Here is a 144179-nt window from a genome sequence, read left to right on the forward strand (position 1 = left end):
GATTGACCTCAAATTTTGCACACAAGTCCTAAATGACATAACAGAGGTATTCTAATTTTTAGAATCGGACTCCGACCCCGATATCAAAAAGTCAACCCCCGGTCAAAATTCTCAAAAATAAAACTTTTGGCATTTCAAGCCTAATTCCTCTACGGACTTCCAAAAATATTCCGGACATGCTCCTAAGCCCAAAATCACCATACGGAGCTATTGGATTCATCAAAATTCAAATCTGAGGTCATTTACATATAGGTCCATATCCGATCCACTTTTCTAACTTAAAATTTTCAATTATGAGACTAAGTATCTCATTTTACTCCGAGTTCCTTCCGGAATCGAACCAACTAACCCGATATAACATAATATAGCTGAATAATACAAAAAGAAGTACGAATGGGGAAAACGGGGTTATAACTCTCGAAACGACCGGTCGGGTCGTTACATCCTCACCCACTTAAACATATGTTCGTCCTCGAACGTGCCTAGAGTTGTTCCAAAAGCCATCAAATCGCTGTGTAGCTTTCACATGCAAATACCCAGGGGTGATCCCACGTCACCCTATCCCATACAGGTCCGATAGCACAGCATAATTGAAATTTCTCAATTCAACCTAGCCCACAAGCCTTCGAATCAAATTTCTAACATCCGAAATTTCCTATAAGATGAGAAGTTTGCATCTGCATACCGTATATGTCTGAAAAATTTGTACCAAAAGCCGTAACCATAACTCAAATAATCAAATTCAAATACCGCATAGCTCAAATGCTCGAAGCAATGATTTCAAATCACAGTATCGACTCAAATCAATCCAGTGCTAGTAATAAACTCATATCAGACAAAACCTCATTTTCAAAACCTTCGTACACTGCCGATGATGAAAGAAACATACCAAATTCACAGCCATTCATTAGACCAACAGGTCATGGAGCTCTCGTTCCTTCTACAAGAACTATAGACAATTTCAAAGCCGACTTCCGATATTATCCTCCTAATTATACCACAATCAAATCTGATAGCATCCATTCTAGGCCCAATGACCTCGTCTCCTCCAACACGACCACTCTAGTGACATGACACATCAATACAATTTAAAGCCACAACCCGTGCAATCCGTGCACCAGAAAGTAACATTCCAAATGTACCAAATCGTAATAATGACCCAAACAGGAGAACCGTTCCGGAAGATCAACGAGTACCACCCCGACGCAATGCTAAGAACCCATCACACACCGCAGAACCATAACATACGAATCTTACACAAGGGATCATATTTCCACATAACTTTGCTGTAATACGCGACCATATCCAAATACTGGTCCATATAAAACACCTCAAGCCACCCTGCTAAAATCAATAACCATGCGCAATTCGACATCAAGTACCCAAAGTGCATTACTATAACCACAGAGAAGCAAACGACACCATGCCACATAAAATCCGAAAGAACATGACTAATACGTCATCAACCAAGCAATATCCAATACTATTCTCGCTCAAATTCCGCTATAAGGCCATAATAGAACCGCACCATATGTGCATATAACCAACGAATCACAACTCTTCGTAGCATAGAAGAGTAACTCACAGATCATTCCAGAACACGAATAAGCTTCACATCAACCGAATGGCACATCCTTCAACAATAGTAGTATGGATCCAATCAATCCGGCTCGGTGTAGAATACGCATCCTAATTGGGCCTACCAATGGGTCCCGAATCAACTATGGTCAGCCACCAATAGATAAACAACCTCCGAAAGTCCACAATGACGAAATCATAACACCTTCTATCATCTGGCTAGCTCCGGCCACAACTTCACAGTCCATACCCATGAAACAATCTGCTCATGAGAACTCCCAATCTTCAATTCCATAGAACACATGAATCACCCTATTTGATTCTAACTCCACCGCCCGAATGCCTAACACCTCTCTCATACTCAATCCTCCCACGAGAAATACTTTGAAACTTCTTCCGTGCCACCTGGAAAAAATTTGAATATCAACAGTCGATCAACCAGGAGAGTGCCGCAATACCAGCGAAGTACCCATAAATCAAAACACACTGCCCCTTCTGAAATGTACACTCTCATCAAGCTATACCAGATAGTAATATCATTTACCTAGTCATCGATTCATGCTGCCTAAGAATTTATGTCCTTCCCTTCAAAACTGAACTGTGACCTGGTACATGTAAATCATATTCCCGCACAACACACCACATCTATTATGCCATTATGTGACTAGCATAAGAATTCCATTATCAACTCTGAGTCACTAGCAAATTACATACCTTATTAGTCAGAAACCTCTTTCTTGCTTCTTTCTAGGAGAAAATCATAGCACACAACACGCTTCGTACATCGGTAGAAATTATCCGGTTTAAACCATGGTAGAACCCATCATGAACACTTTGAAATCTATTTTCACATAATCAAGCTATCTGAACTTAATTCCTCTAACTTCGCCAAGCCACACAGGTTGCCAAATCCGGGAGTAATTCCACGAAGCACTTGTAGATACTAGCCACGTCATAAGTACACAAATAACCGATTATACCCATTACTGTGCTACCCCAACCTACTTCCAAACTGTCCTATTTCCCCAAGTCCTTTCCAAATCGCCTTCAAATTGCTATTTTATTTCCTTATTAGAACACTTCTATCCTTAACTAAAACTGGCCCCACGAACTCTAGCATAGAATCACACCGCCCTAAGGCTTATAAGCCACCGAATACCCTTTTTATATGTATTCCAAAAGTTCCACAACCAAACATGCTTACTCCGAAGAGACTTTATAGGAACCTAAAATCGTTTCCTTCACCTTCTTGATACTGAAATACATAATTCACAATGATATAAGATGCAACGAGTCTCAACACCATTCAATGCAACTCCCAGTTTTCTAGCCATATTTATAAATCTTGAATCCATTGTAACCATTCTCGAATTAACCGATCAAACGGACCGAAATAATATGTGCCCCATTAGCACATCCACACCCAAGGGAATAAAGAGTAACCCTCACTCCTATGCAACCGAGCAAATTCCCGTTTCATGTACACTACATTCTGTGTGAATAAACACTCAATTATTTTTATGGTCCTCCCATAACCATAGGGTGTAATACAACTTGTGTCCAGAAATTCCTTTACCCGAGTCATCCTCGATCTCGATCTCGACCTCTGCAAGTCATAACTGATTCACCGGTATACCCCGAACCGAAACTAATACGACCCATAACCGTGCAATCAACTCGTCGATAGCAGACTCCCCCACTTAGCCTTAAGCTGCAATTATATAAAATTAGAACCCGTAAGGATTTCTCCTTCTCAATTACCAAGGTCTCGTGCAGTTAACCTGCCAGACTTCTCGAAGTCTTTTATTAAGCCTTTCATGAACATCCTGAATCTCTAGCCAAAATTACACATGCGACCTCCCACCGGGTAGCTAGTAATATTCCTCACAAAAGCTTCATCAACATCACGCCACCTCTAGCTGCACACAGGAGATAACCCATATGTGGAATTCCTTACCGACATCTCCCAATGACACTGCATTGAGTGCAACGACCACGAAATTCATAAATTCTCCTGAGTTCATGCTCTCCCACCATTTATATAAGTCTGCACTTTCCCTATTGACATCAATTGTACGTCAACAATACCTTCCGAACTCAAGTCATATTGCACCTAACACAATAATCAGATCTTCAAGCCTCTATTCATTTCAAACACACTTTGTACACTAACCATCACTCCAAATAGAGTATGCAGGCTGGTTCACATAGTAACACGATTCCAAACCATTCTACACATTCTCAAGGCGCACGACTACCCTACTAGTGAATTCATATGCTAATCTGCCACTCTTACTTCGGTTAAATCATCTCCTTTAAGAAACTTCTCAACCTCTACTTCTTATACTTGACCTGCTAGTACTTCAACCACCGCAAAACACTTCCCGTCATGTCTTCCCTCATACTTTGCTACCCAACTGCTGCATCAAATCGAAATGTATTTCTGACGCACCTAAACCAATAAAATGTTACCGACTCTAAGTCTCTTCAAAGATTATCATTCCCGAGCCATCAACATCAAAATACCCATTCGCAACCACCATTACTACACAACCACTTACTCTACTTGAGTTCAACTCATTGACAGACATGAGAATTTAATTTGCCCCAAAATTTAACAACGTGAAAGATCCTTCAAAACATTCACACTCGAGATGGTACGTCGCATCAAAACAAAAATCAAGCACCTAATGGCCTTTCTTTACATTTAAAGAAAACACTTCTCGTCACGTTCACATAGTCTTAACACTTCCCGCAGTTACGTCATACTCACCACAAAGCCATTTCACTGCTCATCGAGCCACAATTTAACTCGTAGGGACATTATCGGACATATGAGTCCAAATGCATAGGTTACAACTGAAGCTACCGAGCCAAAACTACGGTTTAAACCTGGCCTCAAGTCCTCCAGACTATCCCATCACAAAAACATATAATACACATCTCGAACCTCGTTCATAGAATCACAAACCGGTGATGCACAACAGATACCGAGCGCCCATGTGCTCATACGAGATGTGTGGAAGGAATTCAAAGAGTTATGTCTCAAGCTGAATCATTTTCGCACGATAGAATACAAGAAAGTGAAATTTTTCTAAGGGTTCTGCAACCTCCTGAAGATAAGTACAGACATTTCCGTACCGATCCGCAAGACTCTACTAAACCCGCTCATGACTCATGAGACCTATGTAACCTAGGCTCTTATACTAATCTGTCACAACCCAAACTAACCTCTGTCGTGATGGTGCCTATCGTGGAACTAGGCAAGCCGACTCATTTCCAAACCAAACCAAAATTTTTATTTAAAGAGTTCAAATCAAAGAAAAATAGAAGTGCGGAAAAGAAAAGCCTGACATCGGGGTGTCACTAGTCATGAGCATCTTCTACAATCTGTCTAACAATATCAAGGCTAACTCAGCCTGGAAAATAGCTAGATACAACTAGAGGAAGATAAGAGGGAAAAGAGCAGGGGCTGCGATCGCCAAACATCTACCTTTCTATCTCCAAGAAAAATCTGCAACCAAAACACTCAATAATCGCTACTATGTCCAGCTACACCTGAATCTGCACACAAGGTACAGGGAGTAACGTGAGTACGCCAACTCAGTAAATAACAACAATAAATAAAGGTTGAGCAGTAGTGACGAGTAACAAAGCATATAACATTCATATCATGAAATCTCAGTAAAGTACAACATGTTTTAAAAATCAGTGTTTGAATCAAATCATCTCGTTTAAACCCGGTTCCAGTAAAAATCATTTAAAGATATTTGTCCAATAGTTTTTCAAACAAAGGCTCAATGCAAAGGTGAGCAAAAATGATGAAATCATAAACAGCCCCTCGGGCAAAACATCACTTATATACAGCCCCTCGGGAAAACCTCACAGTCACTCGTGCCACTCTGGCATACCTCACAATCACTCTTGCCTCCCAGTCACTCAGCACTCGGCACTCGGCACTCGCACTCAGTAGGTACCTGCGCTCACTGGGGGTGTGTACGGATTTCGGAGGGGCTCCTTCAGCCCAAGCGCTATAATCCGCACAGACAACTCACGTGCGATAATAATAAAGTATGCTGCAGGCGGGAAACCCCGATCCACAATCATCCTCACAAATCAGGCCCTCGGCCTCACTCAGTCATAAAGTATGCTGCAGGCGGGTAGCCCCGATCCACACTCATCCTCACAAATCAGGCCACTCGGGCATTTCAGTAAAACAGGGCATTCGGCCCAAAAACATTTATATATATCAAAATAGAGTCATAAAACTGAGTTATGCGGTAAACAAGTTTAAACATGACTGAGTATAGATTTTTAATCGAAAACAGTGAGAGGATGGTAAGAAACAGCCCCTAAGGGTCCAAACAGCATTGGCGCAAGGCCCAAACATGGCATTCAGCCCAATTTACAGAAAATCTTTCTAAAACATATAAGTATCAATGGTTTCAACAAAGTATGCAACTTTACAGTTGCTACGGGACGGACCAAGTCATAAATCCCCAACAGTGCATGCCCACACGCCCATCACCTAGCATGTGCGTCACTTCAAAATAGCATAATGATACGAAATCCGGGGTTTCATACCCTCAGGACTAGATTTACAATCGTTACTTACCTCAAACCGGTCAAATCTCTAACCCGCAATGATCTTGCGACTAGACTCGGCCTCCAAATGCTCCGAATCTATTCACAATCAGTACAATACCATCAATACGCGCCAATAGGATAAATTCCACAAGAAAAACTACAAAATTAGACCAAAACCCAAAATTGGCTCAAAATCGCCTGTGGGGCCCACGTCTCGAAACCCGACAAAAGTTACAAAATCCGAAAGCCCATTCAACCACGAGTCTACCCATACCAATTTTACCAAAATCTGACCTCAAATCGACCCTCAAATCTACAAATCTTATTTCCAAATTTCTAAGTTCCAATCTCCGATTTACACCTCAAAATCATGTAATCTAGTCGGATTATTCGATGATAATTCAATATTATGGAGTAGAAATGATCACAAGGGACTTATCTCAAGTTTTCCTTGAAAATATATTAAAAATCGCCTCTCCTCAAGCTCCAATTTGTCAAAAATGGCAAATGGGATGTAGTCCCTGTTTTTATAATTCTGCCCAAACAACCTTGGTTCTGCCTCGATCTGGGCCTTCGATCTTGGCCTTCGATCGAGGTTCTCGATCCTGGTCCTCGGTCCTACCCCTCGATCCTGGTTCTCGATCCTGGCCCTCGATTGTGTCTTCGACCCGGCCTTCGACCGTGACCCTCGACCCTGGGCTCGATCATGCCGTCGATCGTGGCCCTTGACTCTGGGCTCGATCATGGCTTCGATCGTGGTCCTCGACCCTGAGCTCGGTCTGGGCTTCGATTGTGGCCCTCGACCCTAAGCTCGATCTGGGCTCACATCTGGGCTCGATTTCTAGGCAGAAGCAATTTCCAACATAAGGAATTTGCAGCAGCTGTTCTAGTTCAATTTTTGATCCGTTAACCATCCGAAACTCACTCGAGGCCCTCGAGACCTCAACCAAATATACCAACAAGTCCTAAAAAATCATACGAACTTAGTCGAATCCTGAAATCACCTCAAACAATGCTAAAATAATGAATTACACCCCAATTCAAGCCTAATAAACTTTGAAATTTCTAATTTCTTCAAACAGCTCCGCTACCTATCAAATCACGTCCGATTGACCTCAAATTTTGCACACAAGTCCTAAATGACATAACAGGGGTATTCCAATTTTCAGAATCGGATTCCGACCCCAATATCAAAAAGTCAACCCCCGGTCAAAATTCTCAAAAATAAAACTTTCGGCATTTCAAGCCTAATTCCTCTACGAACTTCCAAAAAATATTCCGTACACGCACCTAAGCCCAAAATTACCATACGAAGCTGTTGGAATCATAAAAATTCAAATCCGAGGTCGTTTACATATAGGTCCATATCCCGCCCACTTTTCTAACTTAAAATTTTCAATTATGAGACTAAGTGTCTCATTTCACTTCGAGTTCCTTCCGGACACGAACCAACTAACCCGATATAACATCATATAGCTGAATAACACAAAAAGAAGTAGGAATGGGGAAAATGGGGTTATAACTCTCGAAACGACCGGTCGGGTCGTTACAATGAGTAGTTTTTTGAAAATATTTAGTAGGTACTAAACCTTCTTGAATGCAGCTAACATCGGCTCCACTATCAATCATAGCAATATTTGTAATAGAAAAACTATTATCAATTAGAATAGTACATTTGATATACCATTTATGGGCAGTAACAATTTGCATCATTCCCAAAAACATATCATGTTTAGAATCAAGTCTAATAGGTTCTTCCTCAATATCATTTTCAGAAATACCTTTGTTTTTATCATTAGAAATTATGGAATTATTTTTCTCTATCTGAGTAATCCTGTGATCACAAATCATTTGATTTTGTTTAAGAGATTTAATCTCCCTTTTTAAACTGTCAATTTCAGCCTTTAAATCATCGAAAGAAGCATCTCTGGTTGGTGTAATTTTATTATTAAGTCGGTTGTTAATTTCTGAGAAAGAATAAGGCGCAAAATATTCAAATTCGTTCTTTTGTTTTTCAAAAGGTTTTGAAGAACTAGAACTTGAACCTGCAGCCAAAATTATAATTCTTTCACGAAGTTTATCATCAGTAATTTCTTTTAAAAGTTCTATTACATTATCAGATGTAATAGTTTTCATGTTCAAATCTTGAAATTGAGATTGTAATTTATAAAATTCATCATCTTCACAAGTACATGTATTACTTTTGCAAGTTGTACAAGTATTATCAATATCTTTATCACTATCAAATAAATCAAGTAAATCGACTTCAGCTTCAGATTTTGACTTAGAATTATAATCAGATTCTGATCCAGAAGTGTATAACAAACCATAAACCTTATCACATAACTCATCGTCTAGTTCTAGGGTTTTCAGCTTTTGAAGCTTACAATTTGGAGCTATATGGCCAAATTTGCTACATTTATAACACTTAATATCAGCAAGATCTCGCTTAGACCTATTTTTTGTAAATCTAGTAGACTTGCGATGAGCTTTCCTAGCATCACGCTCTTCTTTGGATCTATATCTCGATCTCTTTTTCTTATAAGGACTGTCTGGGTTATGATACCTATTTTTCTTTTTCTTGCTATGAGCAGAAGTCTCGGGTAAACCGAACTGGGTGCAAAAGTCTCCTAATTGTGATTTTTCCTAAAACTTATCTATCTTAAGCTGTCTGGACAATTTTAACTCATTACACAAGTTTAATCCTTCTTGTGTGCAAACTCCTATCAATTTTTCATAGGTATAATCTTTGTACGGAATTCCCCGTAACTACCCCTTAGAGTTTTTCTTACTCTTTCAGCAAATAAAGAGGGAAGGCCATCTATAAACTTAGCTTTCCAATGTTCATACTTATTTTCGGGTAATTCCATTACTCTACTCATAAAAGTATCTTTATACCATCTAAACTCGCTTAAGGTCCTACATCTAAGGCCATTTAGCAGAGTACGGACAGTCTCGTTCTGATTGATAAATCTACCATTGAAATGTTCTAATATGGTAAGAACAAGGGTGTAAACAGCATCTTCTCTATTTTTCACTAGAGTCATGCCTAAGTTATCGACTCCTTCGTCAGTGGCTATTGCATTAATAACCATCGCCTTTTCTTCAGTACTTAAATAATTATCCCACCAGCCACGAAGCTGGCCAGTAAAACCTGCAATAATCATTTTTCAAATAGTTCTATCTGTATTTTTTACACTTTTACAAATAGTTGCATACATAAGCATTATATGCACAAGAATAGTCAATTGTCTATCAGTTAAACCATCAAGATTCCATTCATAAATTTCAGAACCACTATAAGACGTATTAGTCTGATTCCAATCTCGTTCTTCTATTAACACATCTTGAGGAGTAGGGCGATTATAATAATAAGTTTACATTCTGGGTTTATCAGCATACTTACTTTTCTTTTTGGTATAACCTCTAAGTTTATTAAACTCTGACCAGACTTCATCTTTATAATCAGAAGTAGTATCTAATTTATCAGCAAAATTTTTTGATAAATCAATAGGTTTAATATTTAAACAGGATAAATTTTTTTCAAGAAGTTCTTCTAAATCATTTAACGATTTGAATTTAAAATCCTGAATCTTAGGGGGTCTTTGAACATGAGTAAGAACAATTTGAGCTTCTGATTTGCTTCCTGAAGTAGAGGCAATATCAGTTACCTTCTTGCTAGTACTCATTCCTATAATCAAAATTGCTAATTCATCGAGTTTTTTATCAAACAAACTGATATGTTCACCCAAAACTTTAAAATATAAACTTAAATAATAATTTTGAGAAATCAAATTATTAATTTCTACGATGCTGACTGCAGCAACATCTTTATCAATAAATTTTTGAAATGCAGTAAACGTAATACCTGTATTATTAGGTAAAACAAAAGGTGCTTGAGGTGGGTATATGACTTTAGTAATATTACCACTCCCATCTTTATAAGATCTTTCTAAAACCTTTATGTAAAGCGGTAAATAAGTGGTTATAAACCAAGGAACAAAATACATAATTTGATTATGTAAAGCACAAGTTTCATAAAACTCTTGAGAAATATTATTTAAATCTTCTTTACTATAAGTGTTAAAAAACCAAGTTTTAAACCGGTTCCATTTATTACTAAAAACTCCTTTTGAACATATTTTCTAGCTTGTGACCCTGGACTAAAATCTATTTGGTGTGGAATCATTAAACATCATTGGGGTTGAAATCCATTTCGGATGTAGAAGGAATATCCTTATTAGAAATATTATCATTATCCTGAACAATATTTGTTTGAGGGTTAATCTTAACCCTTTCAACAGGCTTATCACTAACTTTAGTAGAAATTGTATGCAACGATGCAGCACGATTTCTAGCTGGTCCATAGACTGGTTCAACAGGAGAAATATGTTGAACATCAGGCAACAACCTACGATTAATAAATGAATGCCTACTATGACTAGGATTAATAGCAGGCAAAAGTCTATTATTAGAAAATGACTGCATGTTATAAGTGAAACTATTATCATCAAATTGAATGCAAATCCTACCATCCGGATTTTGAGTAATATGAGAATATTCAGTATTACTGACAACATTTGTCATCTGACTTGGGGATTTAACCGAATCCAAAGTCCAAGTAGTTGGGAAATTAATTTCTTCCCACTTAATAGGTCTCCTCGTGGTGACCTTAGACTTTACAAAATTGGTTTCTACTAATACAGTCTGATCGGATGTATCATACAGTTTACATCTAGGGTTTAACGTAGATAGTAATTTAAAATAAATTCTATACGATAAACATATAAGTTCAGATCCAGGCGCATAATTATAACCATGCTTTTTCACATTTAATGTCAATGCATAAAGTATATTAACATCAGATAGAGATAATTGAAGATTGGGTTGAGTATCAAAATATACTGGACCGTAGGCCACAGTAGATTCAATAAAACCCATCAGAGACTGTCTAAAATTCAGATTTCTAGCATCTCTAAGAGCAGCCAAAAACGTCTCCGGTAACCCTTTAAGGGTTAATGGCTTAAAAGCAATTTGAACCATGCCAACATGCAGATAATTATACTGATTTTTATATAAATCTACATCTTGTTTGTTTAACAAACGAATAATCTGTTCAGACGAGTTTAAAGCTAAAGATTGCTCAGTAGTTTTAACTAGTTGTTTTGAAGAAAGTTTATCAAACCATCCATAATCATAAATTGTTTTGATAGGGACTTTAGGAATTGTCCATTTGTTTAACAAATCATGATTTTGAGGTATATCTACCTCTTTAAGTCTAGTATTTTTCATACTAGTTTCTCCTAAATTCATAACAAAGAATAACATATCTATGCCGAATACTTCAGATCTATCTCATATATACCATGAAAGTTCCTAGGCTCTGATACCATTAATAGGATCTATCAGGCGGGCGGTAATCCGCACAGCCATCCCAATCTAGCTAATTTAGTATCCTTAAGTTTAAAGGCTAGCGGTAGTCCGGACGGCCAGTAAGGATATAAGAACTGAAATATACAAGAATTTTCATATAGTTTCTTGGCTTGGTTTCGAGATGGTGGTACAGACTATCTAGCACTGCTCTTTTTGGCTTTGCCTTAGTGGACTGATAGTCATACTGCTTTGGTTAAAAATATTAAACAACGGGTTAAGTCTTTACCTTGTTTAACTCTTGCTAATCCAGCTTGGCAAAATATTATTGAGACAGATGCGTCTAATATTGGCTATGCTGGGATTTTAAAACAAGTTAATCCCTACAATAATTTTGAATATTTGATAAGATTTTATTCTGGAAAGTGAACTGAAGCTCAGAAAAAATATGCTACTGTGGCCCATAAAATTTTAACTATTGTCAAATGTGTTCTAAAATTTTAGGATGATTTATACAATCAAAAGTTTTTGATAAAAACTGATGCTCAATCTGTCAAATATATGTTTGACAAAGATTTTAAACATGATACTTCGAAATTAATTTTTGTAAGATGGCAAGCTCAATTAGCCCCCTCTACGGTCCAGTATATTTTAATACTCAACTCAATCTTCAATTATCTCTATCTGATATTAATATACTTGATGCATTGACATTAAATGTGAAAATGCATGGTTATAATTATGCGCCTGGATCTGAACTTATATGTTTATCGTATAGAATTTATTTTAAATTACTATCTAACTATTATTATCAAATTGAATGCAAATTCTACCATTCGGATTTTGAGTAATATGAGAATATTCAGTATTACTGACAGCATTTGTTATCTGACTTGGGGATATAACCGAATCCAAAGTCTCAGAATCTAAAGCTAAAGTCGATTTACTTGATTTATCTGATAGTGATAAAAATATTGATAATACTTGTACAACTTGCAAAGGTAATACATGTACTTGTGATGATGATAAATTTTATAAATTATAATTTCAATTTGAAGAACGTGATGTTAGGAAAGCTCATCACAAGTTTACTAGATTTACGAAAAATAGGTCTAAGCGAGATCTTGCTGATAATAAGTGTTATAAATGTGGAAAATTTGGCCATATAGCTCCAAATTGTAAGCTTCAAAAGCTGAAAACCCTAGAACTAGATGATGTGTTACGTGATAAGGTTTATGGTTTGTTATACACTTATGGATCAAAATCTGATTATAATTCTGAGTCAGAATCTGAAGCTGAAGTCGATTTACTTGATTTATCTGATAGTAATAAAAATATTGATAATACTTGTACAACTTGCAAAGGTAATACATGTACTTGTGATGATGATGAATTTTATTAATTACAATCTCAATTTCAAAATTTGAACATGAAAACTATTACATCTGATAATGTAATAGAACTTTTAAAAGAAATTAGTGATGATAAACTTCGTGAAAAAATTATAAATTTGGCTGCAAGTTCAAGTTCTAGTTCTTCAAAACCTTTTGAAAAACAAAAGAACGAATTTGAATATTCTACACCTTATTCTTTGTCAGAAATTAACAACCGACTTAATAATAAAATTACACCAACCAGAGATGCTTTAACCCATCAGAGACTGTCTAAAATTCAGATTTCTAGCATCTCTAAGAGCAGCCAAAAACATCTCCGGTAACCCTTTAAGGGCTAATGGCTTAAAAGCAATTTGAACCATGCCAACATGCAGATAATTATACTAATTTTTATATAAATCTACATCTTATTTGTTTAACAAATGAATAATCTGTTCAGACGAGTTTAAAGCTAAAGATTGCTCAGTAAATTTAACTAGTTGTTTTGAAGAAAGTTTATCAAACCATCCATAATCATAAATTATTTTAATAGGGACTTTAGGACTTCTCCATTTGTTTAACAAATCAAGATTTTGAGGTATATCTACCTCTTCAAGTCTAGTATTTTTCATACTAGTTTCTCCTAAATTCATAACAAAAAATAACATATCTATGCCGAATACTTCAGATCTATCTCATATAAGAGCGTGATGCTAGGAAACATGATATGTTTTTGGGAATGATGCAAATTGTTACTGCCCATAAATGGTATATCAAATGTACAATTCTAATTGATAATAGTTTTTCAATTACAAATATTGCTATGATTGATAGTGGAGTTGATGTTAGCTGTATTCAAGAAGGTTTTGTACCTATAAAATATTTTCAAAAAACTACTCATAAGGTTAAATCTGCATGAGGACATGCTTTAGATATAAAGTATAAATTGCCTAATACGGGTATTTGTCAGAATAAAGTCTGCATTCCTCACTTCTTTTCTTGGTTAATTGAGCCTTCCATCTTGCAAAAATTAATTTCGAAGTATCATGTTTAAAATCTTTGTTAAACATATATTTGACAGATTGAGCATCAGTTTTTATCAAAAACTTTTGATTGTATAAATCATCCTGAAATTTTAGAACACATTTGACAATAGTCAACATTTCATGGGCCACAGTAGCATATTTTTTCTGAGCTTCAGTCCACTTTCCAGAATAAAATCTTATCAAATATTCACAATTATTGTAGGGATTAACTTGTTTTAAAATTCCACCATAGTCAATATTAGACGCATCTGTCTCAATAATTTTTTGCCAAGCTGGATTAGCAAGAGTTAAACAAGGTAAAGACTTAATCCGTTATTTAATATTTTTAATCAAAGCAGTCGAAGCCCACTGATAACAATATGTAGGAGATTAGGCGTGTAAGAGAATTATCACTTATTATGCTAAGCCAAACACTTAGAATGGTTTTGGGAATATTTATGTCTAAATGCGAAATGACTATCAGTCCAAGGTTTTTTATGATCCTTCTTTTGTCTGTCGTATAAAGGGGACAAATCACGAGATAAATTATTATAAAAGGGGGATATATAATTTAAACTTCCCAAAAATCTATGTAATTGAGTTCTGTCAGTAATAACATCAGAAAATTTTGATGCAAAATCAATCGATCTTTGTATAGGAGTAATTTTTGGTTAAAAATCAGTTATACCCTCCAATTATACTTGGAACACCTTTTATTAATGCTATTTATCCTTTTACTAGCATAGACTCAAAAGGTTTTACAGCTACTTATAAGGATAGAAAGATAAGTTATACTTTTGTTACAGATCCCGTAACTAGAGATATAAATGCTTTAATTGATATGAAGCAAAGACATATTGATTCGTTACAATTAGAATTATTTAGTATGAATATATTTGGCACTTTAAAATCCACTAAAGTACAGGAAAAGATTAAATTGATTTCCGAACAAATTGCTATTGATATTTGTGCTGAGCATCCTAGTGCTTTTTGGAATCGAAAAAAGCATATTGTCACTCTTCCATATGAAGATAATTTCTCTGAGGATGATATTCCTACTAAATCTCGACCTTGTCAGATGAACGTTGAATTGGTAGAATTCTGCAAAAAAGAGATTGATAATTTGTTACAAAAGGGTTTGATAAAACCCTCAAAATCTCCTTGGTCTTGCACAACTTTTTATGTTAATAATGCTGCTGAAAAGGAACGTGATATTCCTAGATTGGTTATTAATTATAAAACCTTTAAATAAATATTTAAAATGGATAAGGTATCCCATTCCCAATAAAAAGGATTTATTATCAAGATTATATGATGCCAATATATTTTCAAAGTTTGATTTAAAATCTGGTTATTGGCAGAGGATCTATCAGGCGGGCGGTAATCCGTACGGCCATCCCAATCTAGCTAATTTAGTATCCTTAAGTTTAAAGGCTGGCGGTAGTCCGCACGGCCAGTAAGGATATAAGAACCGAAATATACAAGAATTTTCATATAGTTTGCCGACTGTATGGAAGGTCTAACCTTTTACTCAAGCAAAGGGCCTGTCTTAATCTAATACATACTCTTATTGAGCCCATGTGTCTAGGAGTTCTAACCGTGAAAGAAGATTCCTTTTTCAACACATTTAACAGGCTAAGGTTCACGGCTTGCCAGACGGAGCCACTAAGGCAAAGCCAATAAGAGTAGTGCTAGATTATATTGTACCACCATCTCGAAACCAAACCAAGAAACTATATAAAAATTCCTTTATATTTTGATAGAGGCCAAATCTTTCATGGTGTATATAGGAGAGAAGTTAGATATTCAACATAGATATGAAATCTCTTAGCCGGACATAGTCACGACCAGAGAGGAGAGACTAGAGAAGAGACTTGAAATTAAAGTAAAATAAATACCTCTTGAGGCCGGGATGCAAGGCCTAAATGCTATGAACTGGAGACTTTATTTACTTCAAAATTATTACAAGACTACAATAGAGAGAGAGAGAGAGAGAGAGAGAGAGATTTACAAGAGAGAGAGTTTTGGCTAATGCCTCTCTCGGAATGAAGAATGATCCTATATATAGAAAGAGAAAAGAATCTATGCACAGTAAAATGGGTCCCATATGTGGGTCCCTTATACAGTGAATTTACTGTGTAAATATTGTATCTACTATTTAGTGGGGTCTGTATACAGTGTTTCTACTGTATAAACAGTGTATCTACTGTTGAGCGGAGTCTCCGGCAGCTTCACTGTTGATCATACTCCTCGTTTTTCTAATTCTTTCATCTGCTGGATGAAATCTTCCGCATTTTCTACGGCTTCATCAGATAATATCTGCTCTGATTGAATAGGCTGGGAATCTTCTGCAATATTATCGTTGCTTGTTTCACTCCGCATTGAAATGTCAGATTTTTCATACTGATTAATAGATTAAAGCAAGTTTATTTTTACTTCTTCTAAATATTTATTAATCATCTCATCTTTATCTTCTTCTTGAAAAGAGATTCTTCTAGCAATATGCTTGACTGAGCTATCATCAATTATTCCCTTCTGGGGAGCTGCTGAGTATTCTTGGATTTTTTCTCCAATAGAATCCAAGAGTTCTTGACCGTATAACATTTTTGTCTTGGGATCCTTTTTCATTAATTTATCTCAAAAATTATTGTAAAATATCCTATATAAGCAAGGAATTTGTTCTTCAGTGAACCCCAGCTCGAGAGTCCATTTATGAATCCATGGAATAGAGAACTCTATAAAGAAATATATTTGGTCAATTTTTTCCAAATAGCAGATATGATCTGTGTGGTATAACTCATTCAAATCTGGCGAAACTTTAGTCCATTCTTTGTATAACATAAGAAATGGGTCAGGTAATATCTTGACTGTTGAACCGTGGTATGACCACAAATTTAAGAACCAATTAGGAATGGGAACTGCAAATATCTTTGCACATACCTTTATGAATCAGGTATGTTTATGTCTCTCATTATTATAATAAAGCACTTTATCAGAGGCTTGGATATAATCCCAATATCTGAAATTCATTCGAGATTTGTTGAGGTTTATCTGCCTTTCTTTCATTGTGGAAATCCCCCAATCTTCAACAGATATAATTGTTAAATAATAACTTTTAAGAAGTTATAAATATTCTCATATGTGCTATAACCGGAAAAATGCTAAAATTCTGCACTGTCTGTGCTGGTGAGAATAGTCTCATAATAAGAACGAGTTTTGTATGACTCACCCGGATAATACAATCCATTAATTAAATACCTTTGGAATATCTTCTAGGGTTCATCTTTTCTTTGTATCTCAGAATTTTCCAAAAGAAATATCATTCCTGGGGAAGATCATCCCCAGGAAAATCATATTCTCAAGGATCATCATACGGATCCTCATCTAACTCCCCAGTGATACAAATGGGAAGAAGGAGCTTAACTAATGAGAATATATCTCCCAAAGGAGAATCTTTTAATTAATGGATTGTATTATCCGGGTGAGTCATACAAAACTCGTTTTTATTATGAGACTATTCTCACCAGAACAGGCAGTGCAGAATTTTAGCATTTTTTCGGTTATAGCACATATGAGAATGTTTATAACTTCTTAAAAGTTATTATTTAACAATTATATCTGTTGAAGATTGGGGGATTTCCACAATGAAAGAAAGGCAGATAAGCCTCAACAAATCTCGAATGAATTTCAGATATTGGGATTATATCCAAGCCTTTGATAAAGTGCTTTATTATAATAATGAGAGACATAAACATACCTGGTTCATAAAGGTATGTGCAAAGATATTTGCAGTTCTCATTCCTAATTGGTTCTTAAATTGGTGGTCATACCACGGTCCAACAGTCAAGATATTACCTGACCCATTTCTTATGTTATACAAAGAATGGACTAAAGTTTCGCCAGATTTGAATGAGTTATACCACACAGATCATATCTGCTATTTGGAAAAAATTGACCAAATATATTTCTTTATAGAGTTCTCTATTCCATAGATTCATAAATGGACTCCCGAGCTGGGGTTCACTGAAGAACAAATTCCTTGCTTATATAGGATATTTTACAATAATTTCTGGGATAAATTAATCAAAAAGGATCCCAAGACAAAAATGTTATACGGTCAAGAACTCTTGGATTCTATTGGAGCAAAAATCTAAGAATACTCAGCAGCTCCCCAGAAGGGAATAATTGATGATAGCTCAGTCAAGCATATTGCTAGAAGATTCTCTTTTCAAGAAGGAGATAAAGATGAGATGATTAATAAATACTTAGAAGAAGTAAAAAGAAACTTGCTTCAATCTATTAATCAGTATGAAAAATCTGATACTTCAATGCGGAGTGAAACAAGCAATGATGATATTGCAGAAGGTTCCCAGCCTATTCAATCAGAGCAGATATTATCTGATGAAGCCGTAAAAAATGCGGAAGATTTCATCCAGCAGATGAAAGAATTAGAAAAACGAGGAGTATGATCAACAGTGAAGCCGCCAGAGACCCCGTTCAACAGTAGATACACTGTTTACATAGTAGAAACAATGTATACAAACCCTACTAAACAGTAGATACACTGTTTACACAGTAAATGCACTGTATAAGGGACCCACATATGGGACCCATTTTACTGTGCATAGATTCTTTTCTCTTTCTATATATAGGATCATTCTTCATTCCGAGAGAGGCATTAGCCAAAACTCTCTCTCTTGTAAATCTCTCTCTCTCTCTCTCTCTCTCTCTCTATTGTAGTCTTGTAATAATTTTGAAGTAAATAAAGTCTCCAGTTCATAGCATTTAGGCCTTGCATCCCGGCCTCAAGAGGTATTTATTTTACTTTAATTTCAAGTCTCTTCTCTAGTCTCTCCTCTCTGGTCCTGACTGTGTCCAGCTAAGAGATTTCATATCTATGTTGAATATCTAACTTCTCTCCTATATACACCATGAAAGATCTGGCCTCTATCAAAATATAAAGGAATTTTTATGTAGTTCCTTGGCTTGGTTTCGAGATGGTGGTATAGTCTAATCTAGCACTACTCTTATTGGCTTTGCCTTAGTGGCTCCGTCTAGCAAACCGTGAACCTTAGCCCGTTAAATATGTTAAAATGGGCATCTTCTTTCACGGTTAGAACTCCTAGACACATGGGCTCAATAAGAGTATGTATTAAATTAAGACAGGCCCTTTGCTTGAGTAAAAGGTTAGACCTTCCATACAGTCGGTAAACTGTATGAAAATTCTTGTATATTTCGGTTCTTATATTCTTACTGGCCGTGTGGACTACCGCCAGCCTTTAAACTTAAGGATACTAAATTAGCTAGATTGGGATGGCCGTGCGGATTACCGCCCGCCTGATAGATCCTGATAATGGAGCTCCTTCTTCCCATTTGTATCACTGGGGAGTTAGATGAGGATCATTATAATGATCCTTGAGAATATGATATTTCTGGGGATGATCTTCCCCCTCTGCCTCTGCCTCTACCTCTGGCCCACGGAGGGTCCATGCTGCAAATATAACAATTTATTTTATTCAAATAAATAATAGTCTTGCATATCATCTCTAATTTCTTCAGAATAATCATGAATAGAAAATTCTTCTTCGACAATGTTATCAATAATAATATCAATTATAAGACTTTGTACGTCTTTATATAACTTAACCATTTTCAAAATAGTGATTAACGTTTTCTCATCTAGAAAAGTTTTATAGAAATTCATGATTAATTTAAATATTCACGGGATAGGAAATCAGGAAGAGAATTATCAACTCCATTGCATTCAATTTGATGATAATAGTTCCACTTATAATAGGCAGTCATTAGTAGTAGTAGTAGTAGTAGTAGTAAAGCCAATATGGCCTGCTACGGCGTGTAGTTCGATCCATAATAATAATAGCTAATAATAAAGACAGTATGGCATGCTGCAGCGTGCAACCCGGTCCACAATAACACTCACAATACGGCTCTCAGGCCCACCTCTGTCATCAATCTCTCAAGTCACAAGGGCTCACAATCTCATACCACTCAACCCAATAACTCTACATTTGGAAGGGAAATGATAACATGCGATGTAATCATGAATGATGAACACAGACTGTGATATGATATACAAATGATGAATCATGACTGAGTGTATAATTACAATTAAATCAGATAACTTAAAGCAACAGAAATAGTCTCATGACTTTTTACTATCATCTGACCGTTACTGAAGCTTTTGCTTTTGTTCAATACATAATGACTGAAGCCAACTAGGTCTCAACCGAATAATCACATAGCCTAAACATGATTTCTAACATGAATCACAGTTCAATTACTCTAACAAATAGGAATTTCATAGATAAAACAAGACTGGATAGCAACTCAGTACATAAATCAACCCGATTCATGTTTACCACGATGCACGCCACGCGCCCGTCACATAGCATGTGCGTCTCCCCAACACAACACCAACAACACGTTTCATAGGGATAAATACACTCAATTCCAAGTTTAAAAGTGTTACCTCGAACAAGCCAAATCAAATACCGAGCAAGCCAAACAATACTCTTGAAATGCAATCCCGCGTGTCTCGACCTCTGAACGACTTGAAATTAGCCAAAAGCAACTCAAATACGTCAAATAATGCCTAAGGAAACAATCCCAAATTATAAAGGTCGAATAATTACACATTTACTCAAAGTCAACCAAAAAGTCGAACCCGGGCCCGCACCTCGAAACCTGACAAAACTTATAAAATCTGACATCCCATTCAATTACGGGTCCAACCATACTAATTTTATCCAATTCCGACTCCGAATCGATGTTCAAAACCCAATTATTCTCTTTAGAAATGTTTTTGATAAAAAAAAAAACCTCAATTCTCCAATCAAAATTCAATAGGTGTTACTCTTTCATTCAGTAGGGTTTGGTACAGCCTATTACTTGATGATACTACTGCACGATGGACTTTCATTGCTACACATTATGTGTATGAGTTTATACTGTGTGGAAGTAGTTGGGACAGTGGCATTAATGCTAAGGCAAAAGGTCAACTACTACTTATTGCACTTGATCTCATAGGTTTTATATTGTTCTATCATTTTTCAGTGGTATTAGTGCAGTTTCACGCTCATTCTGGATATGAGAAGACAATATATAACTCTATTTTTCTAAGCAGACAGTTGGTGTTTCATAGTTCTGTATGTGCAGCTTTGAGCTACTGTCTTGCAAGTGTCATGACTGAGTATAATGAGGTCTACTTTTGTTTGAAGATTGAGATCAAGACTGGAGAGTTTAAGCTAGATCAACATATGTGTTTGGCAGTTCTTGATAGCTTCAATACAGTGGTGTACTTGTTTGGAATCCATATTTGCCTTGCCCATTGGTATCTTGTCCTATGGAATGCATAACCTAGCACCTAGTGAGAGCTTTAGATGTGCTACTATTTGGTTATTGCCCTTGGCCTTCGGATCCGCTGGCACTGCTTGGATATGGAAGCATACATCCTCTTACTTTGTAATAACTAGATCATTAGTATTAGTTTTCTCATTCATAGTACTAGCTAGTAGTAGTTTAAATCTTTTACATTGATTTGGACACCTCGTAAGACTTGGACCCATTTTTTGGGATTTTATTTATATATTAGCCACTAGGGAGCCTGCCTAGTGGTATATTTGCTTTAAAAAAATATGACCCCCATGAAAATACGAGAAGCACGCAGTGAAAATTACCTCAATCGGAGCTCTAGAACTCAAGATATGCTCAAAATACCAAAAGTACGTAGTCTGTTTTTTTATACACAGGCATTTCCGCTTTTGCGCCCAAAAAGCCGCACCTGCGCATTTCTAGCTGTCATTTCCGCTTTTGCGGACCATATTTCGCATCTGCGAGATCGCAAATGCAGACCCAACTTTGCATCTGCGAAGCACCAGCTCTCTTCTCCGACGCTAAAATGAGCATAACTCCCTGATACGATGTCCAAATTTGACGATTCTTTTTGCTATGGCTCTATAATTATGATACGTATCTAATGATTCAATAAAAACAAAAATTTGAGCTCACTTGCTTAATGTGGTACCATTTATGCTTGAAGAAACAACGTCGAAACACAACACAACCCAAACTTATCTGTAACTCACCCGAGACCCTCGGGACCCCGTCTGAACATACCAACAAGTCCCATAACGTAACACAAACTTACTCAAGGCTCAAATCATATATAATAACATCAAAACCACGAATTGCACCTCAAATCAAACTTAATGAACTTTTGAATTTTCAATTTCCAAAACTTGTGCTAAACCATATCAAATTAACTCGGAATGACCTCAAATTTTGCACATAAGTCCCAATTGACGTAATGAAGCTATTCAAATTCCCGAAACAACAATCTGAACCCGATATCATCAAGGTCAACTGCCGGTCAAACTTCTGAATATTCCAAACCTTCAAATTATCAACTTTCGCAAAATAGTGTTGAAACCTTCTAGAAGCATCCAAATACAAATCCGGGCATACGCCCAAGTCCAAAATCACCATCCGGGCCTAACATAACCATCAAAACTTTGATCCGGGGTCAAATATACAAAAGTCAAACTTGGTCAACTCTTCCAACTTAAAGCTTCCTAGTTGAGAATTATTCTTCCAAATCAAACCCGAATCACCTGAAAACCAAAACTGACGATTCACGCAAGTCATAATACATCATATGAAGCTACTCAAGACTTCGAAAAGCTGAATGGAATGCAAATAATCAAAACGAACGATTGGGTCGTTACATTCTCCCCCACTTAAATATACGTTCGTCCTCGAACGTGCTAAGAGTCGTTCCAAATCCATCAAATCACTATGTAAATCCACCTTTAACACCTTGGGGGTGGTCCCACGTCACCCCAATCCGTATAAGCCTGACAACACAACATAACTGAAGATCATTACTTCAACCTTAGTCCGTAAACCCTAGAACCCAATTTCCAACATCCGAAATTCATTACAAGAACTGAATCTCGCACCTACATATTGTATAAGTCTGAACAAGTTGTATCAAGCCATAACCATAACCCAAGATGCAATAACATGATATACCACATAACTCACAAACTCGTAGAAATAATTTTCGATCACAATAGCTGCTCAAAACAAACTTGGTACCGGTAATAAACCCCATATCCAATAAAACCTCGTTCAAAACCTTTGTACACTGCCGACGATGAAAGAAACAAGTAGAAACTCATAACCACTCATCAAATCAATAAGTCATGGAGCTTTCTCTTATCCGACAATAACCTAAGCCAAAGTCTAAGCCGACTTCCGATATTATTCTTCCAAACATCCGTAATCAAATCCGATAGGACCCATTCTAGGTCTAATGACCGTATCTCATCAAACACAACTATTTTACTGACATCCCACACAACTACAACCTAAAGTCACAAACCGTGCAATCTGTGCAATCCGTGCACCAATAAGCAACAATTAAAATGTACTCAACATGGAAAACCTATTACACATAATAGAACCAAGACACACGGATCTAACACAAAGGATCATATCCCAACATAACCTCGCTGCAATGCGTGACCTATTCAAACACCGATTCATATGAAAAACCTCAAGCCACAATGCTCAAAACCAACAACCACACACAATTCGACATCAAGTACACGAAGTGCATGACCATAACCATGGAGAAGCGAATAACACAATATACCACAGCCCAAAAAGACTGTAACCAAGGCGCAATCAACCCTTTAACACCCCAATAACCGTCTCACTCAAATTTCGCCGCAAGGCCCAAACAGAACGCATCTAGTGTGCAAATAACCAACAAATCACAACCCATTGTAGCAGAGAAGAGTAACACATAGAACATATCGGAACACGAACAAGCTCCACTCTAAACAAATGGTGCATCCATCAATAATAGCAGTGCTTAGTCAACAAATCTGACCCGGTGTAGAATACACATCCTCATTAGGCCTACCAATGGCCTCCAAATCCATTCTGATCCTTCCAAAATAGATAGATAGCCCTCTCAAATATCCGTTGAAACCTATCCATAAAATATACCATCAGTTTTCTAACTCTGGTCATATCTTTATATTCCGCAATGAAGGAATAGTCCCCCTCTCCTAGTCTCCAATCATGAGAATACAGAAATCGCCATATCCGATCCCAACTCCATCACTCAAATGACTAACACCTCCCCCATACACAATCATCTTACGAGAAATACTTCTATCATTCTTCTATGACACATAGCTGAATATGAACATCATCAGTCGATCAACCGAGCGAGTATCGCAATACCAATAAAGCATTAATAAGTCAAAACACAAGGCGCCTTATGAAATGCGCACTCTTTTCAAGTGATACAAGATAGTGCCAGTATTCTTCTAAACATCAGAAACCGTCCATATTGTTTGAAACTCATGACCTTCCCTTCGAAACTGAACCGCAACCTTATACATAAAATTCTCATTTTCATACGGCACACTGCATCTATCATGCCATAATATGAAAACACGAGAATCCCATTATCAACTCTAGGTCACAAAAAGAATGCACACTCAATTAGCCAGAAACCTTCCACTTGATCCTATCCAGGAAACATCACAACGCGTAACAAACTCCCCATGCTTGTAGAAATATCCATCTCAAGCCGTGATAAAAATCATCGAGAACTCTTTGAAACCCATTTTCACATAACCAAGCCATCAGAACTGAATCTCTATAACTTAACCAAATCACACAGGTCGCCAAACCCAAGAGTGTTGCCACAAAGCACCGGTAAAGCCTCACCACATCATAAGAACCAAAAGAACCGATTATATCCATTACCATGCTGATCTAACTTACTACCAAGTTGTCCTATTTCTCAGAATTCTTTCCAAATTGCCTTCAAGTTAACACCTCTCCTCGCCAGAACACCACAATCCTCAACCAAAGCTCGCCACAAGAAATCCTAAAATGAAACCACATCGCCCTAAAGCCCATAAGACATTGTATTCCCTTTTAAGCACCCCAGAGTAACAGAACCGAGTTACCCACTCTGAGGAGACCTTCTGTGAATCTGACGCTTTTCCTAACCTCTCTGATACTAAAATGTAAAATCCATAATGATATAGAAATACCGCGAGTCTCGACACCATCCAATACAAATCTCAGATTCTAGCCATATACAAATCCAGAAAATTCTCAATTGCAACATATAAATCTTGAATACATTAAAACCTTCTCAAGAGTTATCCACTCTACTCAAATCTCAATTGCACCCACAAACGGGTCAAACGACCTGTGCCCCATTAGCACAACAGCACTCAAAGAAGTAACCCTACCTTAACGCAACCGAGTGAATCCTTTTTTTAGCACATTACATACATCACGAATAACAAACTCAAATCATTCCAAGATTTTCATGTATCTGTAAAGTGTAACACATAATGCATCCAGAAATTCCTTACTCGAGTATCCTCAAAACAATTTTCTTCAAGTAATAACGGATCCTCAAACATGACTCAAATCAAAATCAATACAACACATAACCATGCAATCAAATTATCGATAGAATACTCCCCCACTTGGCTCAAAGCCATAGAACAAAACATTTGATAACTCGCAATACCTATGCTCTATTACTTCCATAATCCTGCACTGAAATTCAACTCATAAGCTCATGAAACACAAACCATAAAATACCTCAAATCATCCGCTAAGCTCGCATTCATCCTCGTGACAGTCAGGTCAACTTTCTCAATCGACCCAAACTCAAATCGCAACACATATAACCCACTATTAGAAAGAAACTCTCCACATAATCATCTTAAGAGTCACACAACTTCAGAACACCTCGTAGGAGATAACCCACCTACTCAGCCTCAATCTGACATCTCTCTATGTCCTTTCATGGCCATAGCCTTTATGTAATCACTAAATCTTCCCAAGTCTGAACTCATCGATAAGACATAAGAATCTACTTCATCTCAAAAATGAACAAATGAAAGATCCCTCAAACTCTCATAACTCAAGACTATACAACACATCAAAATAGAAATCAAGCACCCAATAGTCCTTTTTACATCACAAGCAACCCTTCTCGTAAGATCTAAGCCATCTGAACACATCCTGCAGTCACATGATACACATCATATAGATGTCCAACCACTCACCGAGCCATAAAATCCACTCATAGGGACACTACCAGACATATAAGTCCAAAACCACATGCTCACACAACTGAAACCGCCGAGCATAAGCTGCAGTCTAAACCTAGCTTCAAGTCCTCCACACTGGCCCATCAGCAAAACACAGAAAATACATCTCACACCTCATCCATAGAATCACAAGTCGTCGATGCACAGCTAATACCGAGCGCTCACATACGCATCCGAATGAGTGGAAGGAATTCAAAGAGGTACGCTTCAAGCTAAATCAATACCGTGCGATAAGGAAATAAAGATGAGAAGTTTATCCTAAATGCTTTGTAGTCTCTCGAAGATAGATATGGATGTCATCATACCGATCCGCAAAACTCTACTAGACACTTGTTCATGACTCATAGACCCTATAAACCTAGAGCTCTAATACCAACTTGTCACGACCCAAAATCCAACTAGTCATGATGGCACCTAACCCAATTCGCTAGATAAGCTAATTAATAATAACCCAATTCAAATGAGATTTACTGAGAAAATAAATGATGAAATAGCTAAACTTTTATACAACAACCAAAGGACTGGTAGTACAAATCATGAACTTCTAAGACTTAGAGTTTACAAAGCTGGTATGAAATAAATACACCATTTATTCGAGATATACATAACAGATTTATAAATCTAAAGCTACAAAGAACAAGAGGCAGCTATAACCGGAACGCAAGCACATCTTCAATGCCAGCTTCCGCCATGCACAGCAATGTCAGCTCCAAAATCTGCACGCAAGGTGCAAAAGTGTAGTATGAATACAACCGACCCCATATACTCAATAAGTAACAAACCTAACCTTAAGTTGAAAGCAATGACGAGCTCGAAAAACGTTCAGAGTCCAACACCAATAGCCAAGAACAACTCGAAACAACATAATGAAAGCAGTACAAGTAATAAGTAAAAAGATATTATGCTTAGCTCGTTCATAGTTACGGAAAAATAGACACGCTTTTCAGATATAACAGTAAAACCCAAGTCTTTCACCGAAATCACAAAAATATGAGGGTATATCAGAAAACTTTGATTTTTTTCCCAAACTTTCAACAACAGATAAGATATTGTATTTTCCAGATAACAAGATGAAAGTACATCTCTATGCTTACATGTCAATATGCATGTCAAGTCATCAATTATCATATACCGTCTAGCATGAGGAATATACATCTCAATGCCTACATGTCATATGTACATGTCTAATAATGAATGTCATAATACCATATAGTATGAGAAAAATGCATCTCTATGCCTACATGCCAAATATACATGTCAAATGAATAATTTCACGATGATATTCCCAGGTTCTCTCACCCTCAAACATACTCATGTTGTCTATCTCAAATGCCCACTTCATCACACACACACACACAAAATCACTCAACACTGTATAGGTGTCTGGATCATAAGCCATTCACCCAAGCAGGTGTGTATATATATCATTGCGTCTGCATTCACTGTTGATATGTCAGACTCCGAAGGGGAAAATCCTTCCTAAGCACTAATATAAAGCCTATAAGGCCTGCTACGGCATGCAGCCCAATCCACAATAATAAATAAGCCCATAAGGCCTGCTGCGGCGTGCGGCCCGATCTATAATAATATAATAGTAATAAAGCCAATAAGGTCTATTGCGACGTGGAGCCCGATCCATAATAATAATAGATAATAATAAAGCTAGTATGGCTTGCTGCGGCGTATAACCCGATCCACAATAACATTCACAACACCGCTCTCAGGCCCACCTCAGTCATCAATCTCTCAAGTCTCAAGGGCTCACAATCTCATACCACTCAGCCCAATAACTCTACATATGGAAAAGAAATGATAACATGCGATGTAACCACGAATGATGAACAGAGGCTGAGATATGATATGCACATGATGAATCATGACTGAGTGTAAAATAACAGTGAAATCAGCTAACTCAAAGCAATAGAAATAGTCTCATTATGTCTCAACCGAATAAGCACATAGCCTAAACATGATTTCTAGCATGAATCACAGTTCAATTACTCTAACATATAGGAACTTCACAGCTAAAAAAGACTGGATAGTAACTCAGTATATAAATCAATCCAGTTCATGTTTACCATGATGCACGTCACGCGCCCGTCACCTAGCATGTGTATCACCCTAACACAACACCAACAACATGTTTCACATGGATAAATACCCCCAAGTTTTGAAGTGTACTTACCTCGTACAAACCAAATCCAATACCGAACAAGCCAAACAATACTCTAGAAATGCCATCCTGCATGTCTTGACCTCCGAACGGCTCAAAACTGGCCAAAAGCAACTCAAATACATCAAATAATGCCTAAGGAAATAATCTCAAATGATAAAGGTCGAATCTTTACATATTTACTCAAAGTCAACCAAAACATCAAACATGGGCTCGTACCTCGAAACCCGACAAAACTCATAAAAGCCGACAACCCATTCAATTACGAGTCCAACCATACTAATTTCATCCAATTTTGGCTCTGAATCGATGTTCAAAATTCAATTATTCTCTTTTGAAAAGCTTTTGATAAAAAAAACCTCAATTCTCCAACCAAAATATGGATTAATTCACAAATGAACTACTGTAATCATATTTAAATACAAAACTTAAGCTTATATACTGTCCCCCATAAAAGTACGAGAAGAACACCGCGAACATCACCTCAATCGGAGCTTTAGAACTCAAGATATGCCTAAAATACCAAAAGAACATAACCTGTTTTTTTTTCATACACAGGCATTTCCGCTTTTGCGCCCAAAAAGCCGCACCTGTGCATTTACAGCTATCATTTCTGCTTTTACAGACCATCTTTCGCACTTGCGGGGTCGCAGATGCGGACCTAACTTCACCTCTGCGAAGCACCATCACCAGCTCTTTTCCTCATACGATATCTGAATTCGACGATTCTTTTTGCTATGACACTTTAATTATGATAAGGATCTAATGATTCAATCAAAACATAAATCGGAGCTATTTTATTAATGTGGTACCATTTAATCTTGAAGAAACGACATTGAAACATAAAAAACGAGCGCACTACAACTCAAACCTATTTGTAACTCACCTGAGCCCCTCGGGACCCCGTCCAAACATACCAACAAGTTTTATAACATAAATGGACTTAATTTAGGTCTCAAATCACGCATAATAACATCAAAATCACAAATCACACCTCAAATTAAATTTAATGAACTTTTGAACTTTCAACTTCTAAAACTCGTGTCGAACCATATCAAATCAACTCGGAATGACCTCAAATTTTGCACATAAGTCACAATTGAGGTAACGAAGCTATTCAAATTCCCGGAACCACAATTCAAACCCTATATCATCAAGGTCAACTATCGGTCAATCTTGTGAACATTCCGAACCTTCAAATTGCCAACTTTTGCCAAATATGTTGAAACCTTCTAGAAGCATCCAAATACAAATTCGGGCATATGCCCAAGTCCAAAATCACCATCCGGACCTAATGGAACCATCAAAACTTCGATTCGGGGTCAAATACACAAAAGTCAAACTTGGTCAACTCTTCCAACTTAAAACTTCCTAGTTGAGAATCATTTTTCCAAATCAATCCAGAATCACCTGAAAACCAAAATCGATGATTCACACAAGTCATAATGCATCATATGAAGCTACTCAAGACTTCAAAGAGTTGAACATAATGCAAACGCTTAAAACAATCGGTTGGGCCGTTACAACGCATCTTATTTGAACTGGGATGGCCAAATCGGTCATGCCAATTAATATTTATTTCAGTAAACCTCTAGTTTACTGTGGCATGTGATTTCATCATCATGCTTATACTTATGTAGTATAAAATAGGAGGAAAGTTGAATAACTTATCATATTTATCTGGTATGATTATAGTAATATGAGGATATTTTATCTTCCCATCATTTATAGTCTCAATATGCCAACCACTTTGGCTAATATCTTTGGAACTCAATAAGTTTTATTTTTCTTGAGACTTAGTACAACACCATGAATAATTTTATTCATCCGGGTAGCAACAAATTAGCTCTTCCGGAGCTCTTAATTAAATTTGTACTGTATATCTTTTGTCATACCATTTATATGGTGAATGTCTCCTCCACGGGATAAATCATATTATTATTGTCATGATCAAAATCATTATACACAAGACATGTTTCTTGCTTTATTTTTGCCTTTAATAATTATTATAAGTCACGATGAGATATTTTTGACGTACCACAAATACTCAACCAATGACATAATCATATGACCGTATAATAATATTCATTCTCTTTATTTTGTCCAAACCTCCAGTGTAGGTAAGTTGTGGTATTTATCCCACAATACGTGAAAACGTCCTTATTCATAAAATTTTATTACAAATTGTCACATTCACTTTCAAGAATGAGTCAATTTGCAAAGCTTATCACATGTCACACTCTCTTCAAGGAATGGACTATGATCATCTAGGCGTGCCTCATATTTACATACCAAATTGATGGTAAATATTTCCTTCACCTTTTGAAGGATTACTTTGAGAACCTTATTGTTCTCTTTTTTATATTTACCATAATGGTGTCTATTATTGTTTTTTTTATTTTTGTCATGCTCATGTTTATTCGTCAACCACTTGTCTTCGTCTAAATTTATTATGCACCGCTGTCATATTCACTTCAAGAATTGAGCAAATCAAATCGGAAAAGATTCATGACTTTTCATGAAATATATATTACCTCCGTTCCAGTTTATGTGAACTTATTTCCTTTTTGGTCAGTTCCAAAAAGAATGATCCATTTCTAAATTTGGAAACAGTTTTGCTTAAACTTATAATTCTACCCTTAATGAGAAGCTTTTATAACCACACAAATACTCTGAGCCCCTTTTTGAATTGTTTAGGACCACAAATTCTAAAAGTCTTCATTTTTTCTTAATCTTTGTGCCCAGTCAAATAGGTTCACATAAATTGGAATGGAGGTAGTATTATTTTTCCTTAGTCATCATTATATCATCAATATGATGTATTGTGGCTACAACCCAATGTCTTACCCATACGAAGGCATGTTAGGCCATATAGTACGCTAGGACTCGTTCCAATATCATGATCTTATTATCATGGTGCACCAGAACTCAAACCTGATGTCTTAGCCTTAGCAAATGGCATAACAAGCCAAAGTGGACTCACTATTGAGCCTTTCATGATATACCACTTTCTAATGATAAGTTATTTTTGCCCGAAATTTAATAAGAGTTCGCATGGATCTTTTTCGCGAACAATAACATGATCAAATATAAAGGGATAGAACTATCTAGTCATACAAAATATATTTTGACTACAACATAAATTTAAATCCTTATTGTTTTAAAGATTAATTAGAAATATTTTTTAATAGTTAACAGTTCCATAATCTTGTCTTGCAAATTGCGCTCTCGTTTGCCACTCGAAAGCAGAATACGCCATATATATACAACTGCACAAATAAAACTAAATTGTTAAGCAACACAAATTAAGCCAAGTCTTAAATATTAACGTAAGTTAATTATAGAATTCATGGTACAATTGGAAAATGCTCTTGTATAATAGAAGCAAACAGAACATTGATATGGCATAGGAGATGCCCAGATTAACACATAGTCTCAACCAAATTGATTCAAGGTTGTTGGACATTCATAATTCCATCGTCAAATGAGTTACCTTCTAATTTGGTTAGAGGTTCGTGTTGATAACGTGTTAGGAAATTAAGCTCAAAAGGTAATAATATGAAACAGAAAATAGATATAGACAATAGATGAATAGAAGAAGACAGAACTTTCTTATTCTACAAGTGTTCAAATATCTATAATATCATTTCTCATCATCTATTTGTAGTATTACATAAAGGTATACAAAATAATTTCATAAATATGGCATTAAGTATTTGAGATCATGGAGGAAGATTATGTTAGAGGTTATGGAGGTATAGGAGTTACAATTATAAGTATTGAAGTAGTGAAAATTATGGAGATAATAAAAAAAAATAGTGTATATTATTCCTTTAGGAGTGACATCCACCATAATCTAATATTTTATAACAAATTTTGTTTTCATGTGAGTTTTATGACATGATTCCTAGTTACATCATGTTTTATCAAATAAATGACATGTTGAGCCTTACGTGCCAAGATAAAGTTAGGTTTAAGGGTTAAAAGAGCCAAATAAAGTTATTAATGGGGATTTTTGGCAAACACTCACCCAACCACAAATTATTTACCCGCACGTACTCATAAAAAGGATTTCCCCTAATAAAGCGTAGAAAGCAATGTACAGTATATTGGAGGGTCGCTTTGAATGGTGTGAAGCAAATTATTGAGACCTCTTTCTTTTGGCCCTACAATCTTCTTCTATCCAGAATGGAACAAAAATAAAGTACCAGGCATCTTATAATATAGCAGCCCTAAACAGGAAATATGAGATGGCAGCAACAGTTGTAATACAAATTTTTATACCTAAATATTTGAAGCAGAAATTAAAAAGAGAAGTAGAGAAAAGGGAAAATATAAAAAGAATGGACACCACTTGATAAACAGGTTAAGAGATGAGTACGAAGAAAACTATGTGTAGCGAAGACAATCTGTAGGAAGAGGCGACATTCGACACCCACAACAAACTATTTACTTGCCCCTTCCAAATTTAAACTATAATCACGATTTTAGCTTCTTACATTAGCATCCAGATGATAAAACAATAACAGTTGAAGTATATTGTTATAGTGTATTGTATATTATTTTATAGTATATTGCATATTATTACAATATATCATTACAGTATATTATTGCAGTATAGCTGTATACTTTCATAATATATTGTATACTGTAGCTGTATACTATTGGGTAACTGTACTAAGCTTTTAATTCTCAAATCAAAGCTTCAAACCTTCTTCACGTGGACAATTTTTATTTTTATTTTCAATTATCAGCAACCAAATTCGGACTATAACCACGATTTTAACTTTTTACAATAGCACCCGGATGATTTAACATATAGCAGTCGAAGCATACTATTATAGTATATTGCATATTATTATAGTATATTGCATATTATTACAGTATACCAATATATTATTGCAGTATAGTTGTATACTCTTATAATATATTGTATACTATAGCGGTATACTATTGGGTAACTAGGTTCTTTAAATTTCAGGAAATTCGTCCTCAAGTACCTCAAACCAGGTCCAAATGCGACCAAATTTCACTATAAACTTTCTAAAGGTACTATAAGCAATATTTTTACCGCACCCACTTTGAATTAGACATCAAATTTTCAAAATAAAATTTGGAGCTTCAAGCTCAACAATGGTGGGTCTTCAAACACACACAAAAGTTTTGATATGGGAAGCTTAATATATAACTACAACAACACATGGGTTCAGAAATACAAATAAATACGCAAAAAAGAATATACTAATATAGAAAGAGGATTTTGGAGTGAAACTCATGTAAAATAATAATATGAAAATTTGTCTTTTAAAATTTATTAAAAAATTCTAAAATAAATTTGGATAAATGCATGGGTTTGTAATGGATTTTCATCATCCACTAAAAAGATTAAGCTATGGGTGTTTTTTGATAGGGAAAAGGAACGTTTGCGTTGTAGGACTCTGCTTGTTCAGAAATTGAAAAGGGAAAGGGGATTGGATAGGGGAGTAAATAGTTTAGGCCGTATAGGTAGGAAAAGTAAATCCTTTAAATTTGGGTATTGAAAGATAAATAGTTTGGGTTTAATGGGTATAAAGTAAAATTTTCTCTTATTAAATCTAGGGTGTGGGGTCACCAATGACACCATTCTCATATGGCAAAAGGTTTGTGAGACTATTGCTTGAATAAATCAAAGACTGTCGATAGATTCTCTCCTAAAATGTAAAGTATAGGAAATGACAAAATCATATGGGTATGGTTTCAAATCTCCAAAGTTCATCAAGAATTGGGGTGTGACGGTACTTTTCTTATATTGCAATTATTCATCCCAAAAGACGGTAATATTGATGCTAGCACATAATAAAAAACATACAATATTATAGTGAGACGACTCAATAGATGGAGTATTGGTCAACCATCGATATATAATATATATACACATGGTGCAAGAAAGTTATGTCACTGATCACAAGTGCTCCACATAATAGTAAAGCTATGTTGATGTGTTATGTTATGCACACAATTTCAAATTAATTATGTTTTCATAAATGGTTTTATGATTTCAGAAATGATACAAAATGTTTAATGAAATATTTTATGTCGAATATACACCTATATATGCATAATTTTTCTAAAATCTCATATCATTTTTTAAGTGAGGATAACGATGATACTTACGAAGTATATAGTTACATTTAGGGGTGTACATAGACCGGGTTGGTTCAATTTTTATCAAAATCAAACCAAACCAACTATATTGGTTTGGATTGGTTTGGTTTTGTCGGGGCTTTCGGGTTTCTTCCGGGTTTTTATTATATGAATATTATTTCAATCTTACTTTGTTAAAGTTATAGATAAAATTTTGATAAGTGAATATATGCTTAGTAAAAAATAGAAAAACCAACAAATCTATGATATATTAAATATTCTTATGAGAGAATTTTTTTGGTAACATATGATAGTTGTTTTCTTAGTCGTCTAACAATAATTTTTCGTTGATATACGCTTTCAAGGTTAACCGAATTTAATAATTAAATATAAAAATTAATATGATACTTAAATAATGATATGTACTATTTAATATAAAATTATCAAAATACCATTTCAAATTCAAAAAAGATATAACAATATTATAGATTTTGACATATGAATATGAAAGTGTTGGAAAATTAGTGATATCTCAAAAGGTAATGTCCATCTTGGTTTGAAAAATCTTTTCTCTTTGAAGTATTATTTATATCTACTTATTATTTAGTAAATTATTTTACATTTAATAGAGTCAAACTAGTCGTTATCTAGCCGTTAACTAGTCGTTGAAGCAACGCCTATATAAACATGGTCTTTGGAGAGTTAAAGACACGCATTCTAATACACCTTTCTGAATCGTCTTTTCCTCCTGTATGTTGGGTTTCTTTCTTGAATTTTCTGCTAGTTTTGTTCCCAATTTAATAACTGGAAGAGCTTGTTGAATCATGGGGGATACTCCTAATTTTATTTATCACTATGTAGACGAAATATCCCTAAGAACAGTGTCCTTAGACACGTCTCAAGCTAGTTCTTATTCTCCATAACTCCTATTTTTTCAACAATCTTAAGGATATATCCACATTTTTTATTATGAAGAACCAAATTTGACACTGTCCAAATTATTGTTCTAATTCTCAAAGTGGGACCTACACTTCAAGTTTGCACAATGGTCTTATGGAGAATACCACTCTCTATTCAAATTATTTTTGTGAGCTACGAAATATTAATCAAGTTATTGTTTAAATTTTGTGCATTATCGCATTATGGAGGATAAATTGTACCACAAAATTAAGGTATGCTTTTTCAAGTATTTGAATGCGCCTAAGCCAATGTAAGTGTATGTATACGGATGAAACCGAGCCCTTTGGATGTCTCGCTTCTCGATTAAGTAAACGGAGCAGAGATGTGACTGTAAAGAATCGGAATCGGGACAAGGAGCCCCTCGAGTCGGGGTCTGGGCAAAATACCTGCCCTCGGAAGAATCGGGGCCACGTTCCCCACATCTGATTCGAACCCCAAAACTTTGGAGAGCATTATCGGATAATCGAGCACGACAAACAAAAGGTTGTGACATCTGTGCCCATCCGGATATTATGACGTGATTCTCGGCACGCATCGGCAGAAAATCAGTGATTAGTAAAATGGAAGATTTTTACTTCTTTTGGAATTGTACTTAGGGTAAAACTCTCCTACTATATAAAGGGGAGTCTAACTATTCATTAGGGATCATTGTAACACACATATCAAGGCAATTTACTCTTATTTTCTCTCTTATTCAAAGTTCTTACTTTTGTTCATCTGTTCTTTATTACCGTGAGCCCGGAATCGAAGGCATACATTCATTAAAATTATTACTGAGCCTGGAATCACTCCCCTTAATCGGTTTGACAATTTATTACGTCTTTCATCTTTATTACGTCCTTAAATCACATATAAATTTAATTACGTCCTTGAAATCATATATAAATTTAATTATTTTTTATTTTTTAGGGTAAATAGTGTAGATTTTGTATAGTTATATAATTCAATCGGGAGTACAAAATTATATTTATTTAAGAAACCACTTTATTCTAAAATCCCTCAAAAAAGTATTTTTCATGCTTTCTATTAGCATCCATACCTCACTGTAATTTCTTCGAGAACTAATGTGTTTAACGCATAAATTATGTGAATTTGATAGTTGGACTTTCCTGCGGTGAATTATTTTATTCTTGTTAGATTGATTCTTATTGTTAATTAAGAATTACATTGAAAAATGGTAACCATCTAATAGAAAAAGTGGGTTAACGAATGAATCTCTTCAATGCAAAAATTGACGAAATTTGCTATGCCAAATTTGACAAATTTTCAATTGAAGTATTTTCATTTTCTTTGAAATCACATGAACAATATTTATCCAAATAGTTAGCAAGACATACGTGCTTCGGAAAAAATTTCCTTAGATAAATTTCTATCTTTTGACGGATTAATTCTATTCTTGTAATTGAAGATTTGGGTGAAAGAGAATTGGAAAAGCATATAAGATTAAAATGGTTTGAATTTTCTTGTGATGATGTACCGGATTTAAATATTTATTTTACTTTTATTACTTAAGATATTGGGACATTTTAATTAATTAATAAATTACATGCTTGTTGGTTCATATGATAATCTTCCGGGTGAATCTATATTATTAGCTTGTTATTTATAAAATGGATGCCATGACCCAGAATTCTCACCTTCGGGATCGTGATGGCGCCTAACATTTTACTTGCCAGGCAAGCCAATGTTAGATAAATTTTTAGCCATTTTTAAACAAATCAAATTTAAATGATGCTAATTACTATAATAACTGAGATGGAACTAAAATAAAGTGCGAAAAACCATAACAACTGAAATATGTAAGTACATCCTTGAATCTAGTGTCACAAGTTCACGAGCTACTAGAATAGTACAGATAAAAGTCTGAATGAAAATAAAGTTGTCTGAATGAAAATACACATCTAAAATAATGCAGAAGGAACCTTCGGGGCTGCGAACGCGGAGCGGCTGTACCTAAAGTTTCCGTACTGATAGCCAACCCGTGCAATCTACGAACCGATGCTAGGATCGACTCCAAAATCTGCACAATAAGTACAGAGTGTAGTATAAGTACAACCGACCCCATGTACTCTGTAAGTGCCGAGCCTAACCTCGACGAAATAGTGGCGAGGCTAAGGCGGGTCACTTACAATAAGTTGTATGCAGTATAAAACATTGACAGGAGAGGAAAATACGGAAACAAAATAAGGCTGTTAACTTATGGAAATAATTCAATCCTCAAGGAAAACCAGTAAATACCAGAGATACCAATCCTTAGATCTCATACGAAAGCACTGAAGTCAACACAATACAATAAGGAATAGAAAACACATAAATTATTACGGCACGCAACCCGATCCCATCGTACGACATTATCCTCCCTTATTCCACCATATAAATATTGATAATAATAAGTAAATATATATTGCGGCGTACAACCCAATCCCACCATATAATCAGAATCAATATCATAATTCACCCTTATTTAACTATATCAATCCACCTTTATTTTACCTGTTGTGGCGCGCAACCCGATCTCATCGTATTAATATAAATTCACCTTTATTTTGCCATATCAACCCATCCTTATTTCACATGTTGCGGCGCGCAACCCGATCCCACCATACAGTATGAATAAATCAATAAATGCAATCAATTTAACAACTCGAATCACAAGAATTCTCTACGTTTAACGGATATGAAGCAGAACCAGAAAGTAAATCTCGACTCAAATTAAGAATTCACTATAATTAATACTAGGGAGTAAGACAAGTCAAATAAATAATAACTAAAGGGTACAAGTATGTCAAATAAGGCAAGTAGCGGTAATCATGGAAGCGAGAAAGAATCTAGCATTTTTAACACAAGAATAATAAATGACAAGTAGCAAATAAAGGCATGGGAAGCATTTAAAGCATGTAACAATTAAGACATGGAATGAAATAATTAATTTAATACGGAAAAAGCAGGGAAACACGTAATTTGACGGCTCATATTCACTCGTCACCTCGCATATACGCCGTTACACATGAATTTCATATAGCACATAGCCCAAGGATTCCTAATTCGCTCAAATTAAGGTTAAACCCAACACTTACCTCACTCTGCAATCAACTCAGAGCTCTACCGGGGCCTTTCCTCTGGAATCCGTCTCCAAACCAATAAAATCTAACCCAAATCAACTCAATAACATCAAATAATGCTAGAAAAATCAATTACAACATATAAAGTTAAGATTTTTATACTTTTTCCAAAAAGTAAAAAACAAAAAAGGTCAACCCTGGGCTCGCTTGGTCAAAACTCAAAATTCGGATCAAAACTTATTTATCCATTCACTCCCGAGCCCGATTATATAATTAGTTTTGAAATCCGACCCCAAATTGAGGTCTAAATCTCAAATTTGTAAAATCCCCCCAATTCTTCCCAAATCCCTAGTTTTCTACCATGGAAGAACAAAGATTATGGCTAGAAATTAATAGGTGATGATGGAAATGAAAGATAATAAGTTAAAGTATACTAATCTATGAAAAGATGATGAACTTTCTCTTCCAAATCGCCTCTAGTCCGAGCTCTAATGAAAAGATGGTGAAAAATGGGTGAAATCCTGTAGTTGAAATGTTTTGAGGTCTAGGCATCAGGCCTTCTTCGCATTTGTGAAGGGCATGTCGTGATCGCGATACACAGCGGCCTAAATGGCCTATGCGTTTGCGAGTTCACTCACGCGTTCGTGAAGGCTGCTCCCCTCAAGCCTTCGCGTTCGCGAAACAATGCTCGTGTTCGCATAGAGTAAAACATTGATCCCCCTTCCCAGGTCCAAGCCCTATGTGTTCGCGAGAAGCTGGTCGCATTCGCGAAGGGTAAATCCCCCATTGCTCCACGTTCACGACCCAGTTATCGCGTTCACGATTAAGAAAATCCACCCTAGTCCCAACAACTCTTCGCAATCGGGGAAGTATCTTGACGATCGCGAAGAAGCACGTACCAGAAACAAGCAGAAGCCAAAATCAAAAACTTTCCTTAAGTTCAAAACACTCGGAGCCTATCCGAAACTCACCCGAGCCATCGGGGCTCCAAACCAAACATGCACATAAGTCCAAAACCCTCATACAAACTCTCTGGCGTGATTAAAACATCAAAATAACACCTAGAACTACGAATCGGACACCAAAACGAAGGAAATTTTCAATGAAACTTAAGAACATAAAACTTTCAACCGAACGTACATATCACATCAAATCAAGTCCGTTTTGCACCAAATTTTGCAGATAAGTCATAACTACTGTAATGAACTTATACCAAGTTCTGAAACTCGAATCCGGACCCGGTAGCAACAAAGTCAAACTACGGTCAAACTTAAAATTTCTTTAAACCTTTAAACTTCAAATGTTCAACAAATTACGATAATGCATGCTACGGACTTCCGAATTCGATTCTGGGCATACGTCCAAGTCCTAAATCATGATACGGGCCCACCGGAATCATCAAAATACTTATTCGGATTTGTTTGCTCAAAACGTTGATCGAAGTAAACTCAGATGAGTTTTAAGGTACGATTTCACATTTTAGTCAATTTTTCACATAAAAACCTTCCGAAAAATGTCACAGACTGCGCATAAAAATCGAGGAAGGTTAAAGCTATAAATGACCTATCATGTCATCACAATGGAACTCCTTATGAGTTGTGAAAAGATTATCTCCTTAACCTAAAATTTTTAAAGTGTGGGATTCGAGTTGTCCAGAGTTATATAGTCTGATCCTAAGAAGGAAAAATGTAGAATTTGTTTTTATTAAAATTACAATAAAGCCTTATAAAATTGAGATTTTTTGTGGTGAAAACTTGTATTGGAAGATTAAAAAAAATATTATACTTCTGGCTCTGAAAAATTATTTTGCTCATATTATCGTCTGTCTTCTACTAATTTGAGATATTTCTGTAGAAGTTATAGTTGCTTCTATGTTTAGAAAATTTTACTTTGGTATTTGAATATAGAAGGTACCAAAAGAAAATAAATTTTAATATGTGTTGAAAAATATTTCAAAAGGCATTTGTATGGAAGTCAAGTTTCATTTCATTTTAGATGATTATATACCTTACTTGAGAAGTACTATGAGTTAGTACTCTATATACGAATTTTCTACTGTATGAGAAAGATACAGTGATGATATTGAATCTCTAATTCATATGAGAAAAATTCACTAGTGATTGTGTAAATACCTTTTGGTGGGGTGTTGTAGTATTGAAATTGCCTGGCAATAAGGTTGATTAAGCAACGTTGTAATGATCCGGCTGGTCGTTTTTAGAATTTAAGTCTCGATTGATGGCATAAGGCCCTGAGTAGATTCGTATTATGTGTATTGACTTGCGTGTGTGGTTGAATTCAATTACCAGATGATTCGGAGTGATTTGGGACACTTAGTCCCTAAAATGGAAGCTTAAGTCTTAGGATTTTGACCGTAGTCGGAACTGTATAAAGACCACTCCGGAATGGAGTTCTGTCAGTTCTGTTAGCTCTGTTGGGTGATTTTGGACTTAGGGGCGTATCCGGATTGTGTTTCGGAGATCTGTAGCTCATTTAGGCTTGAAATGGCGAAAGTCAAATTTTTGGAGATTTGGACCGGAAGTGGACTTTTTGATATCGGGGTCGGAATGTGATTCTGAGAGTTGGAACAGCTCTGTTATGTTATTTGGGACTTTCCTTACAAAATTTGATGTCATTCCGGGCTGGTTTGATTGGTTTTGGCACGAGTTTTCGAAGTTGGAAGATTTGAAAGTTCATAAGTTTGATTCTTGGTTTGATTCGTAGTTTCGACACTGTTTGATATGATTTGAGACCTTAAGCGAGTCCGTGTTCGGTTTTGGAACTTGTTGGTATGTTTGGACGGGGTCCCAGGGGCCTCGGGTGTGTTTCGGATGGGCTACGGGCCATTTCCTTCTATTTTTGGACTGTTGATATCTTTTCATCTGGTTTTCTCTTTCGCGTTCGCGTCTGCTCCTCAGCGTTCGCGAAAAGTAATTTTGGAGGAGGGAATATTTGTTCTTAGCGTTCGCATTCCATATTTCACGATCGCGGAAGCCAACCTTTTCCTTCATCGCGTTCGCGTTCATCCCACGCGTTCACGTAGCTATGCCATTCCACTGTTCGTGTTCGCGTACTACTTCACGCGTTCGCGAAGAGCAGTCATTAGGCCATCAGACTTTTCCTCTACGCGTTCGTGAATGTGTTGTCGCGTTCACGAAGCACAACTGGGCAGCTTTTGTTTTTCTTCTTCGCGAACGCGATTGTTCTTCCGCGTTCGCGATGCTTAAAGACCTGGGAAGAATATAAGATTTCCAAATCGAGGGTTAAGCCATTTTCTTCATATTTTGACTTGTAGAGGTCGGTTTTGAGCGATTCCTTGTGGGTTTTTCAAGCAAATCGATTGGGTAAGTGCTCTTCACCTAGAATTTATTATATTCCATGATTTTATGTTTATTTTTATCATTTAATATGTGCTTTGAGTTGGGGAAAAAGGAAGTTTTATGAAGAAAATTTCCAAAATGAAAATCATGATTTGAGGGACGAATTGGTATCGGAATTTGATAATTTTAGCATGGTTGAACTCATATCGGAATGGGTGTTTGGGTTTTGTGATATTTGTCGGGTTACGAGGTGCGGGCCCGGGGGTTGACTTTTGAACCGATTTTTAGATTTTGATAAAGATTGAGGCTTTATGGTCCGGAATAGTTTCTTATGAGTTTTATTTATGCTTTGAAGTTATTTTGGTTAGATTTGAGCAGTCCGGAGGTCATTTCACCCAAGAATTTCATTTTTGAGTATCGGTTTGTCTTCTTTGAGGTAAGTATCTTGCCTAACTTCGTGTGGGAGAACTACCCCTTAGGATTTGAGTCTTCTATGCTAATTGTAGTCTGTGTGCACGAGGTGACGAGTACGTGCCCGGACTTATTTGTGGAAAATTGGCTTTTAGGGATTCTTAGGTCCTTGTATTCACTGAATATGCAGTTGTTCTCGTTATGATTACGTTTCTTAATTTTCAGTTTCATTTCTACCTACTTTAATTGGAATTAATTGCTTCATGATCCACTCGTGTTGTTCATTTGATTCATATGTGCCTTAACTGAAATTGTATCTCTTCTATTACCGTGTTGTCTTTTCCCTAAGTGCTTATCTTTATCTGAAGTTATAATTATATTTTCTGTAATTGTTCATCCTTAATTGAGGCAAATGATTATCCTTATACTGCTTATCCTTAATCAGAGTTGTTGTATCTCTCTCTTAATTGCCCAACCTTAAAAGAAGTTAGATATCCTATATTTTGTTGACTTGTCCTTATTTGGAATTATTCGTCTTGTGTTAGCTCCCTCATTGTCGAACTGTACATTGTGGACTGTTGTTACATAATATTTTCTTTCTTGTTGAGTTGTTCTTATTATGACTAGCATTCTCTATTGTTGCTACTCCTTGTGAATTAGTTCCTCAATTTTCTTGAGTTCTGAAATTTCTGAGTTGACTTATTTTTCGTACCATTGTATTATTGGCATTGTTGTTGTTGCATTTATTGTGGTGATACACGAGGTTTCTGTCATGCGGTTGTGGTTATTGTGATGCACAAGGTTTTTTCCGTGCTATTGTTGTTATGGGGTTGCACGAGATTTCTGTTGTGCTATTGTTACTATTGATATTTGCACATGCGGCATGACAAGGCGGGATATATATATAGGGGGGTTGCGCATGTGGCGAGACAAGGTGGGAACATTATTATGCACGTGTGGCGAGACAAGGCGGGAACTTACTTTATTATTGCACACGTGGCGAGATAAGGTGGGTTGTGTCATGGATTGATTTGTGATGATTTATGATGGCTTGGGGGCATTCTTGTTGTTGATATTTATGTAGTGGTACACTTACCTGTGTGAAATTTATCTTGTGAAAGCTGTGAGAAAATATTCTACGTGTTATCCATTCTTTTTTTCTTATGCTTATTTGCTGGTATGGACTATGTTAGGACACTTGTACAAGCATACACGTAGTTAAGCACTCTTAGTGGATAAGAGATGTTCTTGATATTGTTGAGCATAGAGGCTCACCCTTGTTTACTTGCCTTCTATGTGAGAATGGCTCTATGGCATGTTAGTCGTCAGTGCGTTTATGAAGTGTAATGAGGGCACATGATGCCAAGTGTTAGAGTTCAGGTATTGAGACCCGTGAGTTGTGATTTGTCCGAGGTTTGGTACTTCGTGGAGTTTGATGGCTAAAACCCTATGTAAAAGCGGTTGTAGTTGCTGAGTTATTACTTGTCCTTGTTGTATTTGTGATTCCGGATTTAGGTTGTGTTCCATTCACTTTTCTGTGTCATTTTTATGGTATTCCGCTGATATTTGTTGTTTCCTTTATTATTGCCATTACTGTATTGTGAGCCATATTGCATAGTCTTTATATAGATATCATATTTCTGCCATTCATATACTATACTTGTTCAGTTTATTAGACCAGTGGGTATCTTGACTGTTCCTCGTCACTACTCCACCGAGGTTAGTCTTGATACTTATTGGGTACCGCTGTGGTGTGCTCATTTTACACTTCTGCATATTTTTGTGCAGATCCAGATATTTATTCGTTAGCAGCTATGCGGGTAGTTGCTATGGAGACTAAAGGTAAACTTGCTACTGCGCTCGCAGCCATCAGAGTCACCTTCAAGTTTTCATTTTGCACTGTTTATTCTTATTTCTGGATAGTTGTATTTAGAAGTTTTCTAGCAAACACTCTGTAGAGGTTATGACTTGTACTACCGATTTTGGGAGTTGTAAATTTTAAGAGATTTCTATTTCAAATTGTTAGATTTTATTTAAATAATGTTGTTGTTTCAATTAATGTTAGGCTTACCTAATCCCTAAGACTAGGTGCCATCACGATACCCAAACGGAGGAAAAATTGGGTCGTGACAAACCTCTTGACGAGTATTCCACTAGGAGTTAAACCGGCCATATTTGTGTCGATGAATTGTGATTGCGAAGGTGCAATAGCTATTGTAAGAAATTAAATCTTTCAATGGGAAGAACAAACATATTCTCTTGTGACATAATGTGATAAAGCGGTTGCTTAGAGATGGAAATTTTTATACATATTATATGTAGTCAAAAGTAGATTTGGTCGATCCTTTGACTTATAAGTGAAAAATCGAGATGAATGTGACTTTTGCCAATTTGAGATGTATCAACAATGATGGTAACCCAACCTATATGATTGGAGATCCCATGAAGTAGATTCATATAGGTAATAACAATCATTAGTTGATCAAATATGCACTATTAAATTATGTCCCTTCCTATGGCGTGTGCGTATATAGAGCAAGACCGCAAGAAATCTGAGGTTGAGTTATTAAACTCTTAATCCAATAATACATAGCCTTTTGTAGATGGTGTATTGCGCTGCAAAATACACTTGATGGATGGACCTATATGAGTGTGGAGTGGGATCGCTCTTATGAAATTTGTGGCAAAATTTCTAGAGCATTCATGAAAACCAGGCGCTCGCATGGACTATTAGTGCAAAATCGTGATAACAACTGAAATTGTGGGGGTGTAATATGATGAATAAGATCTCTAGTTTACAACAAGAATTTTTGCTTCATAGAAGTTATTAATTTCACCAATTATTCTGTAAGTTAAATATTATTTTATCTATATCTGGTTCATAGTCTATAAGATACCAGATGAATTTTATTATACCCGAAATCCAGCAAATTATACTCTCTTTCTTTCTTTGTTTACTATTTATTTTTTATATCCCTTTTGAGATATGTGGGGGATTGTTGGAAAATTAGTGATATCTCAAAAGGTAATGTTCATCTTGGTTTGAAAACTCTTTTCCCTTTGAAGTATTATTTACATCTACTTATTATTTAGTATATTTTACATTTAATAGAGTCAAACTAGCCGTTAACTAGCCGTTGAAGCAACGCCTATATAAACATGGTCTTTGGAGATCTAAAGACACACCTTCTAATACAACTTTCTAAATCGTCTTTTCCTCCTATATGTTGGGTTTCTTTCTTGAATTTTCTACTAGTTTTGTTCCTAGTTTAAACACTGGAAGAGCGTGTTGAATCATGGGGGATATGCCTAATTTTATTTATCACTATGTGAGCGAAATATCCTTAAGGACAATGTTCTTGACACGCCTTAAGCTAATTCTTATTCTACATAACTCCTATTTTTCCAACAGACAAAAGAAACATATTGACACATTTTAATAACACTTGATAAAAAAGTGATGATATAATCCATTATTTAAAGTAAATAAAAATGGATGCACTTCATAGTTTTATTAAATATTACATCCTATGAGAAGATGTCACGAACCAGAATCCCAACCTTGGGGTTGTGATGGCGCCTAACATCCACCTGCTAGGCAAGCCGGCGTGAAATAATTAATTAACCAATTATTAACAGTTAAAAAATACAATAATGATATTCAACGAGAAATAAGAGCCAAGTCTAACAAAATACTAATAAAACCACATAATAATATCTACTCCCAGAAATACGGAGTCACGAGTACACGAGTAACTAGAAGTCTACAAGCAAGGTATGAAATAAATACAACTGTTTCGAAAGAAATAAACAATAAAAGTGGTAAATGGAAGGGAACTTCAAGGTCTGCGGACACCATCAGATCTTCCTTGAGTCTCCGTATGCAATGATCTGAGTTGACGTACCTCACGCACCACTGGGACCAATATCAGTATCTGCACAAGAAGTGCAAAAGTGTAGCATGAGTACAACCGACCCATGTAATCCGTAAGTGTCGAGCCTAACCTCGACGAAGTAGTGACGAGGCTATGACAAGACGCCTACATAAATAAACCTGTACAAATATATATAAAGAAGCAATAATAGCAAAGAATGATAACGTACTAACGAGGAGGGGACATGCAGAAAGGGGAAGATATAATAAATACGGCAAGTATTAAATCACAAAATAACCAAGTAAATCACCAAAATCAGAAATCAGTCAAATCAATGATATGAAAATGGAACGGCATCACCCTTCGTGCTTTTACTCTCGTCCTCACCATGCAATAATATGAATATAATGGCACAACATCACCCTTCGTGCTTTTACTCTCTTTCTCACCATGTAATAATGATAATATGAATGAAATGGCATGGCATCACCCTTCGTGCTTTTACTCTCTTTCTCACCATGTAATAATGATAATATGAATTCGAATAATAAACAATGCGGAGAATAATTTAACTTCACATATGGTGCCATAATATCAAACTTCAACTTCCAAAAATATTCAACAACTTTGAAATAAGCAATAAATACAAAAATGGATAATCAAAGAAGTAATAATCTAACCTAAGCATGGATATCATAATTAAAGGAACAATATAATACAAAGAAATAATTTTCACCCGCATACTTTAACCCAATGACAATGCATAGGTACTCGTCACCTCACATATATATTGTCCCCACACATAAAACACATAGCAAATAGACCAACAAGTTCTAATCCCTCAAGTCAAGGTTAACCATGACACTTACCTCACTTCACAACCAAATCAATGCTCAACTGCGGATTTTCCTCTAGAATTAGCCTCCAAACCAATCAAATCTAACCAGATATAGTTCAAATAATTCAAAATAAGCTTTAGAAACTACCCACAAGTGAAAAAGATTCAATCTTTAATATTTTTGAAAAAAGTCAACAAAAGTCAACCCCGGGTTTGCTTGGTCAAAACCCTAGATTCGGACCCAAAACCAATTACCCATTCACCCCCGAGCCCAGTTATGAAATTGGTTTTGAAATCCGACTTCAATTTGAGGTCTAAATCTCAATTTCTCAAAATCCCCAATTTCTATCAGGAAAAAACGTAGATTAAAGGTTAAAATCAATGGGTGTTTATGGAAATGTAAAGAAACAAGTTAAAATCTACTAACCTGTGAAGTTGGGATGAAAAAACTCTTCAAAATCGCCTCTAGGCTGAGCTCAAACTTGAAAATGGTGAAAAATAGGATAAATCCCGACTTTTGGTTCTGTTTGAATTACTGGGATCAGTTCGCGAAGGACCTGACGCGATTGCAAAGCAGCAGCAACCAATGGCCTTCGCGTTCGCGAAGGCTTACTCCCCCTGCCTTCGCATTCGCAGTCCAATGATTGCATTCACGAAATGCAACTGTCAAGCTCCCTTCCTATGCCCCATAACCCTATGCGTTCGCGAGAGGCTAGTCGCATTCGCGAAGGGTAAACCCCAGTCCCAAGTTTCCCCTTCGCGATCGCGAAGCACAAATTCTCAGACACCAACAACAGCAAAACCAGCAGATTCCTTAAGTTCAAAAATGATCTGTAGCATATCCGAAACTTACCCGAGCCCCTCGGGCTCCAAAGAAAACATGCACACAAGTGTAATAACATCATATGAACTCGCTCGCGTGATTAAAACACCAAAATAACATCTAGCACTACGAATCGGATATCAAAATGCATGAAATTTTTTAAAAAACTCAAGAACTTGCAAATTCACAACTGAGCGTCCGAATTCTATCAAATCTACTCCGTTTTGCACCAAATTTTGCAGACAAGTTTTAAATAATATAATGAACTTATACGAAGTTCTAGAACCGAAATCCGAACTCGATAGCTATAAAGTCAACCTACGGTCAAACTTCAAAAATTTTTAAACCTTCAAATTACTAGTTTTCAACAAATCATGCCAAAATAAGTTAGGGACTTCTAAATTTAATTTCGGGCATACACTCAAGTCTAAAATCACTATACTGGCCCATCAAGATCGTTAAAATATCGATCTGGGTCCGTTTACATAAAATATTGACCGTAGCCAACTCAAATCATTTTTAAGGCTAAAATTCGCATTTTCTTCAGTTTTTCACATAAAAACTTTTCGAAAAAAGACACGGACTGTGCACGCAAATCAAGAATCACTAAACAGAGCTAATCGAGGTCTTGAAACACCGAAATAAAGGCTAAAACTCAAAATGACCTATCGAGTCATCATACGAGATCCCAAATATTTTTAGATATTTTTTAAAGAAAATTCTATATAAAGTTTTAAAAGTATATATAAAATATTATATATTTATATGTCGGATTGGTTCGGATTTTTTATTCAATACCAAACCAAATCAGACCAAACCTAATTGGATTTTTAAATCGATTTGATTTGGCTTTTCGGTTTGGTGCGGTCTACAATTCCATTTGAACACACTAAAAACTTACCCGCACCGGATGTTTATACCAATTCTAATTAAGATAATCATAGGAAAACTAAAGTTTATTAGGAATATTTTTTCAATAAATAAATTTTTTTAAAAAAGATAATAAAACCATAATAAAAAAAGTTTTAGGGCTTTGTTTATGTCTTTGTTATAATTCCGTCAATCTTCTTGAAAGATTTAGTTTATCAAATGTAAGGCTATCGTATTACTATCTCAATCACCTACAACAACAAAAAAAAATTGTTTCCCATGCTTCGTAAAGTAATTAAACCTCCAAAAACTTGTAACATCTAAAGCTAGAAAAGTAGAGAGGGATCTAATTTCTTGAGATTGGTACCAAGAACCTTTTTGGTGGAATAGAGCTTTGCTTCTTGGAATTTTTGTACCAAAATATATTCTATTTCAATGATTGGCCAGCACTTAGTTAGGAAAGAATAGGAGAACTACAATTATTCCTCACAATTAACTGCCAGTAAAAGTCATGTAACCAAAAGTATAATTATTGAAAAATCTTGGCCACAAGAAATAAATGATTGTATAGTCTAACCTCTCTATAACGGTCGTGTTTGTTCCGATATTTTTTGGATGCTATAGTGAGGTGTTGTTATAGAGGACATATATAATAACATAACATGAAAGATCGGTTCCGAGAAAAATTTGACTTTTATAGTGAATGACTGTTAAGAGCACAAGGGACTAGCAAAGTGATCAAGTATAATTTTATATTATTATTTAAGATCATGTATAAAGTAAAAGGTAACCTATCCCGTACATAGTCATCTTTTATACATCATAGAGATTCAGTGATACAGTATAGGAGATCTAAACATGTACATAGGTTACTTAATGACATTTATTGCACATGTATTGATTTTCTTATTATGGTGAGGCCTTTCGTGAGCCCCACTATTAACTATGCCTTTTATTGTTTCGGCCGTCTTTTAAGAACCATCACCAACAATTGCCAATCAATCAATTTCTACACCTAAATCTTAAATTATTTAGATTAGGTACATGAATCTCTAAATTTAATGCTTAATAATTTGTCATGTAAGGTAAGGTAAAAGTTCTCTGAAGTTGGACGTTCTTTACCAAGTAAAGATTAGAGGTTCTTTTAAGTATTTAACTTTAAAGATGTACAAATATGTAACCAGGTAAAGATTACTCACAAACCTAGATCTACATAAATTTAATAACTATGTTTTAACCCTAACTATTCCCTCTGTTTCAAATTATTTGGCAAAATTTGAATATGCACCAGGTTAAATAAAATGAAGGCTTTTGAAACTTATATACTATAAAATTTGTTCGGTTATAGGCTTTTGAAACTTATATGCTATAAAATTTGTTCAGTTATAGACTTTTGAAACTTATAGTCTTAACATTTGTATGACTATAAAAATTTCTTATTAAGGGTAAAATGAAAAGCTTAACTTTAAGAACTTTCAAAATTAGAAAGATCGCATTCTTTTTAAAAACAGACCAAAAGAAAATGCTTTCACAAAAACTGAAGTGGAGCGAGTAGTTGTTATAGCCCATTATGATCTTCAGCTTTCATTATGTTCTTTTTTTAGTTAAATGCATTGAACCAATAAATTATACATCTATTCAGACTATTCCTCTTCACATGCTTTTAGGTCTATCTTATCCGCTTCTAACACCTCCAATCATCACAATATCACACCAAACAGCCTGTATCTTGAGATCTATATAATGACCTTACCTCATTTATCACCAACAATTACCCGCTCCCAAAAAGGGGCAACTCTGCAAGGACTTTTCTTGGAAGAAGCTAGAATTTATAACCAGAATAGCAACAGCAGTAAGTCCTGTTAAGCAGGCCAGAGCTGTGCCAAATTTAGACACTGAAAAGAATTGAAAGAGTACCATACAATGATATTCTTTTATTGCTATAATGAGATACAGCTTCAAATACTGTTCATTATGAAGCATGACAAGCTATTGAACGGTGTGGTGGACATGGTAGTTGTAGGGATGGGGATTAGGAGCAGGGTTACGGAGGATTTATTGCTTCAACTTTGACATGAACGAACACCTACAAGTCGAAGGATATTATATTCAAACAAGTGCCACAGCTTCCCTGTTGGGAATTATATTTGTCTGTGCCAGTGGAGGGAGTTCACTCCCTAATTGCAGCTTTGCTGATCCTACACCATTTGCCTGACCTGATTCCAGATCCTTCTGAGGGTAACATCTTCCACTCCCGCGGACTAGATCCTTTATTTTTTTCATGAGGTCTTTATCGTCAAGCAAGGATTCCATCGTCACATGTACACCTGAGAGCAAAGAAGAGTAAGAACAAGATGGAAAAAAAAAATCTCCTATCATCAGTATGTAGCAAAATTGCCCTATCAGTTGACGGTAGAGTAAGCCATTGGAACAAAAATGTAAACAAATTGCTAGTGAAGCTTTGTTGCACTTCTATCCACATTGATGTCTTTGATAAGTTCACCGCAATATGCTCCACAAACAATTAAATTCAAATTTGAAACTAGATTTACAGTATTAGTTTAAATTAATATGTGCAGCCCTGCATGCACTATTTAACAGACAAATTCACGTTGTCATCCTTTTTATCTCATTATATTTGCAGTAGCTTGTTTCATGTAACACCAGCAGCCACAAGCAAGAGCAACGTATTCTATATGAATCAAGCATTCCTACCTGAAGGACACTGCAAAAGAAGACATTCATCATAGAGAACATTGCAGATCTTTCCAAATTTGCTATCAGCAAAAGCAGCCAAAACTCTTAAAACTTCTATCCTATTGTATTGAAGAGTCGCCTTGAAAGCCAAGGAGAATATACTAGTTACAAAAAGTATGTTCTGTACCGGTCTATACTGTGGTAAAAGTTTGCCAGTTCTGCATAGATACACTTTTAGCATCTTAAATTGCACTTCTACCAATCACTTTCATTCCCAAAAAAAGAATATTAAAGTAGACTATTCCAGGCACTGATGGTGTTTCACGCAGTACTAGTAAGAACTCGAATAGGTTCTTGTTCCAGTTGCTTATATATCAATTTGTCCTAAATTTTGACAACCAAGTCGGTTTATCAAATAATAAAGGCTGGCAGACCATCCAGTTCTTTTTGTATCGAGTAGGAGAAATCCAACTTAAGCAATCACAGTACAACTTTGTGCACGAATAGATAAAAATGAAACCAAATAATACCGCTTTCATAATATGGGAAAAAGACTTTATAGACTGCTTTAAATTCTCTCAAATTCTCAACAAAATCCCCTAACTCATTTCAAAACTCATCTGGCATTATAATTTTCCATTTGGTAACACCTAAGCTCTTCAACGAGTATAATCAAGGAGGAGTTTTCATAGTACCAAAGAAAGACCAGAGCTTTATTGAATCTAAAATAAAATTATTGGGGCTTTCTAAAAGTTTTAAATCATACCATGAAGAGAACTTAAATGCAACCAGATGATAAATTAAAGTTTCAAAGCTATAGCACAGATCAAGAGTTTGGATAAAAATGTGGTATTTTCTTGATCTATAGTTATTTAATCTTAATAGAGATCTCTCCAACATTGAGATGTAGCATATTATTTTTTTTTTGTTAAAAAATAGAAGAAAAACAAAATACATATCATAATGATGTGAAACGTAGTTTGAGATGCATTTTAATTCAAATTTGCAAGTATTCAATTAAACCTATATTTCTTTCATTTTACTTTCTTATGTTGGTGGCTTTCCGGCGAGCTTGGCGCACCTCGACTATTCTACAGGGTACCTACTACCTCCCACTAGCATCGGTACCGGGTAATTCTGTCAAACAAAGCTTAAGCAGATGGGAAAGAATCATCTAGTGTTTTTTGGCCTTGCTAGGCTTTGAACCTGAGACCTCCTGATTTTCCTCACTTCATTAACCACTAGGCCACACCTTTAGGTGTTATGTAGTTACACCTCTTTTTTAGTAAGGAAAAAACCCCTTTTTTTGGGTTAATTAGAGCAGTGTGATGCAAGATATCAATACATTACTTCGTATGAACATTCACAACTTTATTTAACCAAAAAAAACAGTTTTACTAAATAGTTACAATTTGAATTTAAACACATCATTTAAAAGATTATAATGTTTTCTTTAGTTTATTTTACTTAGTAAATTGACGAATATACAAACATATTCTGTTATCATTCTCAAAAACAAATATACAAAACACCACATATGAAAAATTATTAGTTTTTGCTAAAATAACCATGAATATACCACAAATTTACAAATCGCAATTCTAATACAAATAACTGATTCTCAACAAAGTGGTCAGATTTGTTCCGCTGATATATTCTGCAACTTATTTTAGGTTCAAGAAGAGCACCTAACACTAGCATATGGTAGTATTAACCTATGCTTTTCTTGACCGTCAGAAAAGTGAATGCCATGTGAGTCAAGATTCAAGGATAAGTTCAAGGGCTCCATTAAGATTCTGATAGAATTTAGGCTTGCAGAAATTCTTTCTTTCCCTAAAAAGTCCTCTAAAAGATCAACTAATAATGTTGAGGTAGGGGTTCCTGGGATTCTATGGCCAAGTAGGTGACCGGTAGGTAAACGTGACACACCCATAATGCGTGACACCTGACTCTCAAGATGAAATTTTACCCTCTTAGATCATATAAGTTTAATGAGACACAACAAATTGCATGGAAGAAGAACCACTGACTTTTGATACTTGTGATCTGAAATCTATTTAAATTTAAAAAAATGATAATAAGAAAATTGGATAAAATTAGGGGTGGCAAATGGGCTGTTTGGGCTGTATTTGGGCTGGGCTGGGCTGACTCATTACCCAAAGTACACTTGGGTCAAGATGGGCTAAACAATGGGTTGTAACCCAACCCGCCCAAATTGACCCAAATCTTTGCAATATTCTCAACTTTTAAACAATCATATATAAAAATTATCTTATGTTTTGAAAAAAATATCAATTCACGCCAAATGATTTCTTTCCTCAGTTTGGATTTAGAATTTTATTTGATAGTTCTTCATCTTATAATAATAACAAAGATCAGAATAATAAAAAGTAGCAAAATTAGAACTTTTCACCCACCCCAACCCCAACACTACCCCGAACCCCATCCCCACCCTAAATAAAAATATTATTTAAATAAAATAAGTACTTTCTTTTTGTAGAAAAAGTATTTTCTTTTGTTTCAACAAAAAAGTACTTTCTTTTTATGATATAGAAAAAGTATTTTCTTTTTTCACAAAATAAGTACTTTTTTCCCTGTTGTAGAATTATTTTTTTTTTTTAATGTTGTAGATAGAGTATTTTCTTTTTCATTTTAACAAAATGTAAATTTTCTTCTTATGATGTAGAAAAAATATTTTCTTTCATTTTAATAAAATAAATACTTTCTTCTTATGATGTAAAAACATTATTTTCTTTTTCATAAAATGAGTACTTTCTTTTCATGTTGTAGAAAAAATATTTTCTTTTGTTTCAACAAAAAGTTTTGGAAAATGTTTTCCCTTCTCTTGATACAGAAAATATTTTCCACCAATTGGAGAAAAACAAATTCATAAAGAAAATATTTTTCAAACATTTAAACCAACCAAACATGGGAAAATTAGAAAATATTCTCCAGAACATGGTCAAGGTAGAACTTTAAGATTGAGCATTTCCATGGGTCAAGGTTGGGCATCATCATGGGTCCGTTTGGGCTGATGATTTTTTATGGGTTAACTTGGACTAGCCCAAAACAGCCCACCTTCAAAAATGTTCCAGCTCAAACCCATTAAAACTTGGACGGGTTGGGCGGGTCAAATGGGTTTGGGTTAGTTTTCCCACCCCTAGGTAAAATCAATGTTCAATGGTTCACATAATATCTTAATTGATGCCCATTAATTAGATAAAATCAATGCTCAGTGGTTCGTATTATAACTTAACCGATACCTGAAATGGGGCTTTCCCCGGTTCATAGTTTGCCCCTTCTTTCTCCATGTCCCATAATTAATAGCTACAGCCAATTACTTCTCTTTTGGGAAGATAGCTACAACCAATTAATTAAAGCTAGCGTTAAGGTAATTTTGGGTCACCTATTTCTTCATTGAAGGTAGTATTTCCAGATATTTATACAAGCAACCTCTATTCAAGGGAAATTTTAGTGATAAAGAAAGAAACTATACTTGTTATCTTTCAGATAGTGTATAAAATAAATTGTTATGAGATGAGAAGTCTTCGGTGGAGGGAAGCTTATGATTCAAAGATGTTTTTTTCTTCATGCTGTACACCTCGCTAGGATACCGCTTAAGGGAGTTCTTTACTTGTAGGAAACAAAATGTTCTAAATTGTTATACCGCGGTACAACAACAACAACCCAGTAAAATCTCACTAGTGGGGTCTGGGGAGGGTAGTGTGTACGCAGACCTTACCCCTAGAGAGGCTGTTTCTGAAAGACCCTCGGCTCAAGAATACAAAAAGACAAAAAGAGACAATATCAGTACCACCCTATAAATCAAAAGGCTTCAATAGATAATTAACATGTGTCTTACCTATTCAAGGAGGGGCTTTGGGTAAACCTACAAGAAGGTAATTCTATGAGCTCTTAAAGAAACTTTTTATGAAGTTTACCTAGTCAATAAAAGAAAGTCAAACTATTGCTGATCATGCAGGAAAAACTTTTAATAGTGCTAATCACACAAACTATAGACTTTTTAAAGAGAAATACTAAAAAATTAGTAGAACTTCTAAAGAGAAGTATTACAGCATGAAAAAAGAAGAAAATAAGGTTTTCCAATCAAATATTCATTTCACTATCCCATATAGAAATTTTCACCACGGTTAACTTCGAGTATTGATTTAATAAACCTTCACGGTAACATTCTCAAGTATCAAGCTAATAGAACTAAAATTAACAGGAAAATGACTAAAGATGAGGAAAGAAGAAAAGGCAGCAGAAGCAGTAGTAGTCGAGTATAAGTAGTAGTAATACTAATTTACCTTTTTCAAAAAAGAAGATAAAAAAGTAGTAATACTAATTATTCATACACTCATGAAAATGTTTTCAAAAGTAGATAGAAATAACCTATGTTGCTCGGACTCTCCAAAAGTGCTGCCGCAACCCTGTCGGATCCTCCAAAAATGTACTAAATTTGAAGGATCCGACACGCACCCAGCAATATTTTTGAAGAGTCCGAGTAACATATCAAATAACTACAATGCAGTTATACTTGAATATTAACTTAAACTGAGTCAATTTTTAATATAAACATAAAAGTGTAGTCAGAATATGATAATGTAGCCCGGGAAACAGATCACCAACAGAAGATGTATATGGTATCACATGAATAATGGACTTCTAAAGAGAAGTACTAATAAAGTTAAATGTAATGCAGCTGGGTTAATCATGTTGTTAATATAAGATAACTGTTTTATGGTAATGTATTTAATAGCTACATGCATTAAAACATTACATTTTCTTTATAAAGGATTAAAAAAATATTTAAAAAAAGAAGAGGACTCAAAATTGGAAGAATTAAGAGTTTCATCAGGATCCTATAGTCCTACTTATGATACTGTATAACAACAACAACAACAACAACACCTACGCCTCAGTCCGAAACAAAGTTGGGATTGGCGATATGAATCCTCACTTCTTTCTTTTAGCTCAACTCATATAATCATCATGCCAAAATAAAATAAGAGTGGTAGTACTAATGATACTGTATGATCCTACGAAATTTTATTAGTTCCTCTGAAATTTTATTATGACCCTATTTTGAGCATACCTCTTTCAATCCTACTAGCAATCCAGATCTTTCATGAACTAGGATAATAAGATTGTAGAGTCCTACGATCCAGATTGTGATTTTGACAAAATAGACCTTTACTAGTAATTACTTGGTGAACATAAGTTCACAGACATTCTTTTAATTGTTCGACTGAAAATAAAAATGTGATTATACATGCATATAGCAAGAAATGACTTTGGGTAGATGGTCAAGACAAAATCTTGAAAAAGAAAAAGTGAGGATACACAACACGTGCCCTATATAGGATGATAAGTTGGAATCACCATAAGAAACTTGGAGTCTAGTTATTGAGGACTTCTCTTCTGCAGAACAGTATTTGCAAGGACTTAGTCCAGGTGCAAACAATACATGTCCTAACTGTGCTTACATGTATAAGGCAAATTAAATTTGGACGAGTCAGCTACTATTACTATAAAGGTGGATTTAATAATACGGCCAAGTTTCTCTTCTCATTTAAACACTTCAAAGTACAAAAACGAGTTAAAATTGATTTGACTGTATGGACAAGGGATCAAGCATTGTGAAGTATGTTGTAGAACTGTTATCAGGAACATGTAACACAACCCAGCATTTTTCTGTACATTTTAATTTAAAGACCTGATTAACTTTAGTTTTGATCAAATCACAGATATACAAGAAAGGTAAGTTTCCTCTTATGTTTCTGTTTTGGGAGTTGGGTGGGTGGACAGAGAGACAACAAAGAGGACGAATGCACATACGGTATCGCCAGTAATGTTTTGGGTTTGTTGGATCATTGATTGTCTCTTCCACTGCAGACCGCGTTGTGTAATCTTCTTTGAGTGCTAGCAAATCCTGTTCATTATGTTGCAATTTTGTCAGTGCCGTGGAAGAAAATACTGAACGTTGAGATGAGCATTGAAACATTAATCCTGCTGGGCAGCTCATTAACATCATAAAAGAAATTGCAAATAGTGGAAAGCACAATGTCAAGATCACATGCTTCACAAGAAATGATACCATGAAAAACAACCACCTAATTTTTCTCATGACTGCTTGAGAGTAGAACAGAAAAGATGCTCATTAAGTGGCATATTTAGTCACAAAGTGGTTTAGTAGCCCTGACTAAACATAAGTACTACTAAATATCCATGCATTTCAATGCGCACTTGAATAAGTACATAGTTCTAACTTTTTGAACGCCGGTAGACGAAACACAACCATTCAACCATTTCCACAGAGCTACAGAATCTATGCTTTCCTAACTGTTTAAAAACATCCATTCCGAGAAATAAAATCACCATCTCTTTTGTAGAGCTAAAAAGTCGTAAGATGTCAATATGGTGAACAATCAAACGAATTTGTTTAGAAAGTTTTTTTCTTTTGGGGGTGGTGGGTGGGGATAACTAATTTATTACGTAGGATCTTTGCATCACCATCCTTTCCAAATTGAATTTGATTGTTCGAAATTAGCTAAAAGCTTCCAAGAAAAGGAATTTTGACTTTTTCTTGCTCTTGCTCTTGCTCTTGCTCTTGGAACTAAGTTGCTCCGACACGGCAGTTTAGGTGCCGCACCCATGTCAACACGACACTAGTGTGGGTGTGGGTATGGGATCCGTACAGGATTTGGTCAGACAATTTTGGGTACTTTCACCACAACAGACGGAAAAATTCGAGACGAGATACAATTTGATTCCCGAAATCAGAACCACAACTATGGTAAATTTGAAGAAAATAGCATACCATATCTAGGAAATCAATCATTTACTTATCTACAACTTGAGAATAAAAAAGAAATTCACACTTTACAAAATATACGCAAGTATTCCACAAAATTTCTCATAATCTAGAGATATTTTTATATTTTTATTTTTTTGAATTATTTTTAGCCGGATCCCTGCACCCGTATCCGTATTATGATCCATACCCCCGGATTTCAGAATTTACATCTAGTAGGATCCGCACCCGTGTCCGAGCAACTTAGTCTTGGGACAAAAGGGCATTATCCTTTAGAAGCCTAGCAAGCTAATGCCTTTAGAAGGAATTAAGGGATTATTGAAAGGACATAGAACCCACTAATCATCATGCTGCATCAGTGTTATGAAGCTTCGAGGCACATGTGAGCGAGCCAATTTAGCACTAACTACTAATCAAGCATCAAGTACATGCTACAAAAAGAGTGGCAGGATCTATATATCAATGAAGTACCTGGAGCGGAAAGATTGACCACATCGATGGAGCTTCAACATGCTGCCGTAAGACAAAGTGCACAATTTCAGGAGTGCATTGATCAGGTGGCAACTCATCAGATCCCACGACTGCTTGAAAAAAGCGGTGCCTTCTCTCTTCATCTTCCTCCCACCAAGCGCGTAGAGTGGAACAGTCATGGCATGATGGAGCACAAACCTGAGTTTAAAAGTAGCAAACTTTATTTGGCTAGCCTTTAGGCAACAAGGACTAGTATGCATTAAATTACTTAGATGACAAAAGCACTCCTAAAAGTCTTACAAGGCTTCCATAGAAGAAAAAGGAAGCAAATTCAAAGGTGTCTTGACAATTTTCATCCAATATATCCCGAAGAGTAAGCATTAAAAGCAGAACAATATTTAGTTCTTTCAAATTTTTTTCATGTTAAGCAAGATTAGTGTTTGCATCTAGTTTCCATTGACTTTGAGCAGACTTCCAGTCCATCAGTATGTTTTCATTTAAAAGGTAGAATGACAGAGAATAGGAGTAACAATTAAGAGTTTTGTCAAGCCCCCAGGTGCTGTTTTCTTACAGCCAGAGGGAGCACTTGGACAAATTTTATAGCAACACAATGTATAATCACATGAAGAAAATGCTCAGATTCAATTTGAGTACCTAAGGTAACATCATAAAATTGTTCAGCCTTTTTATATTTCTGTCATGGTTTGATTATATTTGCTTAATAAGTTAAGCATGTTTTACATTTTTACAGAAAAAGGCTTGTACAGTAGATTATCATAGAAACTGCTCCACATAAGACTAACGTCCGTTGGTACTTCGTCGTTCAAGTAATTTGATTTGGTTTATCAAAATATATGCACTAGTTAAAAAAATGAAAAATGCTCTCAGGCACAGTTTATGAGGTGAGGTCTTAAATCTTTTTCTGAGAGCAATTCAGGTCACCGGAGGTTACTGGAGGAACTGCGTTTTCTTCAATGTCGTCAGATCGATTAAAAACATGGTTCGTGAACATGCAAACAAGATCAAAAGGGTCTTTTCACGGTGGCGGACAAATCTTTTGATATCACAGAGAACTTTTCTGGTTCAGTTCTGTGGTATGACCAGGTGGAGAGAGCTGAATTTAATGTGTAGGATAACAGTTAGTAAGAAAGTTCTGCTATGCATTTGTGATTTATGACATGGAGACAGGGGCATAAGGATACAAGTATAAAAGTTGGAAGTTAATGACCATTTACACAACTATTATTGCTCTCAAAAGTACAACAAATATGGCAGATTCATTAGTATCATGGCAGTACTTGGCGAGAGGAGATCAGTCACTAAAGTTCCTGAACTGTCACCAAACAAGGGATGGGGAGTCATAGATGGAAAAATCGAAAATTTTGTTCTTGAAGGTGGGATTAACCATGTAGTGAGTCAACCCAAGAAGATGAATAATTCTTATGCTGATACGATTGCCCAAAGCAAATGGGAAACTAGGGAAGGAACATCAGCTTCGAGCAGAAGAATGAGTGCATCAACATCTCCGGTTCTGAAGCCATATCTGATAATGATATACTTGGCAGGTGCCTGGTTGGGAGTTTCTCTGGAAAGACTGAAGTCCCACTCGCTCGGATCTACGCAGATGGGCAGCGGAGAAATGGAAATCTGATTTCGGAGTCTAGATCTATGATTTAAATGAGCTGGAATTTCTTTTTGAATTCCCCAACAGGAAGATAGCAGAACAAGTTATGCTCGGCGACTGGAGGTAGAAGCAAGAGCCTCTCAAACTGAAATGCTGGCGCCAGCGCGTTCAGTCATTGATTGGTTGTGTATCAGGGTCATTGGCCTGACTCTTCATCTCTGGTCTACAGAGATAATAATGGAAATAGGTTAAAGTTAGAAACAAAGGAGGAGACTATCTTGAAAAATCTCCTAAAGTGGGCAAGAATCAAAGTTAGAGGTCCTGCAGATAAGATTAACAAACTTTGTAGAAATATCTCCTGAGAGTATCTTTTTTATGACGAAGTGACAGTCAATCTCAATGTGTTTAATTCTCGCAATATGACAGGCAGCTTGATTATCACACACAAATACCATTTGACCTGATTTCACCAAATTTTAACTCTTTAAGCAACTGTTTGATCCAAACTAGTTCACATGTTGCCATAGTCATAGCTCGATATTCTGCTTCTGCGCTAGACCGAGCAACCACATTCTGTTTCTTGCTCTTCCAAGATACCAAATTACCTCCTACCAAAACACAATATCCAGAAGTAGAACATCTATCAGAAGGTGATCCTGCCCAAACAGCATCCGAGTACCCAACGATCTGTCATACTTGGAAAGCATGTCTGAATTTTCCGTAATTGTGAACGAGTTGAACATGATATCTTTGAGTTTATTTACTTTTACTATCTCCATTATATTCTGAGTTGATATGGATTATTGGTGTTTGACATTGACCTTCTTCCAAGCTCGTCACTACTTTCAGCCTGAGGTTAGATTTGTTACTTATTGAATACATGGGGCCGGTTGTACTCATACTACACTTCTGCACCTTGCGTGCAGATCTTGGAGATGATGCTGCCGGGAGCTGGCATTGAAGATGTAGCTGCTTTTCCGGACATAGCTACCACTTGTCCTTGGTAGTTTTAGATTTGTATTCCGTTTATGCATATTCCAAGTTTCCAACCAGATGTTATTTATTTTCATACCAACTTTGTAAATCTAAGTCTTAGTGACTCATGACTTGTACTACCAATCATTGGGTTATTGTATAGAAATTCAGTTATTTCACTTATTGATCTCTTGTTATTTTCATGAAAATTTTGTAACTGTCGTTGTCATACCTAGTGGGTTGGGTTAGGTGCCATCACAACTAGGTAGATTTTGGATCGTGACAATGGATATCTTTTTGCATCAAAACAATAAAAATTTCCATGAATGGTTCCCCTGAAGGTTTTTTCTCATCGAAAGAGGTCTGGGACAAGGTGATGCCCTGTCACCTTTTCTCTTTCTCATTGTAATAGAAGGATTGAATCAGATGCTTAAGGTGGCACAAGGTAATGGCTGGCTGAAGGGTTTCTAAACTTCTAACAGGGAAGGGAGTAGCATAGAAATCACTTATCTCCTTTACGCAGATAACTCACTGGTTTTTTATGATGTTGATGCAGACCAACTAAAACATCTAAGGCTCATTTTGGTTAACCTTGTAAGGTAAGATAAAGAATTGATGCATTAAGGAGGAATTCCATTAAATAGAGATAAGAATGCCAACCATCTGGTTAATTGGAACACTCTCATCACTAGTAAAGGACAAGGGGGCTGGGCATCAGGAACCTCAAGGCACACAAACAAAGCCTTCTCTTGAAGTGGCTATAGAGGTATAATCTGGAGACTAATGCCTTATGGAGAAGAGTTATCATAGTCAGGATGGACAGTAGTGCACTAGGTCTGTCAATAGTCATTATGGGGTGAGTCACGAGTGTTTGGAAATCCATTAGAATGCACTCGAACTCTCTGGCTACAAATTGCAGGATACAACAACAACAAACCCAGTGGGGTTTGGGAAGGGTAGAGTGTACGCAGGCGTTACCCCTATCCGGAGAAGGTAGAGATGATGTTTCTGATAGACCCTCGGCTCAGGAAAGATGAAACGAAGCAGTAGCAACAAGCAATAACAACAACAAGATACTGAGAAAACCAAAGCGAAAGATAGTGAGAGAACAGCACATAACAAGAGCAATCTAAGAGCCAGAAAAATAGATGGAAAGAAGCAGTAGCAACAAACAGTACCAATAGCAAGATACCAAGAAACCGAAGCGAAAGATAATGAAAAAACAGCAGGTAAATAGCAATCTAAGAACAAGAAAAACTAACAAACTAACACTAATACCACCGGTACAGCAACGAAAAATGTTCGATTACCTACTAGCCTTCTACCCTCCTATCAAGGGTCATGTCCTCGGTAAGTTGAAGTCGTGTCATGTCCCGCCTGATCACCTCCTCAATATTTCGTTGGCCTCCATCTACCTTTTCTCATACCCACCAAAACCAACCGCCCACACCCTCTTACTGGAGCATCTATGCCTCTCCTCTTCACATGCCCGAATCACCTCAACCTCGCTTCCCGCATCTTGTCCTCCACGGATTCACTCCCACTTTTACCCGAATATCATCATTCCTAATGTTATCCAACCTCATATGCTCGCATATCCATCTCAACATACGTTCTTGACTGGCTAACACTCTGCCCCGTACAACATAGTCGTTCTAACCACCACTCTATAGAACTTACCTTTAAGCCTCGGTGGCACATTCTTATCACACAAGACGCCGGATGCTAGCCTCCAATTCATCCACCTCGTTCCGATACGATGTGTGACATCCTCATCAATCTCCTCATTCCCTTGGATAACATACCCAAGATACTTGAAACTTCCTCATTTGGGGATGACTTGTGAATCAAGCCTCACGTCCATGTTTGCTTCCTCGGTCACGGCGCTGAACTTGCACTCCAAGTATTCGGTCTTAGTCTTGCTCAAATTGAAACCTTTAGACTCTAGGGTCTGTCTCCAAACCTCCAGCCTCTCGTTGACACCACCTCGCGTCTCGTCAATCAGTACAATGTCGTATGCGAATAACATACACCATGGCACCTCCCCTTGAATATGGCGCATCAATGCATCCATCGCTAGGGAAAATAAGAAAACTGAAAAGGGTGGATAAGGTTGGGAAATGGAAGGAAAACTCTATTCTAGAGTGATAATTGGCTGGGACATGGTCCACTTAAAGAATTGTATTCCCTGAATTTACAGCATTGCAACAGAACCTACAGCCAATCTAGAAGGAGTTAAGGGTCAGCAAGAGTTGAACGTCACTTTTAGAAAATAGTTAACCGATTGGGAACTTGAGAGAGTTGGGGAATTCTTTAACACTGGGGAGACTTTTCAAGGATTCACAGACGATACTTTACATTGGAATAATTGTAGGAATGGGATTTTCACTGTCAGATCTGCTTATCTTTTATCCTTAATGACCGGTCAACTTGTAGATCAGTGGCCATGGAAGTATATTTGGAGAGTCAAAGCTCCCATCATGGTGGTCTGTTTTTCTTGGCTAGTGGCAAGAGACTCTTGTCTTACTCAAGAAAATCTTAAAAGAAGAGGCCTTCAGCTATGTTCTAGATGTCTAATGTGTAAGGCAAACAGGGAGAGTAATAGCCATCTATTCATGCATTGCCCTATTTCTGTTCAACTGTCAACTCTTTCCCAATATTTTGGGTTTTAGAAGGACTATGCCAGAAACCACTAGTGAATTTTTTAAGTGTTGGAATTATAATTGAGGGTCTGTGAGACAGAAGAAATGGAGGAGACTAGTTCCAGCTCGCATATGGTGGACAATTTGGATGGAGAGAAACTTAAGAGTTTTTGAAGACAAATACAATTTCAGGAAGTCAAGATGAATTGTATTCTTTTGTTTCATTTTTGGTGTAAAGAAAGTTATGTAAATGAGACAGAATCCTTAGTTGACATGTTAGGTTTTTTGTGATCCAAGGTGATCTAGCTTTGATTTTTGCTACCCTGTAATTTTTGCTTTGCACTGCCTTAGTGCATTACTTTCTTTCATATATAGATTTATACATGTTACCATTCTCAAAAAAATAAAACTAACTTCCATTAAAATAAGTTGTGATTTAGTAGCAAAAATCTCAGAGGATTTTACCGTCATGTAGCTGTACTGAGAAGGAATACCAAATTCTAGACCAGGTTCACTTGGCATGCGTTGAATGCGTAAGCCTACTAAGCCCAATTCTTGCATCACCTGCATCAAAGTGGTCATCATTCAAATTGAAAATTTGAATGATGCAAGAAGTGAAGCAACAATGAAGTATGATTCCGGAGGACTGTTGGTACTGAGTAGCATACAGGATGAACACAGGAAGGAATTAGGCCAAGGTCTTCCCCACAAGCGAGCATATTTGATGAGTTCAAAAGAACAGGCAGAGTTTTCAAAGCATTTTGACGCCAAAGACCTTCTTGTCGCTGGAAGTAGTAATCGTAGTACAATCTTTTTAGGACATTTTGACTGCAATAGTAAACAGATCATAAGAAACCGGATGAATTAGCATAATTTCCTAAGAAAATAGAGGCTAAAACCCTATTATTCTTCACATGCAGAGAGGAAGGTATAGACATCTAAATGGATGAAGGATAGGCAGTGAAGTTACATTGAAAAAGTTACTGCAGTTTATCAATCTGAGATCAGATAGTGCAAACTAGATAAACACTTGAGCTACCTGTGCTGATCCAAATCCTTGAAGCTTTTCGTGTCTTCAATATTGAAGCGAGGGTAAAACTTTCTCAGATCTTCTGGATCCTTAATTAGAGCTACATTCTGTGATAAAGTAGGGAGGATGAATATAAAGACAAGCATCAGTTGTAGAATAAGCATCAATGCAGAAAAAGCATAAATTTGTATATACGAGAAGAGACAAAATTAGACTTCTGGACATCAATGCAATGTATACTACACCTGCAGAAGATCAAAGAGTTTTCGTCGTAGCTTCTCTTCACTCTCTACCAACATGGATGTTTCCAAGAATGACTTCAACACAGATGCAATTTTCTTCTCAGTATTGCATTCCACCTTGAACTACATTGAAAGAAGTAGAATATATTCACTTGGAACTACGCGCATAGCAACCTCAATGAAAGAACCCTCCAGCCCCATAGCTGAGATACCACTATGGCATAAAGATATAGGTACATGATGCAACAAAGAGAACTGCAGAAATGAGCCCTTCCAAAAGAAAATAAAAGTTTGTGCTTTCAACGAGGTTGCTAGTTCTATTTACGCTAGAACTAAGATGGTTGTGCATAAACTGAAAGCAATATTGTATCTATAAATCAAGAGATAAAAAAAGGAAGAATGCATCAGCTCTGTCCGGGTGAGGGACAGATATCTCACAAGAAATCCCAAATCAGACTCCTACTTAATAATATCCCATAGGTTCCCATATCCCTGTCCCAAACTGTCACTGCGAAGTCCAGCCTAGTGCAGTGGTCTTAAAACGTAATTAGGACTCAGAATAGACATTTGAAAAAAATTGCGAAGAAAACCCCAAGTAATTTAATACTAGTATTTCACAACAAGAAGAGAAAAAACCCAATTAATTTAGTAAATGAAAAAAACTTAATAAAAAAAATTAGTAAATGAAAAAATGACAAGAAATTAAAATAGCAATTAAAAAATAGTAAGTCTAAGTCTCATGACAATAACTAATAAAGTTACTCCTAAAATTTAAGAATGTCTATTCAGGTATAAGTAGAAAGTACAAAAGCACATACGTTAACTAATACAAGACTAGGAGATAAATGTTCCAGATACTAGATTTTACATTCAATTGTGTCAACTGTAACAGTATTGGAATATAAGTTTTGCTATTCACATTCACATAAGTATTAAAACTGCAAACCCCATATTCTTATACCTCTCTAGTGTCTCTTGATCTCAAACCCATCTCATATTGTATATTAGCTACCAAACAGGTATCTTATTTGGGGGTTTTGGGAACACGGAGCCCAAACAAACTTCGAACAACAAGTGAAACTGCAAAGGTCACCTTCTTTTGCAGTTTTTGCAATTGAAAGGTTGAAATTGCACAAACTCATGATATTCAGAAATCTGATACAGCATTCCGGAATAAATAAATAATTAATTGATTTTACAAACTATCTTTTCATGGAAATCCGCCTAACACCTGAGAAAATAAGCCAACCATACTTCTGCAGTGGCAAAGATGGCGTCATCCAGCAGAGGCCACCCTTGAACTAGCTACAGCACGGAAAGAATGCACAATGATACAAGGGAAACTTGAAGAGCTGTTGCAGCTTATTGAGCTTGGTGAGCATATCTATCTTCTACTAATAGCATATTGATACTACTGTCATACTTGCCTGCACTGTGCAGGGCTTGGGAGAGTGCGGCTCCCTTTCAAAGGACAAGATTAGGATTTTAAATTACACTTACCTACACCTACCCTGCCTCCTCCTTACACCACCAAAGGGAGAGAGAGAGAGAGAGAGAGAGAGAGAGAGAGAGAGAGAGAGAGAGAGAGAGAGAGAGAGAGAGAGAGAGAAACCGCATACAGGATTTTGAAATGTTTCATTTGACCTACCATATATAGGATTTCAAACGTTTCATTTGAACTACTTAGAAGTAGTTTGAACAGACTTCTAACAGAATTAAAATAAAAGCAACAAATAAAGAAATTTCAGCAATATGTCTTCTCAAAATCACCTCATAAAAGCCCTTCTGATATTCATTCAAAAAGGTAGAAGCTATTATTGTCCAAGAAGCTCCAAATTTTTCCTGTAAAATAAGCAGGGAAAGGTCAAAATCAGACATCGCAAAAGATATTACAAGGACAGAAGGCAGGCAGGATTATGAAATTCTGTACCTGTAAAAGCTCTTGTCCAATATAAGGCTGGGTCAGACGGTTGAAGTCCCATAATCCTTCTGACTCGAGCTCTTCCTGCAAGGAAACTAGTTAGTGCATTTAATACGAGAATTCGAAGAATTGTACGTAGTTTCTGCACAAGCAAAGTATTAGATACCTGACTAATAGGAATAGAAGGTCGAAATTTTCCACAGAGGCCAGTCATTGCATGATCTGGAAGCTCCCATATTCTGAAGAATCCCAATATGTGATCAATCCTATAAGCTGTAAAGTACTTTCCCATCTGTAAAGTAACAACATTGATATAGTTTAAAATAAACACCAGAAAATTAAAGTACCAGCGTTGAGAAGGAAAAAACAGAACTTAGTAGTAAGCTTTAGGTACCTGTGTTAGACGAGCACGCCACCACCCATAGTTGTCTTTTGACATTTCTTCCCAATTATAAGTGGGGAATCCCCAATTCTGGCCATTTTTATCAAAATAGTCAGGGGGTGCCCCAGTTGAGGTGTTCATGCGAAACAAATTTGGGTAGACCCAGGTATCCACACTATTCCTATCAACACCAATGGGCAGGTCACCTTTCAGCACTACACCTTTCTTTCGTGCGTATTCCGCAGCTTCTGATAACTGATATGAAAACCCCAAATGTATGATAGCAGCTTTCTTATACAAGAGAGATAATATTCATAGCGGAGTAGCAAAATGCATAAAGCTTGTCTTTACTTACTTGTAGATGCAAATGGAACTGGATGTAGTAATGAAAACTAACAACTTCATAATGCAAGCTTTCTTTTGAGACGAGTTTCTCAAGCTGCAGAGACAGGAAATACATTGTAAGTCCGAAAGTATCAGGGAGATTATGAGGCTACCTGAAGTGAATTGTTTCTATGCTTTACCTTCTCTTTTGAAAATTCAGAAAACCGGCCCCATTGGCTGCGGTCAGATGTTTCAAAGAAGTCCCGCAGAAAACAGAAAGCAGCATAGGGTTTCAACCATTCCTACACTCGATAATAAGCGACCGACGCAAAAACATAATTAAGATCATCATATTCCAGGCAATTTGTAGGGGGCAAAACATATTATTCGTGTTATGCTTACAAGCTAAAAGCTGCATGAAAAGGATCTCAAGATTGTTTTCTTTTTTTCTTCTCATTTCTTTTCCTCCAGCCATTAAGAGTAAAACTGCCAAAACAAATGTCTCCAACCTAAAGTTTTGAATCACAAATGTAATAAAATTAAACCCTTACAAACCTGATTTTCAGAAAAGAACTCCAGGAATGATTTTGAATTTAGTATGCTCTCCTTCTCACGAGTGAAAATTTTCTTGGCAATAGAAAGTTTTGTAGCCATGGCAGCCTCATAATCTACATCCTGCAATAATCATAGGTCAGGCAAAAAGATAAAGAAAACTATCAGATTTATGAATACATATGCCCTTCATGATGGAACTGTTTGAACTTGAAGAGGATGTTCAACAAATTCACACGTAAGAGGCTATAGACAAAGGAATAGCATGCTGTAATCATGGTGATAGATTGTTAGTGGTGAAGTAACACAGTCACAGCATTACTAGTATGGTAGCAGTCGCAGTCTAGGAGGTTTAAGAGAGCAATTATGTGTTACATAAAAAAGAGCCTGTATAGTAGCTGCAATTAAGATGAAAATGCTTTCCTAGTCTAGGAGATTTAAGAGAGCAATTATGTGTTACATCAAAAGGAGCCTGTATAGCATCTGCAATTAAGATGAAAATACTTTCCTGGAATGCCTTTGTCCCTGACAAACTGCGAAAGCAGATTAAGAAACAAGGAATTGTGTGAATACCTTTTTATCCAACTGAACTCTTGCCTCCCTGATCTCTTGCTGCAAATGAGTAGAAATATAGTTACCCATAAAATGGCATTTTAGCTGTTCAGCTCATCCAACAAAAATGCTGTTGTTTTATATACAGACACAAAAATAATAACGACTAAAATGACACCTTGATATCTTCTTGAATATTTTCTGAAATTGCCTCTACCCTTAGGTATAATGGGTGCAGTGCAAAAACTGAGAGCGAGCTGCATAGCCATCAAGCAAGAAAATGGAACAGATAGTATCAAATTATTAGTCCTATACATAATAGAGCTTGAAATAATAACAGAAAATGCATTAGCTCACCGAATAGCCACAAGGTTAAAAGGATAAAGCTGGTAGTTCACTACTAAATTGGCCAATTTTATGAACTAGGGCTCGCAAAAATTTCATGCACTCTCTTTTCTTTAAACAGAACAAATCATTCTATTAAGATTATCTTATGGTTTATGCAGTTACAAACCCCATCAGAATGCTTTCAGAAAGAACTTAGGAAATGCATATAGTCCTTTTAAATCGATTTTTCCCTTGCTATTCAACCTGACAAGGGAGTACTCCATCCAAATATGAGACCTGAATTCTTAATTCCCTAATGTAGGATTAAATAGGAATCTCTGTAGCATTATTCTTTTTCTAGTCAGCTTAGGTTGTAGGTGGAGGTACATTTAGTATGATGCTATAGGGAATAGGAGTACAGGTATACGGTCAAACTGTTTATTCCGGGTTTTGCTATCGCTGACAATATACTTCTTAGATTTAGAACTTGAACTGTATTTATGTGGCTGAAAGTTTGCACTTTTACTAATGAACGGTCAATGTAATTTTGACCATAATCCTGGTAGTAACTTGTTTCAGATCTCTGAGGATTTAGCAGTTTCTGTTCAATCTCTTAAGTAGAGATCACACAACTATTGTGTTAGTTTACAGCATGTATATAGTGTAGTATTGTCCCACATTGGTAGAAGAATAGTATGTCCTTGTATAGTATAGCTATAAATAAGGACCTCTTGTATTGTATTATTCATCTAATATCAATAACATATTTTCTCTCGTGCCTTCTCACATGGTATCAGAGCAATTGTGAGAGACTTATCGCTGTGCATAAATTCTAGCGATTCCGGGAAAGAGAAATCAGTACTTTTTTAAGGCTGTTTTCTATCTGCTTCATTTCTGTCAATGTTGTGCAAAATCCAACACTACCACAAGAGTCGTAACTGTCCGGCGACCAAACCCCAGTGAAAAACTCCGGCAGCAGCTTCCTCACGCGCCTCCACGCGCCACCAGAAGCTCACGCACGTGAGCTCACGCGCCGGCGCGTACGACCACTTCCGGCCATTTTTTGAAAATCTTCCTTCAGAACAGTTGGGTCGCCTGGTAATTCCGATCCTACCTCTACTGTTTTCATTTCATTCCGACAACTTTGAGTTTTTTTCCCAGCTACAGTACTATTCCGACAGCTACAGTAGATTCCTGCAGCTACAGTATTTCAGTATTCTGTTTTTGTGTTTCCGTACACTGTTTCAGTGGATTACAGTTGATTCTTTCTCCTATTTGGTAATAATTTGCAACAATGTCTTTGGGATTTGATGCTTTTGGGTCTAGAAACATGAGTTCTGGAAGCTCTAGTGTTATTATTACCTCGGAACCTTTAATGGGAGGTTCAAACTACTTAGCTTGGGCTTCATCTGTCGAGTTATGGTGTAGAGGTCAAGGTGTTCAAGATCATCTAATCAAACAGTCTAGCGATGGAGATGAAAAGGCAATAGCACTTTGGGCAAAAATCGATGCTCAGTTATGTAGCATCTTGTGGCGATCTATTGATTCCAAGTTGATGCCCTTGTTTCGTCCATTCCAGACATGTTATTTGGTTTGGGCAAAGGCACGCACCTTATACACTAATGACATATCTCGCTTCTATGATGTGATATCACGGATGACAAACTTAAAGAAGCAGGAATTGGATATGTCTACTTACTTGGGTCAAGTACAGGCAGTCATGGAGGAATTTGAGAAGTTGATGCCAGTTTCTGCTAGTGTGGAAAAACAACAAAAGCAGCGACAAAAGATGTTTCTCGTTCTTACTCTCGCTGGACTTCCTAATGATGTTGATTTAGTACGCGACCAGATTTTGGCTAGTCCATATGTCCCGACAGTTGATGAATTATTCTCTCGATTACTCCGCCTTGCTGCAGCACCAAGTCCACCAGTGATCTCATCACAGATACTTGATTCCTCTGTTCTTGCATCCAAGACAATGGATGCTCGGGCATCTCAAACTATGGAGCATAGACGAGGAGGAGGTCGTTTTGGAAGATCTAGACCCAAGTGTTCTTATTGTAACAAACTTGGACACACTCGTGAAATGTGCTATTCGTTACATGGTCGTCCACCCAAAAATGCTTGCATTGCTCAGACCGAGACTCCAGATAACCAAGGATTTTTTTTATCTAAAGAAGAATATAATGAGCTCCTTCAGTATCGAGCAAGTAAGCAGACATCTCCACAAGTAGCCTCAATTGCTCAGACTGATACTTTTGTTACTGGTAATTCTTTTGCTTGTGTTTCCCAGTGTAGCACTCTTTGCCCATGGGTCATGGACTCAGGCGCTTCTGATCACATCTCTGGTAATATATCAATTTTGTCAAATATTGTATATTCACAGTCTCTTCCCACTGTTACTTTAGCCAATGGATGTCAAACTAAGGCAAAAGGAGTTGGACAAGCTAATCCCTTGTCTTCTATCACCCTAGATTCCGTTCTTTATGTCCCTGGCTGTCCTTTTAGTCTTGCATCTGTTAGCCGTTTGACTCATGCCCTCCATTGTGGTATAAGGAACAGTGCTTCCTATGGCCGAGCCCCTTCCATCTCTTCTTCTTCCTAATTTTCCACCACACCCATCAAGAGCCAAGCTCCCCGCGTCCAAACCCCAGTAAATTTCTCCGGCAACTGAGCTCTCACGCGCCCCCACGCGCCGCCAACTCGCCTGTCTTTCCGGCGAGATTTTAGCCACGCGCCGGCTCGTGTGTTTTTTCCGGCGACTTTTCAAATTGTTTTCTTCAGAAAACCTCTTCTCGAGGCATTTCCGAGCCATCCCGTGCCAGTTTCACCAAATTCCGACGACTTTTTCTTTTTCCGGCCTTTAAACCCCAGTTTCTGACGATTGTTTCCTTTGTTCAGTACGAGAAAACCTTCCTCCCTTCATATATACTGTTTTCACCCACTGTGAATACGGTTATCCCGACTATTGAGGTTTTTTTCCGGCCAGTTTTTCCGGGACAGCCGCAATTAGAATATGATGGATTGTACAGAGAGAAGCTCTTTTTTCTCTCTAGAATCTAGAAAACTGGAAAACATGTCTTTTATGAAAGCTGTCTCTTGGCCAGCCCTAGAACTTGGGGGAAGATGCCATCGAAAGCTGACGTAGGACAGGAGCCACACTTCTCTCTGTCCGAGGAGCACACTCTCAGGCGCAAGGGTTTCTTGGAATCTAGTCTCATTGGGTCTTTATCCAAATGAGTTGGTTCCCCGGAGGCTGTTAGGAACTGGGCAGCAGAGGCATGGAACATCAAGGACGGGCTGAAAATATCGCAATTGGGGGACACTCAATACCTCTTTCGTTTTGTTGACAAGTCTCAAGCTTCGGAAATTCTTGTCAAAGAAACAGGTGGTTCGATGGGAACTTTTTAAATCTAGATAGATGGGTGGAGCATGATGGGTGTCTTGACCCTCGCTTCACTGGCGAAACATTGGTAGTCAACATGGTGGGTCTCCCGGTGCATCTTTGGTGTCTTGACCTATTCAAGAAGATAGGGGAAATCTGTGGGGGGTTTATTGATGTCACTTGCAGTTTACACGATCTCTCGCGAGTGAGGATTGTGGTGAGGAAAGGGGGCAGAATCCCTGTCTCCACTGTGGTGGAAGATGGCTACTTGAGTTATAGGGTTTGGTTGAGCCCTGAATTTCGCCCTATCTTTATGCATGCGATAGCGACGGAAGAAAAGGGAAGGTCAGATATAAGGGAGGGGAGGGGAAATCTGTCACTGAGGGGAGGGGGGGTTTCACCGGATCACTGGATTAAGCCGGAATCAAACGTTAGATCGAGAAGAGACGGGAAGTTTGAAATCGGGGGAGGAAGACAAAATTTTAACAGGAGGAGAAGACGTGAATGGGTCAGTGAGGCGGACTGGAAAGGCGGAATGGGACGATCCTCTTCTACTTATCATAGGGTCGGGTATGTTTTCAGCAAGTATAGGCCTGGGCCTCCTCACATGGGCCCAGCAACTTTCCCCAATTCCATTAGAATTGATCATAAAGGGCCCAGTTTATCTAAAGCTGCGCATGATAAGGCTCCTAAGCATATGGGAACAGTCGTTCCTCCTTCCTCTGGCCAAGGTGCTTCACACAGTGGCACTCCTTCACCGAGCTCTAGTGACATGTGCCCCTCTACGGTGGCCGCTGCTGCAAGGGCAGAACCGGCTAAGGATGGTGCTGTTAATACACGGCCCCCCGCCTCTGATGGACCCGGTTCCATCAATCCCTTACCAGCTCCTGGGCTTAGCTGTGCTGAGGCCACACTTAAAGCTTCTTCTTCTTCTAGGGAGATTGTTGAGCATGCCCCAATTGATGTTAGTGTCGGACCAGTATTTTCAGTTAATATGCCGCCAAGGGTTCCGTGCTCTCTTCCGCCATGCTACCCTACTGATGGTTCTGGACATTCCTATAGCAGCGGGGTGTTAATTTCAGAGGTTGCTGACCCCCAAGGAAACGGTGAGACCCTTTCGGAGGTTAAAACTCCTAGTGTTAGCAATGATATGGTCTTGTATTCCTCTGATAGTAGCAAGGAAATGACACATATAGAAGAAGTCTGCCCAATTTCGTCAAGGATCGGAAGAGGGGATATGTCTTTTTGGATAGAGGATAAACTATTAAACTTTGGAAAGTTTCTAGGTGTTTCTGTTGAAGGGAAGGAAGATAGAGTGTTAGAACTGTTGAGGGAGATTGAGCAATAATCTCTTTACGAAGGTGCAGGGAGGGAGTTGGGTAAAGGTGTTAAGCAAAATAACTTAGGGGATGTAGTGGTGTATCAGAGAAGGGGGCGAGTGTGTGACAAAGAGAAAGGGACCTCGGCTAGGGGGGTGGGGAAATGGGGGCTATTGTTGCTTATGGAAGTTAAGATCCTTTCATGGAATGTGAGGGGGATGAATGACCCAAACAAAAGGGCCATCATCAAAGTGGGAGTTAGGGAGTGGGGTGCCAACCTAGTTTGTTTTCAGGAGACCAAAATGGAAGTTTTGTCGGATGCGATCGTGAGAAGTGTCTGGGGAGGTAAGCTGGGTGAAATATGACTGGGTCCCAGCAGTGGGAAGTGCCGGGGGCATCCTACTTATGTGGGATGATAGAAGCTTGGAGGTAAAGGAGATTAGGAAGGGAGTTTTCTCTTTGGCAGCTCTCGTCAAAGATAGAGTGAGTGGGGTGGAGTGGGGATTTGGGGGAGTGTATGGGCCGGTAGGGGAAGGGTCCAAGGTGTCTTTCTGGGAGGAACTGGCCAATATTATGGGGGAATGGGACATTCCATGGGTTCTAGGGGGAGACTTTAACACTATTAGATTCCCGGAGGAGAGATTAGGGGGTAGTGTGATTTCGAGGGCCATGGAGGAGTTTTCTGACTTCATCAATGATCACTTTCTCATTGACCTTCCTCTGTCAGGGGAAAGGTTTACTTGGGCCAGGGCGGAGGATTCCAACTCAAGGTCTAGAATTGATAGATTCCTGACATCTCCCTCATGGGATGAGCTGGTGCCGAATGTGCTGCAGATTCCTTTACCTAGGTTGACTTCAGATCATTTGCCTATTTTGCTAGATGGATGCAGAGGGAGGGGGTGCGTGCTCCCCTTCCGATTCGAAAACATGTGGTTGAAAGTACCAGAATTCTGTGACAAGGTGAAAGAATGGTGGACAAGCTATGGGGTATCAGGGATACCTTCATACCGTCTTTCGAAGAAACTCAAATTGCTCAAGGGAGATATTATTAGATGGAATAAGGAGGTTTTTGGGAGGGTAGAGGTTAAAATGAGGGAGCTTATGCATGAATTGGGGGATTTAGAAAGAGGGAAAGGGGCGAGGGAGTTAGATGAATCTGAGAAAGAGAGATTGGGGGAGGTTAAGAGGGAAATAGTCGAGTTAGCAATAGCTCAGGAGACTAGTTGGCGGCAAAAATCGAGGGCGCTCTGGCTAAAGGAGGGGGATTCGAATACCAAGTATTTCCATAGGGTGGCGGTCGCAAATCGAAGGAGAAACTTCATAGAGTCCTTAGTTGTGGATGGGGTGAGGATTGAGGGAGAGGAGGAGGTAAAAGGGGCAATAACGGGGTTTTATGAGAACTTATATAAGGAGGAAGTTAGTTGGAGGCCGACTTTGGGGGGAATAGAGTTCAACCATATAGGGGAGGGAGACAACGAGTGGCTAGAAAGGGTTTTCGAGGAGGAGGAGGTGCACGAGGCTGTGTTGTGTTGTGCTGGTGATAAGGCCCCCGGGCCTGATGGTTTCTCCTTGGCTTTCTTTCAGCTCTTTTGGGACACCATCAAGGGGGAATTGATGGAAGCCATTGAATACTTCCATGCGAATGGTGTTTTCGAGAGAAGTATCAATGCTTCCTTTATTACTATTGTGCCTAAGAAAGAAGGTGCATCTTGTATCAGAGACTACAGGCCTATTAGTCTAGTGGAAAGCATTTACAAGATTATTTCTAAAGTGCTTTCCAACAGACTTAAGAAGGTTCTTGACATGACTGTTTCGTCCTCCCAGAATGCGTTTGTGGAAGGTAGGCAGATCCTGGATGCTGCCTTGGTGGCAAATGAACTTGTAGACTCCAGAAGGAAAAATAGAGAACCCGGCTTACTTTGCAAGTTAGATCTTGAGAAGGCTTTCGACCATGTCAATTGGAAGTTCCTGGACTTCATTATGATACGGATGGGGTTTGGGGAAAGATGGAGGGGATGGATAAACTTCTGCATTTCTTCAGTCAGATTCTCTGTCCTGGTTAATGGTAGCCCGTGTGGCTTCTTTGGCAGCTCTAGGGGTCTCAGACAAGGTGACCCCCTATCCCCCATGTTATTCATTCTAGTGATGGATGCTCTGAGCAAAATGATGGATCGTGCGGCGGGCGGAGGCTTCTTGAGAGGATTCTCAGCTCCGATTGGGGTGCTCAGTGCCCGAAGAGTCTCACATTTGCTTTTTGCGGATGACACACTGGTTTTCTGTGATGCCGATATGGATCAGTTGACCTACCTGAAGCAGGTCCTGCAGTGGTTTCAGTTAGTATCAGGACTCAAAATCAACATCGGCAAGTGTGAGATTTTCCCGGTAGGTGAGGTTACTAATATTGATGCCTTGTCAGGTGTTCTCAGATGCAAGGTGGGCTCCCTTCCCACTACTTACCTGGGCCTCCCTTTGGGCGCTTCATATAAAGATACTACGGTTTGGAATCCAGTGATCGAGCGGGTTGAAAAAAGATTAGCAGGGTGGCAGAAACGATATTTGTCAAAAGGAGGTAAGGAAGTGCTTATCAAAAGCACTTTATCGAGTATGCCCACCTATTACTTATCCCTGTTGCAAGCACCAGTGAGCATCACAGAAAAACTGGAGCGACTTCAAAGGAACTTTTTGTGGGATGCGGCGGATGGAACTAGAAAGTTTCATCTAGTGAATTGGCAGACAGTCACTTCCCCAAAGAAGTGGGGTGGACTTGGAGTGAAAGATCTTAGGGTATTTAACAGAGCTTTAATGGGAAAGTGGCTGTGGAGATTCGGGGTAGAAGAGCATGCTCTATGGAGGGAGGTCATAGTAGAAAAGTACGATTCAACGGGAGGGGATTGGAGGACCAAGGCGATCACAACACCTTTCGGGTGTGGCATGTGGAGGAGTATCATGAAGAATTGGGAAGCATTCAGTGGCAACATCACTTACAGGGTGGGAGATGGAAGGAGAATCAGCTTTTGGAATCATAGGTGGTGTGGAGAGGATACTCTGAGAGTCTCCTTCCCCCACGTCTTCAGAGTTTCAAACCAGAAGGAACTGATGGTCCAACAAATTCGCAAGGAGCATGAAGGGGGGGTAGTATGGGACCTCTCATTCAGGAGGAACATGCAAGATTGGGAGATTGCGGAGCTTCAAGTCTTGTTGGCACTGCTATACGGGCAAGACATGCTCCAGCCATCCTGTGACTCTTGGAGATGGGGCTTGCGTGGCGATGGTTTGTTCACCGTAAAGTCCTTTTACCAGAGTATGTTGGTGAGAGAGGAGACCAATTTTCCATACTCCTCGATCTGGATTCCTAGGGCGCCCACGAAGGTGTGCTTTTTTGTATGGCTAGCGGCAAGGGGAGTGATCTTGACTGCTGAAAATCTCCGAAAGAGGGGAATTACACTTGTTAGCTGGTGCTACATGTGTAAAAGCTCTGGGGAAGAAGTTGATCACCTTATGTTGCATTGCCTTGTGTCCTCTGCATTGTGGAGGTCAATCCTGAATCTTTTTGGTGTTCAATGGGTGATGCCAAGCACTGTAAAGGAAATGTTATATAGCTGGGGCGGTTTTCGTAGAAGAAGAAAGCAAAAGGCGTGGAAATTTGCCCTGTTAGCTCTCATGTGGGTAGTATGGGGGGAGAGAAATAGGAGAGCTTTTGAGGAGATTGAGTCTCCTTTTTCACATCTTAAGAATAGCCTTTTATCTTTGATCGCTTTTTGGTGCACTCATTTAGCCCCTACTTGTATAGAAGATTGGGCGTCTTTTGTAGAGAATCATGTTCTGATGTAAATTCTCTACGTCTTCGGTATACTTCGTGTACACGGGAGTTCTCTCCCTTTTGATTAATACAATTTACCTTATCAAAAAAAAAAAAAATTATTGACGATTCTTTTATTATGCAGGACCGCAGTACGGGACAGACAATTGGTACAGGGCGTGAATCAGAAGGCCTTTACTACCTTAACTCACTCAGTCCTTCCACAACATGTCTAGTTACAGATCCTCCAGATCTAATCCACAGACGTTTAGGACATCCGAGTTTATCCAAACTTCAGAAGATGGTGCCTAGTTTATCTAGTTTGTCTACATTAGATTGTGAGTCGTGTCAACTTGGGAAACATACCCGAGCCTCCTTTTCGCGAAGTGTTAAGAGTCATGCAGAGTCTGTCTTCTCCTTAGTTCATTCTGATATATGGAGTCCTAGTAGAGTCAGTTCATCCTTGGGATTTCGTTATTTTGTCAGTTTCATTGATGACTATTCAAGATGTACTTGGCTTTTCTTAATGAAAGATCGTTCTGAGTTATTTTCTATATTCTAGAGTTTCTGTGCTGAAATCAAAAATCAATTTGGTGTTTCTATTCGCATTTTTCGTAGTGATAATGCCTTAGAATATTTATCTTCTCAATTTCAGCAGTTTATGACTTCTCAAGGAATTATTCATCAGACATCTTGTCCTTATACCCCTCAGCAAAATGGGGTTGCTGAGAGAAAGAATAGGCACCTTATTGAGACTGCTCGCACACTTCTAATTGAATCTCGTGTTCCGTTGCGTTTTTGGGGGGATGCAGTTCTCACAGCTTGTTATTTGATTAATCGGATGCCTCCATCTCCCATCAAGAATCAGATTCCGCATTCAGTATTATTTCCCCAGTCACCCTTATACTCTCTTCCACCTCGTGTTTTTGGGAGCACGTGTTTTGTTCATAACTTAGCCCCTGGGAAAGATAAGTTAGCTCATCGTGCTCTCAAGTGTGTCTTCCTTGGTTATTCTCGTGTTCAGAAGGGATATCGTTGTTATTCTCCAGATCTTCGTAGGTACCTTATATCAGCTGACGTCACATTTTTTGAGTCTAAACCTTTCTTTACCTCTGCTGACAACCATGATATATCTGAGGTCTTACCTGTACCGACCTTTGAGGAGTTTACTATAGCTCCTCCTCCACCTTCGACCACAGAGGTTTCATCCGTACCAACCATTGAGGAGTCTAGTGTTGTTCCCCCTAGTTCCCCAGCCACAGGAACACCACTCTTGACTTATCATCGTCGTTTGCGTCTTCTATCAGGCCCAACTGGTTCTCGTCCTGCACCTGACCCTGCTCCGGCTGCGGACCCTGCTCCTAGTACATCGATTGCACTTCGGAAAGGTATACGGACCACACTTAACCCTAATCCTCATTATGTCGCTTTGAGCTATCATCGTCTGTCATCTCCCCATTATGCTTTTATATCTTCTTTGTCCTCGGTTTCCATCCCTAAGTCTACAGGTGAAGCGTTGTCTCATCCATGATGGCGACAGGCTATGAGTGACGAGATGTCTGCTTTACATACAAGTGGTACTTGGGAGCTTATTCCTCTTCCCTCAAGTAAATCTACTGTTGGTTGTCGTTGGGTTTATGCAGTCAAAGTTGGTCCCGATGGACAGATTGATCGACTTAAGGCCCGTCTTGTTGCCAAAGGATATACTCAGATATTTGGGCTCGATTACAGTGATACCTTCTCTCCCGTGGCTAAAGTGGCTTCAGTCCGCCTTTTTCTATCCATGGTTGCGGTTCGTCATTGGCCCCTCTATCAGCTGGACATTAAAAATGCCTTTCTTCACGGTGATCTTGAGGATGAGGTTTATATGGAGCAACCACCTGGTTTTGTTGCTCAGGGGGAGTCTCGTGGCCTTGTATGTCGCTTGCGTCGGTCACTTTATGGTCTAAAGCAGTCTCCTCGAGCCTGGTTTGGTAAGTTCAGCACGGTTATCCGGGAGTTTGGCATGATTCGTAGTGAAGCTGATCACTCTGTGTTTTATCGACACTCTGTTTCAAGTCTCTGTATTTATCTGGTAGTCTATGTTGATGATATTGTTATTACTGGCAATGATCAGGATGGTATTACCAATCTGAAGCAACATCCCTTCCAACACTTCCAAACTAAGGATCTAGGCAGATTGAAGTACTTTCTAGGTATTGAGGTTGCCCAGTCTAGCTCAGGTATTGTTATTTCTCAAAGAAAATATGCTTTAGACATTCTTGAGGAGACGGGGATGATAGGTTACAGACCTGTTGACACTCCGATGGATCCGAATTCTAAACTTATGCCAGGACAGGGGAGCCGCTTAGCGATCCTGCAAGCTATAGGCGGCTGGTTGGAAAATTAAATTATCTCACAGTGACTAGACCCGACATTTCTTATCCTGTGAGTGTTGTAAGTCAGTTTATGAATTCTCCCTGTGATAGTCATTGGGATGCAGTTGTCCGCATTATTCGATATATAAAATCGGCTCCAGGCAAAGGGTTACTCTTTGAGGATCGAGGTCATGAGCAGATCATTGGATACTCAGATGTTGATTGGGCAGGATCACCTTCTGATAGACGTTGTACGTCTGGATATTGTGTTTTAGTAGGAGGAAATTTGGTGTCCTGGAAGAGCAAGAAACAGAATGTAGTTGCTCGGTCTAGTGCAGAAGCAGAATATCGAGCAATGGCTATGGCAACATGTGAGCTAGTCTGGACCAAACAATTGCTCAAGGAGTTGAAATTTGGTGAAATCAGTCGGATGGAACTTGTGTGCGATAATCAAGCTGCCCTTCATATTGCATCAAATCCGGTGTTCCATGAGAGAACTAAACACATTGAGATTGATTGTCACTTCGTCAGAGAAAAGATACTTTAAGGAGAGATTGCTACAAAGTTTAGGAGGTCGAATGATCAACTTGCAGATATTTTCACCAAGTCTCTCACTGGTCCTCGTATTGGTTATATATGTAACAAGCTCGGCACATATGATTTGTATGTACCTGCTTGAGGGGAGTGTTAGTTTACAACATGTATATAGTGTAGTATTGTCCCACATTGGTAGAAGAATAGTATGTCCTTGTATAGTATAGCTATAAATAAGGACCTTTTGTATTGTATTGTTCATCTAATATCAATAACATATTTTCTCCCGTGCCTTCTCACATATTGCGGATGTTATTTGTGGACAAAATTGTCCTTTAAGCTGTTGATAGAATACTTCTTGATTACCCTGTGAGTTCAAGCTATTTAATAACATCTATTGTGCAGTTCAAGCTTCTTGGATTCGATCGTATTTCATCTTGCTGTTATTCCTACTTGTTGCAATTACCTTTTCTTTTTCAGTCGTTATCTAGCCGAGGGTCTATCAGAAACAGCCTCTCTGCCCTTCCAGGGGTAAGGGTAAGGCTGCGTACATCTTACCCTCCCCGGACCCCACTTGTGGGAAACTACTGGTATGTTGTTGTATTGTGCAGTTGTTTGATAAAATAGGTTCCAGAAATCAGGAGATAACATCAGAAAAGAATATCAACAGAGCTAAAATGTCTAAGTCAAGCTTTTCCTATCCACTTAACAAGAACCAGAAAGATATAATTTCTTGCAGCCCTTTTTCCTCCCTTTTCGATCTTGATATTTAACCTATTTTACGTTTTTAAAAATTTCCGTCCAGCATGCAAATCAGTCTATCAGCATTACGGTAGGCTGCCTACATCACACCCTTGAGGTGCAGCCCTTCCCCGGACATTGCGTGAACTCAGGATGCTTTGTGCACTGGCGGCCCTTTTTTTCATGCAAATCAGTCTAGCTATTTCAACAAGGAAATCTTCTCTTTACAATCCTTAACTAAAAAATGTATTCAAGGTGAAAACAAGTAGCCAACACGTGAAATTGGGATTCTCTCCTACAATATTTTGTTCTGATAAGCAAATAATTTTACAGAAGAAGCACTAAGGGAAAACCATCCATGTACATCGAACTAAAAATTTCTTTTTTTTTTTGAGAAGAGGTAAGTATACATCGAACTATACTAAGACCCACACTCAAACAACATAAAGTTTCTCCCCAAAAGACAATTTCCTTCAAACTCTTGAAGCGAAAGATGGATCATAACCATGGATCTTTAAATGTTGTACTTTCAACATATAGCATAGTAGAGGTGTCCGCAAAGCTTGGACTACACTGCACAGGAACTTATCATGCGTAACTTCAGTACATAAGGAGAAAAAAGAATAATTAGAAAATAAAAGGAGGGAAATAGTTTATTAATGTATCTCAACAGGCAAAGGCTCTAAAGACTCATGAGGCCACAAGCAGGCCAATTAAGTAAAAGTGAAAAACATATTATAAAGCAGAGTTCAAAAGCACTAAAGCTGGATAAACAATATTCTGTCATCAACTCACTATTCATGGTTGTTGATAAAATATCAAGATGGCATGAATCTGATCTACATGATTATTCGGAGCTTAAATCTAAAACCTTAAGAGGGAAAATTACCTATATGGATAAGAATCCCACCACATACAGTTGACTGATGTATCATTGATGGGCAAAAGCTGAACCAAATGAAAGCCAGATTCAACGGCCCAATCTACAAGTAACTTCAGGTCAAGAAACTCCCCAACTCCAAGATCAGCCTCTGATCGTACAGAAAACATGGGTATTGCGACACCCGCACCCCTCCAAGGCATTTCCTGATAATAACACAGGTTGAGATCTTTTTTTTCAGCTTATACTCCAGTATCAGATTGAGGAGCATAGCAGGCCACTGATTATATCTTGTTGCTGACTTACCCGCATTAAGCCATCTGAAAGAAGTACAAATCTAGATTCACCTGTTGCAACATCAACAGAAAGCTCTCGACTTGCACCACATTCCACAGAGGTTCCAGCCTTACCGTATTTACAATATTTGTATGTTTAAAGTATTAAGGATGAAAGCAAGTAAGGGGAAGAAATTACTATCAAGTTTATGACAAAATGGAACGACATTTAGCCTACAACTCAGCAGGCAAAGGATATTTTAAAGGAAAGTCATCTTTTCCCATAATGCAATCTGCCTGCCAAAATGAATCACCAGCATACGCGAGCTTAAGGCCATCCTGAATCTTCCATTGCCCAAGTTTTAAGGAGCTACCAATCACATAAATCTACAGGATAACATGTATGTCAGGTCTGACTTCAAGATGGATTGCAAGGATATTATTGACCACATATACAAGCAAACATATAGCAAAGGTTGTTCTGTGAAAAGAGATCTTACAGATGTTCCTTCCTCTAAATAGGGGCAGCAGATTCTGAATTGCAGAACTGAACCTGTTTCAACAGTAATTTTAGAAAGCACATTCCAAATAACAATGTTTCATAAATAGAGAATCAGACAGAGAGAAAATTACCATCCTGGTCAGACTTATTCTGAGTTATCCCCAGGGGCCTTTCAACACCCAAACTCCAACTTCTCCCAAAAATGACATCCTTAAATGCACTGCTAAAAGGGATATTGTCAGAACCAGTCTGCAATAGAAGAAAGAGTATAAGTTGTTGGAGCGAAGAGGCAAAACTAATAGGACATTGTTGAAATCGGTAGTTGCTTACAAAGAAAAATCAAATACATAAGAAGCATGTTTGAGGTCATGTTGCAGAAATTATTGACAATCATGCCAGTTATCAACAATAAAAAGTATTAAGATAGAAAAGAACATTTGTAGAGTATTCATAGCTTATAGCTTCTTCATACACTCATGTCTGACTAAAGCACATTTTTTCAAATTGTCACTACTTATATAAAGAGTCAAACAGCTTACTAATCTGCCCCAAAAATTATGTGGTAAAGATCATTCGGCATCTAAAGCTAATGACCATTTTGTTATCAATGATAATGAGATTTTTCTTACCAGGCATAGTTTAGTTCATATTATGTGTCTTTGACAACTAAAATACAAGCGGAAGAGTTGTACAGCGTAAGAGAGAATTTTAACAGCAACTCGCATACCTTCCTTTCTCATAATTAAGTTCATCCAGGGGACATGCATGCTAGGTAGTGTAGTATTCACAAAACAGTATGGAAAAGAGAAGCAACTAAAATTAGCACCTGCCAAAGATCATGAAGTTCTAACAACTGCCCATCCTGAAGCCCATCAGGCAGCAACAGTTTCCTTTTCTTTCCAACCTCCCATCGCAGGATATTTCTTGTATCATCCACCACATAGTAACTGTACTCGCTTTGGAATCCAGGAGGAACTGGAATGCTTCCAGACCATATCAGCTCTTCCCCTTGGTGAGAAGGCTTCAATAATAGACCCTTTTTCACATTCCATGAACCAAGCAACGCATCTGAACCGCATATCAGAAGATGCTGCCCCCACTGAGTATAATATGGGATTCTGAAGCTCACCTTCCTTGACTTCAAAGGCTTGTTCCCAGTAAACAACCCCAAATTCACCATCTTAAATTGAAGAGGAACTCCTCAAAATCTAGCAAAACCAATTAATTAGCGCGTGAAAATTCTACATATAATTCATGAACGATGTCAACAGCTCTCAGAGTAGAGATTCAATTTGCATAAATGGTAACCATATAGTACTCAAAATGTATGACATACTTTCGGACTCCCTCCATTGAACTTCCAAGAATAAAATCCTAGGCTAATTGGAATTTAATCTTTATAAAAAATGGAACACCTAACAGAACAATCATTTAAAACGAAGAATATGGTTTTAGGAAGTTCATAATGCAAGATTAAATTCAAATCACGTACTTACAAAATATCTACTATTAAATGCATTTTGCCATAAATATCAACTGTAGTACCACAACTTTAACCAATCAAACCCAATTGAAAGAAAAACTCAGCAGTTACCTTCAGTAAAACGGGCAAATTCTATCAATATTTGAATTCTGAGCTGATTAAAACTTAATGTTTGTACTAAGTCTAGACTCACCTAACAGAAAAGTCCATTAATCATTAGAGAAGAATGTATTATTATTGGTAGTACAAATTTATAACATTGACAATAACTATACAATTACTTGAATCAGTGAAAAGCCAAATCATAAACAATTCAGTAGTTAACTGGGAAAGAGCTCAACTGTTACCTTTAGTCCAATGAAGTATCCAATTCTGAAGAGGATGAATTTGTTAAAGAAGATGAGGAGAAAAGGAATTAGAAAGCGGCGGTTCTCTTCCTCTGAAGGAAAAATACAAGAAGGACTCCAAAGAATATCTTTAGATTGTATGAGAGATTTTTTATTGGAATAGTAATAAAGTGAGTAGAAGCAGTGAGAAGGAGGGTAGTGTTCGTCTTTTAGTGAGAGCAAAGCAATTGAGTGGCCATTACTGTTGTGTGATGACGATTGACGATGACTTCTACGAATCCGTGAATTTTGGACGACGGATCTTCACTCCCTCACGATTCTTCTATTTTTTATTACAATAAATTTACTTCCATTTCTTTTCCCTTTTTCCTCATAGTTTATTTTTATTTTTCGTTATATCTGAGAGAGAAGGGGAAAGATTAATAAGAATCACATCTTTGCACGTTGCCGTTTGTAAGACATGCGTGTTAACAATTTAAGGCTGTCCGACGGGACGGGTGTCCAGTCTCGTCCCGTCCCACTTAATTCTAAACGAGATGATCCCATGTTAAACGGGACACGAGATGAGACGGGATGGTCATTTCGTTCCGTTTATTCCGTCTCATTTGTCCCGCGTCCTATTTTCTTTTGTGCATTATATACAATAAACTTATAATCCTGCTTTTTAAGGTTTTCCTAAGACCACGGTTAGAAATGATATTTTTAAATTTCAAACCAAATATCTTCAGTATATTCGTTATGTATTTTTTCACTTAGATTGTAAAGTGTCTATCACATCTGATATAAGTCGTAGTCGTAATGGTTGTGATTATTTAACTGTTACATGTCATTGGGTTGATCATCACTGGAACATGCAAAAACGTATTATTGGTTATAAATTTGTTGATTCAAAATACACTGGAGCATATATTGCAACTACTGTTCTACAAATTGTTGATTTTTATGGACTCATTGATAAAGTTTTAACTATCACCTTAGATAATGCTTCTACTAAGTGCTAACACAACGGCTGCAACTAGCTTAATGAAATGATTGCAAAGTTAATCCAACTTATGCATCGACCATTAATGAAATAATTGCAAAATTTAAAAAGTATTTTTTTCATATTCTCCAAGTTTATTTAATTTCTACTATACTTAACCCATCTTTAAAATTAAGAGGTGCAAATGGACTTGTTCGTAAAATTTATGAGAATTTAGCAATTCAAGAAAATGAACAACAATTTCTCGAAGACTGCCAAGCTAACATATATTCTTATGTTAAATCAATGTTTGATAAATATAAATCTATGGAAACAACAGGTGGTGAAACTACGGAAGAAGAAGAATACAATGAGATACTTAGCACTAGGAGCGATGACGGCATGGAACTCATGGAACATCAATTAACATTGCCAATTCCAGAACAATGTCCGAGAAAAATTATAGATAAGTTACAATGAAGTTATATAGGAGCTTACAAATATTAGTATGATAATTTGTAATTGGCTACTAAGAGGCCTAGTTCAAACAGAACCCTTCCTAGGAGGTGGCTGCGTAGATTAGGTGCTCTTCAAAAGAATTATATTTGTATGTGAGATTTGAAAGTTCTATTAATAAAATAAAAGGCTCTAAGCGTTGAATTTTTTTTATGAATTGTCTTACACTCTTACTTAGTTACTTAATAGCTTGAAATTATATTAAATAAATTATAACTCTATTATAAATTTATAATTACTAGAATATTTCATACAAGTCTATTTTTTTTAATATTTTATAATTCTTTATTTAGTTTCCTAATTTCTGTTTAATTTTTAAGTTTATTAAATAAGTCAAAAAACTAGTTGTTGCAAACTTTTAAAACTTAGTCATTGTCAAAAGAATAGTCGTTGCCAAACTCAATGCTTAAATAATTTTTTTTTTAAAACGGCACTTAAGGCCCGTCCGTCCCGGTCCCATCCCGTTTGTTAGCGGGACGGGATGGGCCTACCGTTTCGTCCCGTTTATCCCGTCCCGCCACCGTCCCGGCTAAATATCGTCATGTCCCGTCCCGTCCCGTCTCGTTGGGCAGCCATAGTTAACATCACAACTTGGTCTTAAATTACTAATGTGCACATGCTAGAATCTAGATTCTCCGTTTTTAATTAGATTTTCAATAACAGTGGATCATATGCAGATGATAAGGAACATTTTCAAAATTTTTACACGGTAGAACTCTTATAAAATAGTATTTATATTAGTGTTACCATATTTGGATTATTCCAATAATAGCAGATTCTAGCATATTTGAATAAAATACTAATATTTAATAGTAACTCATTTATTCTCTAACGCTTCCCGGAAACAAGGGATTATATTTAAATTATTAATATATTATTTCTCTTTCTATCTCATATCACTCCACTATGGACTCTCCTTGGAATTTCCAATCTTTCACTGCTTTTCTCTATTGCCTTTCCAAGTATCAAATTCCTTCTTTTAATTTTCACCCTTCCATTAGTTTGTCAATTTGTTCGATCTAATTTTTTATATTTTCTTGTGATTTGGTATGAATCTCAAAAGTTTAGAACTTGAGACAATGATGACGAAACATTTATATATGCAATCAAGCTATGAAAGCTTATCACATATATACCATGAACATATCTTTGTTATATCAAGTAAATATACACACAAAATAAACAAATACATATATACGGAATACCATCATTATACCATCTATATAATTATATATACACACTTTAACCGAAGCAACATCCATGCATTGATCTTTCTAAGAATATACCGTATTATTAATTATACATGTTTATTATTGTATAATTATATAAGATTTTTATTATACCAAACATCTAAGATTTTTTAATTATACCAAAAGTATAAATAATTTATAATGTATATTATACCGCATATATACTTTATATATTTCACTAAATATGTGTATTTTATATTTTTCAGAATATAAGGATGTTATGATAAATATACATGATTTATTTTAATATTATACCATATTATTAATTATACATGATTTATATTTGTATGCATATTAGTTTTCGTTGAAAAATGGATATATTGAAATATTAATATTCAAAAGAGTAGCAATCACTTTAAAATTATAATAATTCACGGAAGTGCCGTTATTTATTTGTGATTGGTAGGACTAGTGTATCATTAATTAATATGCCTATTTTAGTGGAATTTGGAAGGGAGTTTTATTTTTGGATGAACGTTATCATCTTTCCTTTTATTATTGCTTATTTCTAGGGATTACTAACTAACATCCCTATTGTAATGGGATTAAGTGATTTTCTGCTATGCAATATATTTATTTAGTAGCCAAGAATGTAAAATAGCTATTGCTGCTAGGTTTTTGAATTTTTTTCTTAAATATTGCCTACTTATGTTTTTTCCCCAACATTTTTATAGAGAGAAAACTACTTAGTTTAGTCTTTTAGAGCAGAAATGTACTAATATTAGTCAATTCATAAAATGCTATTACTATTAGCCAAAAGCTACCAATATTAACCCTAAATCCTCTTTTTATTATAAAGTGGTTTACGATTTTGTTTACCCGTAAAAACGGTATAATTGAATTTGCGATATGGTTTATAGACACGTGATTTAGTTTGATTCAAGAATATAAAATAACTATGAACATAAATAAATAAATTAAAGAAACTTGAAGAAAATACGAGTCTGACTGTGAAATGAGCTTCTCCGGAAGCAAGAATAAAAATAGTGTATAGAGCAGAAAGAAAGAATGTTAATATAATAAAAGTAAGTTTAGCCTTTTTTGCTCACAAATATTTTGTGTCTACAATGAGTACAAATTCTTCTATTTATAGCCAAATTCATAGGGACAAGATTATCAAATCAAGCTCCTCTTTAATAAAAATAAAGACCCCTCTTGATGGTTGCATAACGGTTGAGTATAAATGCAAAGATAATTTGTAACATCGCTCCTTGAATGCTGCCTTCTCCAACCGATATCTTCCTTTTAACCTTCATCCCTGGTTCCAGTGTCTTCGGATTTCACATAACACTGGTCACATGTTCGTAACCGGTGTCAACTATTTGCTGACTCATATCCTACCTGTCTTTACTGCCACGTGTTAGCTTGGCGAGCATCCACCTGTCATTCATCAATTTTGCCTCATACAGATAGTCCATCTACTTTTCGGTGACTAAATATTATGTTACCGGAAAGTAGATAAGACTCTTTTACTTGGCGGGAAAGTTTCTGAATGCTTTCTGACATTTCAAAGGATGCATGCCTCCTTGTATTTAATGAGCCGAACATGTGTTATCTCGTGATTCGACAAATATTTTCACCAGTTACCTAGGTAATGATGGCTTTGCATTCTGCCTCCTATAAACTTCCCCCTTCTTACTACTTTTACCTTTCACTTTTACAAACCTTTCTTCTTCGAATTTTCTAAGAGCTTTTCTGCAACTCCCTCTTTCTTAGTAAAACTTTCTTATTCACATTTTCCATCACCGTGTCTTCTAAGTATCTCTTCCTCGGCAACTCATACACTTACATCGGTGGTGGCCCATCCAAGAAGAATAAATATACGGAAGTGGATGCTGGTCCTCCTATTACTAGCACAATCATCCCCTCTCAACTAAATTGTGATACGGACCTCCAAGTTCAACAGGAACCCTGTAACCCTAAAAATGACAGAAACAAACATGTTAGTAGATATCCTTCTTCAATTCATCCTGCTAGTATTCCCGTCATGAAAGAAGATTGTGGCTGGAACAATATTAAAGTTTTAGCCCCTAATAAAGTGGAAAGGGTCACTTTCAGTAAACCAGGGTTCATGTACACTTACATGTACTCTTTCACTTTAATGATGGGCCAAGTCATCGATCCCATCATCTTAGAATTGTGCCAAAACTACCGAGTTTGCTTAGTTCAAGTAGGTCAGTCAATATGGTGAGCGATAGCTTGCCTTCGCTTTCTGAGTTCCTGGGCCGGTGAAACCCTCTTAGCAAACGCGGTCACCACGCCATCATCATAAGCGTTGATGATGATAATGACTTGGTTGGATGGAGAGGTTCGTTGTCATCGCCATCAAGTACATTCTACCAACATCAGCACCTCCTATCCTTGAATCTTGGAACTTCACATGTGAGTTTTCCAAGAATCCCTTTTTCACTGTATTAAAGAAAATTCCCCTTTTTACTAACTTTCACTTCTATCATTTCAGCCACCCATTGGGTTCCTCCAATGGTTCAAAACCTAACCCAATGAGTACAATTTATTTTTATATATTTCCATAACAGACTCCCGTAAGTGGAAGGACATTTCACACAGATTCAACTGGAAGGCCAAGAACCATGGTAAATAAAACTTTCACTTTTCATTTTTGATCTTCAACTTTATGCCGTATAAGTTTTTTAACTTTGTTTCATAACATGTAGGCCTTCCGAAGGGGTTTTCTGTCTGCCCCGTTGTCAAGGTTTTCCATGACCCAAGGGTGGCTCATCAACAAATACAAGAAGCCTTTGATCGGAAGAGGGATCGTGATGCCGCTCTTGCTTCCGGTGAAGGCCCTACTTCGCAGAGTCCCCATCCCAAGGAGAAAAAAATCAAAAAGAAAACGTACCTCCAAGGCTGAAACACAGAAAAAGCCTCCGATAAAAAGAAAAGCCAGTAGGACCGGACACAGTGGTCCTTGATGAAGAGGAAACCAAGGACAATGATTAAGCGATTTATCTTCAAAGAAGAAGAAGAATAGGTACTTTTCCAGCTCAATCGGATACTCAACTGTATGACATGCAAGGAGTCTTTATGGAGTCAAAAATAGTTGAAAACACTAAGTCATATTTCCGAGCCCCATTTGTCGCTTTCGGTCAAAGGGGTTACACTTTTGATATTCCTCCACCTCCAACTCCAACACCAGCTACCACACCACCATCTCCTGCTCTCCACCGGACCCTATTGAACAAGTGGAAAATGTTCATTTCCCTCGGTCACCCGATCATGGGAACATTGAAAATACTTTCCCGGCACCCATCCGAAACCCCAATGATAAACATAGTGTTACCTTTTCGGTTTTGAATGAGTGACACTTGCTTTCCAAGCCGGTGAAAGTTGCCAACTACTTGAAGCCTTTAGCTTCAAACAAGGACCGGAGAAAGATGGAGGCTCTTTCTGCGGAATACCTAATCAATTACAACATGCACTTTCCTCCTCAGGTATCATCTTATTCTTCTCTTTTTTCCCTTTTTCATACTAACCATTATCTTCAATAACTTTAATCTTTACTTTTTCAAGCTAACCTCTTTGCCTTTAATGGTTTACAAAAGATGATCTTTTCCAAAGAAGAACTTGTTGCCGAGCATGATCAAATTTCCGCTGAATGAGACCAACTCGTTGAGCGCTTCCCGATTTTAGAGGCAAGACTTGCTCAGATGTGCGAGCTTGAAGCCCAGATGGATCAATATGAGCAAGAAAAGATGGTGCATAGCCAAGAGGCCACTCAGTTGCATATAGATCTTGCTGAGTTAAAGGCTAAGTGGGCTGAGATGCAGGATGTTGTGACTGTGGCAGTGGAACTAGAGTTTGCTTCCATGGAACAAATCAATAACCTGGAAGAAAAATTGCGTTCCAAAATCGAGGAAGCTATTGCGGTCGAGGAGAAGAGAGCAAGAATAGAGAAAGGGCTCAAAAGGGTCATGGAGTAAAACCGCGAACACGTGAAGACAAATACTGACCTTTGTCAGACTTATGACATCGTGAGGTCTGAAAATGACCAGATGCAGCCCAAAATCAAAAGCTCCAAGCAAAAATCAAGGATTAAGAAGATTCTTTCCTCCTTGAGAAAGCTTATGCGATTCATCACATGAGGAGGAAGACTTTGGAGGAGGCCAAAGAAGGCATTTCAAACATAGATGACTACATTGCTGAAGCTCTAAAATTGGAGACAATTGCCTTCGAGAACATTCCTGCCCGACCGACTGCTTCAAGCTCCTTGAGCACTTGTTTTGAGTCCTAGAAAACCGAAGAGAAGCTGAAGAAGAAGATAAGGACAAGGATAAAGGCGTTGAACCAGATGCGGAATAGTTGTCATATTCAAAAGATGCAACAGAGACTTCTCGTCCTTCAGACTCTACTAATAAAATCAATTAATGTAGATTTTGTTTTGTAATTATGCCGAAACCTCTATTGAGTTCGGCATTTTGAGAAATAAAAGACATCTTTTACTTAATTTTTGCACAAATACATCATTTGATAAAGTTCAAGAATTTTTACATCCGATAACTTTAATACCGAATATTCATACTTCCGGCTTTTACCCTTTAACTATGAGGGTTTCATAAGAGAGGACCTTTATATTTACAGTGCTCTTGAAAAGGATGTCTCATGTTCATTCCATCACTAGTATTTGAATTTTAACTAACTTTCTAATGAAAATGACCATATTGTATCATTTGGACAAGAAATAAGATAAAAACTATAGGACTTTAATTTATTCCTTCCATTTCCAAAAGTACATTTACATGAGCAAAAATTCTCTTAAGTAAATAAAGCTACCAATACATGTGGCTAACTTGTACTATTTATTTCTACGGGGCTAATCATTCAGTCCCGGTCCTGGCTCGAGGCCTTTCAAAATAGCTGAACTTTTAAATTTTAAGTTCAAGATACAGCTTCTGGTTCTAACAGTCCCTAGTTTCATTGACACTTTAGTGCCCTGATATATAATAGTCCCCCGCCCCCGCCCCCGCCAATGTTCAATTCAAAGATGAGAATTCAAACACTGGAGTTCTTGTTGTTGTCAACGATCCTTCTCGTAGTATGCTTTACGTTGTTGCCTCATTAAAAAACTGGACGAAGGGAAAAAGAGTGTAGCACATACTTTAAGTATATTAAGGACCTTTAATAGTAATACCTTTTAAGGTGGGTCGTTCCAATTGCTTGGTAATTTTACTCCATCTTGATTTTCTAACTGATATGAACCTTTACCGGTTATAGCTGAAATCTGTTAAGGTCCTTCTCATGTTGGTCCTAGCTTTCCAGCATTGACTTCTCGAGTACTTTAAGTTACCTTCCGCAAAACCAAATCTCCAACTTTGAAATATCAAAGATTTATTCTGTGATTATAGTATCTTTCCATCCTTTGATTTTGTGCTACCATCCTCACATATGCTAAATTCTGATGCTCCTCAAGTAAATCCAGCTTAATCAATATTGCTTCATTATTCTCCTCCTCATTTGCCCGGGAACACCTTATGGTCGGTTTCCCAATCTCTATTGGAATCAAAGCTTTTGTACCGTACATAAGGAAAAAGGTGTTTCTCCTATGCTTGACATTGCCGTTGTTCGATATGTCCGTAACACTCCCGACAAATCTTCTGGCCAACTGTCTTTTGTTACCCAAAATCGCACACGCAAGTATACATAGTCAATCAAGTAATAAAGAGTGAGAAGAGTATCGTTCCCATGAGGACTTGTGATTAATTATCAACTAAATCAAGTAAATTCTAATTTATTGAGTCAAGAAGAATTTCAAGGTGATTTTTGTTTGATTAATTCTACTAACTAAAATTGCGATTAAAAGAAAACTAATTAACTAGCACACTTAGCACAAAGATTTTAATTCAATGAGAAATAATATTCCAGGGTCATGGTTAAGTAACAATCCTGCTGAATTCTTCAATTGACTCGACTTATTAATTTATCTGGGTTATTAACATGCAAGGAGAAGAATACTCGTAGATATTTGACAACTTCTACTCGCCTATTCAATTTATTCTTAACCTTATATTCCTATGAGATTAGAGATAAAAAGAACACATTAATAATCTCTTGGACAATTGGCTAAGCATGACAAATAGGTATATTTCTATCTGTATTCGCAAATCAATTCCTCAATGACTAGGTTCAAGATCACGCTCTATTTAATCCTATTGCAATCAAGAATTACCCCTTTAAAGGTCAAGTCAAGATTCATATATAGTATTTTATTATTAGCTAGGCAGTAAAATAATTAGGCTCAGGATATGAATAAATAACCCAATATGATAAAATAAAGCATCAAATCAATATCTGAATATCAACATTCACGTAAAGACATAAACCCAGAATAAACGAATTTATCCGTACATAGTCATGGTAGCAATCACAATTAATTCCCAAGAATACATAAAATAATAATAGAAGGGAAAAGAAGAACTCAAGACGAATTTCATGGTTTTCGAACTCTGTGATGGCTTTTCTCCGATTCCAAGTGTGTTAGATGACCTAAAAGAGGCATTTTTTTTACTTATATATTGCATATACAAGTTATGGGCCAAAGTTTTCCTTTTCCTTTTTCGGGTCAGATTCAAGGATTGATGCTCAACTGGATGCTTCACGTCCCCCTCAGCTTGAACTTCTCTGCATCAGATGGTAGGGTGGATGCTTCGCGTCCACCCTCTGTTCCTTCAACTTTGTTGCGCCCAGGTGCGGATGCTAAGGTGGATGTTAAGGGTACTTGAAATGTCATTATTTTCTAGGTTGGATGCGACACATCCAACCTCTTCTCTATAGTTGGAGCATCTTTTCTTCATATTTTTGTACTCCAAACGTCCTAAATCATCACACACAACTTAATTAGCTAAAAACCAATAATTAACATATGTTGGGCATTTTCAACACAAAATATCATGAAATAGTGGTTATAATACGGGTAAAGTAATGTTAATACATATAGAAATATGCTAAACATCACCACCCCCACACTTAAACCTTTTTTCGTTCTCGAGCAAAGTAAAATCAACCTATAATAGATCGAACAATCCCAGATTAAGTTGGTCCCCGCACTTAAACCTTTTTTCATTTTCGAGCAAAGTAAAATCAACCTACAATAGATCGAACAATCCCAGATTAAGTTGGTCCCCACACTTAAACCTTTTTTCGTTCTCGAGCAAAGTAAAATCAACCTATAATAGATCGAACAATCCTAGATTAAGTTGGTTTAGTTAACTTCGCAATACCCATCCACATCAAGGACTGAATGCAACATCTGAACAACTACACCAGAATCAACTCCTTTTATTTTTGTAGACGATCCTAAATTGACCAACGCATCTGCCTCGATGTTCTCTTCCCTTGGGATATGAATCACCAACCACTCCTTGAACCGGGAAAGTAAATGTTATGACAAAAAATCCTAACCACGGGTCTGTGATGGCGTCTAATATTCACTAGTTAGGCAAGCCAACTCTAGTCCAACACTTGTCCAATTTTAGTAATTTAAAAGCAAGCGAATATGAATCTTAAGTCTGAAATACCGATAATATGATAAACTAAAATCAATACAGTCTAGCCTACACCTAGAAACAGGTGATACAAGTACATGAGCTGCTAAAAGTGCTATAAACAAGGTCCAAAATAAAATACAAATAACCAAATGAAATAACAATATAAAAGGAAGGAAGGGGACTCCAGGGTCTGCAAATGCCCTGCAACTCTACCTCAAGTCTCTGAATGAATGGCAGTCCGAGTAAGCCTCCGCTAAACGCCACTGAGACCAGCACCAGAATCAACACAAGAAGTGCAGAAGTGTAGTATGAGTACAACCGACCCAATGTACTTCGTAAGTGTCGAGCCTAACCCCGACAAAGTAGTGGAGAGACTAAGACAAGACACATGCTAACCCTGTAAAATTATATAAAAAAGAATAACAAGTAAAGAGCCAAATGAAACAACAAGATAGGGCAAGTATAGGGGGCAATAGATAGAAACAATAAACGAGGAATCATGAAGTGAACCTCTTTCCACAACGGCAACGAAACCACCAAGTCAAAATTCACACTACCAATTATCAAGTAAAACAATGAAATCAATAAACTCGCATGCATCACCCTTCGTGCTTTTACTTTCATCCTCACCATATTAGATAAATGTAAGTGCACGGTATCACCCTTCGTGCTTTTACTCTCATCCTCGCATGATCTTAATAAAAATGCATATGCACGACATCATTCTTTGTACTTTAACATATCATAATAAATAAGCATGTGCATGGCATCACCCTTCGTGCTTTTATCCTCACATCCACTCAATTAGTGATATCAATATGAAAATATAGCACGACAACACCCTTCGTATTTTTCACTCTTCCTCACCAAGCAACAACAACCCAAAGTATCAAACAAAGTGGGAAGCAATTTCAACTTCAACCATAGTCCTAGAGTAAGAAAATTCAACTTTCAATGTCACAACAATTTCAACATAAGCAATAAACACGAAAACGAATAGTTAAAAAATAAACGGTCTATCTAAGTCATGGAAGGCATAGTAAAGGAAACAACATGGTATAAATAAGGTAAATTTCACCCACATGCTTAAACCCATGACAACGCATATACACTCGTCACCTTGCATATATGTCGCACCCACATATTATTCACGTAGCAAATAGACCCAACAAGTCCTAATTCCCTCAAGTCAAAGTTAACCACGATACTTACCTCTTTCTACAAACAAGTCAATAATCAACCACGATTTTTCCTTTCAAGAAAGCCTCCAAACTAACCAAATCTATCCAATTACCGTTCAAACAATTCAAAACAAGGTTTAGAAACTATCCACGAATGAAAAAGGTTCAATTTTGATCATTTTTAAAAAAGTCAACAAAAGTCAACCCTAGGCCCGCTTGGTAGAAATCCAAGATTCGGACCAAATCCCGATTACCCATTCACCCCCGAGCCCGGTTATATGATTTGTTTCAAAATTCTACCTCAATTTGAGGTCTAAATCTCAATTTTATAAAATCTCTAAATTCTACCCAAAACCCCAAATTTCTACCTTGAAATTCATAGATTTGATGTTAAAAATTCATGAAGTAATTGAAATTGATTGAAAACTAGTTAAAGTTGCTTACCAATGAATTCATGGAGAAACTGTTCTTCAAAAATTATCTCTAGAGAGCTTAGGATTGAGAAATGGTGTAAAAATGAGCTAAATTCCGATTTTTTCCAATATTTACCCAACTGTAGATGTCGCAATTGCGAACTCTTGTTCGCAATTGCGATGTCCGCAATGACGAAACACTGATCGCAAATGCGACCAGTGCAACTATAACGACCCGACCGGTCATTTTGATCATTTGTATTTTTTCTGCGGTTCGAGGCCGTGAGTAGATTCATATGATGTATTACAATTTGGATATATGGCCGATTTTGATTTTCGAGCGGTTCGGGATGGATTTGGAAGAATGATTCTCATTTTAGTAGCTTTAAGTTGGAAGAGTTGACCGAATTTGACTTTTGCGTATTTTATCTCGGATCGGAGTTTTGATGGCTCCGTTAGGTCCGGATATTAATTTTTGACTTGGGCGTATGTCCGAATGTGGATTTGGAGGCTCCTAGGTTGATTTGGCTTGATTGGCGAAAGTTGAATTGTTGAAGGTTTGGAGGGTTAATAGGTTTGACCGAGAGTTGAATTTGTTGATATCGTGTTCGGATTGCGATTCTGGTAGTTGGTATAGGTCCTTTGTGTCATTTGGGATGTGCATGCAAACTTTTAGGTCATTCTGAGTTGGATTTGATATGGTTCGGCATAAGTTTTAAAAGTTGGAAGTTCATTAGGCTTGACTTGTGGTGTGATCCGTAGTTTTGATGTTTTTTGTGTGATTTGAGGCCTCGAGCAGGTCCGAGTTATGTTTTGGGATTGGTCGGTATGATTGGACGGTGTCCCTGGGGCCTTGGGTGTGTTTCGGATCGGCTACAAGCCATTTTCTCATGTTTTGAAGTGCATTTTCTGGTGTCTGGTGTTTCTTCATCGCGATGAAGGTGTCGCATTCGCTGAGGCCTTTTTGGGAGGCATGAGGATTTGTTCTTTGCGTTCGTGAAGCTTTAGGGAGGCTGTGATTCGTGATCGCGAGTAGTGAGCCTCTTTCGCGAAGACGGAAGGATTGGCTGGGGTATGCTCACGTTTGTTCTTTGCGATCACGTGGGCCGGGACGTGTTCGCGTTGGTGATGTGAGTTTGGGCATCATGTTCGCATTTTATTGATGATTTGAATTGGAGAAATTGGGAATTTCAGTAAAAACTTTTCTGAAACATAAATTGATGATTTGAAAGCCGATTTGAGGTCAGAATTGGTTGATTTTGGTATTGTTGGACTCGTATCGGAATTGGTGTTATGCATTTGTGAGTTTTATCGGGATTCGAGGTGATGGCCAGGGTTGACTTTTTGGGTTGTTGCATAATTGAACCAAGATCATAGCTTTATTATTAAGAATCGTTTCCTATGGCTTTTATTTATGATATTAGGTTATTATGGCTAGATTCAAGCCATCAAAAGGTTGATTCAAGCGGGAAGGGCTTATTAGTGGATTGATTTAGCTTATTTGATATAAGTATCTTACCTAACTTTGTGTAGAGGAAAATGCCCCGTAGGATTTGGTCTAATTGCATTATTTGAATTATGTGAAAGACCGTGTAATTTTGAAGGTTTTAGAATTTTCTAAGTTTGACTTGAAGTGGACTTTGGTCTTATTGATGTCCGTTTGGGATTCTGAGCCTTGAAATAGGTTCGCATTGTGATTTGTGACTTATGCGTAAAACTTGGTGTCATTCGTGTTGTCTAAGTATGTTTTGTCGCATTCAGAGTAGGTTGGAATGCGTTTGAAGTTTAGAAGTTGATCAATTTGGTTTAGAGGTACGATTCTTGGTTCCAATGTTATTTTATGTGTTTCGACACTTCAAGTAGGCCCATAGTATGTTTATGGACTTGTTGGTATATTTGGTCAGGGTTCCGGGCGACTCGGGTGTGTTTCGGACCACCCCAGAGCAAAGTTAAAAAATTGCTGGTGTGCTTCTCGATTGCTAAGGGTATCCTGCGATCATGAAGAAGGAATTTTGGAGGAGCATTTGGTTGCTCTTCGCGAACGCGAATAAGGCTCCACGAACGCGATGGAGGACCTGCCTCTCCTTCACGAATGCGGAGGTCTAATCGTGAATGCGAAGAAGGCAGGAGTGGAGTTTGGCTGGAAGGCTGTTGGCCTTCGCGAACATGGCTTGGGAACCGCAAAGGGCAAGGTTCGTTGGGCATCGCGAACGCGACCTGGAGGTCGCGAACGCGAAGAGTAGTTTGGGCAGCTGGAACAGTTGGCGTTCACGATCGCGAGGGACCCTCCGCGATCGAGAAGAAGAAATCCCTGGCATACTTAATTTTTAATGCGGGACTTAGCTCATTTTCACTTGGGTTGGCCGGATATGGGAGCTATTTTGAGGAGATTTTCATCAAGGATCACAAGGTAATTGAATTCTACCCATTTTTTAGTTAAATACATGAATTATTGGTAGATTTTAATATAGAAATTAGTGAAATTTACGGGACTTCTTTGGAAACCTAGGGTTTAATAAAAATGAGATTTGAGCACGAAATTAATTATGAAATTGGAAATCAATTATATATTTGAGTTCGTAATGTCATGGGTAATGTTTATCTTCAAAATGTTCTGAAATCCGGGCACATGGGCCCGGGGATGACTTTACGGATTTTCCGAATTTGGTTGGGAAATCACTTTAATAGATAAATTATGAACTTTTGAACATATATTGATTAGTTTGTACAATTTTTGACTTGTTCCGGATTGCTCAGCATCGATTGGGATTTCTACTGAGATTTAAGAGCCGAGTAGTGAGCTTGTGAGTGAGCTTGTGAGCAAGGTAAGTCTCTTGCCTAATCTTGTAAGAGGGAACTATCCCCGTAGGTGTATTAATTGTTGTGTGCTACTTGTTATGAGAGCTACGTACACATGCGGTGACGAGGGTCCGGGTAGATTTAGATTCACATCATGCCTTAAATGTGCTATTTGAATTAATCTTGTACATCCGATTTCTCTAATTAATGACTGAGATTGAGACTAGAATAAAATATTGACCGAGTCTCTTACTTTGGAAATTGTGAAATATTTGGTGAACGGTAGTTCCGTGTCTTCTCGATTCGCATATATGTCACGACCCAAAATACGCATGTCGTGATGGCACCTATCTCAATACTAGGTCAGCCGACAATTTCAATAAACCATAATAATCTTTAAGTTTGAAAACATCATATTTACATTTAATATAAAAATCTCACAAATACTGATATAAAACACTCCCAAAACCCGGTGTCACTGAGTACATGAGCATCTAAATAATAACAAAGTCTGACTGATAAGAACACTATCTGAAAATATAGAACAATACAATAACTGAAAGAAAGGAGTGTCAAGGTCTGCATACGCCAAGCAACTACCTTGATAATCTCCAACAAATAAGTCCTCAAATCTGGCAACCGCCGTATTCGGAAGTACCTGGGTGTGCACACGAGGTACAAAATATAGTATGAGTACAACCAACTCAATAAGTAACAAGACTAACTTCTGGGCTGAAAGTTGTGACAAGCTCAACAGGTATAGTCCAGTATAGAAATAACAGTACAGAAATGTAGGCATGCTTTCAAGTTCAACAGTAAACTCAGTACAAGTAAAATAGATCAATTCTGAATGATATGAGGAATATGACATCTCTACATCTTCATGCCAATGTACATGCTGTATGTAATGAAGCTCAGTGGAAACCTCGTGTACTCACAATCTTAAAATACTCAATCACTCAGTACTGTATATGGCCAATCCAGCCCAGGGAAGATCCATCCCAAATATATATGTATATCCATCAACTGACAGTCAGTCATTCAGTACTGTATAAGGCCAATCCAGCCCAGGGAAAGATCCATCCCAAAATATAAATGATTCGGACAAGATCCATATCCAGGGAAGATCCATCCCTCAATATAAAATGCTTCGGGCAAGATTTATGCCCAGGGAAGATTTACCCCTCAATATAAAAATGCTTCGGGCAAGATCCATGCCCAAGGAAGATCCATCCCTCAATATAAAATCAACCGCGCTCACTGTGGGGGGTGTAGACTCCGAAGGGGCTCCTTTAGCCCAAGCGCTATAATAGACAGATCCAAGCATAAATAAATAAAACATATTGCGGCGTGCAACCCGATCCCATAAATATCACTCAAAATCTCCAGTCTCTCGGGATCTCAATGACATGAAAATCAACCCGACATGATGATATGATGTATCAATGAATGACAACATAGACTGAGATGTGATATGCAATGATGGATGTTACTGAGTACATAATTATAATTTAAACAAATAATTCAATAATAATAAGACCTCTGTGGGTCCCAAAGATATCGGCACGTAGCCTAAACATGATCTTTAACATGAGTCTCAACTCAATTTCCTCTAACACGTGGAGGATATGTGGATAATGACATGATTTTTGACTATGCAACTCCACAGAATCAATTAAGTAATAATTTCTATGGTGCATGCCCACTCGCGCGTCACCTAGCATGTGCGTCACCTCCATACAATTCTCATAATACGAAATTCAGGGATTTATACCCTTAGAACCAAGTTTAGAAGTGTTACTTACCTCAAACCATAAAATTCTTTACTCTGATATGCCTTTGCCTCGCAAATTGGCCTCCGAAAGCCCCGTATATAGTCACAATTAATTCAATTCAGTCAATTTAAATTATAGGAATTAATTCCATATGAAAATACTATTTTTCCAACAAAATCCAAAATTTAACTCAAAAATTGCCTGTGGGGCCACGTCTCGGAACCCGACAAAAGTTACAAAATATGAATTCCCATTCAATCACGAGTTCAACCATATCAAATTTATCAAATTCCGACATCAACTCGACCTCCAAATCTTAAATTCTTATGAGTACACCACGGTCAGTACCCAGTAAGTATCAAGACTAACATCGGTGGAGTAGTGACGAGGTTCAAGTCAAGACACTCACTAATCAAGTAACATGTGCAGAATATCAATATAAAGCTAGCAATGGAAAGCAAAGTAAATTAATGGCACAAAGAGAAATCATGTGCTAAAACAGCAAAATAATCAAAGGAGAGATAAAATACAAGTGAAAGCAATTAAGGAAACCTCAAGTCTAAACTCAATCCGATATCTATCCGAATCATGCCCGAGGGCCCCCAGGACCCATACAAACATACCAACTCATCCCAAAATACATAACTAACCTACTCTAGGCCAAAAATCATATCAAACAACCTCGAATCTGCGAATCGCACCCCAATTCAAACCTATTGAATCCATGTACATTCAACTTCCAAAACTAACCCTAATTCATACCAACCAACTCCGATTGATTTTAAATTTTGCACACAAGTCATAATTGACAAAACATACCTATTCTAACTCCCAAAATCAGAATTCGACCCCGATATCAATAAAGTCAACTCTCGGTCAAACTCCTCAACCTTCCAAACCTTCAAGTTTCTAACTTTCGCTGTCAACCTTCCAAAACGACCTACGGATCTCCAAATCAGTATTTGAACACGCTCCTAAGTCAAAAATCACCATACAAAGCTACAAGAACTATCAAAACTCTATTCCGAAGTCGTCTACACAAAAGTCAAACTCCGGTCAATGCTTTCAATTTAAGCTTCCAACTTTGGGACTAAGTGTCTCATTTCACTCTAAAACTCACCCGAAATCATAACCAACCACCCCGGCAAGTCACATAACCATAATATAACATAGAGAAGGCAATAAATAGGGGAACGAGCCTAAAATACTCAAAATGACTAGCCAGGTCATTACATCCTCCCCCTCTTAAAACAAACGTTCGTCATCGAACGAGTATAGAGACATACCTAAAGTGATGGAAAGATAAGGATAACGGCTACACATATCATGCTCGGTCTCCCAAGTCGCCTCCTCAACTGGTTGACCCTTCTACTGAACCTTCACTGAAGTAATGTTCTTTGACCTCAACTTTCGGACATGCCTGTCCAAGATGGCCACCAGCAACATAAGACAAATCCTTATCCAATTGGACTAAGCTGATATGTAAAACATGGGACGGATCACTGTGATACTTCTGGAGCATGAAAACATGGAACACCGGGTGAACTGTAGATAGACTAGGTGGCAATGCAAGCTTATAGGCCACCTCTCCTACTCTCGCAAGGATCTCAAAAGGTTTGATATACCTAGGGCTCAATTTGCCCTTCTTCCAGAACCTCATCACACCCTTCATAGGTGAAACCCGGAGCAAGAGTCGCTCTCCAACCATGAATGCAACATCACAAACCTATGATCCGCATAACTCTTATGTCTAGATTGGGCTGTACGAAGCCGATCTTGGATAAACTTGACCTTATCCAAGGCATCTCGAACAAAATCAGTGCCCAATAACGTAGCTTCTACCGGTTCAAACTAACAAATTGGAGAGCGACATTGTCTCCCATATATGGCTTCATAAGGAGCCCTATGAATACTTGATTGTTAGTTGTTATTGTAGGCAAACTCCGCAAGCGGCAAGAACTAATCCCAAGAACCCCCAAAATCTATAACACAGACACGAAGCATATTCTCTAATATCTAAATGGTGCACTCCGACTGTTCGTCCATCTGGGGGTGGAATACTGTACCCAACTCAACCCGTGTGCCTAACTCACATTGTATGGCTCTCCAAAAACGTGATGTATACCTGTTGATAATTTAGGCATCGAGCTACATACTCCACTATGTCCTTCTTCATTCTCCTCCACCAATAGTGCTGCCTCAAATCCTGATACATCTTCACGGCACCGGATAAATGGAATATCGCGAACTGTGGGCCTCTTCAAGAATCAACTCACGTAACCCATCCATATTGGGCACATAAATCCGATCCTGCATCCTCAACACCCCATCATCTCCGATAGAAACCTTCTTGGCATCACCGTGTTATATCGTGTCCTTAAGGATAACCAAATGGGGGTCGTCATACTGACGTTCTTTGATGTGATAATATAAAGAGGACCGGAAAACCACGTAAGAAAGAACTCGACTAGGCTCCGAAACATCCAATCTAATCAAGTGGTTGGCCAAGGCCTGAACATCCAATGCTAATGGTCTCTCCATTGTTGGTAGATATGCTAAACTTCCTAAGCTCTCCGCCTTTTGACTCAATGCATCAGCCGCCATATTGGCCTTTCCGGGATGATATAAAATGGTGATATCTGTAAGGCCCCATAAAAATTTCCTAATGATTTAAGATTTTAAAGTCCGCCAACGGTATTTGGGAATAACGTATTTGAGTATTAAAGGAGACCTATGGGATAGATCCACATCATTTTGAGTTGATAAATATATGTTTAGGGTGCGTTGGAACATATTAAAGAGTTTTGTGAATGGCAAGAACTTGTGTGGAACAAGTCGGATACATTAAGCGGAAAGGATGTCCCAATTCGCACAATATCCTATTTCAAATACATGCTACTACCAAACTATAAAGACTTAGTAAGTGATCTACCTATCAACTTAAATCCCTTTGAGTCTAGTTTCCAACGCATCAAACTGTTTGTCATTTGGATATTTCTACATAACGTTATGGACATTTTACTGGACCTATACCATATGCACGTCCAAATGCGCGACCGCAAATATTTTAGAGTTTCTGCCTTGTGTGCATGGACAGATGTGCTACCACTTGCCCAGGTGCATGACCACACACGTAGGAGCTCATTTAATTCCCCCAAGGATGGGTAGAGATAGGGGTTAAATCATTTTTGAGCTAAAACCTGATATTTTTAGAGAGAAGTGAGAGTGTTCTAGAGAGAGGAAGAAGCTCAAGTGTCTTGTTCATCAAATCTTGATCAAGCCTTGAAATCCAACAAGAAATCTCTCAAGTTCTTCATCTAAGAGGTAAGGTTTCATACCCTAGTTTTCAATTTCGGATTTGGGTAGAAGATGGTTGATTAAGAGTATGATTCTTGGGTGTAAGAGTATTAATTATACATGCTTGTACCAATAAGGTTTGTGGGACGATTGTTGAGCTAAAATAAGTAAAGATTGGGTTGTGGAAAGAAGGAAATCTTGTAGCTAAATTTACACATCTAGTGTTTGATAAAATGCTCAAACGAGCTAAAACCATGAATATCTTCCTAATTTGTGTTCAATTTTGTTATGTCTCAAAAATAGATTGGGATTGCTAAAATTTTCGGAACGTTGTAGTAATTTAAGAAAAGCTCAAAGCGAGGTATGTTGGCTAAACTTTCTCTCTTAGAATCAGATTCCATAATGTTTTCGTAAGATCAAGTATGATTGGCGCAAGATTCCTAACTTCTATATTTCGGGTTATTCCCTATAAACTTGATTATTCCGAATGAGCCTTATGTCGAAAGGTAGATATTCAAAGTATGATTTACGTATTAAAATATTGTGGCTTTGAGTCGTGTTTTAAATGAAAACTAGTATATCATTTGGGTGAGAAATACTCGAGATGCTTAAGACTCATAATTGCTCATATGTGTACCTAAAGTCTTGATTGGAAATGTCTTGTTCTTGATAATCTTTAAAGATGCTTGAAAATGAAATAAGCGAATTGAGAAAATAGAGTGTGGCCAATGTGTCAAGAATTTAAGTTATAGTTGTGGATAGTGGTACCAATGAAATGAGAGTATGTGATAAAAATTATGAAATAAGCCTCGACTCAATTGTTTTAAAATGACTTCAAAAATAGAATTGCCTAAAAGCTTTTATACTCAAGTCATGCCCATATGTGGTTGTTTTAACAAATGCTATGCTTTGTGAGTATTTTCAAAGTGTTTTGCGTTCTTACATATTCGTGAGTGAAAATTGTGTATTGCCCTTTTTGGGGAAAAGTATTTCAAGAATAAATGGTGTGTTACTTGTTGATAATTTTAACTTGCACATCAATTGCCAATTATTTTTGCACCATTTCTCGGAAAGAAATCTATTGTGCTTAAATTGTTCATTTCTAATGAACTTAAATTTGTGATTTCCGGAATATTTTATATGTTGATATTTGATGGTGATCTTTGAATTTGAAAGAGGTTAAAGTGTGGGATATGAAATACGGCCATCGTGCCAGGAATAAAGAATCTTGTGAATGGCCAAATGAGCCAAGAAAATATTATCGTTGTGAATGACTTGAAATATTAATGAGAATTTATACAATGTGAAAGATGTTGAGGTGAGTACAATTATATTTATGTTACCTCTGTGCGCATATCAAATCAAAAATATTTTTGGGAGCATCATTAGCAAAATCGAGGAAGGGTGGGTCATAAGGCCCATACCTGAAACTACACGTGACAGTGTAGGGGTGGATTGTGATTATTCCCCTTATTTGGGACGAAATTGAAATAATGGTGAATTTGTGATATTATTTCCCTTAATTGGGATAAAACTGATAATAATTATGGATTGAAAAAGTCAACCCAGGCGACATATGTGGGAAGGTGGCCTAGTTGATCGGGGGGAGATCGTACGCCATGTTGCGCACATGGTGGTACTACTCTTGGTAACAACTTTCTTTCGCATCACATGTCAAACCGCATTATTTGTGGGGAGATGGCCTAGCCGATCGGGCGTAACCGGACTCCGTGCTAACAAAAATAGTGGCATATCGGTGCTAATGATCTCCCAACCAAAATTGTATATGAAGTTCGTATTTTGAAAATTATTATGTTTTAACTGGAAATTTGGATATTATTGATTATGACTTGTTGTTTCTATCTGTTGCCTTTTCTTATTTAGGCATTTTATTTTGAAAAGGTACTTTTAGCTATACATACTAGTGCTATTCGACGGTACTAACGTCCCTTTTGCGGGGGGAGGGGGGCTGCATCTTTAATGGATGCAGGTGGTTCTACAACAAGTGGCATTGATCAGTGATAGCAGTACACTCTTTTCAGCTGATTTGATGAGCCCCACTTCATTTCGGGGTCGTGTATCATTTGTTTCTCATGTACTGTGTTTTGAGGTGTAGCTGGGGCCTTGTTGCCGGCATCTCCATATTACTCTTCTGTTGTACTTAGAGGCTCCGTAGACAGGTTGTTGGTGGTAGTCGAATATTGGGAATTGAACTAGAAATGTTGGTATTTGGCAAACATATTTTTTATTATATTTATAAACTTGTAATACTTTGGAAATTATGAACGAAGCTGCTAATGGAATGAAATGGGAGTTGTTAATGAAATATTTTCAGTGTTTGATTAATGGAGTGCATCTCAACTTTATTCAGGGATGAGTTTGGGTAGAAGGAAATCTAATAGGCTTACTTAGCCGGGTTCACTCGGTTGAGCGTCGGTCGCCTCCCCGAGTTTGGGGCGTGGCAAAGTTGGTATCAGAGCCTAAAGTTTTAAAGTGTCCTAGGTTGTATGGGAGCCATGTCTGGTAGAGTCCTTCTTATTGGTGTGTTGTCGACCACATCTATAATGAGGAGGCTACTTGGACATTTAGGAATTTCACACTTCTTTGGTATTCCAAGATCGTGCGATAGAGCCCAAGGTAGGGAGCTAATTTCCTCGCCGTGTCTCATTTTCCATATGAGTAACCCACGTGTTTGAGGCAGTGTGGAGGTATTGAAAGAAACTGTTGCTAGGGGAAGTGTCCTTGTTCCTATTAATGTTACCGCGCCACCGGATTATGTGGTGGGAGCACCTAAAAAATGAAAGAGGATTATTGGCATAAATAAGCCGGAATGTTTGATATAAAGAAGAGCCACTCAGGTTTATGTTGGATGATTCTTGAAATATGTTATGGTTGTGGAAATAGGGGGCACAAGGAGAACAAATGCCCTTAGGTTGGATACACCCATCCCAGTCTGCCCGATATGCGGGCAAAAATATTTTGCGTTATGTTGTGAGTATGCTCAAAAGTGTGTTAGGGGTGGTAGATTTGGGCAATTCCAAAAGTCCATACAACGAGCTGTTGCATAGGTTGTTACTCCCGCTATGAAGGCTTGGAGGAAGACTAAGGGGAATGCCTATGATGTATGCAAAAAGGGTAAATATCAGGTACGTGGGGGCGCGTCAGTTTAACAGACCTCATCCTCGTTGTGTGAAGTGTAGGAGATGTCATTCAAGGGTATGTCACTATGGTACCAACGTATGTTACGGATGTGGAGTCGAGGGGCATCAGTTAAGGCACTGCCCCGTCAATCTAAAATCATCAAGTAAGTCACTCCTTAGTACATCATTATGAACACGCATAATTTTTCCTTGTTGTGTATGTACATCCATATCAAAGGGGCCTATATAAATTTGGTCTTAACCAAGATGCTGAATCACAAAACATTGCATGTACTTACTTTCTAAACGAGACGCATTATTCATGAAGCCACTCTATCACAAATTTTCTTATTTACAACCTCTTGAGAAATTGAGTTCTATAATGATTTCCTTGGAATGAGTTATAACCCTAGGTTAATATTTCCCACTTGCTTCCCTAAATTCTTAACAAAGAACTATACCTGATGAAATTTTATAGAACATTTTGATTCAAATAGATAACATCTGCTCACTTGTGCTTATGGATGCACAATCATTAAGTTTACCTATGTGGTATCAAATCCAATGGTTTGAACAATCACTTTATTCCTTTGTGAATATTATCATGAATCTTTTTCATTGTTTAGTAACATAAGAGCACATATTATGAATATATTGATTTGAAAGACAAATTCGTCGTATCTCTAGTCCTCTCATATAGGATCAACTATTGGCAAAGGTTAAGTTGTGAGAATGATAATAATCTCACAAGTGTTCAACTTCTTTTTCATCCCCATGGGCTTGTGACATAGATTCCCTATGCCAGTTAATGTTAAGAGCGTAATGCAACTATATGTATTTTGAAACCCATATCAATTGAGGGTGCCAGGATATTCTCATTTTGAGATAAACTGATTTTCCCTACATTCCAAGAGGCGACTGGTATCACGTACTTGGCTATCTCTTTTTGAGGCCTACTATTGCTGAACAATGCACATATGGAATGAAACAATTGTTGATGTCCTTTTCATGACTCTTAGTCTTTCAAGAATAACTGATGCTAATATCTTTATCCTCCCGACCATGCCTCCCATATGTCACATGTCTAAAATGACTCATTTCTTTTAAATCTCAGAATCATGAACATGGTCCCTACATTATCAATGCCTACTAGGCAACTCTATGCCTCATTTGTCAAATCAATGATGTCATCACAATGATTAACCATGTCAGCACTATTGGTAGTAACCTTCATGTCTCTTAGGATATAACCTCCTGAAATTCCCTGCTCAGGACATTGACGGATTCTTGAAAAATTACAGCCAAATTGCAGCCACTTGCCCATGTGTGTAGCCGTGTACGTAGGAGATCATTTAATACCCCCCAAGGCCGGGTAGATAGAGGGGTTAAGTCATTTTTGAGCTAAAACCTGATATTTTTAGAGAGAAGTGAGAGTGTTCTAGAGAGAGGAAGAAGCTCAAGTATCTTGTTCATCAAATCTTGCTCAATCCTTGAAATCCAACAAGAAATCTCTCAAGTTCTTCATCTAAGAGGTAAGGTTTCATATCCTAGTTTTCAATTTCGGATTTGGGTAGAAGATGGTTGATTAGGAGTATGATTCTTGGGTATAAGAGTATTAATTATACATGCTTGTACCAATAAAGTTTGTGGGAAGATTGTTGAGCTAAAATAAGTAAAGATTGGGTTGTGCAATGAAGGAAATCTTGTAGCCAAATTTTCACACCTAGAGTTTGATAAAATGCTCAAATGAGCTGAAACCATGAATATCTTCCTAATTTGTGTTCAATTTTGTTATGTCTCAAAATAGATTGGGATTGTTAGAACTTCCGGAATGTTATAGTAACTTAAGAAAATCTCAAAGCGAGGTATGTTGGCTAAACTTTCTCTCGTAGAATCGAATTCCATAATGTTTTCATAAGATCAAGTATGATTGGCTCAAGATTCCTAACTTCTATATTCCGGGTTATTCCTTATAAACTTGATTATTACGAATGAGCCTTATGTCGAAAGGTAGATGTTCAAAGTATGGTTTGCGTATTAAAATATTGTGGCTTTGAGTCATGTTTTAAATGAAAACTAGTATACCAATTGGGTGAGATATACTCGAGATGCTTAAGACTCATAATTGCTCATATGTGTACCTAAAGTCTTGATTGGAAATGTCTTGTTGTTGATAATCTTTAAAAAATCTTTAAAATGAAATAAACGAATTGAGAAAATAGAGTGTGGCCAACATGCCAAGAATTTTAAGTTATAGTTGTGGCTAGTGGTGCCAATGAAATGAGAGTATGTGATAAAGATTATGAAATGATCCTCGACTCAATTGTTTTAAAATGACTTCGAAAATAGAATTGCCTAAAAGCTTTTGTACTCAAGTCATGCCCATATGTGGTTGTTTTAACAAATGCTATGCTTTGTGAGTATTTTCAAAGTGTTTTGCGTTCTTACATATTCGTCAGTGAAAATTGTGTATTGCTCTTTTTGGGGGAAAGTATTTCAAGAATAAATGGTGTGCTACTTGTTGATGATTTTAACTTGCGCATCAATTGCCAATTATTTTACACTATTTCTCGAAAAGAAATCTATTGTGCTTAAATTGTTCATTTCTAATGAACTTAAAGTTGTGATTTCCGGAATATTCTATATGTTGATATTTGTTGGTGATCTTTGAATTTGAAATAGGTGAAAGTGTGGGATATGAAATACGGCCATCGTGCCAGGAATAAAGACTATTGTGAATGGCCAAATGAGCCAAGGAAATATTGTCGTTGTGAATGATTGGAAATATTAATGAGAATTTATACAATATGAAAGATGTTGAGGTGAGTACCATTATATTTATGTTACCTCTGTGTGCAAATCAATCAAAAATATTTTTGGGAACATCATTAGCAAAACCGAGGAAGGGTGGGTCATAAGGCCCACACCTGAAACTACACGTGCCGGTGTAGGGGTGGATTGTGATTATTCCCCTTATTTGGGATGAAATTGAAATATTGGTGAATTGTGATATTATTCCCCTTAATTGGGATGTAATTATTGTGGATTGGAAAAGTCAACCCACACGGCATATGTGGGAAGGCGGCCTAGCTGATCGGGTGGAGATCGGATGTCATGTTGCGCACATGGTGGTACTACTCTTGGTAACAACTTTCTTTCGCATCACATGTAAAACCACATTATTCGTGCGGAGATGGCCTAGCCGATCGTGCGTGATCGGACTCCGTGCTAACAAAAACGGTGGCATATCGGTGCTAATGATCTTCCAACCAAAATTGTATATTAAGTTCGTATTATTATGTTTTAACTGGACATTTAGATATTTTTGATTGTGACTTGTTGTTTCTATATGTTTCATTTTCTTATATGGGCATTCTATTTTGAAAGAGGACTTTTAGCTATACATACTAGTGCTATTCGGCGTTACAAATGTCTCTTTTTGCCGGGGGCGCTGCATCTATCATGGATGCGGGTGGTTCTACAGCAGGCGGCATTGATCAGTGATAGCAGTACACTCTTTTCAGCTGATTTGGTGAGCCCCACTTCATTTCGGGGTCGTGTATCATTTGTTTATCATGTACAATGTTTTGAGGTATAGCCGGGGCCTTGTTGCCGGCATCTCCATATTATTCTTATGTTGTACTTAGAGGCTCCGTAGACAGGTTGTGGGTGGTAGTCGAATATTGGGAATTAAACTAGAAATGTTGGTATTTGGCAAACATATTTTTCATTATATTTATAAACTTGTAATACTTTGAAAATTATTAACGAAGCTGCTTATGGAATGAAATGGGAGTTATTAATGAAATATTTTCAGTGTTTGATTAATGGAGTGCATCTCCACTTTATTCATGCATGAGTTTGGGTAGAAGAAAATCTAATAGGCTTGCTTGGTCGGGTTCACTCGGTTGAGCGCCGGTCTTTAAGCAACTCTAACTACCTCACTACTGCAAGTTAAGATCTTTCTATAGATGTTGTAGACTCTGGTGGTCGGTATAGACCTCATAAGGGACACCGTATAAATAGTGCCACCAAATCTTCAAGGCATGAACAATAGCTGCCAATTCCATGTCGTGGACCGGATAATTCTACTTATGAACCTTTAGCTGCCTAGATGCGTAGGCAATCACCCTACCGTCTTGCATCAACACCGTGCCAAGGCCAACACGTGATGCATCACAGTACATAGTGTAAGACCCCGAACCCGTAGGCAACACAACACTGAGGCTGTAGTCAAAGCAGTCTTGAGCTTTTGAAAGCTCTCCTCACACTCCTCAGACCATATGAAAAGAGTACCCTTCTGGGTCAATCTGGTCATAGGTGCAGCAATGGATTAGAAACCCACTACGGAATGGCGGTAATACCTTGCCAAACCAAGAAAACTCCGGATATCAGTAGCTGAAGACGGTCTGGTCAAATTCTTCATTGCTTTAATCTTTTTCGGATCTACCTTGATCCCCTAACTCGACACTACATGACCCAAAAATGCCACTAAATCAAGCCATAATTCACACTTTGATAATTTTGCATACAACATCTTTTCTCTAAAGGCTTGGAGCACAATCCTCAAATGCTGCTCATGATCCTCCCGACTGCGGGAGTACACCAAGATGTCGTCAATAAACACAATAATGAATGAATCAAGATAGGGATGGAATACATTGTTCATCAGGTGCATGAATATCGTTGGGCTGTTGGTCAGCCCAAATGATATCACAAGGAACTTGTAGTGACCATACCTAGCCCTAAAACGGTCTTCGGGATATCCTGATCTCGAATCTTTAGTTGGTGATACCCTAACCGCAAATCAGACTTTGAGAACACTTTGGCACCCTGTAGATGATCAAATAAGTCATCAATGCGTGGCAATAGGTACCTGTTCTTCATTGTGACCTTGTTCATCTTTCGATAGTCAATACACATACGCATAGAACCATCCTTCTTCTTCACAAACAAAATCAAAGCACCCCAAAGTGACACACTAGGCCAAATTAAACCCTTATCAATCAACTCTTGCAACTGCTCATTTAACTCCTTCAACTCCGTTGTGGCCATACGATATGGTGGAATATAAATGGACTGAGTGCCCGGCAGCAAGTCAATACCAAAATCGATATCTCTATCCTGTGGCATGCCTGGAAGATCTGTTAGAAATACATCTGGAAAGTCTCTCACTACCGGAACTGACTCAACGGTAGGGGTATCAACACTGATATCTCTCACAAAGGCTAGGTATGCATCACACCCCCTCTCAACCCTCCATTGTGCCTTAAGGAAGGACACAACCCTGCTAAGAACATAATCTAAGGTACCCCCCACTCTTACCGCTGTAAACCTGGCATAGCCAATATCATATTCTTGGCGTGAAAATCTAGAATAGCATGATAGGGCGACAACCAGTCCATGACAAAGATAACATCAAAGTCTACCAAACTAAGAAACAAATGGAATCTCCCACAGGTGTGGACACATAAACAGGAGAACTCAAGGAATCACGAGATATACCCAAATACGGAGCAAAGTAATATAACACATATGAGTAAGTGGAGCATGGATCAAATAAGACTGATGATCTCTATGACAAACCGGAATAATACATGTGATAACTGCGTCTGATGCAACCGCCTCCGTCATACTCGGAAAAGCATAACATTTAGCATGGCCTCCCATCTAGAGCGACCCTTACTCGCCAGACCTCTACCCCTAGCTGGTTGTGCAGGTGGAGCGAAAACTAGAGCAGTAACACGGTCTGTGAAGTTTGGGGACCCTATAGAATACGCAGAGCCTGAATAGTCAGTGGAGGTGCACCCCTCCTGAGTCTGGGGCAGTCCCTCACCATATGACGAATATCACCACACTCAAAAAAATCTCTCAGAGGATGTGGCTTCTAAAACTACCTCGGGCCTGGTCGGCTGGACTGACCGCTAAAAGTACCCCGTGTAGGAGGTGCGCTAGACAGTAGCGGTGCATAATGGACAACCTGAGACTTGGAAATAGCAAGAGTATCACTAGAAGCTAGAAGTGCTGAATGAACTGGACAACTCACATAGCCTCTACCATGACGGGCTGCAACTGGGGCACGGGCACCACTATATACGCCAGAATATCGAGGCCTCTTGGCCTCGCTGTCCTCTCTCTCATGACCCTGCATACCCTCCATTCTTTGTGCGATCTCTACCACCTACTGATACGGGGTATCTTTCTCTAGCTCTCGAGCCATGCTAAATTTAATACTATAGTTGAGCCCATCGATAAATCGACGGACCGGCTCTCTGACTGTAGAAACCAAGGCAGGTGCATGTCTGGACAATTCTCTGACATTGTCATAGTACCCTGGCGCAGCTACTCAAACTCCACACGCCATGCATCCCGAAGGCTCTAGGGAACAAACTCTCTCAAGAACATCTCTGAAAACTAGGCCCATGTGAGTGACGCTACATCGGCTGGGCTACCCTCCTCATTTGCCTACCACCACTGATATGTTGGTCCTGACAGCTGGAATGTAGTAAAAGCAACCTCTCTCGTCTCCACAATACCCATGGTGAATAGAATACGGTGACACTTCTCTAGAAAACCCTGTGCATCCTCGGTAGCCAAGCTGCTGAAAGTAGGATGGTGGTACTTCTTGTACCTCTCAAGTCTAAGCTGCTCCTCCTAGATGTTGTTGCCCTAACCTCGGGTGAACTGGAACAACTGACTGTGCTGGTATAACCTCTGGGACCCAGGCACCATGGACCCGCTGCTCTGGGGTATGGTCCAAGGGAGTCTAAGCTCCTCCCCCAGCCTAAGGCTGGCGCAAGTAGAATGAATCCTGCCTCAGCTAGAGTACCAAACATGTTCAAGAATTGTGCGGGGATCTACAGAAGTACAGGGGTAGTAATAGGTGCCTCGGGTGCCTGCCCCCAACTGGAGCTACTGGTGGTTCCTCTGTCGCAGCTCGAGCAGGTGCCCTAGCAGCATTACGTGCTCCTCCTCGGTCTCTGCCCTGGCCTCGATCTCTCGCGGTTGTAGCAGGGGGCGCTTGTGTCTGATCGTCAGATCCAGCGGTGAGTGTCCTCATCATATGTGAGAGAATAGAAAGACAAAGATTCAGAATTCGAAACCAAAAAATTCACATGATAAAGAATCAAAGAAGTGAAGTTTCCTAACATTTCCATAGCCTCTTGAAGATAAGTACAGACGTTTCCGTACCAATCCGCAACACTCTACTAGACCTGCTTATGACTCATAGCACCTATGAACCTACAGCTTAGATACCAACTTGTCACGACCCCAATCTCCCTTCGTAGGATGAAGTGATGGAACCTAGTCTCTAAGATTAGGTCATACTAACATACATGTAGAAATGACAAAAATAATAACAAAACTTCAAATTTAAACCAACCAGCTATCATAAAAGAACTCCACAATACAGGTGACAATAACTCCCAAAATCTGGTGAGACTGAGTCATAAGCTCTACACGAGTATACTGAAACATATACATCACTATCTACATAAACAGTATACAAGGGAAAACAAGGACAACGGGTGACTCCGAGGCCTACGAACGCCGACAGGTATACCTTGAAGTCTCCGGTCTAGAAGCTCTGGTCACTGGTGCCTATCCTGGTATGAGGTACCTAGATCTACATAAAAAGATGTATAGAAGCATAGTAATATTACACCACAATGGTAACTAAAGTATCAAGCCTAACCTCGGTAGAGTAGTGACAAGGTCAGGTTAAGACACCTACAAGGATAAAAATAAGAAATTGAACATGAATAATATAGTCTAAGAATGTACACGAGGAGAATGAAGAAATAAAGAAATACAACAAGATAGACTACAACTGAATGTGAAGCATTAGATGAACTAAGAAAGGATCACGTAATAAGAACATCAAGGAAAAAATGCAGACAAAATACAAGTGAGGTAAATCAGAGACAACAACAAGAATCACAACCGATGTACCGCCTCGTATTCTCATTCCATAATTACAATCACAATCTTTCCTTATATCACCGCGGGAGCCATACATTTAGTTTAAAAATTATTTTTTCCCGAAATAGCTACCCGCATGTTAGCCCACCTTATCACACCGCGTGGCATCAAGTAGTTCACTTACTAGCAACACGCGTATCAAGCCCACCTTATCTCACCGCATGTATATCAACCCCTATTCATATACCATCATATGCATATCAATATCACAACATATCACAACTCGCACCTCAAGTGCTCAAATACCACAACTTTCCATCCCTAACAAATAGCTCATGGTTCAACCACAATGTGTACAAGAGTCTCAACACTGGCAACAGAAAGTGAATACCTCAACAACAATGGTATTGCAACAATTTACAACTTTGCCTCAGGAGGATTACAACTTTTGCAACTTTAACAATAAGATATTCCCAGAAATAACAACTTCAAATAAGGTAACTCAACAGTCAAATAATTAACAAGGCAATAAGGAAACCGTAACTTCAACTAAGCATGTAAGGGTAAATAACAAGTAAGATATGGGACAAGTATTAACAATGATAAATAAATCATGTAAAGATAGATTACGATGATAGATATGGCATGTTATGACAATTTGATTAAAGGCATGAGGAGAATCTACAAAGGTTAAACCGGTCAATTACCACATATATCCTGTGTACCTACTCGTCACCCTGCGTACATGGCTTTCACGTACCACAAATGACACAAAACAATTCTAATCCTAAGGGGTAATTCCCCCACACAAAATTAGGCAAGATACTTACCTAAAGCATGCTAACTCAATCCACTAATAAGCCCTTTCCGCGAATATCCAACTCCGAACGGCTCGAATATAGCCAAAATAACTTTATACTATAAATACTAACCATAGGAAACTCTTCCAGAAAATAAAGTTGCAATCTTTAAGGAAAATTAAAAAGTTAACTCAAAAAGTCAACCTTAGGCTCGTATTTCAGAACACGTCCAAACTTACAAAATCCGAACACGCATTTAATAACGAGTCCAACCATACTAAAATTATTCAATTCTGGCTTCAAATCAACCTTTAAATCCTCAAAATATAGCTTATGAAGTTTTCACAATATTTTCCAAATTTTCCAACTCAAAACATTAATTAAATGATAAAAATAATGATTGATTCATGTATACTAATCAAATTCGAATTAAAATTACTTACCCTATTAACTCCTTGAAAATCTCTCTTAAAATCGCCAAAAATCGAGCTCTCTAACTCAAAATATGGATAATGAAATAAAACCCTCGATTTCTCTATTTATGCTCAGCGATTACCGCTTCTACGACCAATCTGTCGCACCTGTGATCTCGCACCTACGGAATGGCCATCGCAGGTGCGACCACCACTAAGGTCCAGAGACCTCCACTCCTGCGATCCCGCTTTTGTAGACCAAATCTTGCTTTTGCGACCCAGTTCTACGGTTACCTGATTGCACCAGCGGTCCTGAGGTAGTAGACCAAACTCCGCTTCCGCGGAGGGAAATCCGTATCTACTATCGTGTACCTACGCGTGGACGCCGCACCTGCGTTCACATCCCACTAATGCCCAAATCTCTTCTGTGGTCTCACACCTATGGCCAAAACCACGCAGGTGCGATTACACTAGAAGCTCCAAGCTTCAGCAATTTCCTTAAGTCCAAACTCAATATGATATCCATCCGAATTATACCCGAGGGCTCTGAGGCCCCATCCAAATGTACCAACACATCCCAAAACTCATAACGAACCTACTCAAGGCCAAAAAAACATATCAAATGACCTCGAATCTACGAGTCACACCCCAATTCAAACTTATTGAATCTATGAACATTTAACTTCCAAAACTAATGTCGATTAATCCCAACCAACTCCGATTGACCTCAAATTTTGCACGTAAGTCATAATTGACACAATGGACTTATTCCAACTCCCGGAATTGGAATCTGACCCTGATATAAATAATGTCAACTCTCGGTCAAATTTCTCAACCTATCATATTGAGTAGCAATAGATCAACTCTAGTCTCAAAACCACCAATAACAACTAACACAACCGATACACACAGTCCATAACAATAGAATCTCCCACACGCATGGACACATAAATATGAGAACTCAAAGAATCACGAGACATATCTAAATATAGAGCAAAGTAAGATGACACATGAATAAGTGAATCCTGTATCAAATAAGACTGATGCATCCCTGTGACAAATCGGAACCATACATGTAATGACTGTGTCTGATGCGACTACCTCTGTCCTACCCGGAAAAGCATAGAATCTAGCCTGTCCTCCACCTATAACATGACCTCTACCCCACCTTACCCCCACCCTAGCTAGTTGTGTGAGTGGAGCCGCAACTGGAGCAGCAACCATGGCCTGTGAAGTCTGTGGACCAGGTGGAATCCATAGAGCCTGAGTAGCCTGTGGAGGTGCACCCCTCCTGAGTCTGGGGAAGTCCCTCACCATATGTCTAGTCTCACCACACTCAAAGCAATCTCTCGGTGGGTGTGGCTGCCGAAACTGGCTTGGGCCTGGTCGGCTGGACTGATCGATGAAGGCACCTTGTGCATAAGGTGCACTAGAAAGTGGCTGAGCAAAGTGGCCAACCTGGGACCTCGGAATATCCGTAGCAGCACTAGAAGCTGGGAATGTTGAATGAATTGGACGGCTCACATAGCCTCTACCATGACGGACTACATCTGGGGCTGGGGCACCACTGTATCCTCCAGAATATCGAGGCCTCCCTGTCCTTTCTCTCACGACCCTGCATACCCTCCAACCTCTATGAAATCTTTACCACATGTTGATACGGGGTATCTGTCTCCACCTCTCGAGCTATGCTGAATCTAATACCATAGTTAAGCCCCTCGATGAATCGACGAACTCGCTCTTTGACTGTAGAAACCAAGGCAGGTGCATGTCTGGAGAACTCACTGAATCTGATAGCATACTCTGACACTATCATAGTACCCAGGCGTAACTGCTCAAACTCCGCGCGTCATGCATCCTGAAGGGTCTGGGGAACAAACTTTCTCAAGAACATCTCTGAAAACTGAGTCCATATGAGGGAATCTGCATCGGCTGGGCTACCCTCCTCGTAAGCCTGCCACCACTTATATGCTGATCCTAACAGCTGAAATGTAGTAAAAGAAACTCCGCTCGTCTCCACAATACCCATGGTGCGGAGAATACAGAGGCACTTCTCTAGAAAACCATGTGCATCCTCTGTAGCTAGGTCATTGTAAGTAGGAGGATGAAACTTCTTGAACCTCTCAAGAGTAAGCTCCTCCTCCTGAGATACCACTGCCCTAACCTCGGGCTGAATCAGAATAACAGGTTGCGATGGCATAACCTTCAGGACCTGATCAACATGGACTCGCTGCTCGGGAATACGGGTCGCGGGAGTTTGAGCTCCTCCCTCAGCGTGAGATGTGACTGGTGCAAGTGGAATCAACCCTGCCTGAGCTAGCGTACCGAACATGCTCAAAAACTATGCTAGGATCTCCTGAAGTGCAAGGGTGACAATAGGAACCTCGGGTGCCTTTCCTCCAACCGGAGCTACTCGCGACTCCTCAGTCACTGCTCGAGCAGGTGCTCTAGCTGCACCATGTGCCCCTCCTCGGCCTCTGCCCCAGCCGCGGCCTCTCGCGGCTCTAGCAGGGGGCACGAGTATCAGATCTTCAGATCCAGCAATGCGTGTTCTCACCATCTGTGAGAAAATAGAAAGATAACAATTCAGACTTCAAATTCAACAAATTCGCACGATAAGAAATCATAGAAAGCAAAATTTCCTAACAGTTCCGTAGCCTCTCGAAGATAAGTACAGACGCCTCCGTATCGATCCGCAAGCCTATACTAAACTTGCTTTTGACTCGTAGCACCTATGAACCTAGAGCTCTGATACCAACTTGTCACAGCCCCAATTTCTCACCTTAGGATATCGTGATTGCACCTAGTCTGTAAGACTAGGTAAACCTAACATGCATAGAGAAATAGGAAAATAATACTAAAATCTCAAATTAAACCATTACATTATTATAATAAAACTCAACAGTACAATAGCCAACACTTTCCCAAAACCTGGTGGAACAAAGTCATAAGCTCTACAAGAAAGTATTAATAGTGCCGTAACACAATATTGTTTTGGGACAAGAAATAAACAGTAGAAAATCTAAAAACCTAAGGTGACTCCGAGGCTTGCGGACGCCGAGCAGGTATACCTTGAAGTCTCCGAAAGGCAGCTAACAAGTCAATCACTAACGTCTAGCACGAGGAGACGTACCTGGATCTACACAAAAAAATGTGCAGAAGAGTAGTATGAGTATACCACAACGGTACCTAGTAAGTATCAAGCCTAACATCGGTAGAGTAGTGACGAGGCCAGGTCAAGACACCTACTAGGACATAGTAAAAAGAACAAAAATATAATAACGAGAAGTAATAGAAACAAAGAAAATGAATGATAACTAGAAGTCTAATAGAAATACAAAAGAAGGAAGCAACTAATGAGAACCTCAAATAATCAAATACGGACAAAACTGGTATGAAGAAAACATAAAAGCAACAAGAACGATTCAACCAACAACTCTTTTCAATATGAAGTGCACAACAAGAATCACAACTGAGGTACCGTCTCGTATTCATGTTTTGCAATTTCAATTGCAATCTTTTCTTATATCACCGCGAGAGCCTTACATTTAGTTTTGAAAATCATTTTTCTTGAAATATATAGGTACATGCATTTTAGCCCACCTTATCACACCGCGTGGCTTCAAGTAGTTTCCCTACTAGTAACACACGTATCAATCCCTAGTTTTATACCACCACATGCGTATCAATATCACAACATAATCGCAACTCGCACCACAAGTGCCCATATACAAAATATTTCCAAAGAAATTAACAATATCAATATTCCACAACAAATAGCTGTGGCTCAACCAAAATGTGCACAAAAATCTCAACGATATCAAAATGAATGTGAATTGCTCAACAAGAAAGATATCTCAGCAATTAACAACTTCGCCTCAATGTGATAACGACTTTCACAACTTTAACACAAATAACTCAACAAGAAGATATTCCACAAAATAACAACTTTAAATAAAAGTAATTCAATAATTAAAGATGTAACAAGGCAATAAGGAAGGCAATAACTTCAACTAAAGCATATAAGAGCAAAATAACAAGAGGTAGAACAAGTGTTAACAATGTCAAATAAAGCATGTAAGGGTAGATTAACGCATGTAAGAGTTGATTAACAATGAGGGATATAATATGTTATGACATTTTAATTATAGGTATGGAAAGAGTCTAAATAAGCTAAACCGGTCAAATACCATATATAACCCGTGTAACTACTCATCACCTTGCATACACAGCTTTCACATAATTCTGATAGCACAATCAATCCCAAATCCTAAGGGGTGGTTCCCCTATACAAAGTTACGCAAGATACTTACCTCAACTAGGCCAACTCAACCCTCAAAAATAGCTTTCCCTCTAAAATTCGCCTCCACACGGCTCAAATCTAACCAAAAGTACTTAATATCATCAAGGAATGCAAGGAAAAACAATTAAAATTGATAAAATGTTGATCTTTACAAAATTCCCAAATAGTCAACAAAAATCAACTTCGGGCCCCTCCAGTCAAAACCCGGGTCCAAGTGTAGATTCCGACTATCCATAACCCCATGAGTCTATATATATAATTAGTTTTCAAATCCGAGTCCAATTTGACTCTCACAACTCAAATTCTTATTTTTCAAAAACTGGACAAAAATTTCCAATTTTCCTCTTTGATTCACATAAATTTGATAAATCTAAGACATAATCATGAAATAGTTAAAAATTGATTAGAATCACTTACTCAATATTTGTAGATGGAAATCCCCTATCCAAATCACCTCCTAACGTGCCTAGGGTTCTAAAATATCAGAAATGACACCTCAATCTCGACTTTTCTATCTTTTGTTCAGTTGCAGACATCGCAATTGCGACACTGGGTTCGCAATTGCGAAGAATTTCTCGCAATTGCAGCACTGACAAACTCAAGTGGAACCTCGTAAATGCGACTTTGGGTTCGCAAATGCGAACCCTGTTCCATTCTCAAATGCGACAGTTTCATCGCAAATGCAAAGTTTCCTACCCATACCCATACCTTGCAAATGCGAATTAGGCATTACATTTGCGATGCTCGCAATTGTGACATTAGAGCACCGGCACACCCGATTTTTTGTTTTCAGTACAAAATATTTCGAAACACGTCCGAAACTCATCTGAGCCCTCGGGGCTCCAAAACGAACATCCACATAAGTCTAAAAATATCATACGAACTTGCACGCATGGTCAAAATACAAAAATAACATCTAAAACTATGTATCGGACACCAAAACGTATGAATTTCAAAGTAAATTTCAAGAACTTCTAGAATTGCAACCAAGCGTCTGAATCCTATCACATAACCTCCGATTGATACCAAATTATGTAGACAAGTTCTAAATAGCGTAATGGACTTATTCCAAGTCGCAAAACCAAATTTCGAATCGGATAGCCAAAAGTCAACCTACAGTCAAACTTCTAAACCTCAAATTGCCAATTTTAGGCAAAACAACAAAAATTAACTTACGGACCTCCGAATTTGATTGCGGGCATATGACCAAGTCTAAAATCACAATACAAAATTATGGGAGCCAATAAAACACCGTTCCAGGGTCATTTTCACCAAAGTCAAAGTTTGGTCAACATTAACAACTTAGGCTTCTAAGCCAAGAGCTAAATGGTCCAATTCAATCCGAAATCTTTTCGGAACTAAACTAATCAACCTCGTTAGTCATAAAAGTATAAGCACACATGTGTGAATCATAAAAAGGGGAAAATAGGACGCAATTACACAAAACGGCCGATCGGGTCGTTACACAACCTGTCAAGGCATGTAAAGCTTCACCAATCTACTAGGCGATAAATTGCTTCAAATCATCTTATAGACTTGATTGCTCTTTATTTTGTTGCTCAGTGTTGCGATTAGCATATTTGACTAGTAAATTATCTCGTGAGCGTCGTGGAGAATGTGTGGGTGAATTGTGAAGAGGAGATCCCGCTTGTCTATTCCCCTGCTGAGCAATTTGATCAGTTCCAAACATAATTTATTGCTAAAGATAATATGTGTAAATGGAAAGTGAAACGATTGTCAGATTCTCGATAACGGAACCATTTTGTTTAACCAAAAAATAGTTTTTGTAATTAACACAAGTAAATAGAATAATTCAGGGTTCTAACAACCAATTTACTTTATTTTTTCGAATATAATTTATATGAAAAAAGGAATAACAGTAATAAAGAATCACATTGAGAAATTATTGATGATTGCTCCTTTCTTCACCGTAGGAAATAACGATTCTTCTAATAATAGAGAATAGTAAGAATATTGATGATTGATAGTATAATTTAGCAGATTTTTGGATGGACATACAAGTTATGGAAATGAGATTTAAATAGTATTACAATTTATAACGGTTTGCCTTGTTTAACTCCTTTCTATTACCAATATTTATTGCATTAATTTTCCGTACGTGAGCGATTTGTAAAGATTGAGGCAATAATAGCAAATCACGTATAATTATGGATTTGATTGATTCCTTCCATATTTGTAATCATTAATGACCTTTCCTTATCCTTGGCTTTTAATGATCTTGATTATCAGTCCCATACTTATTTTTTTCTATTTAACTTTGAGACTAACATGTACGGTATCTTTATAAGTGATCCGGTGAGTGTTGTTCATATATCTTCTACGCACATCATTCTTCTTTATCATTTCAACTTCCATGACACATGTATTTGCAATATTGGTCCACATAGTGGGTTTATTTTCCACCAATACAAAAGTGATCAGACAGGAAGTATACTTTAGAGTTAGCCGATTATAAGCAACTAATATATGATAACTATGGGAGAACTAGTAACGTAAAAATTAAGCCAGATAATTTGCTACGACAGGTTACATTACAATGATGGTGTAAAACTCTTACACAGTTATAAGTTAAATCCAAAATGAATATTAGCAGTTTATTCATCCTTTCTTTCATATATATATGTGTGTGTGTGTGTGTGTGTGTCTTACATATGTGTCAATGACCAAAATATTGAAAATCAAATATCAATAGAATCAAAGATGTGCAACAACCTCACCATCAGAGACCTAGAAGAATGGAAGAACCAATAAAGGCTCCAACTGATCCAACAAAACTCATGACAATTGAAGAAGCACTATTCTTTGGAGGAGAAGATTCTTGAGAAGGTGTTGGTGATGGATTGATGTCTACTGAACCAGTTGATGGAGATGTGGCACCTTCATCGAAAGGAGAAGGAGCTAGAGGAACCTCTGCTGTTGATGGTGAAGGTGAAGGCGAAGCGACGGTTTGATTGTTATTGCTTCTATCGGCCATGACCACCACTTGTAAATTTTCATTCTTGACACAGTTTTCGTGAACTCCACTGATGAAATAGAAATGCCCAGATTGGTTAAACTTAAAAATATTATGTCCATCACTGTATTTTTCAATTGGAGCCGCTATGCTGCAATTTGCATAGTCTTCCTTGGTTACAAGAAGAACTGAATCATTATCAGACGGATAGACAAACACTGCAAACCTAAGATGATAAATGGTGTCAAAATCAAACTTGTTAACACCTAAGGATGCAAGACAACAACTATCTTTAAGGAACTCAGTAAAATAGTCCTGTAACTTTGGGAAAGGGGGTGCCTCCTCACTATTAAAGGGGGTCCCGAATTTTGTTAACCCAAAGCACAAGTCTCGACAAAGTCGTGTGACCATGTATTGGGGTTGATGCTTGTACACTGTCAAAAGGTCAAGAAAGTTGGTGACCTAATGACACGGGAGTCAACTACCAAATCCCCTACTATAACCGTTTAAGGTAGCGAAACTTCTTGTCGGGCACAAAAAATATTTCTATTGTATGACATAAGGATGAATCTCTCATTTGAACAACAATTGGAGCAAATATTTGACTTGAGAAGAAATGGGAAAAAATATAAATTATGAGAACTTACATAAACTATCACCAATTTGGAATCGACTCCTCTCAGCCCACTGGTTGTAATTATTGGCATTGGAATCCAAAGGGACACTCCAATCTCCAGAACCTCCAACGTTGAACTCATAGGTATTGCCGTTTTGGATCAATAGCAAAAGACTAAGTAACCCCAAATTATAAATACTTTTTATGCACGATCTTGAACTTGTTTGAACCATTGGGAATTAAGTCAAGGTATGTTAGAACCTTAATGTTGGATATTTGGGAAACTATTTGGATGATGAGAATGACGAATAATATGAGGGGTATTTGTAGGGACATTTTGCAATGAACTTTACAAGCTGTGGCAGTGAAGCTTTTGCTGCCTTTTTGTTATTCTTTCTCCTTTAGGATATCTTAGCACCTATTGTAATTCATAAGGGCACTTTTAATAAGAGACGAGATTCTGGTTGAGCTCTTTGGTGTCTCTTTTGAGTTGCTTATTCTGGGGGTTTATACTTGACTTCAATATAATCAAGAATTTTCATGTCTTAAGTGTTGGGTTAGGGAATCTAGAAAAGACATGAAAAAAGTTTCTTATGTCATGAAAATAATGAAAGAGAAGACTTCCAGATTGTAAGTTTCTTAATCCTCCACTTTCATGTGTAAAGTAGGAATACCAGTAAGGTAATTGCAAAACATGAATTATTATCGTTATCTAGTGATCGGAAGAGTTTCCATACTTAGCTAAGCTGTAAAACATCTCCAAAGTATAGAAATCTTAGCATAAGTCAGTTACTATATATGGTGTTTACATAATGTTCCGTATAGTAAAAGAAGTTGGATACTTAAAGGTCATACATATTAACTTCCAAATAAAATATTCCTTTTAGGTGTCATTTGATTTGAAGACAAGTTCGCTAAGAGCAGTTATGTTCGAATTAGTTATACTAAAATTGATTATGTTGGGATTAGTTATCTTGGTATTATTTCTTATTGACTGTTTGGTATGTTGTATTAATCCTGGTGTCAATTTTACTGCTTTATCCTCGGATAAATTATCCTGGGATTACTATTCCATCTCTAGCAGGTATAAGTTATCTCAGCACTATTTTTAATTCTGGGATAATTTATCCCAGGAATCAGGATTAGTAACTAAACAAGAAATAAAGCGGTACTAAATTTTGATCCTAGGATTATTTTTACTTATCCATCATATTAAACGATCCCTTAAATTTTAACTTCCAGTATCAGTACTTAAATTGAAGATTTAGTTGAAGTTGAAAGAAACAGTTTGGTCAAAAGTTTCTGGAATTGTTACCTATATATGTTTAATTATAAACATATTTCATACTTACTATTTTTATAGAGGTTCCTTCTATACATAATTACCATTTCTATACATAAATATCAATTGTATACAAAGTAATATATTATGCTCCAATATTTCTCACTTTCTCTTCCTCTTCTTCCTCTTTCAAATTCAAACCCCTTCACTCAAAACTGAATATACCAATTCCACCATTACAATTGAATACACTATTAGAACTGGGGATTATAAATTAGCAGCGAGTTAAATGCAGGACGAAAAGAAAACTAGAGTTGTTAAGGACCAAAGGCATAGTTCTTATGTTAACGGAGTGAATGACTAGTGAATTCCCTTTTTTGCTTTGTAAACTCAGTTGAACTTTTAAGATCCGAATTGAAATTCGTTCTTATTCACAACATAACAATCATGTATCTAGTTAAGAGCTTAAACTCCATTAACAGCCATTAAAAAATTTCGAAACTTTTAAATTTAAAAATCCAATTTTACAAAATCATTATTTGTTTGAATTGAATGTTGTTGCAAACGATTGATAATAATGTTTGCAGTTTATATCTTAATTTTGAGGGAGTTCGGTGAAAATTAGAGTTGGCTTTGGTTGAAATTTTAAATGGAGACTCGGAGAGGCCAAACAAGAACCATGGGGATGATTAGTGGTCGCAAATATTTGGTGGATGAATGATAAATTGTATGTTATTTGTATGTTCAATGTATCATTGTACGTACATTGATATACACTCGACATACAAAACATATATAAACAACATATAAAAGTCATATATTATAGTAATAATAATAATATGCAAGTCGTCTGTAAGTTGTGTGCAATAACAATTTTGTATACAAATTGTATGCAAGTTGTATGTCAGTCATATGTTTTAGCTGTTGAATGGTGTTTTGAAATGTGAATCTTGAAGTTATATACTGTTAGGTTGGTTCTGGTCGTATAACTACTACCAAAAGTTTTGAATTGAGATTTTAAGATTGAAACTACTTGTGCGTAAGGGATCTATGACTACAAATGTAACCTGCCAAGCTGAACCTTGTTAGATCGAGAAATTTCAAACTCCAATTCCTGGTTTGAGTTCGAACAATTGTATCTATAAAAAAAAATGAAAATCATATGATTCATGTTGTTTGCTGCTATTACCTAGTCATTGTTGTGTTTACCCGTCGATTTGGTGTTACACTCCATGTTTTCGTACGTAAGAGTACATCGCAAGTCAATTGATGTATGCTTAGAAATGAGATCATCTTTGAAAGTACATAAAGTAAGTTAATTATGTTACCGTGCAGGTTACAAATATTTAAGATCATGAATAACAAGTAACAAGACGGTTGGAAGGCTTAGAAGCTAAACGAATTGAAAAAAATAAGTTTCGTCGAAAGTCGACAAGTTGAGAATGTTATAACATGTACTTTTGGGGTGAGACTAAGGTTTTTAACATAATAAGGATGTTATGTTATGAGCTATTTTAGTCGTATAATAGTCGTGTGTTATGTGTTGAAGACAAGCGAGTTGTGGAACAAAAGTTGGTAAATGTCATCACAAGTTACATTCATAAATGTTCTGAAACTTAGGTCAAATGTAGCTGAACTTTCCTCCCAATATACTTTGAATTACGGAATGATCCACCTACCAAATTGAATATCTACAAGTATAGTTTCCAACGCATTAAATTATTTATCAATACAACATCAGAGTAGAGATATATTTGCATTTTTTTCCAGATTGCGCAGACTGCATAGGTGACAAGTAGGTGTATCACCTACTTGCTTAAATGAAAGGACAAAATATGTCCAAAAAGGGGATGGTTGGGGTCGGCAAAAGAGCCCTTTAAGGGCTAATTTACTTCATATATTCCACTCATTATAGAGCAAAAAATCAGAGATAAACCCCTGCAAACTTTTCTCAAAAATTCAACACAAAACCCTAAATGATTTTCTCTTCTTTTCAAGTTCTAGTTGGAGGAAAACCTAAGGGCTGAAGAACCAAGTTAGGAGCTGAGATATTCACCAAATAAGGTAATTATACTGACCTCTTTCATTTTTTCTACTGGCAAAGTATAAAAATTCGTTCTATAATTGTAAGAACTTACGGGACGGTGATCGAAAGCCTTGAGTTCGAGTTATTCAACTTGCAGTGGACTGTTTTTTGGGTTGTTTCGTGTTGTTGTTGGGTTGTCAGTTTTGCTACTGTTTTATGGACTTTGGGAGGCGAAAGGGTGTGAAGAAACACCACATAATGTAGGGATGGTGGCTGGTCGTTCTTCGTAATATTTTCGGGTTGTTTGACATTATTATGGTTGTTGTTTTATGTATGAAGTGATTGGGGTATGTTGGGATGTTTTGTGGTATTTTGTGATGGATATAATGGTGAAAATGATGTATATATGTTGTTATTGTTGTGTTCTAGTATTGTTGGTGTTATCTTGACTTGGGAGGAAGATTATAGGGGAGATGCTGCCCGTTTTAATATTAAATAAGCTTGTCGTTCGTTGTGCGATAGTTGCGTCTTTCGTATCTTAATGATAACATTATTATCATTGTTATAGATTAAAGTGCGACGAGACGAGTTCAAAATAGTTATTGGACAGATTGTGATAACGTATGTAAGGTCTTTCTTTCTGTTCTTTGGCATGATTCTGTAAGTTACGTTGCCGTTATAAGGGATTCAAGGGGGCGCGTCTTTGTACACGTACTATTCCGACGATTAAGGTCTGTTCACGAGTATAGTCATATAAATAGAGCCTTCTGAAAGGTCCTTGTCTTCTATATGTAACAAAACGTCCAGATGTCAATTAAAGATTACGTACGATTGGTCTAATGAATCAGAAGCAATATAGTGTCCGTATAATGATGGATGGCTATACATGAATAGTTCAATAAGGTAGCATAATATATAGTTTGCAGAAAGATAAGAATGATTCGACCTAAATAACTCCATGACTTCCAATATTTACACGTTTGTATTCATAAAACTGATAAAGATCCACGAAGGTAGTTATGTTGCTCTTAAGTTAAGTAAGGTTGATTATATACGAGGGTGATTTTATAAGATAATATATGTTACCTAAGGAGTCATAAACTACAAAATATGATAAGCTTAGCAATAAGAATATAAGTTGATAGAGCGTAAATTCTGAAACTATTGTTACGTATTGATGAATCGATATATATGTATAACGAGTAGCCTCGCAAGCTAAGTATATTACATATCTATTAGTAGGCAGAATCATGTAATCACCATAAATGAGTGGCGATGTGAAATAAGGATAGAAGTGCGAGTCCAAATTAGTTACAACATTCTTCACGACTAAATAATATAGAATACAAAGGATGACGTAGCAAGTGGCTAAGAATAAGGATTGATTATTGTAACAAGTTACTCACAGACTTGTATGTTATGAATACAAGTTTATCTATAGCAGATTGAATGATGTCTGCATGAGTGATATGGAATGAATATGTATAAAACATGCTCCCTACATACGGTCTATGAACGCGTAGGTGTACAATGAAGCCCTATGGACGGTCTGTGAACACATATGTGCATAATGAAAGTTGTTTATGGATAGTCTCAGTTGCACGCATAGCCAAACCCCAGTATTATGAGCCGTACGAACAATCTACTATGTTACACGTATGAGACACTTGTTATTCGTGTTTATGAGTGTGAGCCTTACGTACGGTCTCTTATGAAATGCATAAATGCCACTTTTATGTTTCAGTGTAGCGCTAGAGATACTTGATCTATCTTAGGTAAGTATTTAGATATAAGGTATGATGGCTAGAAGGATGTTATATATAAAGTTTCATAATATGATGGTTTTCACTATAGATAGTATATGGGAACAAGTTTATGTATATTATGACACAAATTAGATGTATATACGACAATCGCGACATTAGATGTTTTCGGCCAACAAAGCCTTCCCTTTTCAGTCCACATCCTTTGTAAGGTAAGTTGTGATAGTTCAATACTTAGATATGTAATGAGTCAGAATAAGGTAAGTATGATTCCCGCATCTCATTGACCCTCCAGATTTCTTTCAGTATATCATATATACATGTCAATTCAATTTCAATTAAGTTATTCATATGTTATCTTCCTTACATACTTAATATATTTTTTTGTACAAATGTCCCATCGTCGGGGCATTGAATTCATACCTGCAGGTTCAGGTATCCAGTTGGACAGGCTCTTATCATAAACGGAGTTGATATCCAGCTAAGGGTTGGCAAAGCTCTATTTTATCTAGATTACAGCCGACTCTAGAGGTTATCAAACTGTCCTATGTAACTATATACTTATAGGTATGTGAGTGTCTTGTCCCGACCATATTTTGATGTCAAATACTCTTAGAGACTTTGTAGACACAGGTTCAGTATGTAAAACATGTCAGAGGCCTTGACAGCTCGTGTGTATTCATGTTTTGAGTACGATAATACAATATTTTCCCACTTACAGTTACACAGTACGAGTTGTGGCTATGTTGGCCTATGATAGTTACAGAAAGAATTAGTTCAGCCAAGTCGGTCTATGTATGTTCTAGTTTTCGACGAATGATCATAAGTTGAAGACTGATTCGCTCGGATCAATAAGGCACTGAGTGACAGCTACGCCTCCCCAGGTTTGGGGCGTGATATCTGGAGTAGAAAAACTTGAAGAAGAGATTTTTGCCATTTATAAAGTTTCAAAGCTCCAAGTTTAAAAGTTGGATTTTTAGAATTGGCTTCTAGTTTTATTGGGTATTGTGGAAAACAATAGAAAATATTTTAAGGAGTTTATATCCAAAAAATTTGGAAAATTTGGTGAAGATTTTGAGCGAGTTTAGCAGAATTTTCAACAAAGGTTGAAAGAGGAAGAAGAACATGTTGTAATTTGCTGGATTACGTATATATTATATAAACAAACTTAATGTACTTTTTAAAAACCCAAAAATCAAGCTAAAAGGGGTAAACATCCTATTTTTGTACATATAGGAAGAAATTCCAAAGTTACTCTTCTTCATACTTAACTCTAAATTTAGGCTGCCCTCCTAAACATATTTTTTAATCATATTTTTTGTAAATACTTTTTAAATATTTTGACTTACCAATTATAATACTTATATTATTTTTATGTAGTTTCTAAATAGGTAAAATTTATTTCAAAAATTTTGAAAATCTTATGTCTCATTTCACACCAAATATTAATGATAAATTTGACTCTTGTATTTCGAAAAGATTCACATAAACTGAATCAAATGTAGTACTAAATAGGTAGGCCATGTTATTTATTTTAAAAGGGCAATATTTGGCTTTTACTATTTGAAATGACTCAATTTTACCTTTCATTATACTATAAGAATGATTAGCACAGGGTGTGCAACGACCCGACTGGTCATTTTGAGTATTTTAATCATGTTCCCCCATTTATTGCCTCCTCTATGTTGTATTGTGGTTATGTGACTTTTTCGGGGTGTTTGGTTTTGGTTTCGGGTACGTTTCGGAGTGAAATGGAACACTTAGTCCCTAAGTTAGTGTATCGATCCGGCCGGTCGTTTTGAGTATTATAACCCCGTTCCCCCATTTACTGCTCAATTTATGTCTTACATTCGTTTTATGACTTAGCGGATTAGTTGTTCGGGTCCGAAAGGAATTCAGTGTGAAACGAGACACTTAGTCTCATAATTGAAAATTTAAGTTAGAAAAGTTGACCGGATGTGGACTTATATATAAATGACCTCAGATTTAAATTTTGATAATTTCAATAGCTCCGTATGGTAATTTTGGACTTAGGAACGTGTCCGGAAAATTATTTGGAAGTCTGTAGTAGAATTAGGCTTGAAATGGCAAAAGTCGAATTTATGGGAAGTTTGACCGGGGGGTTGACTTTTTGATATCGGGGTCGGAATCCAGTTCTGAAAATTTTCATAGCTATGTTATGTAATTTATGACTTGTGTGCAAATTTTGAGGTCAATCGTAATTGATTTGATAGGTTTCAGCATCGAATGTAGAAGTTAAAAATTTTTAAGTTCTTTAAGCTTGAATTGGGGTATGATTCATGGTTTTAGCATTGTTTGATATGATTTGAGGTTTCGACTAAGTCCGTATGATGTTATAGGACTTGTTTGTATGATTTGACGGGTCCCGAGGGGCTTGTGTGTATTTTTTTAAGATCATTGGTTGAGAGACTAGTAAGGTTAAGAAATTTGAGAGTTGACCATGATCAATATCGGGTCAAGATGACATCTTTTCAGTATTTTGAGTGCGCGAGCAGGTCCGTAGCGTGTTTTATGATTGAAATTCATATATGGTTTGTGTCCGGGAGGTTTCAGATGGTTAATGGATCAAAAGTTGGACTTAAACATCTGCTGCAAAAGCTGCTGCAATTTTTATTCTGCTGGAACTTCGAAGGCCGAGGACCCAAGGCCGAGGACCCAAGACCGAGGGCCTGGACAAAAGTGTAAGTTATAAAGCAGGGGACTTCATCCCATTTTTTATTTTTATCAAATTGGAGCTTGGGGAGAGGCAATTTTTGGGAGATTTTCAGAGAAAATATCGGGGTAAGTGTTCTTAACTCAATTATGGTTAGATTACCCGAATACATCATTTGTTTTCACCATTTAATTAGTGTTTTGAGATTGAAATTTGGAAAAATTATAGAAATCTCATAGAAACGAATTTGTGAGATTTCAGTGTCGATTCAGAGTCGGATTTGAGTGAAACTCGTATGGTTGGACTCGTAATTGAATGGGTTATCGGATTTTGTGAGTTTCTCCGGATTCTGATATGTGGGCCCCATGAGCGATATTTGAGCTAAAATTCGATTTTTTATGGAAAATTAGCATTTTCTTATGAAATTAATTTCAATAAAATTTATTGACTGAATCGAATTATTTGTGGCTAGATTTGAGGCGTTTGGAGGCCAATTCACTAGGCAAAAGCTTAGCATCATAAGAATTTCATGGTTTGAGGTGAGTAACAGTTTTAAATCTGGTCCTCTGGGTACGAAACCCCAGATTTTTGTGTCATGTGATTATTTTGGAGGTGACACTCATGCTAGGTGATGGGCGTGTGAGCGTGCACCGAGAGGATTGTGACTTGGTCTGTTCCGTGAAACTGTAAAGTTGAATAACTTGTTGTTAGGTATATACTCTCTTTGTGTTAAAGAAATTTGATTGTAAATTATGCTTAGTCTATATGATATTACTGTTGGGAACTGCAGAAGTCGTGACTTGTTGAATTATTTGCTAATTGCTGTCTTGTACTCAGTCATGATTTTACCTGCGTATCATACCTTAGTCTTTCTTGATTTTTGTTGATACACTATGTTATGTTTGTTTGGGCTGATCTTTGCGATTTTCGAGAGCCCGAGAGACTAGAGAGGTTGATGATTGAGTGAGGCCGATGGCCTGTCGGTGAGGTATGGATATTATAGCACGTGAGTTGTCCGTGCGAATTATAGCGCTTGGGCTGTAGGAGCCCCTCCGGAGTCTGTACACCCCTAGTGAGCGCGGGTACCTATTGAGTGTGAGTGCTGAGGGCTAGGAGCCCAGTGAGTGATTGTTGTCCTGAGAGGTTGTACGTGCTTTTCAATTGTTGTTGCACTTAGTTGTTATCTATCATTGTTGTGAAATTCTCCGAAAGATTTTATATCTGGATTACATGAACTTGAATTATTTAGAACTGATTTGACTTAAACTACTGGATTTGAAAGCATGTCTACTCTCTACTGGAATTACTGAAAGTGAACTATAACTGTGTAGCTCGTCACTATCTTCAGTTCCTTATTTATTATTGTTACTTATTGAGTTGGTTGTACTCATACTATACCCTGCACTTCGTGTGCAGATCCAGGTATTCCCGGACATAGCTGGTATTGATTCGTTCACGCAGTTGATTTTTTCAGAGATTCTGAGGTAGTTGCCGTTTTTTGCAGACCTTGTCTCTCTTTCCCTATCTCTTTATTTACTGTATTTGGTCTTAGACTATCATGGACCGTATTTTTCAGACTTGTAATCATATTAGATGCTCTTGTACTCAGTGACATCAGGTTTTGGGAGTATTTATATTTGTACTTATAATATTTCTTCTGCTGAATTTAATCATTCTATTTTTAAATTTAAAAGAATATGTGGTTTATTGAGATTGTCGGCTTGCCTAGTATTGAGATAGGCGCCATCACGACGGGTGGGATTTTGGGTTGTGACAAGTTGGTATCAGAGCCTAGGTTACATATGTCTCACGAGTCATGAGCAGGTTTCGTAGAGTCTTGAGGATCGGTACGGAGATGTCTGTACTTATCTGCGAGAGGCTACAGAACCCTTAGGAAAAATTTCACTTTCTTGTATTCTGTCGTGCGAATTTGCTGATTCCGAAAACTAAATTTCTGTTATTCTATTCTATTACAGATGGTGAGGACACGTACTACCGGATCAGACGGCCAACCACCAGTGCTACCAGTTAGGGCCGCGAGAGGCTTGGGCCGTGGTAGAGGCCGGGGCCGAGGTAGAGGTTGAGGTATAGCTCGTACCACAGTTGGACCAGCACCTGTAGTACCACCAGTTGGTCCAGCTCAGGAGCAAATTCCAGATATAGCTGAGTCGACAGGACCAGCTCAGGCAATAGTTGTGCCCATCGAGATTCCAGGCCTTCAGGAGACTTTGGCCCAGATATTGACAGTTTGCACTGGTCTTGCTCAGGTGATTTTGGCTCAGGCCGCACTTGCCACTTCTCAGGCCAGGAGAGGTACCCATAGCCATATTGCCCGTACTCCAGATTAGGTATTACATAGACTTTATATAACGGGGGCACTACCAGCCCAGTCGGTTGCAGCTGCTCAGGCCCCGGTAGTTCCTATTATGGTAGATGATAAGCAGAGGAGACTTGAGAGATTTGAGAGGCTTTGACCACTACCATTTAGCGGTGCTGAGTTAGAGGATTCTCAGGGTTTTCTAGATAAATGTCAACGGATGCTTCGGAAAAAGGGCATTCTGGAGAGAAATGGGGTCTCGCTCACTACTTTTCAGTTTTCTGGGGCTGCCTTCAGATGGTGGGAGGCTTACGAGAGGCATAGGCCGGTCGGTGCAACACCCCTTACCTGGCAGCAGTTCTCCAGTCTATTCCTCAGTCTCGCAGAGAGGAGCTGCGTAGAAAGTTCGAGCAACTTCGTCAGGGTGATATGTCCATGACACAGTATGAGATGAGATTTTCTGAGTTGGACCGTCATACTATCTGGCTGATTCCCACAGACAGGGAGAGGATCAGGAGGTTCATAGATGGCCTCACTTTTCAGCTGCGATTACTCATGACTAGAGAGAGAGTGTCTGGTGCTACTTTCGATGAGGTTGTCGACATTGCTCGACAAATTGAGATGGTTCGCAACCAGGAGCGGATTGAGAGGGAGGCTAAGAGGCCTCATGGTTCAGGCGATTTCAGTGGTGTTCCTTCATGGGGTCAGTTTTACCGCAGTAGGGGTAGTTCTTACAGACACGCTTAGACGGGTCATCCAGCTCATCGTGGTGCATCAGCTAGCCACAGTTCTTACAGTGCTCACTCAGGCCAGTCGTCATTCAGTGCACTACCAGCGCAGAGTTCTCATCATGCCTCGTCCGCTCAGGCTTCTATAGGTAATTCTTTGGGTTATCAGGAGCAGCAGTTCCGTCAGAGGAGGGGTTGCTTCGAATGCAAAGAATTGGGTCATATCAAGAGAGATTGTCTTAGGCTATTGAGTGGGGCTCTACAACAGAGTTTTCGACCAACGACACCAGCACCAGCAGTTACACCACCCGCCCAGCCAACTCGGGGTGGGGGACATGCAGCTAGGGGTCGCACAAGAGGGGGAGGCCAATCAGTTGGCAGTCAGGCCCGATTCTATGCTTTTCCTTCTAGGCCAGATGCTGTTGCTTTAGATGCAATGATCACAGGTATTGTTTCAGTGTGCCACATGGAAGTTTCTATATTATTTGACCCTGGTTCCACTTATTCATATATATCATCGTATTTTGCTCATTATCTGGATATGCCCTGTGAGTCCTTAATTTCACTTGTTTGTGTATCTACACCGGTGGGTAATATTATTACTGTGGACCGTGTGTATCAGTCGTGTGTGGTAACTATTGGGGAACTAGAGACTAGAGTTGATCTCTTATTACTCGGTATGGTTGATTTTGATGTAATCCTGGGTATGGATTGGTTGTCTCCATGTCATGCTATTCTGGACTGTCACACAAAAACTGTGATGTTGACGATGTCGGGGTTTCCAAAGGTTGAATGGAGAGGTTCTCTAGATTTTGTTCCTGGCAGGGTAATTTCTTATTTGAAGGCCCAACGTATGGTTGGAAAGAGTTGTTTATCATATTTGGCATTTGTGAGAGATGTTGATGCAGATACTCCAATTATTGATTCAGTACCGGTCGTGTGAGACTTTTCGGATGTATTTCCTACAGACCTGCCGGGTATGCCACCCGACAGGGATATTGATTTCGGTATTGACTTGGTGTAGGGCACTCAGCCCATTTCTATTCATCAGTATCGTATAGTACCAGCTGAGTTAAAAGAATTGAAAGAGCAACTACAGGAATTCCTTGAAAAGGGGTTTATTAGGCCTAGTGTGTCACCTTGGGGTGCACCGGTTCTGTTTGTGAAAAAGAAAGATGGTACTATGCGGATGTGCATCAATTATAGGCAGTTGAACAAAGTTACAATCAAGAATAAATATCCCTTGTCGCGTATTGATGACTTATTTGACCAGCTTCAGGGAGCGAGGGTGTTCTCCAAAATTGATTTGAGATCTGGGTATCACCAGTTGAAAATTTGGGATTCGGATATTCTAAAGATGGCATTTAGAATTAGTTATGGCCACTATGAATTTCTTGTGATGTCTTTCAGGCTAACCAATGCCCCAGCAGCATTTATGCATTTGATGAATAGTATATTCCAGCCATATCTTGATTATTTGTCGTAGTGTTTATTGATGATATCCTGGTGTACTCACGTAGCTAAGAGAAGCATGTACAACACTTGGGTTTGTATTACAAAGTTTGAGAGATGAGAGACTTTATGCCAAATTCTCTAAGTGTGAGTTCTAGCTTAATTCGGTGGCATTCTTGGGATATATAGTGCCCAGTGAAGGAATTAAGGTGGATCCGAAGAAAATAGAGGCAGTTCAGAGTTGGCCCAGGCCATCTTCAGTTACTGAGATTCAGAGTTTTCTTGGACTGGCCGGTTATTATCGTCGCTTCATGGAGGGTTTCTCGTCTATTGCATCACCTATGACTAAATTGACCCAAAAAGGTGCTCCGTTTAGGCGGTCGGATGAATGTGAAGAGAGCTTTCAAAAGCTCAAAACAGCTTTGACTACAACTCCAATATTGGTGTTGCCTACAAATTTTGAGTCTTATATTATGTATTGTGATGCGTCGCGTATTGGTCTCGGCACAGTGCTTATGCAAGACGGTAGGGTGATTGCCTATGCGTCCAGACAGTTAAAGGCACATGAGAGAAATTATCCGATCCACGACTTTGAGTTAGCAGCTATTGTTCATGCCTTAAAGATTTGGCAGCACTATTTGTACGGTGTCCATTGTGAGGTTTATACCGATCATCGGAGTCTACAATATCTGTTCAAACAGAAAGATCTTAATTTGCAGCAGCGGAGGTGGTTAGAGTTACTTAAGGATTATGATATCACCATTCTCTATCATCCCGGAAAGGCCAATATAGTGGTCGATGCCTTGAGTCGTAAGGCGGAGAGTTTGGGCAACTTAGCATACTTACCGGTAGAAGAGAGGCCTTTAGCCTTGGATGTTCAGGCCTTGGACAACCAATTTGTTAGATTGGATGTTTCCGAGCCGAATCGAGTTTTGGATTATGTGGTTTCTCGATCTTCTTTCTATGATCGCATCAGAGAGCGCCAGTATGATGATCCACATCTGTTTGTCCTTAAGGACACGATTCAACATGGTGATGCCAAAGAAGTCAATATTGGAGATGACGGTGTATTACGGATGCAGGGCAGGCTATGTGTGCCTAATGCAGATAGTTTGCGTGAGTTTATTCTCCAGGAAGCTCACAGTTTGCGATAATCCATTCATCCAGGTGCCGTGAAGATGTATCAGGATTTGAGGCAGTACTATTGGTGGAGGCGAATCGAGAAAGATATAGTTGGGTTTGTATCTCGGTGTTTAAATTGTCAACAGGTGAAATATGAACATCAGAGGCTAGGAGGATTGCTTCAAAGACTTGAATGTCATGCCCCAAACCTGGGGAGGCATGGCTGGCACTCGGTGCCGTACTAGCCCGAGCGAACCACTCTGTAACTCATTTTGTTTTTCTTCATCTGTAACTATCAAGGGCCAACATGGCCACAACTCATAATGTATAACTATAAGTGGGCAAACGTTGTATCAATGAACCATCTTTCATAAAATATGAATACATATGGGCCGTCAAGGCCTCTAACATACTGTACAAAATGAACCTCTCTCTACAAAGCCTCTAAGAAAATTTGACATCAAATGGGATAGGGTACCGGCCTACCAATAAGTCTGTAGAAAAACTCTGACACAATGACTCATAGACTTGGCTGCACTCCGAATGAGGTGGAGTCTTACCGATCCTTTGCTGGATGCCAATCTCGTCTACTATGAGGGCTCGTCAAACTGATTATCTATACCCGCATGCATGAATACAGCGTCCCTAACAAAAGGACATCAGCACGAATAATGTGCTGAGTATGTAAGGCAGAACTGAAACATAACAATAAATCAACATTAATTAAAGACATATAAGAATCAACCTGAATCTCTGAAGTACCGTCGTATATGCATACTTATTTTACTTACATATATAATGCTTCTCTTTGAGACTATTTCTATTATCCATATCGTATGATGCATGACTGCCCAACTGATCAGTGGTAACTGCCCGACCAGCCTTCGCACAGTGGTAAATGCATGACTGCCCAACCGGCCGTAGCTCGGTGGTAAATATGTAACTGCCTAACCGGCCGTAGCTCGGTGATAAATGCATGACTGCCCGACCGTCCGTAGCTCGGTGGTAAATGAATATGCATGTCTGCCCAACCAGTGGTAACTGCCCGACCGATGGTAAATAATAATACATTACTGCCCAACCGGTGGTAACTGCCCGACCGGCCGTAGCACGGTGGTAAATGAATATGCATGAAGATGCGTGTACATGTATCACTATATTATAAACATTAACATCTCTATCATAATACCTCAGTAGGGAACTGGATACATACTTAGAATGCTTGAATATAACTTTACCAGAATGAATAACATAGATATCCTTAACTGCTAAGTGTAGAACCACTTATGGAATAATATTACATTTATTTATCGTTACATGGATCATGCCAAAAGAAAGAAGGGATAGCCTTAACATACCTGGAGTAGGGGAAAATTCGTATGATATTCTGAAACATTTGTCTTCTTCTATCTAACAACAATCAGAAACTTTAGTTTTCTTCTCCGTGTCAAAGGGCGAGTCAAGCTATGCATATAGGTAGATGCATTGCTGCATGGGGGCTTTGCACTAAATTGTAAGAAGAAATTTGCAAGGTAATAATCTTTGAAATAATACAGAAATCAACGTAACATCTCATCCCGAAAATAGCTTTTGAGACTTCAATCTTCAAGATGCAGATTATGCATGCTGAATGCAACTTTCTGCCACCTTTTCACTCAATGCAAGAGTCATCATATGTATCTCCATGTGTCTACCACATGACATTTTGGTCTTTATCCAAAATACCTTAATTAATCACAGATTAAAAAATTATTCCATTAACCAATTACCCACATAATTAATAACTATCTCAAATTACTTAAAATACTACCCACTTTTAACACACTTTATATATACCCTACTATCGTGGTCATGTGGTACCATATAAAATCAATACATACACTATTATTTTATTAAAACATCTATGTAACAATACATATATTTTCTCAAATTCTAATTTTCCTAATCTCATATAAAGAGTATATATATATATATATATATATATTTTCTCAACTTCTAATATTCCTAATCTCATACAAGGAGAAAAATTTTCGTACGCTAAATTCTTAAAATGGTAAAAAGATAACCTTCTTTTCTTGTGAGAAAATAATTTCTATCTTTACAATAAATAAAATCTCATAAACTTTCTCATATTATGTGTATAATTTACCATATTCGAAAATAGTATAATAGTAACTATCCAAAATTACACTTATAAAACTTTTACTAAAATACTCCACTTAAAAGAAAATACCACATTAACATAATATCTAACGATATCAATGTTATTAAACTTACGGGGTGTAACATTGAAATTTCGGAGTAGAAATGGGAGCGTATTACCATGGATTTCGTAGTTGGGCTTCCACGGACTTTGGGAAAGTTTGATGTTGTTTGGGTGATAGTAGATCGGTTGACCAAATCTGCGCATTTTATTCCAGTTGGTACTAATTATTCTTCGGAGCGGTTAGCTGGGATATATATATTCGCGAGATTGTTCGCCTACACGGTAAGCCAGTGTCCATCATTTCATATCGGGGCTCGCAGTTTACATCACAGTTTTGGAGAGCAGTGCAACGAGAATTGGGCACACAGGTTTAGTTGAGTACAACCTTTCACACTCAAACGAACAGACAGTCCGAGCGCACTATTCAAATATTGGAGGATATGCTACGCACTTGTGTCATTGATTTTGGGGGTTCTTGGGATCAATTTATGCCACTCGCGGAGTTTGCTTATAATAATAGCTACTAGTCAAGAATTCAGATGGCTCCGTATGAGGCTTTGTATGGGAGGCGTGTCTGGTCCCCGTTGGGTTGGTTTGAGCCGGGTGAGGCTAGGCTATTGGGTACTGACTTGGTTCAGGATGCTTTAGAGAAGGTCAAAGTGATTCAGGAATGGCTTCGCACGACGCAGTCTAGACAAGAGAGTTATGCCAACAGGAAGGTTCATGATATGGTTTACATGGTTGGGGAGAAGGTTCTACTCAAGATTTCACCCATGAAGGGTGTATTGAGGTTCGGTAAGAAGGTCAAGTTGATCCCTCGGGTATATTGGGCCTTTTGAGATACTTAAGAAGATTGGAGAGGTGGCTTATGAACTTGCTTTGCCACCTAGTCTATCAGGTGTTCATCCAATGTTCCATATATCCATGCTCCGAAAGTATGTCGGGGATCCGTCTCATATTCTGGATTTCAGTATAGTACAACTAGACGGTAATTTGACTTATGATGTGGAGCCGGTGGCTATTTTAGACCGGCAGGTTCGGAAGCTGAGGTCAAAGAGCATAGCATCAGTGAAAGTACAATGGAGAGGCCAGCTAGTCGGAGAAGCTACTTGGGAGATTGAACAGGAGATGTGGAGCAAATATCCACACCTATTTGAGACTCCAAGTATGATTTTAAACCCGTTCGAGGACAAATATTTTTTTAAAAGGGGGAGAATTAACGACCCGGCCTGTCATTTTGAGTATTATAATAACGTTCCCCCATTTACTACTCAATTTATGCCTTACAGTTATTTTATGACTTACCGGATTAGTTGGTTCGGGTGCAGAAGGAATTTAGAGTGAAACGAGACACTTAGTCTCATAATTAAAAATTTAAGTTAGAAAAGTTTACCATATGTGGACTTATGTGTAAACGACCTCGGATTCGAATTCTGATAATTCCAATAGCTCAGTATGGTGATTTTGGACTTAGGAGCATGTCCAGAAAATTATTTAGAGGTCCATAGTTGGCTTGAAATGACAAAAGTTGAATTTAAGGGAAGTTTGACCGGGGGGTTGACTTTTTGATATTCGGGTCGGAATCTAGTTCTGAAAATTTTATAGCCCTGTTATGTCATTTAGGACTTGTGTGCAAAATTTGAGATCAATCGGAATTGATTTGATAGATTTCGGCATCGAATATAGAAATTGGAAATTCTTAAGTTCCTTAAGCTTGAATTGGGGTATGATTCATGGTTTTGGCATTGTTTGATATGATTTGAGGTTTCGACTAAGTCCGTATGATGTTATAGGACTTGTTTGTATGATTTGACGGGTCCCGAGAGGCTTGGGTGTATTTTTTTAAGATCATTGGTTGAGAGAGTAGTAAGGTTAAGAAATTTGGGAGTTGACCATGGTCAATATCGGGTCAAGATGACCTCTTTTCAGTATTTTGAGTGCGCGAGCAGGTCCGTAGCGTGTTTTATGATTGAAATTCATATATGGTTTGTGTCTGGGAGGTTTCGGATGGTTAACAGATCAAAAGTTGGACTTAAACAGCTGCTGCATAAGCTGCTGCAATTTTTATTCTGCTGGAAATTCGAAGGCCGAGGGCCTGGACAGAACTGTAAGTTATAAAGCAGGGGACTTCGTCCCATTTTCCATTTTTGTCAAATTGGAGCTTGGGGAGAGGCGATTTTTGGGAGATTTTCAGAGAAAATATCGGGGTAAGTGTTCTTAACTAAATTATGGTTAGATTACCCGAATCCATCATTTGTTTTCACCATTTAATTAGTATTTTGAGATTGAAATTTGGGAAAATTATAAAACTCTCATAGAAACGAATTTTTTAGATTTCAGTGTCGATTCAGAGTCGGATTTGAGTGAAACTGGTATGGTTGGACTCGTAATTGAATGGGTTGTCGGATTTTGTGAGTTTCGTCGGATTGCGAGATGTGGTCCCACAGGCAAATTTTGAGCTAAAATTCATAGTTTTATGAAAAATTAGCATTTTCTTATGGAATTAATTTCAATAAATTTTATTGACTCAATCGAATTATTTGTGGTAAGATTCGAGACGTTTGGAGACCAATTCACGAGGCAGAAGCTTAGCGGAATAAAAATTTCACGATTTGAGGTAAGTAACAGTTTTAAATCTGGTCCTGAGGGTACGAAACCCCGGATTTTTGTGTCATGTGAATATTTTGGAGGTGACGCACATGCTAGGTGACGGGCGTGTGGGCGTGCACCGAGAGGATTGTGACTTGGTCCGTCCCGTGAAACTGTAAAGTTGAATAACTTGTTGTTAGCTATATGCTCTCTATGTGTTAAAGAAATTTGATTGTAAATCATGCTTAGGCTATGTGATAGTATTGTTGGGACCCGCAGAGGTCGCATACTTGTTGAATTATTTGCTAATTGTTGTCTTGTACTCAGTCATGATTTTACCTGCGTATCATACCTCAGTCTTTCTTAATTTTTGTTGATATACTATGTTATCTTTGTTTGGGCTGATCTTTGTGATTTTCGAGAGCCCGAAAGACTAGAGAGGTTGAGGACTGAGTAAGGCCGAGGGCCTGTCGGTGAGGCACAGATATTATAGCATGTGAGTTGTTCGTGCAACACGTGAGTTGTCCGTGCAGGATATCATAGCACGTGAGTTATTCGTACAGCACATGAGTTGTCCGTGCGGATTATAGCGCTTGGGCTGTAGGAGCCCCTCCGGAGTCTGTACACCCCAGTGAGCGCGGGTACCTATTGAGTGTGAGTGCTGAGGGTTGGGAGCCCAGTGAGTGATTATTGTCCTGAGAGGTTTTACTTACTATTCAATTATTGTTGCACTTAGTTGTTATTTGTCATTGTTGTGAAATTCTCCGAAAGATTTTATATCTGGATTACATGAACTTGAACTGTTTTGAACTGATTTGACTTAAACTGTTGGATTTGAAAGCATGTCTATTCTCTGCTGGAATTACTGAAAGTGAACTATAACTGTGTAGCTCGTCACTATCTTCAGTTCCTTATTTATTATTGTTACTTACTGAGTTGGTTGTACTCATACTACACCCTGCACTTCGTGTGCAGATCCAGGTGTTCCCGGATATAGCGGGTGTTAATTCTTTCATGCAGTTGATTTTTTTGGAGATTCTAAGGTAGTTGCCGTGTTTTGCAGACCTTGTCTCTCTTTCCCTATCTCCTTGTTTACTGTATTTGGTCTCAGACTATCATGGACCGTAGTTTCCAGGCTTGTAATCATATTAGATGCTCATGTACTCAGTGACACTCGGTTTTGGGAGTATTTATATTTGTAATTGTGAGATTTCTTCCGCTGAATTTAATCATTCTCTTTTCAAATTTAAAAGAATACATGGTTTATTGAGATTGTCGGCTTGCCTAGTATTGATATAGGCGCCATCATGACGGGTGAGATTTTGAGTCGTGACAGTTAGAGGCTTAAGTTGAAAGAGTTGACCAGAGTTTGACTTTTGTGTAGACGGCTCCGGAATGGAGTTTTGACTATTCCA

The 144179-nt window shown here is 37.8% G+C and overlaps 2 protein-coding genes across 3 annotated transcripts; both read right to left on the bottom strand.

The window, feature by feature from the left end:
- Nucleotides 1-50469: 50469 nt before the first annotated feature.
- LOC107798208 (4-alpha-glucanotransferase DPE2) lies at nt 50470-85137 on the bottom strand. The gene is made up of 23 exons (XM_075242037.1): nt 84743-85137; nt 83739-84120; nt 83044-83161; nt 82911-82963; nt 82670-82797; nt 82442-82565; nt 82145-82341; nt 68972-69050; nt 68815-68853; nt 68245-68364; nt 67890-67991; nt 67721-67804; nt 67378-67620; nt 67150-67275; nt 66993-67067; nt 66833-66904; nt 65066-65185; nt 64830-64927; nt 64459-64618; nt 64256-64354; nt 58550-58747; nt 57103-57196; nt 50470-50891 (listed from the first exon to the last, which is right to left on the bottom strand). The coding sequence occupies exons 2-23, from the start codon at nt 84090-84092 to the stop codon at nt 50674-50676; spliced, it is 2901 nt and encodes a 966-aa protein (XP_075098138.1). The 5' UTR covers nt 84093-84120; nt 84743-85137; the 3' UTR covers nt 50470-50673.
- A 38325-nt stretch (nt 85138-123462) lies between these two features.
- Nucleotides 123463-125047, bottom strand: LOC107800345 (early nodulin-like protein 9). 2 transcript variants are annotated; one of them, XR_012704489.1, is made up of 2 exons: nt 124637-125047; nt 123463-124215 (listed from the first exon to the last, which is right to left on the bottom strand). XR_012704489.1 is itself a non-coding variant. In XM_016623501.2 (2 exons), the coding sequence occupies exons 1-2, from the start codon at nt 124836-124838 to the stop codon at nt 123756-123758; spliced, it is 654 nt and encodes a 217-aa protein (XP_016478987.1). In that variant the 5' UTR covers nt 124839-124987; the 3' UTR covers nt 123472-123755. The 2 variants fall into 2 exon arrangements, 1 of the variants encoding a protein (XP_016478987.1); XM_016623501.2 differs by having other exon boundaries at nt 123472-124207; nt 124637-124987.
- Between the last annotated feature and the right edge of the window lie 19132 nt (nt 125048-144179).

This window comes from Nicotiana tabacum, chromosome 21 (genome assembly GCF_000715075.1).
Source record: "Nicotiana tabacum cultivar K326 chromosome 21, ASM71507v2, whole genome shotgun sequence".
Classification (NCBI taxonomy): Eukaryota; Viridiplantae; Streptophyta; class Magnoliopsida; order Solanales; family Solanaceae; genus Nicotiana; species Nicotiana tabacum.

Bases quoted from the DNA above. Each gene is read 5' to 3' on its own strand.
- LOC107798208 (XM_075242037.1), bottom strand. From the start codon at position 84,092: ATGGTGAATTTGGGGTTGTTTACTGGGAACAAGCCTTTGAAGTCAAGG. The intron at 82,798-82,910 runs GTAAGATCTCTT...GTTATCCTGTAG, and splicing joins ATTTAGAGGAAGGAACATCT to ATTTATGTGATTGGTAGCTC. The intron at 68,854-68,971 runs GTGTCATTTTAG...ACTCATTTGCAG, and splicing joins ATATTCAAGAAGATATCAAG to CAAGAGATCAGGGAGGCAAG.
- LOC107800345 (XM_016623501.2), bottom strand. From the start codon at position 124,838: ATGGTTCAAACAAGTTCAAGATCGTGCATAAAAAGTATTTATAATTTG. The intron at 124,208-124,636 runs GTAAGTTCTCAT...TTAGGTTTGCAG, and splicing joins CCAAATTGGTGATAGTTTAT to TGTTTGTCTATCCGTCTGAT.